Source organism: Oratosquilla oratoria, chromosome 44, assembly GCF_046742065.1.
Source record: "Oratosquilla oratoria isolate Oo_2021 chromosome 44, ASM4674206v1, whole genome shotgun sequence".
NCBI lineage: Eukaryota > Metazoa > Arthropoda > Malacostraca > Stomatopoda > Squillidae > Oratosquilla > Oratosquilla oratoria.
In genome coordinates this window covers 8,783,618-8,927,796 of record NC_134820.1, presented here as the reverse complement: position 1 = coordinate 8,927,796, position 144,179 = coordinate 8,783,618, and the positions used below count along the sequence as shown (strand labels likewise).

At 40.2% G+C, this 144,179-nt stretch overlaps 5 protein-coding genes across 5 annotated transcripts; 4 read left to right on the top strand and 1 right to left on the bottom strand.

The window, feature by feature from the left end:
- Positions 1 to 34,020: 34,020 nt before the first annotated feature.
- On the top strand, positions 34,021 to 35,873 carry LOC143022435 (uncharacterized). The gene has a single exon (XM_076180659.1). It carries the CDS (start codon positions 34,040 to 34,042, stop codon positions 35,858 to 35,860), a length of 1,821 nt encoding a protein of 606 aa, XP_076036774.1. The 5' UTR covers positions 34,021 to 34,039; the 3' UTR covers positions 35,861 to 35,873.
- A 10-nt stretch (positions 35,874 to 35,883) lies between these two features.
- Positions 35,884 to 46,507, top strand: LOC143022268 (uncharacterized). The gene is made up of 3 exons (XM_076180410.1): positions 35,884 to 35,928; positions 36,000 to 38,126; positions 46,472 to 46,507. The coding sequence occupies exons 1-3, from the start codon at positions 35,884 to 35,886 to the stop codon at positions 46,505 to 46,507; spliced, it is 2,208 nt and encodes a 735-aa protein (XP_076036525.1).
- LOC143022427 (uncharacterized) lies at positions 39,846 to 98,832 on the top strand. The gene is made up of 2 exons (XM_076180644.1): positions 39,846 to 40,514; positions 96,928 to 98,832. The coding sequence occupies exon 2, from the start codon at positions 97,068 to 97,070 to the stop codon at positions 98,829 to 98,831; it is 1,764 nt and encodes a 587-aa protein (XP_076036759.1). The 5' UTR covers positions 39,846 to 40,514; positions 96,928 to 97,067; the 3' UTR covers position 98,832.
- Positions 77,260 to 78,216, bottom strand: LOC143022267 (uncharacterized). The gene has a single exon (XM_076180409.1). The coding sequence runs from the start codon at positions 78,214 to 78,216 to the stop codon at positions 77,260 to 77,262; it is 957 nt and encodes a 318-aa protein (XP_076036524.1).
- A 4,668-nt stretch (positions 98,833 to 103,500) lies between the features above and the next one.
- LOC143022434 (uncharacterized) lies at positions 103,501 to 123,139 on the top strand. Its single transcript, XM_076180658.1, has 2 exons — positions 103,501 to 104,453; positions 118,665 to 123,139. The coding sequence occupies exon 2, from the start codon at positions 118,809 to 118,811 to the stop codon at positions 120,015 to 120,017; it is 1,209 nt and encodes a 402-aa protein (XP_076036773.1). The 5' UTR covers positions 103,501 to 104,453; positions 118,665 to 118,808; the 3' UTR covers positions 120,018 to 123,139.
- Positions 123,140 to 144,179: the final 21,040 nt, after the last annotated feature.

Genomic DNA, 144,179 nt, shown 5'->3' with positions numbered 1-144,179 from the left:
ATATGTATATATATATTATATATATATATACTTATATATATATAAGTATATATATATATATATATATATATATATATATATATACAGTATCATATCCACATCAAGTAATGTAGATGTCGTAACACATGAGTACAATAAAACTTAAACCCACTCTCGGAGAAATATAATCTGAGATATAGTGTAAACCGTATATTTCGACCACTAGCTGTGGTCCTCTTCAGCAGTTACAAACAACTATTGGGTACATAGACAAGGGCGTATATACAGAGGAGAAAGGTACAAAAGGGAACTGGGTAAGCCTCAAGTGACGTGCCTTGCCCTGAGTGGGGCTGCATTTTTACAATGTATTCTGTGATCTAAAAGACTTGAATGGAGGAATGCAGCTGAGTTTTCTTGGCCTTAGCTCAATGAATTGTTATGTTCTTTTTGTCCCCAGTACACTTTATCACAATCAAGACATGGTATTCTTCATACTCCGGGGTTGTCTTTATTAGGAGTTCTGTGATGGACATTAAAAAAAAAAATGGTAAACGTCCATCACAGAACTGGTGAGAATCTTAAACCATTGAACCAAGGAAGACACCACGTCGTCACTGCAAAGCTCACGTAGGATCTTGTATATGTCCTCTCGGGTGACTCTTTCATGGGAAAGGCTGTGGGTCATCATGTGGTATTTGAGGTGACCCTTTAGCGAAAAAGTGGAATCACAAAAGTCACACTGGAAAGGCTTCTCTTCTGTATGGTTCTCATTTGACATTTGAAATGACTCGTTCGTGAGAAAGCAGAATCAAACACGTCGCACTGAAATGGCTTCTCTCATGTGTGGGTCATCATGTGACGTTTGAGATCACGCTTTTGTGAGAAAGCGGAATCACACATGTCACAGTGAAATGACTTCTCTCCTGTGTGGGTCATGTGAAGTTTGAGATTACACTTTTGTGAAAAAATGGAATCCCACAGGTCACACTGAAATGGCTTCTCTCCTGTGTGGGTCATCATGTGACATTTGAGATCACCCTTTTGTGAGAAAGCAGAATCACACAAGTCACACTGGAAAGGTTTCTCTACTTTTGTGGGTCATCATGTGACGTTTGAAATTACCCTTGTGTGAGAAAGCAGAATCACATATGTCACACTGGAAAGGCTTCTCTCCTGTGTGGGTCATCATATGACTTTTGAGAGTACTCTTTCGTGAGAAAGCGGAATCACATAAGTCACACTGGAATGCCTTCTCTCCTGTGTGGGTCATCATGTGACGTTTGAGACTAGACTTTACTGAGAAAGTGGAATCACATATGTCACACTGGAATGGCTTCTCTCCTGTGTGGGTCATTATGTGATGTTTGAGACCATCCTTAAATGAGAAAGTGGAATCGCACATGTCACACTGGAATGGCTTCTCTCCTGTGTGGGTAATCATATGACTTTTGAGAGTACTCTTTAAGGAGAAGGCAGAATCACACATGCCACACTGAAATGGCTTCTCTCCTGTGTGGGTCATCATGTGACGTTTAAGATCACGCTTTTGTGAGAAAGCGGAATCACACGTGTCACACTGGAATGGCTTCTCTCCTGTGTGGGTCATCATGTGACGTTTAAGATCACGCTTTTGTGAGAAAGCGGAATCACACGTGTCACACTGGAATGGCTTCTCTCCTGTGTGGGTCATCATGTGACGTTTGAGATCACGCTTTTGTGAGAAAGCGGAATCACACGTGTCACACTGGAACGGCTTCTCTCCTGTGTGTGTCATCATGTGACTTTCGAGATTACCCTTATGTGAGAAAGCGGAATCACACGTGTCACACTGGAATGGCTTCTCTCCTGTGTGGATCATCATGTGACGTTTGAGGTGACCCTTATGTGAGAAAGAGGAATCACACATGCCACACCGGAATGGCCTCTCTCCTGTGTGGGTCATCATGTGACGTTTGAGATTACGCTTTTGTGAGAAAGCGGAATCACACAAGTCACACTGGAATGGCTTCTCTCCTGTGTGGATCATCATGTGATATTTGAGATCACCCTTTCGTGAGAAAGCAGAATCGCACGTGTCACACTGGAATGGCTTCTCTCCTGTGTGGGTCATCATGTGACATTTGAGATTACTCTTTAGCGAGAAAGCAGACTCACACATGTCACACTGAAATGGCTTCTCTCCTGTGTGAGTCATCATGTGACGTTTGAGGTAACCCTTTTGGGAGAAAGAATCACACATGGCACACTGGAATGGCTTCTCTCCTGTGTGGGTCATCATATGATGTTTGAGATTACGCTGTTGTGAGAAAGCAGAATCACACAAGTCACACTGGAAAGGCTTCTCTACTATATGTGTCATCATGTGATATATGTGACAATCACTTGATGTCTAAGATTTGTGAGATAGCCGAGCTATAGATGCCACATCGGGTTTTCTTTGTTGATACCTTTCTGAAAATAATAGATTAACTTTTAGAGAAAAGTAATAGTAGAATTGTTAGTGCTTTGCACACAAACCATTTCATACATGCCATAGTCTATTATAAGAATAATTTGCCTAAAAACACATACTAAAATCGACTATCAAAATGGCCAACTAGTCATTATAGCGGTGTTTGCTTTCTTAGCCTAGTTGTGGGTTGAAATTCCATACTTCTCTCCTACTCAAAGTAGTAATTATTGGTTACCTACGATGCACCTCGTAGAAGGAATGTCACCTGCATGGAGGGGGGCGGGGTTAGGGTGGATTTAACCCTGCCTCTCAATCAACCAGTACTAAAACAAAATTTTAAGATTATCTTATCGAGTAACGGTTTATGTCTATAGTAATTGCATATCTGGCATGAGAGAATGCAAACACTGAACACGCTTGATACGTCACCTTATTAATATCTACGAATTTGGCAGCGGCGTTCCGAACTAATGAATAACTAGGCTAATTAAAGCTGCCTTTAACGTAGAGGCATACTACTTGCTTTGCTGTCAAAGTCTTGCATGCGTCATATAGGGAGTGTTTTGCAGATAACTTTTTGGACTAACGGCAAACAAAAAGGAAGACAAAGCGTCCCTCCAAGTTTTTTCCTATGTTAACAAAAGAATAAATACAATAAAATATAACTTGTATAAGTGAAATAAATTAAATCACGTTCATACACACTGTGACCTTTGTTCACCATGTACTCTCTCACGTTATGTTGAGTGTCCTTGTGTTCCTAGTGCCCAGGTAATTGGATTTAAGTCTATGCACCTATTTACGCTAATTTCTTTTGTCGTCCACACTTCTAAGAATAATCTCCTTTTCTTCGAGCTGTCTCTGTGTAACGCAGTCGCTCCTTCCCAGTCAACGTTGTGCTGTAGTTCGTTCATGTGTTTATAAAGTGCTGAGGCTGCATCTTTCTGTTTAACTGCCCGTTTTTGTTCTTCAATTCTAGTGACGAGTTTCTTATGTGTTTCTCCTATGTAATCTGCATCACAATCCAAACATCCAATGCGGTACACTACGCCCGCCTGCTGAGTGGGTGCTTCCATGTCCCACCCCTACATCAAACCATTTCAATTTGAAAGGATTACAAAGGACAAGCAGGAGACCTTTTGGTCCATAACTCGGTCGGATGCGAAAAAAAACTATGACGATAAATAAATGATAACAAATAAGATAAATAAATAGGTAAAGTTAAATTATAACCTATCAGGTAAATAGTAAATAATAAATGGACAGATAAATAAAAATAAGCAAATTGAGAAATAACCAATAGTGTGAAAAAATTTCACTTTTAATGTTGTCAATTCTTTTCAGAATCTTAAACCTGTATCAAGTCACCCGAGTCTACGCTTTTTAGGGAAAATATATTTATATGTTTTAATTGATTTTGATTAAACAATCCTCTGAAGATGCTATTGTAAGCGAAACCGGTCAGGAATAAACTCGATATTCAGATAAAGACCCGTGTCTCCACCTTTACCATAATTGATTTTTGTATAATTCTTTTTTGGTATTTGAAATCAGTTTTGTGGCTCGCCGCTGTACTTTTTCCAATCTGTTAATGTATTTAATGAAAGTCAGAGACCATAAGAAAACGGCATATTCCAATTGTGGTTGAAGTCATAAGATAATGCAATCAGTTCTGGAATCTTGTTTGCTTTCTCAGAGGCTATATTGTTTAGGTGATTTGAGATAGTTACTGATAATTAACCTGAGATCCTTTTCACTATCCACTTTTGTTAATGAATTCATAAAAAAAACTTGTAATCGTACTTACTGTTATTTTACCTATGTGTATAACCTTGCATTTGTGTAAAATTCCATTAGGCACTTTTCAGACCATTAGTTTAAGTGATCATTTGCCATTCCACACAGTTTTGTATCACCAGCAAATTTGGACATGATAGATTTCAGTACGTGGTCTATATCATTGATATATACTATGAATAGAAGTGGCTAAAGAACGGAACCCTGAGGAACTCCACTTTGTAAGAACATCTTTGTCTCTGCGAGTTCGGTGGGTTATATCAGAAACGTAAAGGTCATGACGCCTAGAAAAGAGAAACCAAGTATCAAGAAAGTGGTATTCCAGTTGCTTGAACTGTGATATCCTCTCATTGATCCTTGTGGCTTTAACACATGTTGTACTACTCTTGTATAAAAAAAAAAAAAAAAAAAATTGACTGCTATTAACAGCTTTCCTCCTATCCCATATATCTGAAAACCTCCCACAGTGCCTTTCCATCTACTTTGTCAAAACCCTTTTCCAAATACTACATACATACATACATATACCAAGGCTTTTCTCCCCTTACTAGGGAGGTAGCCAAAAAGGGAAAGGCATAAAATCATTTCCACCCATTCCATCCCTGAATACACTCCACACCCCTCCACCCTCCCTCTTATCTGAGCACCTCCAAATACTAAAAGGCCCAAAATCATCTTAACCCTTTGCTAAAGCTTCCTCACATGTCTGTCTTACCACGAAAATCAGACTTTGCACAACATGTAAACGCTCTCAATGAGCAGACGCTAAGTCATCGACTTGAACCTAAGTTGCCGTTAGGTTCCCTGAGATTTTGATTCCAAATAACCAAAGATGCTCCCCGAGTGAATTGAACTTGCACTTGATCGCACATTTGTTTGTTGTTAAACTTTACCCATTCATTATTTACATTACCATTATTCCTATCTATTTGTTCATTTATAGTTATGTTTTCTCGCACCTAATCTAGTTATGGACCAAAAGGTCTCCTATCGGCATATTCCTCTTTTTTAATCCTTTGTAAATAGATATGGTTACCCTCATAAACATGTATGTACATCATACACACATCCTACTGTGATATTTTCTCCAGTATCATTACATCCTATCATAACATTTTGTCCTCCACTATTGTTTATCATTATTTACTATCTACCTGTTTGTTTATCATTTATTATGTATTATTTATTCTATTTGTTATTATTTATAATTTTTATTTTCTTTCATCTATTTTATCATTTATATATTTTTTTGCATCCGACCTAGTTATGGACCAAAAGGTCTTGTGTCGGCATGGCCGCCTTTGTAACCCTTTGTAACTGTTGACAGTGTCCTAGCCCTGTCTCCCATGGCAAAATACTGCTTAACACACCTAACCTTGAGGAGGTGCACATGCATGTATTCGTGCTACTTGCCAACAACCACCACTTGACTACTGTTAGTATTGGTCACTGAATACTTAGTTGGTCATATCAATACACAACCATATGAAGTTCATATATTGGAAACTCCCCATAATTGGAAAACTGCTCATTATAATGGTGTTGACTACTACCCTTTTCTATTATTTCACTACAATGTAAACAAACACATAGTTACCAGACCAACTCCGACATGAGCTACTGTCCAATCCATGTACCAGCTATAACTGCTAGCAATATTACAAACCAATACCGAAGGTATATTGCCCTAAGGCTCACTCGAGGAAAGATATGACATAAAAACAGTCAAAAATCATTTTATACAGAACTGTCAGCGACACTAGAGCTCATGGAGGAGTCATATAACTCAAACTATCTAACACAAAAGTTCTCACGACTCATGCAGATCATCAGGTGGAAATTATTGCACTCCATCAAATGCCTGTATATAAACTAATTATAAAATATCATCCGTCACAAAATGATCTTGCACATTTTATGAAGAAAACAAATTCAACAGAACAAGAGAAGAGATCACAACTCAGCAAGGAAATATTGACAGCCTTTTTATAGAAATTAAACCAACAAAGAAATTCCATCATTAGAGCTAACCAAAAGAAATGTATTAATCAGAATGGCGGCCATATTATCCATGCCATTTCTAGGTATTAGGCCTACTGTTTCATTCCTTCAGACCTTCATCCGTTGATACAGAAACTGACAAGCTGAAAAGGATATACAACAAAATGCCACATGACAATGTCCACAGTCCTACATTTTCTTGCTTATTATCATAAAACAATTTCTATAGATGTAGAATAAATAATTCATATTATGCATCAAGGATAAAATCACCATTATATTTTGCACTTATATTTCATTTATAAAAATTGCACAAAAAGTATATTTTTGCACTTCTATTTCATGCATACATTAACACTATACAAAAATTAAATGGATATATAGTATAACAAGAATAAATCATAATTTTTTAAACCATTAGAATTGTCTGATTAGAACTGAAGCCTCAAATCAGAGTATGACCAAAGTAATATAAAGACATCACACACAGTTTGAAAAGCGAAACAACTGTTATTCTATCTTATTATTATTATTTTTTTTTTCTGATTGGAAAATAATCACTCCTCTGTATGGACACCCTAATAAATTCCCTAAAAAGGGAAGACAATAATGTGGCCAATAACTGCACAGGATGCAACCTGCCAACCTACATAGAAACGTCGGAGATGGGCATAAAAGCATTTTTAAAAAAGTCTCCTAAGATCAAATGAGGAATTCTTTGCAGGTACCAGTTTCAACATCCAATCAACTTGGAGCATCAACAATCTTAATGTCATCTGCCTAATTTAACTTAACATTATATGTACAGTTTTCTATTTCAGTATTGGGAAATAAAATAGAAGTGCAAAATATGCAATTATTTGTGTTTTTATACAGGGATTACCTTTCTCTTGTGGCATTTTGTATATAATACCTGACTTTAGAAAATATCACCTTACTGGTTTACAAGAGCTTCACATAATGAACTTGAGGTAAATTAGGTGAAAAAACAATGTATTACATTATCCAAAGTCACACTACACTTAAGGATGTAAATCCTAATATCCACAAAGCACCAAACAGGCTACTAGATTTGATTTTCTTTAACAACAGTTTTCCTGTTGATTTCATTAAATTGGGTGTTCTGTTTCAATCAGAAAACACTTGTTTGTACCAACCCCAACCCCCATACCAGTCATGTCTGGGGACTGCATTGGGAAATAAGTATTTAGAATTAAAGAGGAGTGCAAAGCCAGTGATTAATGAGAGAAACAAGGACAACATTGTTCAAATAAACGATAAAACAAGCACAGTTTTCTCCAATTCTGACCATACCTAAGATTAGAGAACACAATCACAGCAGGGTTCGCTATTCTTTAAAAGATTATTGGGTTCATTATTCTTTCCATTAGTATAATCAGGTTTGCTGTTTTTGATATAGATATGTTGGGTCTGCTAATCCTGACATCTAAATAAGGAAAAGAGAAAGGTTGGGTTATGTTAGGTTATGATAGGATAGCCATTCTTTAGATGAGGATCATTGGGGTCACTGTTCTTGAAATGATCGATATATGTTTGCAATAATGTATACTAATGACTGCATAATTTTATATATTTACACACGTCTCCAATCCTTCACTATATCACTGGCTAGTCCTTATCATTCTCTTTTGAACACCATATATAAATACAGCAAATTCAATGTCATGCCTGCATTGACTTTTAAATCTCTACGATGAGCATCTTTACATTTACCAAGAATTAGCTCAGTTTACATTACATATCAAAGTTGCAGTTCTTATATCACCAACTAATTTTTATATTTCTGAGTATTTTCAACCCCAGGTACAAATACCACAAATCAATAGTAACATCACTAGTAATATGAAAAAAAGCAAACTAGTTTATACATACCTAATCTTACACTAACTCTTCATTTAATACATAGGAGTGTTCTAAAGGATCAGTATTTACTCTCAAGTACTTCCTATATCTAAAGGGGCTATTGTGATTTGAAATGCTATTTTCATTTTTTTGAGTACCCCAACCCTATGGTTGAAATTTTCCTTGTTTTGTTGTGACTAATATTTTCGTTAGGTAAGAGTAAGCTACGTAAATTCATTTCTAAAAGTGCCCTTGTACATTTGCAAGAATATCTAAAATTGTTTGGAGATTTGTTAGACGCTGAAGTGTCACGAAGATAGTAAACAAAGAAGGAAAACACACGACAGGTAACGAAAAAGTTGATTGGTGCCTGAGAGTCGCAGGCCATTGTGGTTGTAGCTGTCTAGTGATGGATACTTTAAAAAGAATGCTGTAGGTCAGTAATGAGATCTAGTTAGGTTTTATTCCGTTGAAAGAAACCCAGCGTTTTAAATTTTGTTGAGGATCCTGTCCGTAGCCCGGAGGTTGAACTTTGTCTTTGTTTTGGGTTGGGATACTCGAAATAAAAAGAGCATTTCAAATCACAATAGCCCCTTAAGATCTAGGAAGTAGTTGACAGGAAATACTGATGTTTTAGAACACTTCCAAGTATCAAATGAAGAGTTAGTGTAGGATAAGGTATGTATAAATTAATTTGCCTTTTTTTCAAATCACTACTGATGTTACTATTGATTTGTGCTATAATTTATATCTGGGGTTGAAAATGCTCGGAATTATAAAAACTAAATGGTGATAAAAGAATTACAACTTTGAGATGCAACGTAATTTAAACTGAGCTAATTCTTTGTAAATGTAAAGATGCTCATCCTAGAGATTTAAAAGTCACTGCAGACACGACATTGAATTTGCTGTATTTATATGTGGGGTTCAAAACACTTAGAAGGTTAAGGACTAGCCAGTGATATAGTGAAGGGTTGCAGATGCATGTGTGTGTTAATTATTGGAAAAGGATCTGTTTTCCTCATCCAAACAAATAATTCTTACTTTAGTTAAACTAATTCAAAAGAGAAAGTTCAATCTTACCTTCTTCTTGATATTTTAGATGTAAATTTTTAGAAAAGGCGGATTTTTGAGAGACCGGTTTTAACTCGGCCGAGTTATACTTACGTCCCTTTCGCCTTTTTAAGTTTATCCGTTATTTTCAATTGTGTAATCTTATGCTTTGTTTTAAAGAGAGGTTTCTCTTTAAAGTTGGGAGTAATTGTTCCTCCGAAATTGATTTTCTGTAGTTTCAGTTGACACAAATTTTAAGCGTCTTGACTTCTCGAAAACAAGTATTTGAGTGAATCCGGTCGCAGTCCACACGCAATATCTATAATTTTCGCGACCATTGTTTACTTTTCACCGACCAGATTTTTCGGTATTTATTTCAAATGTTTAAATTTTTCAATAGACTACAAATTATCAGTAGCAATTGATCATTAACATTATTAATTATTCAGATTTTATCCAATAATTTAAATATACATTTTATTAATGAAATTAAACTTCAAGAGTTCAATAAACGAGTTCAATATGACGTCACCTTTTACGTAATTTCTAATAGAATATCTAAAATTATGCAGTCATTAATATACATTATAAACACACACACACACACACACACACACACACACACACACACACACTTTCAACGAACGGACGGCTTGAAGAACGTTCTGAAGAAAAGTGAAGATTGTGGATCCCAACGCAAAGAGAAGTGCCTTTTTGTATTTGCAGGGTGGGGGGAAATTGCTCGTGGGGTAGTGGGAAAGTAAGGAAAGAGGAGAGGGGGAGGGATTGCTGGGGAAATGGAAGGTAATGAGGAGGTGGAGGAAATGGCCCTGACGGGCCGCCGTAAGGTAGACAAACGACCCCAAGACGAGTTGGATGATGACATGTCTAATAGGAATGTGAAGATTAGAGGTATAGATAGGAGCAATATAGCAGAAAGTGATGAGAATATTTTCATGGGATTTAAAGAGGGTGGGGGGGACACAACCCCCCCCCCCCGACTGACAAGACTAGAAGAGAAGGTCGATAAGGTGATCGAGGACTTGGAGAGTAGGTTAGGTCATATGAACACCATTTTACAAAGGGTTGAAAGATTGGAAGAACTGGAAAAGGCGAATAAAAACTTAACTGATGAAATAGAAGACCTAAAAAGACAGTTAAGAGAGGTAAAGGTGGAGAATGAGGAATTGAAGAAGAATAGTAAAGAAAACAGAGAAACGATAGCTAAAGAAAGTAAAAATTGGAAGAAAACCCAAGAAGGAAATAAGGTTTCATTCACTGACATAGTCAAACAGCAATTGAAAGAACATACTGAAGACTCAGTTATTAAAGTGATGAGACAAAAGGAGAATATAGTAAGGGATTTAGCAGACAAGAAGAAATGTATAATTATATTAGGAATGGAAGAGAAACACAACACAGATAGAAACACAAGAATCAAAGAGGAAAATGAAAAAGTAAGCCAATTACTAGAATCAGTTCAGGAAGATGAACCAGGAATTATGAAACAAATCGAAGAGAAATTTAGACTCGGAAAGTATAGCACAGACAAGACCAGACCAATTAAGATTAAATTCAAGTCACAAACAACGGCAGAGAATATCTTATCCAAAACAGGGAAACTAGCAACAAGTGAACAATACAAAAAGATATGGATAAAAAGAGAAATGAATAAAGAGGAAAGAGAGGAAGAAAAGCAGAAAAGACTGGAAGCTAAGACAAAAAACGAGAACAGAACGGAGTCAGAGAAAGAGAGATTCTATTGGAGAGTAGTGAACATGAAACTAAGGAAGTTCGACATACAAAAGAAAAACATAAGGGAAACAGAGAACACAATGGAAGTGGCAGAAAACTAAGAGTGTCTTACACAAATATAGATGGATTAATAACAGGATTGAATGAGCTGAATGATTATTTGAAAGAAAAAGAACCGGACATAATGGGAATTGTAGAAACAAAATTAAAAGGTCCACTACCACCCAACAGTGTAGGACATGATGCATACAATTATTGGATTAGAAACAGAGAGAAAAAGCAAGGGGGTGGAGTTATGTTCCTGACTAAGAAGGATATAAACGTGAAAGGTGTCATATATGGAAAGAATACAGTAGAGATGATTATGATAGAAGTGGAAGACAGAGATAAGAAGAGCAGAAAATTTGTGATCAATTATGTGCCTCCGAAAACAGCCTCATGGGAGGAGAGTGAATATAAAAGTATGTTAGAGGACACAAAGATAGCATTAACTAAAATAATGGAAGACGGAGGAAGAATAGTTATGATGGGCGACTTTAATTGCAAAGAAATCTGCTGGGAAGAAATGACAGTAAAGAGTGGTAATGACTCATGGGGAAATGCTCTACTTGAGATGATTACTGACCATTCAATGACACAATGGATACAAGAGAACACTAGGTATAGAAATGAAGAAGAGCCATCGAGGCTAGACTTAATAATTACATCTGAACCTAGAATAGTGGACAAGATTGAATATAAAACACCAATAGGTAAAAGTGACCACATATTGATTGAACTGGAACTTAATGAAGAAAAATATATGAAAAGAAATGAACAATATAGAAGAGGAAGAATGATGTATGAAAAAACAAACTTTGATAAAATAAGAGAATTCTTCCAACAAGAAAACTGGGAAGAAATATACAAAGAAGAAACATCAGTGGAAGAGAAATGGAATATTTTGACAAAAATTTACAAAAAAGGAGTGGAAAAGTATGTCCCAAGACAAAAACAAGAAAAAGAATATGTAAAATGCTGGTACAACAAAAGTTGTAGGGAGTTAAAAGACAAAAGAGACAAAGCCTGGACCAGATGGAAAAAAGACAGAAGACCTGAAAAATGGAAAATATATACTGGTTATAGAAATGAATATGTACAAAAGTGCAGAGAGGAAAAAAGAAAATATGAAAAAGATGTTATAGAAAAGTGTAAAGATCAACCAAAACTATTCTACAGATTTGTAAACAATAAACTGAAAAACAAACAAGACTTGGAGAAATTAAGACAAGGAGGAGTTGAATACACTGAGGAAATGGAAATGGCAGAAATTATGAACAAACATTTTAAATCAGTGTTTACAAGGGAAAATATACAACCTGAAGAGATTGAGTGGAAAGAAAAAGTCCCCCCTATGGAAGAAATAGAAGTAACAAAGAATGAAATATTGACACACTTGGGTAATTTTGATGTCAGAAAATCGCATGGACCAGATGAAATAGCAAACTGGATTCTGAAAGAATGCAGGAATGAACTGGCAGACAAAATACATAGCATAATAAGCAGTTCCTTAAAAGAAGGAAAAGTTCCAGAAGATTGGAAAAAAGCAAATATAGTACCTATATATAAAGGAGGAAATAAAGAAGAACCTACCAACTATAGACCAGTCTCTCTAACAAGTACAATAGCAAAAATTTGTGAAAGAATTATCAAAAGTAGATGGGTAAAATACTTGGAAAAAAACAACGTACTAAATCCAAGGCAATTTGGATTCAGACAAGGATGATCATGCGTCACCAATTTAATATGTTTCTATTCAAGGCTAATAGATATAATACAAGAAAGAGATGGATGGGCTGATTGTGCATTTCTAGACCTAAAAAAAGCTTTTGACAAAGTACCACATAAGAAGTTGCTTAAGAAATTAGAAACTGAAGGAGGAATACAGGGCAAATTGCTAAATTGGATGGAAGACTTTTTGCAAGAAAGAAAAATGAGAGTAGTGATAAGAGATCAGCACTCCAAATGGAATGAAGTAATAAGCGGTGTCCCGCAGGGAACAGTTCTGGCCCCAATAATGTTTGCTATATATATTAATGATATGGATGAAGGAATTGAAAGCTATATGAGCTTCTTTGCAGATGATGCAAAACTACTGAAAAGAGTGAAAACTGAAGAAGATTGTGAATCACTACAGAGAGATCTAAATAAAGTACAAGAATGGAGTAGGAAGTGGGAGATGGAGTTCAATACAAAAAAGTGTAGTATAATGGAATTTGGAAAAAGCAAAAACAGAATAACAGGATCATATAATTTGGGAGAAGAAGGAATAAAAAAAGTAGAAAATGAGAAGGACCTGGGAGTCATTGTTATGAATAATATGTCACCTGAGAAACATATAAATAAGATTTTTGGAGAAACTTATAATTTAATAAGAACAATCAAAGTGGCATTCACATACCTGGATGAAGAAATGGTGAGGAAAATCCTAATCACCCTGATAAGACCAAGATTGGAATATGCAGCAACGATATGGTCACCAAGTACAAAAAAATGTATAAAAAAACTTGAAAGAACACAAAGAGCAATCACAAAACTGGCACCAACACTCTCAAAACTATCATATGAAGAGAGACTACAAAAACTTAAACTACAGACACTAGAGCAAAGAAGAGAGAGAGGAGATTTGATAGCTATTTACAGAATCATGAAAGGCATAGAAATTACTGATAGAGAGAATCTGATAAAATGGGATGACAGAAATACAAGAGGACACGGAAAGAAAATAAAAAAAGACAGCTATAGAAGAGATTTGAAAAAGAACAGCTTTCCTCACAGAGTAATAGACAGTTGGAACAAGTTAGATGAGAAAGTGGTGTGTGCAAAATCAATACATGAATTTAAAAATAGTTTAGATAAAATGAGATATGAAGATGGGACCCCACGAGCATAGCTCCCCTTCCCGTAAAATACAACTAGGTAAATACATATATATATATATATATATATATATATATATATATATATATATATGGATCATGTCATGAACAGTGAACCCAATGATCCTCATGTAAAGAATGGCTATCCCAACATAACCTAACCTAAACCACAGTATTCCCTAATTCAGATAATGTCAAGATTAGCGAACCCAACATATCCATATCAAAAACAGCAAACCTGATTATACTAATGTAAAGAATAACAAACCCAATAATCTTTTAAAGAATTGCGAAACCTGGTGAGATTGTGTTCTCTAATCTTAGGTATGGTGAGAATTGGAGAAAACTGTGCTTGTTTTATCGTTTATTTGAACAACGTCGTCCTTGTTTCTCTCATTAATCACTATCTTTGCACTCCTCTTTAATTCTAAATACTTATTTCCTAATGCAGTCCCCAGACATGACTGGTATGGGGGTTGGGGTTGGTACAAACAAGTGTTTTCTGATTGAAACAGAACACCGAATTTAATGAAATCAACAGGAAAACTGACATGAGAGGCACACAAACACTTGCCGCAGCCACAACAAACACATCACACCCACTACACTACATAACAGAACACCCACACACACTAAGAAACATTAAAACAACACCCAAAGACTTGTATTACACACCGATACTCTCTTCTCTTCCTCCACAACCACCAAATACCAGCCTCCGGAAACATACTGTATTCATAATCATATCACTCACCGCTTCATTAACACACTGAAAGACAACACACTGCTGCATGCCAGACCCCCTGATATCCACCCTTCTGAATCCTCTCTCCCACGAAAGGACAGAGTCCACCTGGCCAGACTGCGGTGCGACCACCACCCAGCACTTCTAAGCTACCAGAAGAGGCTGGATGACCGCATTGTGAACTGCTGCCCAGGATGTAACACTTCACCCCATACCATACAACACATAATGGAAGATTGCATTATACACAATCATGCATGCAAACAACACAACATACACTCTATAAAGGATTTGTGGGAAAACCCAGTTTCGGTTGTGGCATTCCTTGGGGAGACGGGACTGCTCGGACAGACAGTCTAGGGAACGACAACAACAACAACAACAGGAAAACTGTTATAAAAAATCAAATCTAGTAGCCTGTTGGGTGTCTTGTGGATATTAGGATTTACATCATTAAGTGTAGTGTGACTTTGGATAGTGTTTTTTCACCTAATTTACCCCAAGTTCATTGCGTGAAGCTCTTGTAAACCAGTAAGGTGGTATTTTCTAAAGTCAGGTATTATGTACAAAATGCCACAAGACAAAGGTAATCCCTGTATAAAAACACAAACAATTGCATATTTTGCACTTTTATTTTATTTCCCAACACAGAAATAGAAAACTGTACATATGAAATTAAAATATATAAATTAAGGTGATGACGTTAAATTGTTGATGTTCCAAATTGATCAAATGTTGAAACTGGTACCTCATTTGATCTTGGGAGACTTTTTTGAAAGTTCTTTTGCTCCCATCTCCGACATTTCTGTGTAGGTTGGCAGGTTGCATCCTGTGCAATTATTGGCCACATTATTGTCTTCCCTTTTTAGGGAATTAATTAAGGTGTCCATACAGAGGAGGTATTATTTTCCAATCAAAATAATAATATCAATAATAATAAAATAATAATGATAAAATTAAAAACAGAATAATAGTTGTTCCACTTTTCATACTGTGCATGATGGCTTTATATAACTTTGGTCTTACTCTGATTTAAGACTATTTCTAATTGGACAATTCTAATGGTTTACATTTTTTTTATTTATTCTTGTTTCATACTGTATCCACTTAATTTTTGTATGGTTTTAATGTATATATAAAACAAAAGTGCAAAAATATACTTTTTGTGCAATTTTGATAAATGAAATAGAAGTGCAAATTATAATGGTGATTTTATCCTTGATGCATAATATGAATTATATATTCTACATCTATAGAAATTGTTTTATGATAATAAGCAAGAAGATGTAGGACTCTGGACATTGTCATGTGGCATTTTGTTGCATATCCTTTCCAGCTTGTCAGTTTCTGTATTAATGACCATTTCTCTCATGATTCTATAGATGGTCAGTAGGTCGCCTATTTTTCTTCTTTGTTCCAGAGTTGGCATTTCCAACTTTAACAATCTCTTCATATGGCAGTTTTGAAAGTGTTGGGGCCATATTTGTAATTGCTCTTTAGATTCTTTCAATTTTCTTTTTATTCTTTTTAGTACTGGGTGTCCATAATGTTGCTGCATACTGTACTCCAGTTTTGGCCTTATCAGTGTGATTACTAGTTTCTTTACCATTCCTTTGTCCAAGTAGGTAAAGGCCCCCTTTGTTGGTCAGAGCAGTTTTGTCTATCTGTTTATCCTTTGTGATAATCACTCCAAGGTCTTTTTCAGAACTCACTACTTCCTTTACTTCCTTTGTACCGATTTTATATTGTCATGATATTCAGTGAGTAACCTGGTTTACAAATATCCTTTATGTAGTGACAATTCTGTATTACAGATATTTTCTTAGCTAGTGGAACTTCACAAAATTATTTCAATGCTTCATGGAACACAAAAAAAAAAATACATACACATACATACATATACCAAGGCTTTTTCCCCCTTTCAAGGGAGGTGGCCAAAAAGAAAAAGGCATAAAATCATTCTCACCCATTCCATCCCTAAATACACTCCACTCCCCTCCACCTTCCCTCTTATCTTAGCACCCCCTGGATGACAGGTCATCCCTGCATCCTGTCCACTGCCCTGGGTCAGAGGCAGCGTCGCAAGTCACAGCACATCCACAGCAGGGCCGCTTCATTTAAATAAAAATAAAATAAAAGCATGGCACAAGTAGAGAATATTGTTAGGGATCTTACAATTTTTAAGGTTATCATTAAAGATTGTACTCTCTGTTGAGTTATCTAGAGAAAGGATGTAATTTAGTGGATCTATTACTGTTGTGTCAAGTTTAAAAATTGAATTATTTACTTTCATTGGGAAGGGCACCAGTTTGTACAGGTTGAATCTAAATTCAGAAGCCAAAGGAACCTCTGTTATTATTGAAGAAACATTTAAGTATGCAGTTTACAAGGGATAATAGAATGATATCTTTACTTCACCAAATAAAGGTTGGAAATTACAATCTTTCTTAGGCGAGTTAATTATTCTTACAAGTTGAGGCATTGGGAGAAGGGAGGACATGACTTGACCAGAATTTGCGACAACTAAATCTTGCACAAAGGATTCCAGGACACACAGGATTCCAATCCATTACTTTGATGATAATTGACTTGCATATTAATTTTATTTACCTTAAATAACTTACATAATTCTTCCAAGATTTTGTTGTTAAATTCAGCAGTATTGTCTGAAACTAAGATCTTGGGAGTTGTGGAATTACAGATTACTTATTCACATATTACTGAAGCAATTGTTTTGGCTCTCTTATTTGGAATGGGTTTTGTCAAATGCAAAATCTTGACAGATAATCAATGGCAAGAAATACATATATCCCTTTTCAGACATAGGTAACTCAAGTGTATCTAAGTGGATTTTTCCCGAGGGTTATGTGGTGTAGTATATGATAGCACAGGAGCAGACTTATGTGTATTTCCTTTTACCTCCATACATCTCAAGCAATAGTCAATATGTAAGTGAATACACTCAACCCTCGATTTGCTGGACTAAAAGGGGGAAGGCTTGACCGGGAATAGCAAATGTCCGGCAATGGAAAATGTCTGGGGACCTACCCCCTTGCCGGACTTTACCCTATATATGTCCGGGAAACACAACCCACCCCCGGACTTCACCTCGCATAGCTGTCCTATACTGTCCTGTAATATAATATATTAGCTTCTACAACATGCACATATACTATATACAGGTACTGTACTGTTTTTTTATTAGCATTTACCTTAATGTAGATATATTGATGGTAGATATATGATCCCGTGTGGTCTAGTGGCGGCTTCAGTAGTTACGTCTACTCAGAGTCAGACACGACTTCCATACTTGAGTCGTGTGACCTGAGATGTTCACCACTAGGGCCTGGTTGAGGGGAGGTGGTAGTGGCAGTGGCAGTGGTGGTAGTGGCGGTGGCGGTGGCAGTGGTGTCAGGCTTGCTCACTTTGAAGAACTCTTTTATCACCGTCTGTCTGCCAGACTCGTGTTGCATACGAATGATTTTAGATCGAAGCAGGCGAAGTTGATCATAGTGAATCTGGATGTCTTGCCGAGAGCAATCTTCAACAAACTTAAGTAAGACATCAGCACATTCACGAACGACGTTCATCTTTACTGTAGGTTTCACCTCACCCGAGTCACTATCCTCACTGTCGCTCTCGCCGCTCTCCTCACCCGTCACAGCTGCTACTATTTGTTCAGCGTTGAGAATTTCATTTCCTTGTGTTTGATCATTTTCTTCCAACCACTCATCCACGTCATCCACTATCACTTCCTCTTCCCCAGACTTTTTTTAGTAGCTGGTGAAAGTCTATAGCCTCGAAGCCTTCAAATTCGGCGCAGTAATCTTCATCCTTCATAAGTTTCTTCCAGGCATTAGTAAATGTTGTGTGTTTCATTTCTGTCCAGGCCTCATCCATGTTATAAATAGCAGCCCTTATGTTGTAATTTTTTATGTTAGCCAACGTTCTCTTGCCTCTAGTATCCTCAACCGCATCATCCTCTGTCTCCAGCACAACCAACACGTCATCCAGGTATTTACGTAGGTAAATCCTCTTGAACGCACTTATAACTCCTTGATCCATAGGCTGGATCAAGGAGGTAGTGTTCTTGGGCAGAAACATAGCTTTTATCTTCCTGTCATCACTTTTTAACACATCTGAGGAAGGGTGGGCGGAAGCATTGTCAAGCAAAATTAAAGCCTTCACGTCATCCGGTCTTATTTTGAGCACTTTCTCTTGATAATTTTTCACTTCCGGAACTAAGTGATGTTGAAAATAATCAGTAAAGATATGAGAGTTGAACCACGCCTTAGATGAGTTATAATAATGGACAGGTAACTTGTCCATAATATCCTTGAGAGCCCGGGGTTTAGCTGCCTTCCCCACGACTGTCAACTTAAGCCTATGAGTACCAGACGCATTTCCTCCGCAAAGCACTGATAGGCGTTCCTTACTCACTTTCTTTCCTTTCTTTTTCTTTTCATGCATCCCAGCCTGAGTGTTTCTTGGTAAGGCCCGCCACATCATACCAGTTTCAGCAACATTATATATTTGTGACATGGATAAATCTTCATCATTAATAATTTTCGTCAACTCATCACGGAAAGGTTCAATCGTTTCAGCATAGGCACTTTCAGCCTCACCTGTCACAGCCAGATTGCGGATGCCATGGCGCCTGCGGAAGCGCCAGAGCCACCCATCACTGTCCTTGAACTCGACACCCATGTGGGCAGCGAGCTTAGCAGCACTAGCGGCCAACTCCACTCCCCGCACTTCCACCCCACATGCACGCTCCAGGGTATACCACTTGTACACTGCCAAATCAAGTTCAACACATTTCGAGTCTTTCATATGTTTTCTAGTTGTATCGTCCTTTCCCGACACAGCAAATTTAACTGCATAATTTTCTAACTTTCCTCTAGCTTTTTTTATGTCCGAAACTGTCTGTTTTTTCACCCCATACAGCTCGCAGACTTGGGTAACACTCATTCCCCCATCTATTTTACGTAAAAGTTCTAGTTTTAGCGACACAGAAAGGTGCACAGGTTTAGCTGTACGCTTGGTTACTTTCTTTGGTGGGTTTTTGGGTGGCATCGTTTTGAAGAAGAAGTGTTTATATCCACGACAAGTAAGCACAACATTCGAGTGACGGGGCAGACTGTTTACAGTCCAGTACTACTGACTCCACGTGTATGTCCGCCCGCGCTGCCATCTAGTGCGCGATTTGCGAACTTTGTCCGGCGCGGTAGTTTGAAATCGACTCGTCCAGGACTTTTTTTTACTTTTTTTGACCCTCCGGACTCTTGTCCGGCAAATCCGAAATCCGGCAAATGGAGGTCCGGCAAATCGAGGGTTGAGTGTATCTCTCTTCATGCCTAGCCAAAAGTATTTAACTGTGATTTCACTAAGATCCCTTACTCAGCCTGACATATTGTCATGCCCTCCTTTTTCAATGTTGCAAATGCTATCAATAGATCTGGGAAGACAGATTCTTCTACAATTATCACCAGAATGTACAAGTGCTGGTTTTTTTTTTATACAAAATAACATAAAAGTCAGTTTTATCTAATGTTTTAACTGACTTTCTATTAGTCCTTGCAATGAGTAATGGATTGGTTCCAAGATTTTCATTCCTAGTTTCAACCTTAGCATTTTACTGGTTATAACCTGGTTATAACCACCCTCTCCCCTCAGTACATGTGCCAAGGGGAGAGGGTGGGGAATATCAGATCATTTTTTGGTGGAAGGTAAGTTGAGAGTGGAGGATAGATGGAGAAAGAGGAGAGGGACAGAAGGTAGGAAGGTGCTTCGAGTGAACTCTTTAAATGAAAAGGCAAAGGAGAAGGAGTACAAGAAGAAGCTGAAGGAGGAGTGGGAGGGAGTGAAGAATAGAGTAGAGCTAGGTGTGGAGGAGGAATGGGGATAGTTCAAGGAGGGAGTCACAAAGTGTGCAAGGATGGTGTGTGGACCAAGAAGGACAGGAGGAAATAGAAGGGTAGTGAATGGTGGGATTAGGAAACAAAGAAGGTTGTAGAAGAGAAGAAGCAAGCTTTCACAGATTGGTTACAAAATAGGACAAGGGAGTCATATGAGAGGTACAAAGAAAAGAAAAGAGAAGTAAAGCAAAAGGTAAAGGAGGCAAAGAGGAGAGCAGATGTGAAGTGGGGTAAGAGTATGACAGAAATTTTTGAAAGTAATAAAAAGATGTTTTGGAAAGAAATTAAGAGAGGAAGAGGAGGCGAATCAAGTAGAGAAGAATATGTAAAAGGTGCAGATAGAGAGATGATAATGGAAAGGAAGGCAGTAAGGGGAAGATGGGTAGAATATTTTAGGGAGTTGCTAAATGTGAAGGAGGATAGGGAGGGAAAGATAGTTGCAGTAGGAAATGCTAAGAAAATGACCATGATGAGTGAGGAAAATGGAGGAGAAATAAGGAAGGATGAAGTGAAGGCAGTTGTTAAGATGATGAAAGCAGGTAAGGCACCTGGTCTGGATGGATGCCATGCAGAATGTCCAAAAAAAGGAGGTACAGTGATGGTGGACGGGCTGGTGAGGTTATCTAATGTTTGCTGGAGAGAGGGTAGAGTGCCGGAGGACTGGAGGAGTGCCTGTATATTTCCACTTTACAAGGGAAAAGGGGACAAGTGTAAATGTAGTAGTTTAAGAGGGATTAGCTTGTTAAGTGTAGTTGGGAAGGCTTATGGGAGGATCTTGATTGAGAGGATTAGGAGAGGAAGAGAGGGAGTAATTGGTGAGGAACAGTGTGGATTTAGGACGAGTAGAGATTATGTAGATCAGATCTTTGTGGTAAGACAGATATGTGAGAAAGCTATAGGAAAAGTTAAGGATGTTTTTTGGGCTTTTATGGATCTGGAAAAGGCTTATGACAGGATAGACAGAAAGGCACTGTGGGAGGTTGTGAAGATATATGGGATAGGAGGAAAGCTTCTAGGAACTATCAAGAGTTTTTATGAGAATAGTAGAGCTTGTGTCAGGATTAGAAATGGAGAGAGTGAGTGGTTCGAGGTAAAGGTGGGACTTTGTCAAGGATGGGTTTTGTCGCCCTGGCTGTTTAACTTATACATGGATGGGGTAGTGCGAGAGGTAAATGCAAGGGTAGTGGGTCAAGGATTGGAGATGGTTAAAGAAAATGGAGAAAAGTGGGAGGTGAGCCAGCTGTTGTTTGTGGACGACACTGCGCTTGTGGAGGGATTGAGGAAGTTGGTGACAGAGTTTGGGAGAGTATGTGATAGAAGAAAGCTAAAGATAAATGTGGGTAAAAGTAAGGTGATGAGATGAACAAGGGGTGAACGTGGCAGTAGACTGGAAGTGAGCATTAAGGGAGAGCGACTGGAGGAAGTGGATAGTTTTAGATACTTGGGTGCATATGTGGCAGGAAAGGGAGGAGTGGGGGTGGAGGTAGAATGTAGATTGAGAGAAGCGAGTAAATGCCTTGGTTCATTAAAAAGTGTAATGAGAAATAGGCATCTGAGAATGAATGCTAAGAGGAGATTATATGAAGAAGTGATTGTGCCAACAGCACTGTATGGAGCAGAAACAAGGAACATGAGAGAGGAAGAGAGAAGGAGTTTGAATGTGTTTGAGATGAAATGTCTGAGAAGTATGATAGGGGTTACTAGGCTAGATAGAATGAGAAATGAGGAGGTGAGAAGGAGAACGGGGGTGGAAAGTTAGCTGGGAGATAGGGTTGATGAAAGAGTATTAGGATGGTTTGGACACATGGAAAGAATGAGTGAAGAAAGATTAGTAAAGGTGTAAGGAGTGAATATGAGGGGGATAAATAGTGATGATAGTAAGTTTGCGGACGACACTAAAATAGGACGCCTAATTAGGTCAGGAGACGACGCAGAGATTCTGCAGGATGATCTTAACAAATTGTTCACATTGTCGGTGAAATGGCAAATGAACTTCAATATCTCTAAGTGTAGCGTGTTAAACGTAGGGCTACACAACCCCGAAAATAGATACAGCTTAGATAACGCGCTTTTAGAAAAAACTGAGTGCGAGAGGGACTTGGGAGTTCTAGTGAGTCCGGACCTTAAAACCAGGAAACAGTGCATTAGCGCCAAAATAAAGCTAACAGAGCATCAGGTTTCATTTCTAGGACGGTAACGAATTGAAGTGCAGAAGTAATTATTGAACTCTAGTGATAGACCCATCCTTGACTGTGCGGTACAGTTTTGGTCTCCGTCCTACAGAATGGACATCAATTCCATCCTACAGAATGGACATCAATTCACTAGAATCAGTACAGGGAAGAATGACCAAAATGATACATGGACTCAGAAATTTGCCTTACGAAGAGATGCTTAGGCACCTTAACTTGCACTCTCTTGAAAGAGGCAGAGTGCAGGGTGATCTAATAGAGGGGTTCAAGTGGACCTAAGGCTTTAACAAAGGTGATGCAAACTAGCTCGTCCTCGTTCCAGGATAGGGATTTGCGTGCACTACGTGGTCCCGTCTGTTGCTTGGAGTTCGTAAGTAGTTGCTTGCATTTTCTTTGTAGACAAATGATCTTGTTTGGTTCTTGAAAGACGTTGCGTACGATGAGTGCTTGGCTGCACCAATACATGTGGAAGCACGTATGTCGCACGAAATTCTTTAGGTGTAGTCTTTAGTTGCATGCTTTGAGTGCTTCTCTCTGAAGACGTTTTTGTTGCGTGCGTTAAATTACGTGCGTTCTCGTTGGGTGCGTTAAAGGTCCCTCTTCGGAGATGTTTTAGTAGCGTCCGTTGAGTGCATCTCTTCGGAGATGTCTTATTTGTGTGCGTTCTTTCCCTCGGTGCCGCTGTTGCCGCCCTTGGGGTACTCACTTATGGAAATGGCGACTCGCTTCTTTTAGCTGTAGTCTTTTGTCAAGGAGAAAGAAAATGTAGTAATCTTCTATATCTTATGGCAAATCGAATTGTACACAACGCTCTCTCCTCGAGGTTCTTCAAATGAATCCCCCCAAAACACGTATGCAAGATTCTACGTGAGCTTTGCAGTTACATAATGATTTCCTTAGTCCAATGACCACTTTATATTCAAGATCCTCCACAAAGGGTATGGTTTTACATTCGTGAACCAAATAAATGTTCTCCATCCTTTCAGCAAGCACGTTTGCAAGATTCTACGTTTCCCCATCCTTTCACCAATCAGATTCTTTGTGTCAAGTCTATACGGCAGTATTGTTTACTTAGAATAATCTCGAGACTCTGCATAATTCTCACTTAGGCTACAAAGGAATGTCGTGTCAGCAATATTGTAAATGTACACTCGAGCTCCCTGGCTGTTATTTACAAACAAGATGGAAAGGCGTGACGCAGCTCGGTCGGGCTATTGTTTATAAATGACCTACCCGTCTTCAACCCATCTCTATCTTTTTACAAAGGATTACAAAGGCGGAGCATGCCGACAGGAGACCTTTTGGTCCATATCTAGGTCGGATGCGAAAAAAATCATAATAATAATAGAATAATAACAATAATAAAAAAAACTATAATGTATGCAACAAACAAAATACGTAAATAAATGCATAGGTATAGTTGAATAGCAAACAAACAGGTAAACAAATGGCAAATGATCACTCAAACCAATTAGATATTCAAGTAGATTTAGATAAATTACAGCAATGGTCTGATAAGTGGCTAATGAAATTCAACACAAGTAAATGCAAGGTAATACACATAGGTAAAAATAACAGTAAGTACGATTACAAATTATTTGGTAATTCGTTATGTAACGTAATATTAGATATTACGTCATATGTGTAAATATGTTATAGAATTGTGTTCCTTTGTATTACATAACTATGTTCATATTTCTTGTCTATGTATGTATTGTAACAATGTTAAGCAGTAACGCCCGTCCACTATATGTAATCTTGCCTACGTGCGGAGAAAGGTGCGCACTCTTGTAGAACAAACAGACAAGCGAAATCCTGAATAGTTCGGAGCGCACAGATTTGACAGTTACTAAATAAGTAGATTGTTCAAGCGAGTCGAGGGTCTTAAAACTACCCATGTTGACGTGTGTTAACTTACCCTCCCTCCCCCGTTTGCTCTCACCCGCACCCTTCACCGGAAGTATCCCGCTTCCGGTCCAATGGTATATAAGCGGTGGAAATCACTCACACCTTGTCATTTCTCGCATATTGATCTCTTGATAAAAATAGAAGTTTGGACTCATGAGACGATTGGTGTGAAGTGATCACCCTTTTTGCCTACATTACGTGTCTTATATACATTGCATTGCATTATACTTATATTTGTACTTATTACTTATTTTGATACATGTTCCTGATCTCTTTGTACTTAGATAGTACCATATTGTATACGTATCTTGTGTTTCTTATTTGAACGATACTTTCCATATTCTTATAATCATGTAACGGTCCCATTGACCCAACTGCCCATTCTCTTTTGTGTTGATTGCCTGTAAATATTTTCCATGTTATTAATAATTTCGTTTACTAGTTTTATCGCTAGTTTAATATTCCTTTCCTGGAATCTTCTTTGTTACCTTTACTTCTAGTCTTACGAATTATCTAGGCCCTGACCAGATAATTCAGTCCTACAGTGGCTTCTAGAAGTGAGCTGGTTCTTAAGCACTTATCCGTTATACGTAACGTCTCTTCACATAACCAGCCCGTCCCGTAACAGTTAACAAAAGTGGATAGTGGAAAAGATCTCGGCGTAATTATCAGTAACGACCTCAAATCATCCAAACAGTATATTTCAGCCTCTGAGAAAGCAAATAAGATTCTGGGACTGATTGCGCGATCTTTTGATTTCAAAAGTCCATCACTCATTAACAAGCTATATAAATCGTTAGTTCGTCCACATTTGGAATATGCTGTTTCTGTATGGTCACCGAATCTCATTAAAGACATTGACAGACTGGAAAAAGTACAACGGCGAGCCACAAAACTGATTCCAAATATCAAAAATAAATCATACGAAAATCGACTAAAGCACATGAATCTGTTTTCCCTAAAAAAAAGAGTAGACTCAGAGGTGACTTGATACAGGTCTTTAAGATTTTAAAGGGAATTGACAACATCAAAAGTGAGAAAATGTTCACATTGAATGAGAATCAGACAAGAAACAATGGTCTCAAACTGTCCGGAAATAGATTCAATTTGGAAGTAGGTAGAAACAACTTTGCCAACCGTGTAGTAAATGAATGGAATAAACTTACTGCACAGGTAGTGCAATGTAGTTCAGTTCGAAGCTTTAAGAATCATTTAGATAAATACCTAAGTAAGATGCTGTAATGATTATAATTTATCTTATATTATTTGTTTTTGTTTTGTTATCATTTGTCTGTTTGATTTTCATTTATTATTAGTTATATGTCACTTTATTATTATTTACTATTTACCTGTTTGTTTATCATTTAACTATACCTATGCATTTATTTATGTATTTTATTTGTTATTTACATTATTATAGTTTTTATTTATTGTTTTATTATTAATATTATTTTTTTTCGCATCCGACCTAGATATGGATCAAAAGGTCTCCTGTCGGCATGCTCCGCCTTTGTAATCCTTTGTAACAGTAAATAATAATAAATTGGTACATAACTAATAATAAATGAAAATCAAACGACAAATGATACAAAGCAAAAACAAATTATATAAAATAAATTATAATCATTACAGCATCTTGCTTTTTTTCCTCCCAGCCTCTTACAATTTGGTCTAACATAGTATTATAGGCGAGCGAAGACGAGCACATTTTTAAACATACGTCCTTATGTTTATTTACGAGTAAGATTGCTACGGGATGCAAATATTTGTAACGTATATGAAGTCGCTATTTGCACTGAATAGTTGTAAGTCAGCAAGGTACTCCCACCGTGCCCCTTGTTTTAGTGATTGATGGAGGGGAAGAAAGAATCTAAGCTAATGTAGGTGTAGGAAGGAACAGGTTAGGATATATTGACTTGAAGCAATTTACTTCTTAAGAATGTCAGAAATCAACATTTTGTAGTTTCATTTGTGGGCTTCTGGTGGTATTTAGTGCGAAGTTTTACTCGTCAACCGCCAACCCTGAGATTGGGAGGGGTGGGGTCACTGAAAAATGGAAAACGTGTGATTTCCTGTAGAAATCAATATCGGATCCTTATAAATCTCTCAAACATGGTCTTCTGTGAAAGTTTTTAAAAGATTATTGTTTCCAATTATGCCATTGTATCCTACATTATACACAGATGTCAAACATTATATATTTTTCAGGTTGAGGGTAAATATCAAAATTTCCTGGGAAAGGGTATACTAAGATCGCGTGAATTCATCATATGATAGAGTCTGGTGAGGCGTCTGACACAATATCACGCGATGACACACACTAGATGGAAGCCTTTCAAATGCGACTTGTGTGAAGCAGTTTTTTCAGGAAAGTGTGCTCTTAAATATCACACAGTGACCCACAGTGGAGAGAAGCCTTTCGAATGCGGCATGTGTGAAGCAGCTTTCTGACAAAAGAGTGCTCTAAAATACCACGCGATGATGACCCACAGTGGGGAGAAACCTTTCCAATGTGACCTGTGTGATGCAACTTTCCCACGCAAGGAGCACCTCAAACGTCACATGATGAACCACACTAGACAGAAGCCTTTCAAGTGTGACCTGTGTGACGCAGCTTACTCAGAAAGGAGTGCTCTCAAATATCACATAATTCTAGTGTCGCTGACAGTTCTGTATAAAATTATTTTTGTCTATGTTTTTATGTAATATCTTTCCTCGAGTGAGTCTCAGGGCAATATACCTTCGGGATTGGTTTGTAATATTGCCAACAGTTATAGCTGGTACACGGATTGGACAGTGGCTCATGCCGGAGTTGATCTGGCAACTATGTGTTTGTTTACATTGTAGTGAAAGAATAGAAAAGGGTAGTAGCCAACACCATTATAATGAGCAGTTTTCCAAATTTGGGGAGTTTCCAATATATGAACTTCATATGACCAACTACGTAACCAGTGACCAACATTAATAGTAGTCAAGTGGTGGTTGTTGGCGAGTAGCACGGATACATGCATGTGTACCTCCTCAAGGTTAGGCGTGTTAAGCAGTATTTTGCTCTGGGAGACAGGGCTGGGACACTGTAAACGGTGTGGGTATGATGTGAATATATGTTTATGAGGGTAACCATTTCTATTTACAAAGGGTTGAAAAAGAGGAGTATGCCGATAGGAGACCTTTTGGTCCATAACTAGGTCGGGTTCGAGAAAACATAACTATAAATGAACAAATAAATAGAAATAATGGTAATATAAATAATGCATAGGGAATTGACAACATTAAAAGTGACATTTTTTCACACTATTGCTTATTATTTCTCAATTTATTATTATCTGTCCATTCATTATTATTTACTATTTACCTGATAGGTTATAATGTAACTTTACCTATTTATCTTTTTATTTTTATTTATTATTATTTTCTTATTTATTTATCATAGTTTTTTCGCATCCGACCGAGTTATGGACCAAAAAGTCTCCTGTCGGCACGCTTGTCCTTTGTAATCCTTTGAAATTGAAATGGTTTGATGTAGGGGTGGGACATGGAAGCACCCACTCAGCAGGCGGACGTAGTGTTCCGCATTGGATGTTTGGATTGTGATGCAGATTACATAGGAGAAACGCATAAGAAACTCGACACAAGAATTGAAGAACATAAACGGGCAGTTAAACGGAAAGATGCAGCCTCAGCACTTTATAAACACATGAACGAACTACAGCACAACGTTGACTGGGAAGGAGCGACAGTGGTACACAGAGGCAACTCGAAGAAAAGGAGATTATTCTTAGAAGCGTGGACGACAAAAGAAGTTAGCGTAAATAGGTGCATAGACTTAAATCCAATATACCTGGGCACTAGGAACACAAGGACACTCAACATAACGTGAGAGAGTACATGGTGAACAAAGGTCACAGTGTGTATGACCATGATTTAATTTATTTCACTTATACAAGTTACATTTATATGAGTTATATTTTATTGTATTTATTCTCTTGTTAACGTAGGAGAAAGCTTGGCGGGACGCTTTGTCTTCCTTTTTGTTTGCCGTTAGCCCAAAAAGTTATCTGCAAAACACTCCCTATGTGACGTATGCAAGACTTTGACAGCAAAGCAAGTAATGTGCCTCTACGTTAAAGGTTGCTTTAATTGGCCTAGTTCTTCATTAGTTCCGAACACCGCTGCCAAATTCGTAGATATAAATAAGGTGACGTATCAAACGTGTTCAGTGTTTACATTCTCTCATGCCAGATATGCAATTACTATACTGTAGACATAAACTGTTACTCGATAAGATAATCTTAAAAGTTTGTTTTAGTACTGGTTGATTGAGGGGCAGGGTTGAATCCACCCTAACCTCCCCCACCCCTCCATGTAGGTGATAGTCCCACTACGAAGTGCATCGTAGGTAGTTAATATTTACTCCTTTGAGTAGGAGAGAAGTATGGAATTTCAACCCACAACTAGATTAACAAAGTAAACACCGCTATAATGACTAGTTGACCATTTTGATAGTCGATTTTTCTATGTGTTTTTAGGCAAATTGTTCTTATAATAGAGGATGGCATGTATGAAATGGTTTGTGTGCAAAACACCAACAATCCTACTATCACATATCTCTAAAAATTGATCTAATTTTTTTTTTCAGAAAAGTATCAACAAAGAAAACCCGATGTGGCAACTTTAGCTCGGCTATCTCACAAATCTTAAACATCAAGTGATTGTCACATATATCACATGATAACCCACATAGTAGAGAAGCCTTTCCAGTGTGACTTGTGTGATTCTGCTTTCGTAGAAAAGGGTGTTCTCAAAAATCATATGATGACCCACACAGGAGAGAAGCCATTCCAGTGTGCCATGTGTAATTCTGCTTTCTCCCAAAAGGATTACCTCAAACGTCACATGATGACCCACACAGGAGAGAAGCCATTTCAGTGTGACATGTGTGAGTCTGCTTTCTCACGAAAGAGTCATCTCAAATGTCACATGAGGACCCACACAGGAGAGAAGCCATTCCAGTGTGACACGTGTGCTTCCGCTTTCTCACGAAAGGGTGATCTCAAACGTCACATGATGACCCACACAGGAGAGAAGCCATTTCAGTGTGACATGTGTGATTCCGCTTTCTCACGAAAGAGTCATCTCAAATGTCACATGATGACCCACACAGGAGAGAAGCCATTCCGGTGTGACATTTGTGATTCCGCTTTCTCACAAAAGGATAGTCTCAAATGTCACATGATGACCCACACAGGAGAGAAGCCATTCCAGTGTGACACGTGTGATTCTGCTTTCTCACACAAGCGTGATCTCAAACGTCACATGATGATCCACACAGGAGAGAAGCCGTTCCAGTGTGACATGTGTGATTCCGCTTTCTCATATAGGGGTTCTATCAAACATCACATGATGACCCACACAGGAGAGAAGCCATTTCAGTGTGGCATGTGTGATTCTGCTTTCTCAGGAAAGGGTACTCTCAAAAGACACATGAGGACCCACACAGGAGAGAAGCCATTCCAGAGTGACTTGTGTGCTTCCACTTTCTCACTTAAGGGTGGTCTCAAGCATCATATGATGACCCACACAGGAGAGAAGCCATTCCAGTGTGACACGTGTGATTCCGCTTTCTCACAAAATCGTGATCTCAAACGTCACATGATGATCCACACAGGAGAGAAGCCTTTCCAGTGTGACTTATGTGATTCCGCTTTCTCAGATAAGGGTGCTATCAAACTTCACATGATGACCCACACAGGAGAGAAGCCATTCCAGTGTGACATATGCGATTCCACTTTCTCACAAAAGTGTAGTCTCAAACGTCACATGATGACCCACACAGGAGAGAAGCCATTCCAGTGTCACTTGTGTGAGTCCGCTTTCTCACGAAAGAGTTGTCTCGAACGTCACATGATGACCCACATAGGAGAGAAGCCTTTCTAGTGTGACATGTATCATTCCGCTTTCTCACAAAAGGGTAATCTCGAAAGTCACATGATGACCCACATAGGAGAAGCCATTCCACTGTGATCTGTGCGATTCTGCTTTCTCCCAAAAGGGTGATCTCAAACGTCTCACGATGACCCACACAGGAGAGAAGCCATTTCAGTGTGACATGTTTGATTCTGCTTTCTCACTAAAGGGTGATCTAAAAAAATGTCACATGATGATTCACACAGGAGAGAAGCCAATTTTATGTGACCTGTGTGATTCCACTTTTTCACACAAAGAGTAACCTCAAATGTTACATGATGACCCACAAAGGAGAGAAGCCGTTCAAGTGTGACCTGTTTGACGCAGCCTACTCAGAAAAGAATGCTCTCAAATATCATATAATGACCCACACAGGAGAGAAGGCATTGCAGTGTGACCTGTGTGATTCTGCTTTCTCACAAAAGGGTGATCTCAAAAGGCACATGATGACCCACACAGGAGAGAAGCCATTCCAGTGTGACACGTGTGATTCCGCTTTCTCACAAAAGGGTGATCTCAAACGTCACATGATGACCCACATAGGAGAGAATCCGTTGTAGTGTGACATGTGTGATTCCGCTTTCTCACAAAAGGGTGTTCTCAAACATCACATGACTACCCACGCTGAAGAGAAGACATTCCAGTGTGGCCTATGCAATAAAGCTTCTTTTCACGTAAGGGTCCTTTCAAACGTCACGTCACATGATTACCCATAGAGGAGAGAACCCATTGCATTGTGACCAGTGCAATAAATATTTTTCACAAAAACCTGTTCTCAAATGTCACAAGATGATCCATACATGGTTAAGGCTTTTATAGTGTGTCCTGTGGGATGAAGCTTTCTGATATAAGAATGATTTGAAATAGCACGTGATGACCCACTCCGAAAAAAAGGCCTTTCCAATAGCTTGATGGAACAGTATCTAATAGCATATGATAATGAGCGCAGGGGAGAAGACTTTCTTGTATGACTTGTGCGATACAGCTTTCTCTCGAGATGCTTTCAGATGCCACAGGTGATAATTCGTTCCCATACCAACGGAATCACCCTGTTATTTCACCCCTACCACATTCTTCAGGTTTTAGAGGGAAAGGATGGCGTGTCCCCAGCTTGGTTATCTACTCTTCAGTGAAGACAAAGTTTTATACTGGGGAGTGACCAAAAATTTCAGCATTAAGGGAGAATCTGGGAGAGTTTGAATAATCCCATAACACCGGAAATATAATTAGGAATACCCGTCTGGGGGTATTGGCTGCACGTTATTGTGATAAAGTAGCATGCAGCCGATACTGTAGGGTCTATGTGAGGTGCCCCTATGGACCAGAGGCACACATCATTTTGTCTGTTATAGAGGAGGACTCTTTTTCCAGAGATATGATGACACTTTTATTATACTGCGACTGTCCCTCCGTTATGCTCTCCCCCAACCCCTTGTTACTGTTCTGTTCCACTTCTCTGAATGTTCATTTCCTTGTTTCGCCTACCCTGTGGTGGGGGACAGAATGCTGCCACCAAGTATTCCCTCTTGGATCGTAGGAGACGGGGATTGGGACAATAAGGATGTGTGACGACATGCGAGGGACGGACGAAGCCGTTGTCAAGGTTGAGTAATGGGATGGCGATCAGTTATAGCTTGGAGGAAGCGGTATACAGCTGGAGTAGTATGCATGAAAATATAGATGTAAGTGCTACCACTGTCGCCGCCCTTGTAATCCTCACTTTGTGGATATGGCGACTCACTTCTGTTAGTTATAATCTATTGTCCAGAAGAATGAAAATGTAGGAATCCCCCGAGAGGACATGTACAAGGTTTTTGCGAACTATGCTTGCCAACTACAGCGAGTATAAAGGCCTAGCTCGAGTTGTGTGACACACACACCCCCTTCTTTGGGAGCGAGCGCCGCAGAGGGTAGGGCGAAGCGCGACAGACGCGAGCGCAATTTGCAATAACTTCACAGACTTGTACATCGGTTATCATGCTTTCGCGGCTCTTTTACATGTCAAACTAAGTATTTGTCAGCGAGAAAATCCATCAAGCGACTACCTATATGGCCGTGTAGGGTCATCCAATCAATGCTAATACAATTGAAATCACCCATTATGAATTAAGTCCCGGTTGCAGAAACTAGACAGTTCTTGAAACAACAGCTTGTCGCCTGCTGATGACAATGTCTTTGGCCTATATATTGCACCTACATTCATTTTTGTTCACTTGTTTGAATTAGTTCAACCTACAAACTATCATATGCATCCTGTTTCACTTTAGAACAGAAGCATAGACATTGCTATTAACGTACAGCAGAACACCCCAACCTTTCTTGTGATTTATATCTTGGAAGTGTTTAAATCCCGCAATATTAAATTCAGCTTGAAACTCTCCACCATTTAACCATGTCTTGGTTATTCCTATTATATCGAGATTTTCGCTTTTGACATATATACCTGTATTTCTTGTATGTACTATATCAAATTAAAAATGTGATGGTTTGTACGGAGCTGCCTAGTGTAGGCCTTATGGTCTCTTGCATTCTCCTTTATTCTTATGTTGTATGTGTGATATAAAAAGTCATGTTAAAATATTTAAGAAATTTGAACTTTTGTGTTATTTTTCCATTAACCTCTTTGGTACAAGTCAAATTATCGCGGGAAGCATCAGCTGCCTGATGCACGATGATGCATCACCATACTCGCGTTATACAGCAGTATTGCTCGTTCTCTTCCACTCTGAATATTATAACCACAGAAAATATGATCAGCAGGCAAATTCACAGTTTTGGAGTCATTCGGCCACAACTACAAAATAAATATAACCATGACGCAGATGCCGGCATCCTCATACAAGTATAGGGACAGCTTCCATCATTTTCCGCCATTGTCACTTGTTCACATGCAAGAGGACACCTTCCAACGTTTTGTTGATTTCATAATAACTATTAATGTGCGCTAAGGATAATGTGACTTATGGATATCACAATTCAAAATCAGAAATCAACATATTAAGAGAAAAATTATGAATGAAGTGGAACTGCCCATCGTTATCGAGTCCTATATCAACATATAAAATTATGAATATTTCAGTGATTTATAATTATATACCAAAAGGGGCTGCAGTCTGATAACAGTTACTCAGTTATGAAGGCGACTGCCAATTACCGTCAAACCTTTTCACGCAGCTCCCGACACCAACCACGAAGAATAGTACCGGTAGTTAGACGAAAGCCTTTATTCGCTTCACTGTTGTAACTAACATAGAACTTTGTAAATCACATGGTAGAGCGGTCAGTCCCCGTTCCCTTGCTTCCATCCTATATAATCGTCGGATTCACATGCACTGGTTCGTCCAGTGCATGACATCGTGATCCACCACACACTGGTCACTGGTCAGAGAGCTACGTGCAGCGACCACACCACCAACTCATCGTCCCAACCTACGAAGTGTTTTCTTCATACATGCACAGTTCGTGGTCTTCATCCATCGTCGCACATCCTCATGGCTAGAGTGATGGAGTTAGCGACTACAAGTGTCGGGAAGAGGGGCAGGGAATGCTTTCCCACAGAGGCCTCGGAAGAGCTCTCCACGCCCAAGAAGGCGGCCCGAGCCAGGCCCAGTATCAGCTACGCGCCCTCCCTGCAAGAGGACGACAGCAGCAGCGACACTTCCTTACTAATGTTTGTCGGCAACAACGACGCGCCCTCCTCACCGGAAGACACCCAGAGAAACGCGGACGACGCCGCCCTACTTGAGCAGCTACTCAGGAGTGACGAGGAGCAACCAGGAGACGACGAAGGCGAAGGATGGACCACCGTCGTCAGAAATCGTAGAGCCCGCCACCAGCTTCCTCCGAGGCCCAAGTTCAAACTGGGCCACCTAGGGGACCACGACAGCGCCTACCAGGCCATCACCGCTCTCGAGAGGGAGAACCCCAGCCTGAAAATGGAGGTGAGACTCAACCTCCAGGGTGAACACATCCTCAAGGCCAGGGACGAAGCCTCCGCAGTACTCCTCCGTCGCCTCGCGGAGGAGGGGAACACTGTGATTCTCCTCGACCCCAATTTGAGACGGCACAAGGTAGTGCTGGAACGCTACCCATTGGACCTGCCCCTGAAAGCGGTAGAGGCTCACCCAAAGGTGATCTCAGCCGAGCGACTGCGCTCCCGCACGGATAAGCTCCCCACAAGGCAAGTGCTGGTGGTGTTGGAGGGACAGCCGCCCCCCAAACTGGACCTCGGCTGTTGGGGGAGGTACTCTCTGCGCCCTCATCGGGGGGAACCGGTGAGATGCTATAAATGCCAGAGATACAACCATCTCCAGGTACGGTGTGAACACGCCGTCAGATGCGGCGTGTGCAGCTTGCCACACCCGACGGAGGATTGCATCGCAAAGCACAAATCCAATCAGACCACCTCCGCAAAATGCCCTAACTGCGGAAATAAACATCACGCCTGGAACCCTCGGTGCCCCGAGAGGGTCCGCAGGCTCCCCAGGCTTCCCCAGAAACCCCAGCAGCAACAGCGGCAGCCCCAGGGACCACCACAACGGCAGCAACAGCGGCAGCCCCAGGGGCCTCCGCAACGGCAGCAACGACGCCGCTCGAGGACATCACGTAGCCAGTCGCAGCAACAGAAGAACTTCGTCGCTGGAGCATCACGGCACCAGGACACCAAGCACCAGCACCCACCACGAAGCCAGCCTAAACCGCAGCAGCAGCGTCGGCAAGCCTTCCAGCCTGCATCACCACCAACCAGGTCAGCGTGGGGTCGGCGGCGGGCCCTCGCGGTCCCCACCCCCCCAGCCCAGGCCGCACCAGAGCCGGAGGAAGGGATTAGCCGACCGGCCCCCAGGGATCACACCCCCTATCGCCAACCCAGGACGCGGAGTCGGGAGCAGCGGCCGCGGGCCACAGCCTTGGAGACTGGCGGCAGCGCCCCCTCGGCCCGGCGCAGCGCAACCAGACCTCGCCAACCAGGAGGTGGTGCACGGGACCCTCCCCCCAGCACTCCCGCGACGTCGGCGAGGAGACCCTCCATGGGCCTAACCGACCCTTCCCACGACCTGCCACGCACCATGAGCGAGGAAATACGCACAGTCGTCAGCTGCATCATGACAAGGATGATGCAATTTCTGGTGAAGCTGCTCACCAACCCCAACCATGACAGCGACAAGCAGGGGACCCTGAGCGAGCTCCTGCAGGAGACTGTCTCAGTCTTCACAGAATGTGGTTTCCAGCCACCCCCCGACCTGAAGGACACGCATCTCCGCTCCCTCTACCCAGCCGACCCCAACCACCAGAATGGAGAGTCGACGAGCTGAGGCAGACGCCGATAAGGACCAGCATGCTGGCCCTCCCAGGCTCCGAGTCCTGCAGTGGAACGTGCAAGGTCTCCGACCTAAGAAGCACCAAGTACTGCAGGCTATCTTCGCGGAAAACCTTGACGTGGTGCTGCTCCAGGAGACCTTGACGCGTGCCGACTTTGAGTGGAGGGTGGCGGGTTATTCCCTTCACTCGCTCCCTGCCACAGAGAACACCCGCGGCTGTGCGGCGCTGGTGAGGAGCACCATCCCTCACCGCAGAGTATCCGCCCCAGTCCACTGCGGGGAGGGCGTGGAGGTCCTGGGACTAGAGCTGCAGGTCGGGGGCATCCCGCTTCTGGTGTACAACATATACAGGAGCCAACGATACCATCTGGAAGCAGGCGAGCTGTTCTCCCTCGCCGCCCACACCAGCCTCCTCGTGGCGGGCGACCTGAACGCCCACCACCCCATGCTGCAGTCACCATCTCCAACCAACGAAACGGGCCGCCACCTGGCCGTGTTACTCGAGGACATTCCCCATATCCGCCTCCTCAACACAGGGGAGGCTACCCACACCCGGGGGGGGAGGCTTGACCTCACACTCGCCTCGAGCGACCTGGCCGCCGGTGCTACATGGCAAGTACATCCTACCCTCACCAGCGACCACTTTGCCACTCTCACCACCCTCCCAGTGGCACCCCCAGCGCCCTCCCTCCCCCCTCCACGTTGGAACATCGGGAGAACAGACTGGGCCAGCTTCCAGGCCTCCCTCGACGAATGGTGGGCCGCCTACCAGCCACCCGTGGACCTTCACCAGCGGGAGAGGGACCTGACTGCTGCTATTGAGAGGGCTGCTAACGCAGCCATCCCCAGGAAAGCCCCGAGCCGTCGTCACCGGCCAAATTGGTGGTTCTACAACGAGGAGGTGCGGGAGCATAACCACAGAGTGAACATTCACAGGAAGCTCTACAAGAGACGCCCCAACCCAACCAACTTGAGGCTACTTCAGGACGTGGTGGCCCGCGCACGGGAGGTGTCCCTGAAGGCCAGGGAGGCCAAGTGGTTGGAGTGGTGCTCCTCCTTCAGCCAACACACGTCTCTAAGCCAGCTGTGGAAAAGCGTGAAGACCGCCTCCGGCGCCGCCCCGCCTCGCCCCGCCGCCCACCCGTACCCACGCCAGGAGGCTGAGAGGCTCGTAGCCGAATTCACCACCCGCGGCTCCAGTGACCAGCTTCCGGGTAGCACGCGCCGTCTCCAGCAGCAGCTTCGGCCGCTCCGCGACACGGCCATCGAGGAGGCGACCAGAGAAGCTGATGGAACAGACCGTCCCTTCACTCCTCAGGAGCTGGAGCAGGCCAAGAAACGGGGTCGTGACACAGCAGCAGGGGCCGATGGCGTGACGTACTCCATGATCGCACACGCCGGACCAGCTGGGGACGCCGCCCTGCTGGCCACAGTCAACGAGTCGTGGATGGCGGGATGCCTGCCTCCTTCGTGGAAGGAGGCTGACATCCAACCAATCCCCAAACCGAGGGAGCCCACTAAGCTAAGGCCTATCTCCCTCCTCAGCTGCACGGCCAAAACGGCTGAGAGAATGGTGCTTGCTCGCCTTCAGTGGCGTGTGGAGCCACTACACCCTCACATTTTCGGCTACACCCGCGGCAGGAGCACGGCGGACAGCATCCTGACACTGCTGAATCAAGTTAACCATCGCCCCGCCATCGTTGTCTTCCTCGACTTGGAAAAGGCATTCGAGCTGGCCAGCCCTCATGCCATCCTCGCCGCCCTCGTAAGGAAGGGCGTGATGGGAAGGATGCTGGCCTGGCTCCGCGACTATCTCCAGCATCGCCGCGCCAGGGTAAAATTCCAGGGCCTAAAGTCCAGCTTCCAGAGGTTGGAGAACGGGACGCCCCAGGGTGGTATCCTCAGCCCCTTCCTCTTCAACCTGCTGATGGAGCAGCTGGTGGCCCTGCCCTTCCACAATGGCACCATCCTCCTCAGCTACGCCGATGACCTCGCCCTCGTGGTCACCGGGAGGGGCAACAAGCTCAGGAAGGCGCAGCAGGCGCTCGACATTATAAGCGGGAAATGCGAGGAGCTGGGACTCAAAATCTCTGCAGAGAAGTCTCGCGCCATGATGGTGAGGGCTGCCGACCCGGCAGGTCAGCTCTGCGTCCAGGGCGTCAGACTGGCTTGGGCCAACTCATACCAGTACCTCGGTGTATGGGTGGACAAGTGGCTGTCCTTTACAGCCCACGCCACCTACCTGAGGGAAAGGGCCCAGGCTAGGCTGAACGTAATGCGAGCCATGACACGACCCACAGCGGGGACCACTTTCTCCGTCCTCCGACTGTACTTCATATTTGCAGTGCGCTCCCTGGTGGACTACAGCGCCCCAGTCCTCATATCGCTCTCCCGTAGCCAACAGGAGCGGCTCGAGGTGCTGCAAAACACCGCCATGAGGACGATGCTGGGAGCTCCGAGATGGACCAGTGCGTGCGTCATGCAGAACGAGACCCGCCTGGTGCCACTCACCACCAGAGTAGAACAGATCGTGGCCTGCCGCGTGGCCAGGGTCCTGCAGCGCGACTCCGAAGGAGTAGCACAGAGAAGACTACGGCTTGCAATGACGCAAGGGAACGATGTCCTCCACCGCAACCCGTGGCTACTCCAGTCCACCCTGGCCACCCGCAGCCTCGCCCACATTAACAGCTGGCGCTGGCCACACGCCGACCTCCCGGCCCCCACCTACCGAGCCCCACCCCCGTGGGAGCCCCCCACAGCAGAGTTCTCCACCACCCGGCTACCGGCCAGCAAGGCGCTCTGCACCACCGAGGAGCTGCGGCATCACACCCTCATGGCGGTGGCGCAGGTGTCTGAGCCGGGCGGTGCCATATACTACACCGACGGCTCAGTCGACCCCGAGAGTAGCAGGACGGGCGCCGCTGCCATCACCGTTGGGACCGAACTGCTCGAGAGGACGCCGGATTACTGTTCCACCCTACAGACAGAGCTTGTGGCCATCCACCTGGCCCTGGAGCACGCCCAGAACCGCCAGGAGGCTACTGTGGTCCTACTTACAGACTCCAGAACGGCGTGGCAGGTCCTCCAGCAGCCGTGCCCCAGCGACAACGTGGGACTCGTCACCGCCATCCTGGGCAGCCTGCAGAGCCTCGCCGCACAGGGACGTCGGGTAAGGCTGCACTGGATGCCCAGCCACGTGGGCGTGCGAGGCAATGAGTCCGCCGACGTTGCTGCAAAAAGAGCCGCTGGCGCTCCCCACGTGACCAGGCACGTGCCACCTAGTCTGTCGTACGTGAAGGCACGAGCCAGGCGTGCCGCAGCCCGCCGCGCCCACCAGACTCACCGGCAGTTAGAAGGAGCAAAAAGACTAGCTGCTTGGTACGCCGCCACCACCGACTATCAGACGTTGAGCGCCTTCCATCAACAGCCCAGGGCGGACGGCGTACTGTTGCAAAGAGTTAGGCTGGGCTACTGCACCAGGGAGGAGCTGTATGACGGCTTCCAAGGGCAACAGTGCGATCACTGCGGTAGGCACAGCCGCCACCCGCTGCTGCACTACCTACTGTCCTGCCCGGCCACGGAGGCCCTCCGACCAGCGCCGCAGACCCCCGCCCACCCTGCAGAAGGCAGCCTCCTCAGCAGTCGGGCAACGAGAGCTGCCCTCCTTGTCCGCCACACGCCCATGGACGTAATGCTTGGGGTGCTCAGGGCGGCGCCCCCCCCTCGCTGACCTCCCTAAACCCTCACCTTCCACCCACTAGGGCACAACAACTCCTCCACTGGCGGGCTGTTGCCCGCATTGTATGTCAATGTATGTAAAGCTGTACATATTTATACAATAAACCTTTATTAACTTAAAGACTCTGGTTGTGTTACAAGTGCTGAGGGAAAGTAGTATGACGGACGGCAGGAAAGAAACTACTGCGGTATGACCAACCCCTCCCTCCTTCACTACCTCGGTCAGAGTGCAATGACACTATCGCCCTGAGAGGAGGAAAACCAATCGACGACACGGCCCCCCGAAGACCGGAGGAGACTACAAGAGGCCATTACTATGAGTACTGCCCTGCTGTCTAAATGATAATATTGACCCGTTTGAATATATATTAGATTACGTCGCCCTCTTCGTTTTTCCTGTGTAAGTTAAGGTGCATACACATCTCTACGTAACAGATTGTTATCCAGTTCTTCAATCAGCAGTGTTAAATATATTAATATAGACTAGGAACAATATCCAACAAATCCTACATTAGCAATCAAACCCCACATATCTTCACATCATAACCGATGTTCTTAAACAGCTTTAGTATGCCTGTAAGCAAGACTTCTATTTCACACATGCCCAATCCTGGATGAAAAAAACACCAGTACCGCTATCATCTCGCCACTACTTCCTACATTGAGCAGAACTTTTAAGTAAACCACAGCTTGTGAACGGTCAGATCGTAAGGAGGCGGATTTCTGGATTATGAAACCAAAGCAGATTAGTTACCCCTTGATAGAGCTTATGATTACAAATATTTTCGTTAAGTAGGGGTAAACCATGTCAAAACATATCTAAAAGTGCCTTTGTACATTTGCAAGAATGTTTGAAATAGTTTAGACATTTGTGTCACGAAAATTGTAAGCAAAGAAGGAAACCACACAGGTAAGGGAAAGATTATTGTAAGCGTTTGCCAGACAGAGCCTACATGATTAGATTGATGCCTGGAAGTTGCAGGCCATTATGGCTGTAGCTGTCTAGGTGTTGGATACTTATGAATGCTGTAGGTTAGTGTGGTGTGAGCGTGAGTGTGTATGGCGCGGATGGGGACGGACGGTTGGCACCCCCTCCCCCTCTTTCTGGGGGGGGGGAGGGGGTCAAAGGGCACGGGCGCTGGTATCCCCCTTCCCACCCGAATGTGGGGGGGGGGTGGCCTCACGTTGGATTGGGTGGCACAGTGCCGAACAAGGACCGTGCGTGGGTGGTGGTGAATGCGAGTGTGAGTGGAGTGTACAGTACCCGAAAAGGGGGATATGATAAGCTAGCATTAATGGTTAGGAGGTAGGGAATTAGGCTAGAGAAGTGGAGAGTGTGCCGCAAAGGAATGTAAGGGCCCACCCAGGAGCGACCGAAACCGAAGAACCGACGTCATCGACGCACACGTAAGTACTTTGAATCACAGTTAGTAATGAGATCAAATTAGGTCCTGCTCTGTTGAAAGAAAGCCAGCGTTTCAAAAATTGTAGAGGGGGCTGTCAAATAACAATAGCCCCTTAAGAACTAGGAAGTAGTTAATGGTATATGCTGATGTTTTAGAGCAATTCCAAGTATTGGATAAGAGATTTGACTTAGGTGTAGAATTATGTACAGTATATGTAAAGATGCATGCTAGTCTTTTCTAATCACCGCTGATGCTGTTGATTTGTGGTACTCCTCATATCTGGGGTTGAAAATACTCAGAATGATAAAGCTAGTTGTGATACAGGTAAGAATTGCAGACTTGAGATTTAACATAATGTAACCTAACCTAATTGTTGGTAACTGTAAAGATGCTCGCCTTAGTGTTTTGAAAATCGTTGCTGACGTTACTATGAATTTACTGTATCTAAATATGTTCTGGCAGATGATATAAGGAAGGGTTGCAGACTAGCAAACATATTTGTGAATACTTAGAATTATGTAGAATCATAACTACATTATTGTAAAAGATATATATGTATGGAAGAGAATGAAAATTATCTTTTATTAACTTATCTCGTATTGAATACAAGAAACAAAATGAACAAATACCATTGAAAAATCTTTTTGCCATGAGGGAGAGAGGGACTGGGTAGTTATGGTCAGAATAGGAGAATACTGTGCTTGATTTATTGTTTATTTCAGGGGTTCTTAACCTTTTTTCTCCAATTCCCCACTTTTTAGTGAGCCAACTCTCCATTTCCCACCGCAGCATCGGTCTTTGACCAATTCGATTTTAACCCATGCAGTGTTTAGTACGTAAATATACGCTTTGCTTTTTTGTGCCATTTTACGGCCCTTAATTTGACAACAAGAAGACACCAGAAACAAACAAAAACACATCGATTAGAAAAGAAAAGACAGTGGTTCTTCTGTCCGACCGGTCATTCCCCACTTGGCAACTCCGCCATTCCCCACCAGTGGGGAATTCCCCACAGGTTAAGAACCACTGGTTTATTTGAACAGTGTTGTCATTTCTTTCTTTAATCACTGGCTTTGCATGCTTCTCTAAATCACAATACTTATTTCCCAATGCAGTCCCCAGATGGGGGTGGGGGTTTAGTACAAACAAGTGATTTCCAATTGAAATGGAACACCCAATTTGGTCAAATCAACAGGAAAACTGTTGGGAAAAAAATATATGGATCATGTCAAGAACAGTGACCCCCAATGATCCTCATCTAAAGAATGGCTATCCCAACATAACCTAACCCAACCCACAGTATTCCCTAATTCAGATAATGTCAAGATTAGCAAACCCAACATATCTATATCAAAAACAGCAAACCTGATTATAGTAATGTAAAGAATAACGAACCCAATAATCTTTTAAAGAATAGTGAACCCTGCTGTGATTGTGTTCTCTAATCTTGGGTATGGTCAGAATTGGAGAAAACTGCTTGTTTTATTGTTTATTTGAACAATGTTGTCCTTGTTTCTCTCATTAATCACTGTCTTTGCACTCCTCTTTAATTCTAAATACTTATTTCCCAATGCAGTCCCCAGACATGACTGGTATGGGGGTTGGGATTGGTACAAACAAGTGTTTTCTGATTGAAACAGAACACCCGATTTAATGAAGTCAACAGGAAAACTGTTGTAAAAAAAATCAAATCTAATAGCCTGTTGGGTGTTTTGTGGATATTGGGATTTACATCCTTAAGTGTAGTGTGACTTTGGATAGTGTAATACATTATTTTTTCACCTAATTTACCTCAAGTTCATTGCATGAAGCTCTTGTAAACCAGTAAGGTGATATTTTCTAAAGTCAGGTATTATGTACAAAATGCCACAAGACAAAGGTAATCCCTGTATAAAAACACAAACAATTGCATATTTTGCACTTCTTATTTTATTTCCCAACACAGAAATAGAAAACTGGACATATGAAATTAAAATAAATTAAGCTGATGACGTTAAATTGTTGATGTTCCAAATTGATCAGATGTTGAAACAGGTACCTGCAAAGAATTCTTCATTTGATCTTAGGAGGCTTTTTTTTTTTTAAGTTATTTTACTCCCATCTCCGACGTTTCTATGTAGGTTGGCAGGTTGCATCCTGTGCAATTATTGGCCACATTATTGTCTTCCCTTTTTAGGGAATTAATTAAGGTGTCCATACAGAGGAGGTATTATTTTCCAACCAAAATAATAATAGTAATAATGATAAAATGATTATGATAAAATGAAAAATAGAATAATAGTTGTTCCACTTTTCATACTGTGCATGATGGCTTTATATGACTTTGGTCATACTCTGATTTAAGGCTTCATTTCTAATTGGAGAATTCTAATGGTTTAAATTTTTTTGATTTATTCTTGTTATCATACTTGTTATCCACTTAATTTTTGTATGGTTTTAATGTATATATGTAATAGAAGTGCAAAAATATGCTTATTGTGCAATTTTGATCAATGAAATAGAAGTGCAAAATATAATGGTGATTTTATCCTTGATGCATAATATGAATTATATTCTACATCTATAGAAATTGTTTTATGATAATAAGCAAGAAAATGTAGGACTGTGGACATTGTCATGTGGCATTTTGTTGCATATCCTTTCCAGCTTGTCAGTTTCTGTATTAATGACCATTTCTCTCATGATTCTATAGATGGTCAGTAGGTCACCTATTTTTCTTCTTTGTTCCAGAGTTGGCGTTTCCAACTTTAACAACCTCTTCATATGGCAGTTTTGAAAGTGTTGGGGCTATAATCGTAATTGCTGTTTAGATTCTCTCAGTTTTCTTTATGTTCTTCTTAGTACTGGATGTCCATAATGTTGCTGCATACTGTACTCCAGTTTCGGCCTTATCAGTGTGATTACTAGTTTCTTTACCATTCCTTTGTCCAAGTAGGTAAAGGCCCCCTTTGTTGGTCATAGCAGTTTCTTCTATCTGTTTGTCAGGTGCCATATCCTTTGTGATAATCACTCCAAGGTCTTTTTCAGAACTCACTACTTTCTTTACTTCCTTTGTACCGATTTTATATTGCCATGATATTCTGTGAGTAACCTGGTTTACAAATATCCTTTATGTAGTGACAATTCTGTATTACAGATATTTTCTTAGCTAGTGGAACTTCACAAAATTATTTCAATGCGTCATGGAGCACAAAAAATAAATAAATAAATAAATAAAATAAAAATGCATACACATACATACATATACCAAGGCTTTTTCCCTCTTTCAAGGGAGGTAGCCAAAAAGAAAAATGCATAAAATCATTCCCACCCATTCCATCCCTAAATACACTCCACTCCCCTCCACCCTCCCTCTTATCTTAGCACCTCCTGGATGACAGGTCATCCCTGCACCCTGTCCACTGCCCTGGGTCAGAGGCAGCGTCGCAAGTCACAGCACATCCACAGCAAGGCCGCTTCATTAAAATAAGAATAAAATAAAAGCATGGCACAAGTAGAGAATATTGTTAGGAATCTTACAATTTTTAAGGTTATCATTAAAGATTACTCTCTGTTGAGTTATCTAGAGAAAGGATGTAATTTAGTGGATCTTTTACTGGTGTGTCAAGTTTAAAAATTGAATTATTTACTTTCATTGGGAAGGGCACCAGTTTGTACAGGTTGAATCTAAATTCAGAAGCAAAAGGAACCTCTGTTATTATTGAAGAAACACTTAAGTATGCAGTTTACAAGGGATAATAGAATGATATCTTTACTTCACCAAAGAAAGGTTGGAAATTACAATCTTTCTTAGGTGAGTTAATTATCCTTACAAGTTGGGGCATTGGGACAAGGGACTTTACCAGAATTTGCGACAACTAAATCTTGCACAAAGGATTCCAGGACACACAGGATTCCAATCCACTACTTTGAGGATAATTGACTTGCATATTAATTTTGTTTACCTTGAATAACTTACATAATTCTTCCAAGATTTTGTTGTTAAATTCAGCAGCATTGTCTGAAACTGAGATCTTGGGAGTTATGAAATTACAGATTACTTGTTCATATATTACTGAAGCAATTGTTTTGGCTCTCTTATTTGGAATGGGGGTATTGTAAAATACAAAATCTTGACAGATAATCAATGGTAAGAAACACATATATCCCTTTTCAAGTGTATCTAAGTGGATTTTTCCCGAGGTTTATGTGGTATAGGATATGATAGCACAGGAGCAGACTTGGGTGTATTTCCTTTTACCTCCGTACATCTCAAGCAATTGTCAATATGTAAGTAAATATCTCTCTTCATGCCTAGCCTAAAATATTTAACTGTGATTTCACTAAGATCCCTAGCTCAGCCTGACATATTGTCATGCCCTCCTTTTTTCAATGTTGCAAATCCTATCAATAGATCTGGGAAGACAGATTCTTCTACAACTATCACCAGAATGTACAAGTGCTCTTTTATTTTTATTTTTTTTTTTTTATACAAAATAACATAAAAGTCAGTCTTATCTAATGTTTTAACTGACTTTCTATTAGTCCTTGCAATGAGTAATGGATTGGTTCCAAGATTTTCATTCCTAGTTTCAACCTTTCAAGCATTTTACTGATTGTAACCTGATTATAACCACCCTCTCCCCTTAGTACATGTGCTAAGGGGAGAGGGTTGGGGGGAATATCAGATCATTTTTTGGAGGAAGGTAAGTTGAGAGTGGAGGATAGATGGAGAAAGAGGAGAGAGACAAAAGGTAGGGAGGTGCTTAGAGTGAACTCTTTAAATGAAAAGGAAAAGGAGAAGGAGTACAAAAAGAAGCTGAAGGAGGAGTGGGAGGGAGTGAAGTATAGAGTAGAGCTAGGCGTGGAGGAGGAATGGGGATGGTTCAAGGAGGGAGTCACAAAGTGTGCAAGGATGGTGTGTGGACCAAGGACAGGAGGAAATAGAAGGAAGGGTAGTGAATGGTGGGATGAGGAAACAAAGAAGGTTGTAGAAGAGAAGAAGCGAGCTTTCACAGATTGGTTACAAAATAGGACAAGGGAGTCATATGAGAGGTACAAATAAAAGAAAGGAGTAGTAAAGCAAAAGGTAAAGGAGGTAAAGAGGAGAGCAGATGTGAAGTGGGATAAGAGTATGACAGAAAATTTTGAAGTAATAAAAAGATGTTTTGGAAAGAAATTAAGAGAGGAAGAGGAGGCGAATCAAGTAGAGAAGAAAAGGTAAAAGGTGCAGATGGAGAGATGATAATGGAAGAGAAGGCAGTGAGAGGAAGGTGGGCAGAGTATTTTAGGGAGTTGCTAAATGTGAAGCAGCTTTCTGACAAAAGAGTGCTCTAAAACACCACGCAATGACCCACAGTGGGGAAAAAACCTTTCCGATGTGACCTGTGTCATGCAACTTTCTCACGAAAGGAGCACCTCAAATGTCACATGATGAACCACACTAGACAGAAGCCTTTCAAGTGTGGCCTGTGTGATGCAGCTTACTCAGGAAAAAGTGCTCTCAAACATCACATAATGGCCCACAATGGAGAGAAGCCTTTCAAATCTGACCCGTTTGATGCAACATACTCGGAAAAGAGTGCTATTCAATACCACATAATGACCCACACTGGAGAGAAGACTTTCCAGAATGACATGTGTGATGCAGCTTTCTCACGAAAGAGTGATCTCAAATATCATGTGATGACCCACAGTGGACACCAATAAAAACTTCACATTCTGTTTTTTTTAACTCTTTTTGAGCTTAGATATAATAAGGCAGTTGAACCCTAGGTTAAGTAGTTCCTCTTGGTCAGGGGTGAGAATCTTGGTTGAATTAATGTAACCGTTGAAATGGCATGGATAATATGGCCGCCATTCAGATTAATACATTTCTTTTGATTAGCTCTGGTGATGGAATTTCTTTGTTGGTTTAATTTCTATAGAAAGGCTGTCAATATTTCTTTGCCGAGTTGTGGTCTCTTGTTCTGTTGATTTTTATTTTTATTTATTTTTTTCTTTTTGTGTGAAATTTACAAGATCATTTTGTGACGAATTATAGTTTATAATTTAAATACGGGCATTTGTTGGAGTGCAATAATTTCTACCTGATGATCTGAATGAGTCTTGAGAACTTTTGTGTTAGATAATTTGAGTTATATGACTCCTCCATTAGCTCTAGTGTCGCTGACAGTTCTGTATAAAATTATTTGTGACTATGTTTTTATGTAATATATTTCCTCAAGTGAGTCTCAGGGCCATATTCCCTCGGTATTGGTTTGTATTATTGCCAGCAGTTGTAACTGGTACACGGATTGGACAGTTGATCTGGCAACTATGTGTTTGTTTACATTGTAGTGAAAGAATAGAAAAGGGTAGTAGCCAACACCATTTTAATGAACAGTTTTCCAGTTTTGGGGAGTTTCTAATATATGAAATTCATATGGTTGTGTATTGATATGACCAACTAAGTAATCAGTGACCAATATTAACAGTAGTCAAGTGGTGGTTGTTGGCGAGTAGCATGGATACATGCATGTGCACCTCCTCACGGTTAGGCAGTATTTTGCCATGGGATACAGGGCTGGGACGCTGTAAACGGTGTGGGTATGATGTGCATACATGTTTATGAGGGTAACCATTTCTATTTACAAAGGATTAAAAAAGAGGAGTATGCCGATAGGGGACCTTTTGGTCCATAACTAGGCCGGGTGGGAGAAAACATAACTATAAATGAACAAATAAATAGAAATAATAGTAACGTAAATAATGAATGGGTAAAGTTAAACAATAAACAAATGTGCGATCAAGTGCAAGTTCAATTCACCCGGGGAGCATCTTTGGTTATTAGAAATCAAAATCTCAGAAGGAACCAGCAACTTGGGTTCAAGTCGATGACTTAGCGTCTGCTCATTGAGAGTGTTTACATGTTGTGCAAAGTCTGATTTTCGTGGTAAGACAGACGGGTCTACGACAGTTGGTCGACAGCGACAATTGGGCGACAGGACAATTCGTCGAACGTGACATTTCGTCGACAGATATTAAAAATACATTTAAAGTACTAATTTAATATATTCATATATTTTCATTTTGGAGGAATGCTAGAGTAGTTTAGATGACATTTCGTGAGAAAAAGTTACAATATCAAATGAATTAAAAGGAGCATTTAGGACTTGTTATGCCACCATTTGTTCATTGATTGGCGACACTGAGACATTGCAATAAGATAAAATAATTACACATATGTTAAATACATCAATGTAAGTTTTTGGCGAGCATAATTTTACAGTATTTCCGTACACACTAGCATATTCTCAGTTGTTCAGGATTTTTTCATGGCTGTGTTCCAATGTCTTTCGACCAAATGTCGTGCACTCTCCCAATGGTCGACACTGTATTGACCACAAACTACAAAAATCAGAACACTGATACACTTTGATAATGGCTGAATTTTGCAAAACATCTCGTGGTGGTGTACGTCTGCTTTTTGAAGGCTACACCTACACCAAAGATCGTGAACGAGCCACGAAGATTTACTGGAATTGCCCTGATCGTACTTGTAAAGGTCGAGCTATCACAGAAGATAACAATGTTCTGTCCACCAATAAATTGCAAATATCCAATCCAATTTTACACTCCATTGCTGATCCTTCCAAGAAAATCTGCTGATCTGCTTGGAGAATAGGCTGGCTCTGGTGATGATCTACTGCTGATCTAGATGATCAAGATGGCTCAAATGGCGACAAAGTAAGGTGTCGTCGAAAAGTGCAATTGTCTAAAACTTCAAACATTTATAACTCTGAGCCTGGTAATCCAATTATGTTGAGTAATACATCAAATGATCGGAAATTTCACACAGAACACAAATGTTACCAAATATTTTAGAAATATAACACCAAAAGTAAAAAACATTTACGTGTCGACGAAACGTCACGTTCGACGAAACGTCGTGTCGACGAATTGTCCCATTCGACCAATTGTCTTTCTACGAATTATCGTGCACGCAGACGGACATGTGAGGAAGCTTTAGCAAGGGGTTAAGATTAATTTGGGCCTTTTAGTATTTGGAAAAGGGTTTTAACATGGTAGACGGAAAGGCACTGTGGGAGGTTGTACAGATATATGGGATAGGAGGAAAGCTGTTAATAGCAATCAAGATTTTTTTTTACACAAGTAGTACAACATATGTTAAAGCCACAAAGATCAATGAGAGGATATCACAGTTCAAGCAACTGGAATACTACTTTCTTGATACTTGGTTTCTCTTTTCTAGGCGTCATGACCTTTACATTTCTGATATAATCCACCGAACTCGCGGAGACAAAGATGTTCTTACAAAGTGGAGTTCCTCAGGGTTCCGTTCTTTGGCCACTTTTATTCATAGTATATATCAATGATATAGACCACGTACTGAAATCTATCGTGTCCAAATTTGCTGGTGATACAAAACTGTGTGGAATGGCAAATGATCACTTAAACTAATGGTCTTAAAAGTGGCTAATGGAATTTTACACAACTAAATGCAAGGTTATGCACATAGGTAAAAATAACAGTAAGTACGATTACAAGTTTTTTTTTTATATAAATTCGTTAACAAAAGTGGATAGTGAAAAGGATCTCGGGTTAATTGTCAGCAACGATCTCAAATCATCTAAACAATATATTTCAGGCTCTGAGAAAGCAAACAAGATTCCAGAACTGATTGCGTGATCTTATGACTTCAACCACAATTGGAATATGCCGTTTTCTTATGGTCACTGACTTTCATTAAAGACATTGACAGATTGGAAAAAGTACAGCGGCGAGCCACAAAACTGATTCCAAATATCAAAAATTAAACATACGAAAATTGATTAAAACTCAGGTGACTTGATGCAGGTCTAAGATTCTGAAGGGAATTGACAACATTAAAAGTGACATTTTTTCACACTATTGGTTATTTCTCAATATGTTTGTTATTATTTATCTGTCCATTTATTATTTACTATTTACCTGATATGTTATAATTTAACTTTACCTATTTATCTATTTATATATTTTTTTCGCATCCTGTCGGCATGCTTCTCCTTTGTAGTCCTTTAAACTTGAAGTGGTTTGGTGTAGGGGTGGGACATGGAAGCACCCACTCAGCAGGCGGACGTGGTGTTCCGTATTGGATATTTGGATTGTGATGCAGATTACACAGGAGAAACGCATAAGAAACTCGCCACAAGAATTGAAGAACATAAACGGGCAGTTAAACGGAAAGATGCAGCCTCAGCACTTTATAAACACATGAACGAACTACAGCACAACATTGATCGGGAAGAAGCGACAGTGGTACACAGAGGCAACTCCAAGAAAAGGAGATTATTCATAGAAATGTGGACGACAAAAGAAATTAGCGTAAATAGGTGCATAGATTTAAATCCAATGTATCTAGGCACTAGGAACACAATGACAGAAAAAAGATAATGTGAGAGAGTACAGAGTGAACGAAGGTCACTGTGTATGAACGTGATTTAATTTATTTCCTTTTTTGTGCAAGTGTGAATTTCACTTGTTGTACAAGTTGCATTTTATTGTATTTATTCTTTTGTTAACATAGGAGAAAGCTCGGCGGGACGCTTTGTCTTCCTTTTTGTTTGCCCAAAAAGTCATCTGCAAAACACTCCCTATGTGACGTGCGCAAGATTTTGACAGCAAAGCAAGTAGTGTGCCTCTGCGTTAAAGGTTGCTTCAATTGGTGTAGTTTTTCATTGGTTCTGATCGCCGCTGCCAAATTGGTAGATATATAAGGTGAGGTATCAAACGTGTTCAGTGTTTACATTCTCTCATGCCAGACATCCAGTTACTATAGACATAAACTGTTAGTCGATAAGATAAGATAAAAAGTTTGTTTTAGTACTGGTTGATTGAGGGGCAGGGTTGAATCCACCCTAAACCCCACCTCCTCCATGTAGGTGAGAGTCCCACTACGAAGTGCATCGTAGGTAATTAATAATTACTCTTTTGAGTAGGGGAGAAGTATGGAATTTCAACCCACAACTAGGCTAACAAAGCAAACACCGCTATAATGACCAGTTGACCATTTTGATAATCGATTTTACCATGTGTTTTTAGGCAAATTACTCTTATAATAGAGGATGGCATGTATGAAATGATTTGTGTGCAAAACACCTACAGTCCTACTATTACATATCTCTAAAAGTTAACCTAATTTTTTTTTTCAGAAAGGTATCGACAAAGAAAACCCGATGTAGCATCGATAGCTCGGCTATCTCACAACTCATTTTTAACATCAAGTGACGGCCCACACAGGATAGAAGCCTTTCTAGTGTGACCTATATTTTCCCAAAGATTGTCACATATATCACATGATGACCCACATAGTAGAGAAGCCTTTCCAGTGTGACTTGTGTGATTCTGCTTTCTCAAAAAAGTGTGATCTCAAACGTCACATGATGACCCACACAGGAGAGAAGACATTTCAGTGTGACATATGGGATTCCGCTTTCTCACAAAATGGTCTCCTCAAAAATCATATGATGACCCACACAGGAGAGAAACCATTCCAATGTGACATGTGTGATTCCACTTTCTCACGAAAGCGTAATCTCAAAGATCACATGATGACCCACACAGGAGAGAAACCATTCCAGTGTGACATGTGTGATTCTGCTTTCTCACAAAAGCATCATCTCAAAGATCATATGATGACCCACACAGGAGAGAAGCCATTCCAGTGTGACATGTGTGATTCCGCTTTCTCAGGTAAGGGTCTCCTCAAAAGTCACATGATGACCCACACAGGAGAGAAACCATTCCAGTGTGACATGTGTGATTCCGCTTTCTCACAAAAGCGTGATCTCAAACGTCACATGATGAGCCACACAGGAGAGAAGCCATTCCAGTGTGGCATGTGTGATTCCGCTTTCTCACGAAAGGGTGTTCTCAAACGTCACATGATGACCCACACAGGAGAGAAGCCATTCCAGTGTGACATGTGTGATTCCGCTTTCTCACGAAAGGGTGTTCTCAAACGTCACATGGTGAACCACACAGGAGAGAAGCCATTTCAGTGTGACATGTGTGATTCTGCTTTCTCACAAAAGCATCATCTCAAAGATCATATGATGACCCACACAGGAGAGAAGCAATTCCAGTGTGACATGTGTGATTACGCTTTCTCAGGTAAGGGTCTCCTCAAACGTCACATGATGAGCCACACAGGAGAGAAGCCATTCCAGTGTGACATGTGTGATTCCGCTTTCTCACAAAAGGGTAGTCTCAAACGTCACATGATGAGCCACACAGGAGAGAAGCCTTTCCAGTGCGACATGTGTGATTCCGCTTTCTCACGAAAGGGTGATCTCAAACGTCACATGATGATCCACACAGGAGAGAAGCCATTCCAGTGTGATATGTGTGATTCCGCTTTCTCACAAAAGGGTCGTCTCAAACTTCACATGATGACCCACACAGGAGAGAAGCCATTCCAGTGTGACATGTGTGATTCCGCTTTCCCACTAAAGGGTGATCTCAAACGTCACACGATGAGCCACACAGGAGAGAAGCCTTTCCAGTGCGTCATGTGTGATTCCGCTTTCTCCCATAAGGGTAATCTCAAAAGTCACATGATGACCCACACAGGAGAGAAGCCATTCCAGTGTGATTCGTGTGATTCCGCTTTCTCACGAAAGCGTAATCTCAAAGATCACATGATGACCCACACAGGAGAGAAGGCATTCCAGTGTGACATGTGTGATTCCGCTTTCTCACAAAAGGGTAATCTCGAAAGTCACATGATGACCCACCCAGGAGAGAAGCCATTCCAGTGTGATACGTGTGATTCAGTTTTCTCACAAAAGGGTGATCTCAAACGTCACATGATGAGCCACACAGGAGAGAATCCGCTGTAGTGTGACATGTGTGATTCCGCTTTCTCACAAAAGGGTGTTCTCAAACATCACATGACTACCCACGCTGAAGAGAAGACATTCCAATGTGGCCTGTGCAATAAAGCTTTTTTTCTCGTAAGGATCTTCTCAAACGTCACGTCACATGATGACCCATACAGGAGAGAACCCATTGCAGTGTGACCAGTGCAATAGATATTTTTCACGAAAAACTTCTCTGAGCGCTATTTGCAATAGCTTCACAGACTTGTACATCGGTTATCGTGCTTTCGCGGCTAGTGATCAATAGATCGAGTAAGTTTCCATGTCTTGTGGGCTCTTTTACATGTTGAATTAAGTATTTGTCAGCGAGAAAATCCATCAAGCGACTACCTATATGGCCGTGTAGGGTCATCCAATCAATGCTAATACAATTGATATCACCCATTATGAATAAAGTCCCGGTTGGAGAAACTAGACAGTTCTTGAAACAACAGCTTGTCGTCTGCTGATGATAATGACTTTGGCCTATATATTGCACCTACATTCATTTTTGTCCATTTGTTTGGACCCTCAAACTATCATATGCATCCTGTTTCACTTTAGAACAGAAGCATGGACTTTGCTCCTAACGTACAACAGAACACCCCCACCTCTCTTGTGACTTATATCTTGAAAGTGTTGCAATCCCACAATTTTAAATTCAGCTTCAAAGTCTCCACCATGTCTCGGTTGTTCCTATTATATCGAGATTTGCGCTTTTGACATATACGCCTGTATTTCTTGTATGTACTATATAAAATAAAAAATGTGATGGTTTGTACGGAGCTGCCTAGTGTAGGCCTTATGGTCTCTTGCAGTCTCCTTTATTCATATGTTGTATGTGTGATATAAAAAGAGTTATATTAAAACATTTTAAAAATGTGAACTGTTGTGGTATTTTTCCATTAACCTCTTCGGTACGAGTCAAATGATCGCGGGAAGCATCAGCTGCCTGATGCACGATGATGCATCGCCATACTCGCGTTATACAGCAGTATTACTCGTTGCCAGAGAAGTGACATCGAACCCCAAGGGTTTCTAACAAAGGATTAGAAAGGCGGAGCATGCCGGCATGAGACCTTTTGGTCCATAACTAGGTCGGATGCAAAAAAAATATACATATATGGTAATGATAAATACATATATCAAAGGCTTTTTCCCCCTACACGGGGGGTACCCAAAAAGAAAATGGCACAGAAACTACTCCCACCCATTCCATTTCCCATATATTCCACTTCCCTCCTCCCTCTCTCTTATCTTGGTACCCTCTGGATAACGGGTAATCCCTGCATCCCGTCCACCGCCTTGGGTCAGAAGCAGTGTTGCAAGACACAGCACATCCACAGCAAGGCCGCTTCATACATTCGGCAACCTCCCCTCTCCGTCCCCTCATGCAGAAAAGGAGAAGACGGGGAGAAATCCCATCGGGTTGTGTCAATTTTTTTTCTCATACTTCCTCATCCCCCACCCACTTCCCCTCGTGCATTACGGCATCATCTATACACAGCCCTTCTCCATTCACCCCTATCTTCTGTCCTCTCCCATCCTTCCTCCACAGACATTCCTCTCTTTTGTAATGCCCCTTTCACCCCATTCATCCATCTCATCCTAGGACGCCCCCCCATATTCACTCCTTCCACCTCCTCAATCCCTCCTCTGATCCCGCTACAACCGCATTGTCGTCAGCAAACAACAACTGGCTTATTTCCCACTTTTCTCCATTTTCTTTAACCATCTCCAACCCCTGACCCACTACCCTTGCATTCACCTCTCGCACCACCCCATCCATGTAAAGATTGAACAGCCAGGGCGACATAACACATCCCTAACGAAGTCCCACCTTTACCTCAAACCATTCACTCTCTCCATTTCTAATCCTAACACAAGCTCTACTACTCTCGTAAAAACTCTTGACTGCTCTTAACAGCTTTCCTCCTATCCCATATATCTGCAGTACCTCCCACAGTGCCTTCCTGTCTACCCTGTCATAAGCCTTTTCCAGATCCATAAAAGCCCAAAAAACATCATTACCTTTTTCCTGTAGCTTTCTCACATATCTGTCTTACCACAAAAATCTGATCTACACAACCCCTACCTGTCCTAAACCCACACTGTTCCTCACCAATTACTCCCTCTCTTCCTCTCCTAATCCTCTCAATCAAGATCCTCCCATAAGCCTTCCCAACTACACTTAACAAGCTAATCCCTCTGAAACTACTACATTCACACTTGCCCCCTTTCCCCTTGTAAAATGAAACTATACAGGCACTCCTCCAGTCCTCCGGCACTCCACCCTCTCTGCAGCAAACATTAAATAACCTCACCAGCCAGTCCACCATCACTGCACCTCCCTTTTTCAGACATTCTGCATGGCATCCATCCAGACCAGGTGCCTTACCTGCTTTCATCATCTTAACAACTGCCTTCACTTCATCCTTCTCTAATTCTCCTCCATTTTCCTCGTTCATCACGGTCATTTTCTTAGCACTTGCCACTGCAGCTATCTTTCCCTCCCTATCCTCCTTCGCATTTAGCAACTCCCTAAAATACTCTGCCCACCTTCCTCTCACTGCCTTCTCTTCCATTATCATCTCTCCATCTGCACCTTTTACCTTTTCTTCTCTACTTGATTCGCCTCCTCTTCCTCTCTTAATTTCTTTCCAAAACATATTCTTATTACTTTCAAAATGCTCTGTCATGATGATACACTAGCACATAAGGACACTAGTATTATATTAACACAAGTATACTAGCACGTAAGTACATTAGCACTAGTATACTAGTAAACACTAGTACACCAGCACGTAAGTAAACCACCAATGGTACAAGTACACTAGCACACAAGTGCACTAGTACACTAGTACACTAGCACACGAGTATACTAGCAGAATAGAACACTAGTAGACAAGTACACCAGCACATAAATACACTAACACTAGGACAGAAACACACCAGCAAACTAGCATAAAGCACTAGCACACTACTATAGAAGTACACTAGCACATATATACACTATAAAACTAGGACAGAAATACACTAGCAAACTAGCATAATGCACTAGCACACTAGTAGAGAAGTACACAAGTTTACTAGCACATACAGTAGCGGCCAAAATATAAGGGTAAGTGAAAGCATATGTATTCAAATGGATATATTGAAATTAATACCCTACACAAGAACTTCATATTTTGTATACAATTAGATCTACATTATATCTATATTACTTGAAAATTTGAAGCTCATACAAAGAAAGTTAGTAATTAATAAAGAAAAGAGTGTGTAACTTCTTGCGGTCAAAAGTTAAGGGTAGCTTAGAAAATAATGAAATTCAACTTATTTTAAAAGATAAATAGCAATAACATTAATATTTGGTGAACAATCCTTTATTGTCAATCACCTCCTGACACCTGTTGCTACATGAATTGATCAATTTCCTACAAAATGATGGAGTAACAGTGCTCCATTCAAATTCCAAGAACTTCCAGAGTTCATCTTGATTTTTTGGATTTTTTCGCTGTGCCCGTTCACCAATTATTTTCCAAACATTTTCTATTGGATTTAAATCCGGGCTTTGAGCAGGCCAGTCCATCACATAAAGTTCTTCTTCAGTAAAGAATGATTTGACCTTCTTGTAAGTGTGGCAAGGAGCATTATCTTGCATGAATATGGGACATTGAACCCCTGAAGATCTCAAATATGGAAGGGCATGCTGTCGAAGAATCTATTTATACACCTCTCCGTTGATCTTCCCATGCAAGCGAACAAGAGGGCCAGTACCAGCAGCAGAGATGATCCCCCACACCATCACACTTCCTCCGCCGTGTTTCACAGTTTTCTTCACACGTTTAACGGACAATCTTTCGCCAGTCGTTCGTCGGACATAATTCCTGCCATCTGAACCAAGTAAATTAAACTTAGATTCATCACTGAAATAAACGCTTGACCACTGATCTTCCGTCCAGACAACATGTTCAATACAAAACTTCAGGCGGGCTTTTTGTTTCTTCTTGGATATCAATGGTTTGGATGCAGGGACTCGGGCATTCAAACCAGCGCTTACTAATCTCCGAGACACTGTTTTACGTGACACATCGCAGTCATAAGATGCATTTAACTCACGGGATATCTCTGCAGCGCTCTTGAATCTATCCTTCCGTGACAACCTTCCCATAAGACGGTCCTGCTTAACTGAGGTTTTGCGTGGTCTACCAGTTTTAGGTGGTGAAATTATTGATCCTGTTGATTTATATTGAGCTACAGTACGTTGCACCACACTCACAGACCTTCCTATCCTCTCTGCTATGACTCCATTTGAATGTCCATCTTTGTGAAGATCAACAATCCTCTGTTTATCTTGAGAAGACACCGGACGTCGTTTATCAGCAGCCATGTTTATAAGTTTGAGGTTCCAATATTATAAACGCTAATTTTATGTTGCGGTTCTGATTTGACAGTCTTGTAAAGCATAGACAGTCCTTTTTTCTAAGATACCCTTAACTTTTGACCGCAAGAAATTACACACTCTTTTCTTTATTAATTAAACTTTCTTTGTATCAGTTGCATAAGCTTCAAATTTCCAAGAAATATAGATATAATGTACGTATATCTAATTGTATACAAAATATGAAGTTCTTGTGTAGGGTATTAATTTCAACATATGCATTTGAATACATATGCTTTCACTAACCCCTTATATTTTGGCCGCTACTGTATATACTAGCACACAAGTACACCAGTGCACTAGTATACAAATACACTAGTACACTAGTGAACAAATACACTAGCACAGAAATATACTGCACACTATTCGACAAGAACACAGACACTAGTATAGAAGCACACTTATGCACACACTCCCAGTACAATAGCACACTAGTACATAAGTACACTAGTAAACTAGTACACAATACGCTATCACAGTAGTACATAAATGCACTAGTACACAATACACTAGTCCACTAGCACAGTAGTACACAAGTACAAGTGTGTTAGCGTCCTTGTGTGCTAGTGTACAAGTGTGGCAGTGTCAAAGTGTCCTAGTGTACTTGTGTACTAGTGTGTTAGTGCAGTTGCGTACTAGTGCTATTGTACTAGTGGTAGTTTCTTATGTGCTAGTGTACTTACGTTCTAGTGTAATAATGCGCTAGTTAATTTTGTGTTAGTGTGCGAGAGTACTTATACGCTAATGTGCTAGTGTACTTACGTTCTGGTGTACTTATATAATAACAGTGCATTTGTGTGTTAGTATACTTATGTGCTGTAGTAATGAGCTAGTACAACATTAGTGTAAGTACAATAGAACACTCAGACTAGTATATTAGTACAGGTACACCAGTACATTAATACTGTTATATTATTACACTAAAACACTAGTACTAGTACACTAGTATCAATCTAATACACTAGTAATAGTACAATAGTACACATTGATACTCTAATACTAGTGCACTAATGAAATACTACTACACTAGTATACTAGTACTAATACACTTGTAATTTAGTACAAACCTGGTACTCACTAATATACTAGTACTAATACACTTGTAATTTAGTACAAAACAGGTACTCATCACTAGTACTAGTACACTAGTGATACTACTAGATCTAGTACATTAGTACACTAGAACTTGTACACTAGTGCAGGTACTCTAGTACACTAGTTGTGGTACACAAGTACACTAGAACTAGTACACAATTACTACTACACTTTGTACAATAGTGCACTAGTACAAGTACACTGATACACCAGTGCTAGTGCACTAGTATTAGTGTACTACTACATTAGTATATTTGTACAATAGCACTAGTACACTAGTATATTAGAATTGGTACATCTCATGATAGAGTAGTACTAGTACACTAGTATTAATTCACTAGTACTAGTATTTGTACACTAATAATAGTACACTACTAGTACATTAGTAGTACACTAGTGCTAGTACATTAATACACTAGTACTAATAAAAATAACTAGTACTAGTATAATAGTACAGTAATGTTAGTACAACAGTATACTAGTATTAGTACAATGGTACACTGCTACTACTACAATATACTAGTACACTAGTACCAGTACACTATTGATGCACTAGTACTAACCTAATGGTGCTAATACACAAGAAATAGTACACTAGTACAGTAGTATTAGTATACTATTACATTAGTACTAGTACTCAAATAGTGTAAATCTTACACTAGTACATTAGTGATTATACACTAGTACAGAAATAATAGTACACTAATACACTACATTTAGTAAACTAGTACTAGTACACCTACAGTCGTACACTAATACTAGTACACTAGTAATTGTCCACTATTACACTACTAGTCCATTAGTGCACTAGCACTAACAGCTAGCACATTATTACTAGTCCACTAGTACTGCACTAGTATAGAAGTAGTGTCACTGATACTACAGTATTATACAAGTCCTCTAGTACACTATTACTAGTCTTCTAGTACTAGTCCATTAGTACACTGGTACTAGTCCACTAGTAAACTAATACTAGTCCACTAGTACTAATACACTACTAGGCCACTGTTACTATTCCACTAATACTATGCACAAATACACTAGTAATTGTATAATAGTACACTAGTACTACTGCACCAATACTAGTGTACCTGTAATAGTACTAGTATTCTAGTGTACTTTACTAATATACCAGTGTACTAATACTACTGTATAATTGCACCTTTACTAGTGCACCAATACTAGGGTACTAGAATACCAGTAATAGTATACTAGTGCACTAATCTACTAATACTAGTGACTTTCTACTAGTAGTACATTAGTACTAGTATAGTAATACACCAGGATTAGTTCACTAGTACACTTGTACTGTTACTAATACACTCTGACACTAGCACTAGTAAACTCGTCACTTTTGTTAATCGACTAGTACTAGTACCCCACACCACTACTGTTACACTTCTACTTAAAGGTGTAGTAAACTAGTGCATTAATATAAATACACTAGAACTAGTACAAGTACACTACTAATATTAATGCAGCACTAGTGCACCAGTACAAGTACATTAGTATTTATACACTAGTACTGGTATACTATTACCGGGACCCTTAAAATGCACCAGTACTAGTACACTAGTAAACTAGAACTAGGACACTTGTACCAGTACAGTAGTACTGGTACACTAGTAGAATATCACACTAGTATGATAGTATTAGCACACTATTACATTAGTACTGGTACACTAGTACTAGGGCATTACTCTAGAACTAGTACAACCACCACTTACAACCACGACTTAAAACGACCTACAACCACATATTACAATCTTGACGTACCACTACGACTTACAACAACCACTTACAACCAATGGGACCTTTCGCTGTGAGCAAATTGATACCAGACACCGCCAGATTTTGTAATTCTTGCCGGAAAATAAATACTTTTTTGTGCAAGTTTTATAAGCTTACAGAGGTGTATCGTTGTACATTATTGTGTCTGAAATTTAAGTAAATTAATTTCATGATTGCAAACGGCATATAGCATTGTTTGAGCCTCTATTCATAATTACAGATGATATTCGTAAAACAGCCTATAATTGTATCAAGCCAAGCAATTTGTCATTTTCTACCGACTTCAATGGACGTATACTGATATATACTTTCATTTGAATGCACCAAGCAATAGGCAAATCCATGTAATGTATCGAAAATATAATTTTGCATCGAAGACTTAATTTTTTCGGTACGATAAACTTTGTCGTTCTCTTATTTTTTCTTGAATCTGGCTTCTAAAGTTATAATTTCTACTTGCTGGTTTGTGGTAAGGCCTTGTTAATTTAATCATAAGATAAAACTAAAAATAGGTCATTATTTTTACTGGAGTCAGTATGAGCAGTAAAAATAAGAGGATGTTGATTTCGGTTTGTGGATTTTATCTGAGTGTTGAAAAATAATGGATATCACTGTCACGTCCTGTATATAAAGATAATCAGTGAGATAAAAGATAACAGTGGTGGCGGACGTACGAGGTGAGCGACGTTTGTGTAAAGAATAGCCTCTTAGATCTGCTGGGAGCTATTTTCAAACAAATATGACTAATTTTACGTGTGCCGTGGCAGACTGCACGTCGGATTCAAGGAAAAGTAAGAGAAAGACAAACCGTAATCATACTGGAAAAATTAAGTCTTCGATGCAAAACTATATTTTCCATACATTACATGGATTTGCCTATTGTTTGGTGCATTCAAATGAAAGTATCAGTGTACGTCCATTGAAGTCGGTAGAAAAAGACAAATTGCTTGGCTTGATACAATTATAGGCTGTTTTAAGAATATCATCTGTAATTATAAATAGAGGCTCAGTGTTACATGCCGTTTGCAATCATGAAATTAATTGACTTAAATTTCTGACACAATAATGTACAACGATACACCTCTGTAAGCTTATAAATCTTGCCCAAAAAAGTATTTATTTTCCGGCAAGAATTACAAAATCTGGCGGTGTCTGGCATCAAATAGCTCACTGCGAAAGGTCCCATTAGGACGCGAAGACTATATAGGAAAGACGGGAAAGCTCACGGAGAGCCGCATCGTCCACATATATTTTACTGTGCGGCTCTCTCACTAGATGGCGTTTACGTCAATCACCAGTTTTAACTGCATCGTCTGTTTGTTTACAATTAAGCGGGACATTCAATCATGGAGTGTGGGCGGAACTATCACCCATGTGTGGTGTGCAAAAAAAAAAAAATGCCTTTCCCCATCTAATATTTCAAGTTTTTCCTAAAGATAGAGAAAGGTAAGAGATTCAACATACACAGTACATGGAAACTTTAACAGAATATGGAGGAATAAAATAGAACATAGTTAAAATCTTCTTCATCTTTATGTCAGTGCAGTGTCACTTATCTTGGAAATGAAAATTATAGATGAATACCTTACAAATATCTAGAAATATGAATTGATCATGTCAAATTCATACCATATCTTTATGGCAGTCCCAGGCAGGCACAGCAACTTTGATATAGTTATGTCATGTTCTTAGCCTAAGTGGTAAAGTTCTAAAATTTTACCTTAATTTTGAATGAATGGCCAAATACACAGCCAAAAAAAAATTGAATCGCATGGTTTTTTTTCAGGTTGTGGTTGCTTTAACCACTTCAGTACGGGACTTAAATCTCGCGGGCAGCAGCCAATGCCAGCCGTATGACGTCACGTAATAATATTCTTATCATAAAATATAGTCGCCGCTTATATCGATCGTTCTCTCTTTCACCCGCAAATGTTGAAAACCACAGAGAATAGGATTCAGGGCGCATTTGGGAGAATGTAAAAACACAGGGGCGACTACAATAAATATAATCAAGACGCCGATATGGCAGCGTCGCGAATCCACTTACTCCTCATGACGCCTACGTGTGCGGCACCAAATGGAAGGGGTTAACGGTTTTTGTTGAATGATTTCTCTGTGTTATGCTTGTTCTTTTACGGTCTCGCTAAACGGCGACCAAAGCCGACCAAACCCAAATAATGACGGCTTTTGCTCAAATGCATAATTGTATATAGAAATTAGCATGTGGTTGCATTATTTGACCAATTTTCTTTTTAAATGTGTGATTTTCATGTAATTTGATCAAAGAGAAGTTACGTTTTTATCGTCTGCAAAATTACCTAAGTCGACCAACGCCGACCAAACCTAAACAATGACGGCTTTTGCTCAAATGCATAATTTTATATAAAAATTAGCATATGGTTACATTATTTGACCTATTTTCTTTAAAATGTGTGATTTTCATGTAATTTGTTCAAAGAAAATTTACGCTTTTATCCTCTGCAAAATTACCAACCACAGCTACGAATGCCGTCCGACTCACTAATAGCCGACCAACGCCGAACAAGGACGGTTTATACTCAAATGCACGATTTTGTATAAAAAAATTAAAAAAACTAGCATATGGTTGCATTATTTGACTTATTTTCTTTAAAATGTGTGATTTCCATGTAATTTGATCAAAGAGAAATTACGTATTTATCCTCTGCAAAATTACCAACCGCAGCTACGAATGCTGTCCGACTCACTCATAGCCGAGCAAATCTCAAACAAGACGGTTTTTGCTCAAATGCATAATTTCATATAAAAAACTAGCATATGGTTGCATTATTTTACCTATTTTATCTAAAATGTGTGATTTCCATGTAATTTGATCAAAGAAGTTACGTTTTTATCCTCTGCAAAATTATTTTATGTATGATTGGAAATCTTGTTTGTTTGATTTTATGACTTATTTCTTGCATGTTCATCCTTTTATTTTTGTCTATGTTTTTACAATACAGTACCTGTCTTGCTACATATGTATATATTTTTGTTTGTTTGCTTTTGGGATTTTCCTTTGTTCTGTTAACATTTTTGGCTTTATTTTTGCTTAATATGCATGTTATATCTGTGTCTTTGTTTATTTTTGTTTCATATTATTGTTTTTGATTAGTGATTTTCCAATGTTTTGTTTGGTATTTAATATCGGATTGCATGTTTTGGTTGCCTGATGTAGGTTTCATTTTTGAAGTTGAATAATGTTATATCTTTTAGTTTGTTTGGTATATGTTCTTTACAAGACAGTATTTCTTTGTTGCAAATAAAAGAATCTCATGTATACCAAACTTTTACTATCCTTGTTCTTTGTATAATTTGTGTACAGACACTTGAATAAGTATACAAAGTTCAAACATAAGCACAAGCACAAACAAGATTTGAAAGCCGCGCTACGCCACTTCCGATTTATAGTTTGCGGCTCTGTCGATAGATGGCGCGCATTCACGCTGGATGGGTGACGTTTTCTTATTAGTAAAAAATAGAAGCTTTCCCATCTTTCCTATATAGTCTTTGATTAGGACGTGTGACGACATACGAGGGACGGACGAAGCCGATGTCAAGGTTGAGTAATGGGATGGCGGTCAGTTATAGCTTGGAGGAAGCGGTATACACCTTGTGGATATGGCGACACCTGTTAGTTATAATCTATTGTCCAGGAGAATGAAAATGTAGGAATCCCCCGAGAGGACATATGCAAGGTCTTTGCGAACTATGCTTGCCAACTACAGCGAGTGTAAAGGCCTAGCTCGAGTTGTGTGAGGCCCCCTGCTTCTTTGGGAGCGAGCGCCACGGAGGGTAGGGCGAGGCGCGACTGACGTGAGCGCTATTTGCAATAGCTTCACAGACTTGTACATCGGTTATCACGTTTTCGCGTCTAGTGATCAATAGATCGAGTAAGTTTCCATGTCTCGTTGCTTCTTTTACATGTTGAACTAAGTAATTGTCAGCGAGAAAATCCATCAAGCGACTACCTATATGGCCGTGTAGGGTCATCCAATCAATGTCAATAAAACTGAAATCACCCATTATGAATAAGTCCCGGTTGCAGAAACTAGACAGTTCTTGAAATAACAGCTTGTCGTCTGCTTATGATAACGTTTTTGGCCTATATATTACACCTACATTCATTTTTGTCCATTTGTTTGGATTAGTTCTACCCAAAAAATATCATATACATCCTGTTTCGCTTTAACACAGAAGCATGGACATTGCTCTTAACGTACAACAGAACACCCCCAACCTTTCTTGTGATCTATATCTTGATGACAGAGTTTAACTCCCGCAATATTAAATTCAGCTTCAAACTCTCCACCATCTAACCATGTCTCGGTAATTCCTATTATATAGAGATTTTCGCTTTTGACATATACGCCTGTATTTCTTGTATGTACTATATCAAATAAAAAATGTGATGGTTTGTACGGAGCTGCCTAGTGTAGACCTTATGGTCTCTTGCAGTCTCCTTTACTCTTATGTTGTAGGCATGTTGTAAAAATAAATGTGAACTGTTGTGATATTTTTACATTAACCTCTTTTGTACGAGTCAAATGATCGCGGGAAGCATCAGCTGCCTGATGCACGATGATGCATCACCATACTCGCGTAATACAGTAGTATTGCTTGTTCTCTTCCACTATGACTGTTATAACCACAGAGAATATGATCAGCAGGCCAATTCACAGAGTTTTGGAGTCACTCGGCCACAACTACAAAATAAATATAACCATGACGCAGATGCCGGCATCCTCATGTAGGTATAGGGACAGTTTCCCCACATTTTCCGCCATTGTCACTTTATCACATACAAGAGGACAGCTTCCAACATTTTGTTAACTTCATGATAATTATTAATGTGCGCTAAGGATATTGGGACTTATGGATATCACAATTCAAAATCAGAAATCAATGTATTAAAAAAATATTAATGAAAATGAAATGCCCATTATCATTGAGTCTTATGTCAATAGAATAAAAACATAAATATTTGAGTGATTTATTATTATATACAAAAAGGGGTTGCAGTTTGATAACAGTTACTCAGTAGTGAAGGCGACTGCCATATCTTTTCACGCAGCTCCCGACCCCACCCACGAAGAATAGTCGAGTTAGACGAAAGCCTTTATTGGCTTCACTGTTGTAACTAAGGTAGAACTTTGTAAATGACATGGTAGAGCGGTCAGCCCCCGTTCCCTCGCTTGCATCCTATACAATCGTCAGATTCGCAAGACTCGGGTCGGTGTACAAGTGCTGAGGGAAAGTAGTAGGACGGACGGCAGAAAAGAGACTGCGAGCACTGCGGTATGACCAACCCCTCCCTCCTTCACTACCTCCTAGAGTGCAATAACACTATCGCCCTGAGAGGAGAAAAACCAATCGACGACACGACCCCCCCCCCCCCCGAAGACTGGAGGAGACTGCAAGAGGCCATTACTATGAGTACTGCCCTGCTGTCTAAATGATAATCTTGACCCGTTTGAATACATATTAGATCACGTCGCCCTCTTCGTTTTTCCAGTGCAAGTTAAGGTGCATACACATCTCTACGTAACAGATTGTTATCCAGTTCTTCAATCAGCAGTGTTAAGTATATTGATATAGGCTAGGAACAATATCCAAGAAATCCTACATTAGCAATCAAACCCCACATATCTTCACATCATAACCGATGTTCTTAAACAGCTTTAGTATGCCTATGAGCAAGACTTCTATTTCACACATGCCCAATCCTGGATGAAAAAACACCAGTACCGCTATCATCTCACCACTACTTCCTACATAGAACAGGACTTTTAAGTAAACCACAGCTTGTGAACGGTCAGATCGTAAGGAGGTGGATTTCTGGATTATGAATCCAAAACAGATTAGTTACCCCTTGATAGAGCTTATGATTACACTTACACCTAGGTGACTTCTGTCGGTGATCGACGCAGCTAGACTGGGGTCCCACTGTGACCAGGCAACTCCCTGACATCAATGGTCCAATCGATCAGTCGGTTGGCGTTGGGGCTGGTGTATCCTGGTGTTAGCGGCTGCTCTGTCTGGTATTTTGGCAAACCATATATCCAGATGTTTTTGAAGGTGTGGAGACACCCCTATTATGTTTCTCAGTGTGGGCGGGATGCAGTTAAACAATCTTGGCCCACTAAACGAGAAGCTGTTGTGTATTCTGGACTTGATGCTCAGTGTTGATCCAGTAGTCCTCACATAGCACAACCTCCCTCTTCTTTGGTGGACTGTTTCTCGAATACAAGTGTTGGGCACCCTCTTTTCTAACATCTTTCAGATGTAGATGATAATATAGCGTTCCCTGCGCCGTTGGAGATAAAACAGCTGCATCTCCTTCAGCCTCTCCCAGTAATTCAGTTCCTGGAGCCCATGTATTTTGCTAGTGAAAGTCTTTTGGGGCCCTTCAATCTCAATAATTTCTGATATTTTCTAGGGACACCGAAGTTGGCAGCAGTATTCTAGGTGTGGTAGAACTAATGATTTCCACAGGGTTAGCATATACCTTGGACTTCTTGTCTGGAAGGTACGTAGGATACACCCTGATAGATGCCTTGCTTTTAATATTGCTTGATTGATGTGATAGTAGAAGGAGGCATCACTGCTCATACTCACTCCCAGATCTTTCACTATGCCCTTAGCAATGATTTCTTGTTGGCCACACTAATACTTTGTCGAGTTCTTGAGATCTAGATGGTGGTCATAGCGTAAAAGCTCAAACTTGTCTCCGTTCAGTGCCATGTTGTTCTCCTCTGCCCACCTCAGGATTTCATTAAGGTCTTGCTGTAGGTTATCGGCATCTTGTTGTGTGCGGATCTTCATTTCGATTCGCGTATCATCGGCGAAGGATGTAGCTGTAGAGCGTTGAAGGTCTCTGTCTATGTCCCCTATCATGATGAGAAACAGTTGTAACGTAATATTAGATATTACGTCATATGTGTAATTATGTTATAGAATTGTGTTCCTTTGTATTACATAACTATGTTCATATTTCTTATCTATGTATGTATTGGAACAATGTTAAGCAGTAACGCCCGTCCACTATATGTAATCTTGCCTACGTGCGGAGAGGTGCGCACTCTTGTAGAACAAACAGACAAGCGAAATCCTGAATAGTTCGGAGCGCACAGATTTGACAGTTACTAAATAAATAGATTGTTCAAGCAAGTCGAGGGTCCTAAAACTACCCATGTTGACGTGTTAACTTACCCTCCTCCTCACCCGCACCCTCACCCGGAAGTATTCCGTTTCCGGTCCAATGGTATATAAGCGGTTGAAACCGCTCATTCCTTGTCATATTCCCACATATTGATCTCTTGATAAAAACTAGAAGGTTTAGATTCATGAGACGATTGGTGTGAAGTGATCACCCTTTTTGCCTACATTACGTGTCTGATATACATTGCATTACTTTACTTATATTTGTACTTATTACTTATTCTGATGCATGTTCCTGATCTCTTTGTACTTAGATAGTACCATATTGTATACTGATCTTGTGTTTCTTATTTGAACGATAATTTCCATATTCTTATAATCATGTAACGGTCCCATTGACCCTACTGCCCATTCTCTTTTGTGTTGATTGCCTGTAAATATTTTCCATTAATAATTTCGTTTACTAGTTTTATCGCTAGTTTAATATTCCTTTCCTGGAATCTTCTTTGTTACTTTTACTTCTAGTCTTACGAATTATCTAGGCCCTGACCAGATAGTTCAGTCCTACAGTGGCTACTAGAAGTGAGCTGGTTCTTAAGCACTTGGCCGTTATACGTAACGTATCTTCACATACCAGCAGCCCGTAACAAAGTGGCGACCCTTGCCAAGGATATTGGATCAGGTATTTTAACACATTCTTATAGAGATGGATGATATAATTCAAGAATTCGTTCAAAATCCCAAGGTAAGTTTCTTAAAGAAACAAACTAAAGACACTTTGATAGAAATAGGCAAGCACTTTGGAGTAGACATTGATACAAGTTTACGAAAGAAAAAAATACTTCAGGAACTCGTTGAAAATCTGATCGAAGATGAGATCTTATCTCCAGAAGAGATTACAGCTATACAAATTCCTTCAAATAGGTTAGAAATAGAGGCACGACTAACCGAACTTAAGATTAAGGAGATTGAATTAAAGGTCAGGAGAGTAGAAATTGAGTAGGAAGCTAAACTGAAACAAATGCAAATCGAGGCAGAATTTAAAGCTAAAGAGGAGGAAACTAAACCGAAACAAATGCAAACTGAGGCAGAATTTAGAGCTAGAGAAGAGGAAGCTAAAGTGAAACAAATAGAAAGAGAGGACGAAACTAAAATCAAATTGGCAGAATTTAAAGCTAGAGAAGAGGAAGCTAAAGTGAAACAAGTAGAGTTAGAATTAAAGAAGGCAGAAGTAGAAGCTAGGATTGTTGATAGACAACCCGTAGTTCAGGAAGGTCATATAGATATTTCCAAGTATGTAAAACTTCTACCCCAATTTTCAGAAGGAGAGCCAGAAATATTCTTTCTTCAGTGGGAAAAATTGGCGCAACAGTTACAAATCCCTAAAGAAAATTGGCCATTAATCATTCAAACACAATTTAAGGGTAAGGCTCAGCAAATTTATACTTCTCTTTCAGAAGCAGAAAGCGAGTATGATAATATGAAAGCTTGTATTTTAAAAGCTTATGAACTAATACCAGAGGCCTATAGACAGAAATTCCGTAATTATAGGAAGACACCTCAGTTAACATACGTAGAATATGCGGCTCAACAAGAGAGGTTATTCAATAGGTGGTGTTTGGCTAGTGAAACGGACACCTTAGATAGACTTAAACAGTTGATTTTGTTGGAGCAGTTTAAGAATACCTTAGAGACAGATCTTAGGATTTTTATAGATGATCATGTTCCCGAAACTTTAACTAAAGCTGCTGTATTGGCTGATGAGTTCACACTAAATCATAAACCTAAGTCAAGACAAATGGAATCCCAAAAGTCAAAGTCATATATTCCAGATTCAACAAAATACTCTGATCCTTGGTCCCCAAAGAAACACTTTGAAAATCAGTCTAGCCCATCACATTTCAGTTACAGGTCTGATTTCAATCAATATCCTCCAAACCAACCTTGGCAAAGAATGGAAAGGTTTAAGACTAATCCCCCCGTAACTTGTTCATATTGTAAACAGGTTGGCCATCACATTTCTAATTGCAGAAAGAGACTGACACCCTCATTCTCCAATAAGACACCAACTCTTGTAAGTAATATAAAATCAGATGATTCAAAATCCTCTATTCAGGATAAACTACCAAAGAAGCCGGTATTGTCAAGTAATGTAGAACCCCCCTCATCAGATCATGATCCTTGTTTCAAACCATTTGTATCTTCAGGAACTATATCTCATAGTAGTAGTTCACAACAATATCCTATTTCCATACTCCGAGACACAGGAGCAAAGCAAAGTCTGATTTTAAATTCTGTCTTGCAGAATCTGGGTGAGTCATATACAGGTTATGATATATTGATAGAAGGAGTTGGAGGAATTGTAAAATGTCCATTACATAATGTTTTCTTGCGGTCTGATTTAACAACCGGAATGGTTAAAGTAGCAGTAGTAGACTCTCTTCCCATAGTAGGAATATCCTTATTGTTGGCCAATGACATCGCTGGAAGCAAAGTCATTTCTCCCTTAATAACAAATAACCCTAAGACCTCAGTAGAACCTTCAGATAACTTACAGTTGTTTCCCGCTTGTGCTGTAACCAGATCTCAGTACAAGAAATCTGAAGAGGAGACCTATAATTTAGAATCCCTATTCTCCCAAACTGACCCATCTTCTTCTTCACCAGTTTCTCTATCTAGAGCAGAATTAATCAAAGAACAGAAGTCAGATCCTTCTCTTAAAAATTTGTACGAGATTGTTTCTTCTCCAGAAGAAGTTGAAAATATGTCACGAGGTTTCTATATAGAAAACGGAGTCCTAATGCGAAAATGGAGAGCATCCACCGCAACCGCTGACCAGCCATGGCAAGTAAGGAATCAAATAGTCCTCCCTCTTGGTTTCAGGAATAATGTTCTAAGATTGGCTCATGATACTCCCTTAGCAGGTCACTTAGGGGTAAGAAAGACCTTGTTCAACATAACCCAACATTTCCATTGGCCCACGGTTGTCAAAGATGTTGCCCAATATTGTAAAACATGTCATACATGTCAACTTGTAGGTAAGCCCAACCAGAAAATTGTAGAAGCTCCACTCCATCCCATTCCTGTAATGGAAGAGCCATTTAAAAAAGTTCTTATTGACTGTGTAGGACCTTTACCTCCTTCAAGTAAAGGAAATCAGTACATTCTCACAATCATGTGTATGAGCACTCGTTTTCCAGAAGCAATTCCTTTGAAAAATATTAAAGCTCAAAACATAATCAGAGAAATGTTGAAATATTTCACTATGGTAGGATTTCCTAAGAACATTCAAAGTGATCAAGGAAGTAATTTTCTTTCCAACAAGTTTAGAGAAACTCTTGTAACACTAGGTATAAATCATGTAACTTCCTCCGCCTATCATCCTCAATCACAAGGTGCTCTAGAGCGCTTTCACCAAACGCTCAAGACAATGTTAAGAATCTTCTGTGCTGAGAACACTCGAAATTGGGAAGACGGACTCCCCTTTTTGTTGTTCGCCACCCGAACAACAATTCAAGAAAGCCTTGGATTCAGCCCGTCAGAATTAGTCTTCGGTCATGAAGTCCGTGGTCCCCTAAAGATACTTCATGAACAATGGATGAAAGAAGAACCACCTGTTCCTTCTTTGAAATACGTGTCCCAGGTCACCGAGAAGTTGTTAGAAGCTTGGAAGTTGGCAAGAGAGAACTTGGCGAATGCTCAACGAGTAATGAAAGGTCGGTATGATAAAAATTCTAAACTTAGAACTTTCTCTCCAGGAGATCAAGTGTTACTTTATCGTCCCATACCAGGAGATCCATTGCAGGCTAAATACAAAGGACCCTATGAAGTCTTGTCCAGAGCCAGTGATCTCAACTACATAATCAAAACTCCAGACAGAAGAAAGAGTTCCCGTCTCTGTCACATAAATACCTTAAAACCTTATCATTCCCGAAATCCAATTCCAGCTTGCAGCTCTACCACAATAGAATCGGAAGAGCCTCCTGATAACCTGCCTAATCCTCCTGAGAACCTGCCTAATCCTCCTGAGATTCCCTTGGAAAACTCTCAGATACTACAAAATCTTCAGATAAAAGTAGGACACTTATCTGAGAAACAAGATGTAGCAGAACCATTGACTGACCTGTTGAGAAAAGACCACGACTTCGTGTGGACACCTACCTGTGAGACGGCCTTCAAAAACCTGAAGTCCCTTCTCACTAACGCACCAGTTCTAGGGGCACCCGACTTCCAACGACCCTTTCTTCTGCAAGTCGACGCCAACGACACCTGTATCGGTGCCGCCCTCTTGCAAGAACACAATGAAGTTCTTCACGCTATCACCTACTACAGCAAGAAGCTGTCCCCTGCGCAGAAGAACTACTGCGTACTTTCTAGAACGTAGCTTTTCAACAGAAAGTGAAAAGCTTTCCCAAACGGTGGCGGTGTAACGTAATATTAGATATTACGTCATATGTGTAATTATGTTATAGAATTGTGTTCCTTTGTATTACATAACTATGTTCATATTTCTTATCTATGTATGTATTGTAACAATGTTAAGCAGTAACGCCCGTCCACTATATGTAATCTTGCCTACGTGCGGAGAGGTGCGCACTCTTGTAGAACAAACAGACAAGCGAAATCCTGAATAGTTCGGAGCGCACAGATTTGACAGTTACTAAATAAATAGATTGTTCAAGCAAGTCGAGGGTCCTACAACTACCCATGTTGACGTGTTAACTTACCCTCCTCCTCACCCGCACCCTCACCCGGAAGTATTCCGTTTCCGGTCCAATGGTATATAAGCGGTTGAAACCGCTCATTCCTTGTCATATTCCCACATATTGATCTCTTGATAAAAACTAGAAGGTTTAGATTCATGAGACGATTGGTGTGAAGTGATCACCCTTTTTGCCTACATTACGTGTCTGATATACATTGCATTACTTTACTTATATTTGTACTTATTACTTATTCTGATGCATGTTCCTGATCTCTTTGTACTTAGATAGTACCATATTGTATACTGATCTTGTGTTTCTTATTTGAACGATAATTTCCATATTCTTATAATCATGTAACGGTCCCATTGACCCTACTGCCCATTCTCTTTTGTGTTGATTGCCTGTAAATATTTTCCATTAATAATTTCGTTTACTAGTTTTATCGCTAGTTTAATATTCCTTTCCTGGAATCTTCTTTGTTACTTTTACTTCTAGTCTTACGAATTATCTAGGCCCTGACCAGATAGTTCAGTCCTACAGTGGCTACTAGAAGTGAGCTGGTTCTTAAGCACTTGGCCGTTATACGTAACGTATCTTCACATACCAGCAGCCCGTAACACAGTAAGGAACCCAGTACAGTACCTTGAGGGACACCGCTAATAATACTGCTTGCCTGTGAAGGATTTCTTTGGACGTTGACTCGCTGTTTCCTATCAGATAAGAAGCTGTGCAGCCATTTACCTAGGACTCCACATATTCCAAGCGCTCGTATTTTGTGTAAGAGAATCCCATGAACCGCCTTATCGAACGCTTTTGCAAAGTCGAGGTATATGACATCGACGTTGTCCAGTATTCTGTCATAGTGAGCGAATAATTGCGAGAGGCATGAGCGTCCTTGTCTGAATCCATGTTGGCCATTGTTAAATGCTTCTATGATTTCCAGGTAGTTAACGATTGCTTTCCGCACTACCCTTTCCATTATTTTTATCAAATGGGATGTTAGTACCACTGGTCTGTAGTTTCTGGCAATGCCCTTGCTACCCCCTTTGTGTATTGGGGTGATTGTGCCATAGTTGAGGGCTTGTGGCACATGTCCTGCTTGTAGAGACATAGTCCATAGCAGTTTCAGGGGTAGAGCTAGCTGATGTTTACAGTTCTTTAGCAATTGGGCATGAAAGCCATCTGGTTCTGCTGCTGCATTTGGTGCGATCTTGTTGATGGCCACTATTATTTCTTGTATAGAGATCTCTACTGAAGATAATTGGTGTGGCGTCTCCTGGGGTTTGTTGAAGAAGGTGTGTGGATCGATTACCTTCATATGGTCTTTCGGTTGGCTAAACACACTCTCGTATTGCTGTTTGAGCAACTGCTATTTTGAATGGGTCGCTCTCGAGTTCCCCAGCTGGATTTATATGTGGTCCTATGGTTGGTGTACTCTTTAGTTTCTTGTTAGCATATGAGTAAAAGAACTTGCTATTTATTGGAATATTAGAGATTGCTCGTAGTTCTTCTTGAGCCCTTTGGTCTTTGTGGGACTGAATGTGTTTTCCCTCGATTTCCTCGAGTTCTCTTTGAATATTAGTAGTGGTTGGTAGGTGGGTGGTCTTTTGGAGTTTGACTTTTAGCTTTGTTCTCTTCTTCATCAAGTTTTTCCTGTCTCTTGGAATAATTTTTCTTCGTTTTTTAGTATTTGTTGGTTTGGGAGGCATCTTCTCTGTAGGATGTCCAGGGCTCCATCAGTGTCTTTGTCTTGGAAAAGAGTTACCCAGTCGGTCCGGCCTAGTTCTTTTCTAATCTCGTCCCAATCTATATCTTTGCTGAAGAAATTCAGGTCTAGGAGAGAGGAACAAGGGAAGTGTGCCTTTTGTTGAGCTATTTGTTGTTTAGTAAAATGCGTTGTCATAACTTTGATAAGACCGTGGTCTGACATTGTTGTCTTGGTAACTTGATATGAATGTACTAGATCATAGTTGTTACTGAATAGTAGATCAAGTATGTTGTTGCCTCTTGTTGGAACTTCAATGAATTGCTTGAGATAGGCTATATCGGCTAGGCTGATCAATTCCATTGCTTGCCTCTGTTCATTTGTTGTTCCTCCTCGTATATTCCTAGAGGCCAGGTTATTATTGGTCAGTTAAAATCACCTGCAAGTATGACTTCAGTGTAGGGGGATGGCAGGTGATGAAGAAGTGGTTGTAATTTTTCTTAAACTTCTTTGAACATTTCCTCTGTGGTGTTTGGTGGTCGATACAAGGTTGCAATGATTAGGTCGAGCTTTTTTATATGTACAGCTAGCAACTCTGTTGTTTATTTGAGAAGGCAGTAAGAACTTCGGTGTTTGCTGCTAAACCCTCCCTTAAGTATTATGCTACCCCCTCCATGACTTCTATCCACCCTATCCGCTCTGAATAGGGTGAAATTCTGAATATTAATTTCTGCTTCTAGGATAGCTTCGTTAAGGTGAGTTTCTGTGAGGGCAATAAAGACAGTGCTCTCTTCTGCTGCCAACTCTTCAAGCACTGGTACTTTACACTGATTGCTTTGTGGGTAAAGCCCTCTGATGTTACCCACAAAGAAATAGTTTAGTGGCAGCTCCACCTCCCCATCAGCTTCCGTTCATGGTCGTCCGCTTGGACTAGTAGCCTCGTCATTATTATTTGTGACTGTTTTTCTAGTGCTAGCATTCGTTCCATGAGACGCTCTAAAAAGGCACTCTGGTCTGCTGCGGATGTTGCTGGGGCTAGGGTGATATTGGTCTGGCCATCTATTACTGAATCCTGGACCTGGTTTATTTGCCAGCTGTTGTCGGCACCAGTGCTAGGTATACTTGGGTCAGTTGGTGGTTGTGATGTGGTAGGTTTGTGTGGACCTGGAGCTGCTTGTAGTCGGGAATGGGTTAGAGGTTGTACCTTTTGGTCATTATCCATTCCTTGTGGTCTCTGGGTCTGGGTTCCCTTTATGTGAGGGAATCTGCAGTTCTTCTGGTGGCATGTTCCCTTGTGGAGAGAGCGTCTGCATACAAATGGGTGGAAGTTAACACATTTCCATCCCAAAGTGCATCCGGATCTCTTGTCTAGCCCATGCCTCATAAACTTTTGGCAGATTTTTGGATGTGACTCTTTGCATCCATTACCCACTACACCATATTTACATTCATTCCTTAAGTAGTATCTGCATGCTTTTAGCTTCATCTTTGTTTGGGGATTCACTGGCCCTGTGTTAGACGGTGCAGAGTACTGGACAGATGCAATCGAGGTACCAGGTGTGTCCCTCTTCTCCTTCGGGCTGGGGTTAGCCGTGGGCAGTTTAGGGGCATCTCTTATTGGTATTGGGGTTAACTTAACTATATCAATCTGGCTGGAATTCAGGTTTTCTGGTGTACTACCTAGATTATCCTTTATATTCTCCTTTGTTTGAGATTCCTGGTTAGATGTAGGCGTACTACCTAGAATTTGGCGCATCTTTCCCTTTGGTTGAGATTCTTGGTTTGGTATTGTACTGTGGTCCAGTGTGCTGTGTGTAGTTGCACTACTTGGGCCTTCACTAATATTCTCCTTAGTTTGAGTTATTTGTTTTGGTGTGTCGCTTGTATACGTTGGTGGAGGTGGGTTCGATGCGTTCAGGGAGGCACTGATATATCTTGTCAGTTTGCTCGTTTTGGGGAGTTTTTTATCCTGCCAAAGTAAAGCGTCTTCCGCCTCCTTTGTTTCGTTTATCGCTACGTCGTCGTCCCCGTATGTCTTATGAAAACACATTTTACACGTGTATTTTCTGTTTGTTTTTATGAAGAACATGATTTGATATAGGGGAAGCCCCGTGCAAAGATAGTGGATCCAATTAGGGCATCCATTGCATCCTATGGTGTGATCAATGTCTCCGTCCGCGACACACGAAGCGCAAATATCTGTATGTTGTGATTGGGCGGAGGCAGCGGCCATGATGCTTTGTGCGTCGGACGCTTGGTCGCTTGGGTTTGTTTACGAAATTGGATTTGCCGGGTTTCGCTTATGTGATACACTTCACTTTCACTTTCACTCGACTGGGTACAAGTTGATATATGGCCCATGTGTTCCTAGTGATAAATGTTGTGATATGAACAGTGGTGTACTTGATTTCCTTCGCAAGTGCGTAGTTCTCGAGATATTGAATATGAAAGATATGTAACTTGGGTTACCTCGCTTACCAGAACGATCTGAGGGGGACGTGTGGGAAAACGGGGTTTTTGGGTGGGGAGAAGCAATAAATGGGGTAATGGGCGTTTGCAAAAGCACAGATCTATGCAATGTAGAGCCAGGAATATCATAGAAATAGGGAGAAATCACCCAGGTTGGCGGGAGTGTTCCGTGTATTTGGGCTTATACATGGCAGCCATGTTGTGGTTCACAAGCGGCAGCGAGGAATCGCTAGATTTAGCGAAGTTGTTTGGGTCTATAGATGGCCGCCATTTTGTGGTTGACAATCTGCAGCGACGAATCGCTAAATACCTTGCTATAATGTGTATTTGTATGCCTTGGCTGACCTGTCTTCGTTATGAATTTGAATGCTACGATAGGAAATAAATAGTGAGCCTCATAAAAAAAATCGTACCTAACTGTTCCGCCATTTAATAGCACCGGAAAAAAATAGAAAGGCTATATAATGAGAATGTATTACAACAGCGTTAATATCACAACATTTATGACTAGGAACACATGAGACATATATGAGGTTGTCTAAATCATTGCAGCCAGAGAATGTATCAATAAAACACAGGAAATAATTTTTGAGCCTCATAAAAAGGTTCGTACCATACGGTTCCTGCATTTAATAACAGCGGAAAGAAAATAGAGGGGCTATATAATGAGAATGTATTACACCAGCGTTAACCCATTAAACTCCGATGACAAGATGTCTTGTCATTTGGTCAAATAAAACAAAAAATCATAAAACACCAAAATGTTTGATCAAACACCAGAAAAATATGACGTCAGTCCTCGCTTCGCTCAGGACTGACGTCATATTTTTCTGGTGTTTGATCAAACATTTTGGTGTTTTATGATTTTTTGTTTTATTTGACCAAATGACAAGACATCTTGTCATCGGAGTTTAATGTACAATAATAGCATTATGATTACCTTATGCTGATGAAGTAGAGGCTTGTGTTGAAGAGGTTGATTGTTCAGGTGATGAGGTTGCAGGAACACCAGACGGGGGGGTATAAGCGTGCGGCCTCTACGAAAAAATGATGTAACACTTTTTCTTCCTCGTAGGTGTGGAGGAAGATATAGCGCGCCAGATACTGTCGGTAGTATGTGGTCCTGATTCCTGGGCGTTTAGACCACTGCTTCAAATCGAGCCAGAGCCTCTCTATATTTTGAGTGTGAACTTTTGGATTGTTCGGATCAACAAAGTGTTCTTTATGATTGATCACGAAGTGGCTGTAACCTTGGTCGCACAGTTGTTTGTACGCCCGCCAGGAGTCACTATAGACAACAGAGCCTGGTTTAATAAACTTTTTGATGATCGGGACGAGCGTACGAGCACTCCTGTCTTTGTTCAGTAGAGGCACGAGGAAGCACTTTTTGGTGAGTCTTTCGATGCCCCCAAAAACCCACAATTGTTTAGTGAAGCGACCCCTATTATATTTTCTCTTGATGAAGAGAGTTTCATCGATCTCGACCTCAATGCCCTCCCCCCCAATAGGACCCTGATTTTCCAGCCAACGCTCGGTAACTTCCGCGCAGAAGCTCCGCCAGTCCACACTGGTGGTTGGAGAGAAATTCAATTTTTTTATAACCGTACGATGGTTCCACTGTTTGTGAAGCCAATGGTTCACAAACGCGATTATCTGCGAGGGTTTTAAGTGAGTTCCCTCCAAAAATGTTCCTGTGTAGTCGGACTTGATGAAAGGACACTGTTTAGACCGTTTGGTCTTTGCAATTTTTTTCCACCTCCCACAGTACCAAGAATGCTTACTTGCCCTATAAGTACAGGGAAGCTTGCAGTTTGGACACTGTACGTCGTTGGGTAACACACCGTGTGTTTTTAGGAAGATTGTTGCGGCAGCGTCGTCGCGTAAATACACTTGGATCGTATCGAAGTAGGTATTGGAACATCCAGTACACTGGGTGGCCATTGTTAAACTGTCAGGTCAATGTAGCATGCGTGGGTCACGCTAGGTCAAAACAATTGAAGTGCGTCTCGCGTATGGGCCAAACATACGCTCGCGTTGATGTATGTTGATCTTTTGTGAATACGTAACGTAACCTAACAGTAAACTAACCTAAGCTCGCCCACCCCTAAGGACACAATTGTACGTAGGAAGACATGAGTAACGTAATTGCGGCGGAAACTTAGCAGCCAATCAGGCTGAGTGAAGTGAGCGTAAAACAAATGAGTTTACACAAGCGTATAACGTACTCTCGCGCTGATGTATGTGTATATTTTATTAATACATAACGTTACCTAACTTACCTAACGTAAGCTAACCTAACCTAACTTACGTAACCTAACCTAACCTAACGTAACAAAAAAAAAAGCCTAACCACAAAGGTTGGGAATATAGCAGATGAGGGAACGATACTCTGGGAACACGGTTGCAATGTAGCGAAAGAAAAAGGTGGGGCAACAATACGCTCGCATTGATGTACGTTTATATCTTGTTAAAAGGTCACGGATATCTTGTTAATAGGTCACGGATATCTTGTTAATACGTTACTTAACCTAACCTAACCTAACCTGACCTACGTAACCAAACAGAAGTAACCAAAACAGAACCACTACAGTTCCAATGTAGCGAAAACGAAATGTGTGGCAACGATACGCTCGCGTTGATGTACGTTAATATCTTGTGAATAGGTCACGTATATCTTGTTAATACGTTACTTAACCAAACATAACCTAACCTACCTAACCTAACCTAACGTAGGACATAGTCTCATACATGGGAACCTAAGTAACCCAAACCGAAGCACTACAGTTGTGAATGTAGCAGATGAGGCAACGATACTCACCGAACATGACTCCAATGTAGCGCGAAACAAGGCAGTCGGCAACGATACTCTGAGAAGAACGCTCGAATGTAGCGAAAAAAAGATTACGCTCGCGGTTATGTTGGTTAATATTTTGTACCATATCTGAGTGATATTGGTAGCGGATTGAAATTGATGTAATAATCTTCCACACCAAGAACACAATTGAACGTCGGTAGACCTGATTAGCGTAAGGAATAGGTAACTTGTGCAAAAGTAGCTAATATAGCTATTCGTTGTAAGCGTGATTCAATAACAATAACAAATATGAAGGATTAATAGTTGTGACCCGGTATCCCTACATACTATTTGGAAATTGGGATCGTGTTATTGGATATGACGCTTTAATTTGTGTGTTAGACATATAGTGCAACGGTCAATAGTCCGTGTGTACATTCCCCCCCACCCAAAAACCCCGGTTTCCCACATTTCCCCCCAAGATCGTTCGGGAGGAGAGGTAGGCCAAAGTGCATTACTTTAACAATTAATATCTATAAAAGTACGCACTTGCGAAGGAAATGAAGTACACCATGGTTCATATCACAACATTTATCACTAGAAACACATGAGCCATATATCAACTTGTACCATTGTGTGAATATATAAATTGTCCGAAAAGATTATTGTAGGCGTTTGCTAGACAGAGCCTACATGATTTGATTGATGCCTGGAAGTTGCAGGCCATTATGGCTGTAGCTGTCTAGGGGTTGGATACCTTAGAATGCTGTAGGTTAGTAATGAGATCAAATTAGGTATTGTTCTGTTGAAAAAAAAACAGCGTTTCAAAAATTGTGTAGGGGGCTGTCAAATAACAATAGCCCCTTAAGAACTAGGAAGTAGTTAACATTATATGCTGATGTTTTACAACAATTCCAAGTACTGAATAAGAATTTTGACTTAGGTGTAGAATTAGGTATATGTAAAGATGCATGCTAGTCTTTTCTTATCACCGCTGATGTTACTATTGATTTGTGGTGCTCATATCTGGGGTTGAAAATACTCAGAATGATAAAGCTAGTTGTGATACAGGTAAGAATTGCAGACTTGGGATTTAAATAATGTAACCTAACCTAATTGTTGGTAACTGTAAAGATGCTCGTCTTAGTGTTTTGAAAATTGTTGCTGACGTTACTATGAATTTATTGTATTTAAACATGGGCTAGCAGATGATAAAGGGAAGGGTTGCAGACTGGCAAACATATTTGTGAATACCTAAAATTATGTAGAATCCTAACTACATTATTGTAAAAGATATATATGTATGGAAGAGAATGAAAATGATCTTGTATTAACTTATCTCGTATCGAATACAAGAAACAAAATGAACAAATATCATTGAAAAATCTATTTGCCATGAGGGAGAGAGGGACTGGGGAGGTTAGATATGGTCAGAATAGGAGAATACTGTGCTTGATTTATCGTTTATTTGAACAGTGTTGTCATTTCTTTCATTAATCACTGGCTTTGCATGCTTCTCTAAATCGCAATACTTATTTCCCAATGTAGTCCCCAGATGGGGGTGGGGGTTTAGTACAAACAAGTGATTTACAATTGAAATGGAACACCCAATTTGGTCAAATCAACAGGAAAACTGGTGGGAAAAAAATATATGGATCATGTCAAGAACAGTGACCCCAATGATCCTTATCTAAAGAATGGCTATCCCAACATAACCTAACCCAACCCCCAGTATTCCCTAATTCAGATAATGTCAAGATTAGCAAACCCAACATATCTATATCAAAAACAGGAAACCTGATTATAGTAATGTAAAGAAAAACGAACCCAATAATCTTTTAAACAATAGTGAACCTTACTGTGATTGTGTTCTCTAATCTTAGGTATGGTCAGAATTGGAGAAAACTGCTTGTTTTATTGTTTATTTGAACAATGTTGTCCTTGTTTCTCTCATTAATCACTGGCTTTGCACTCCTCTTTAATTCTAAATACATATTTCCCAATGCAGTCCCCAGACATGACTGGTATGGGGGTTGGGGTTGGTACAAACAAGTGTTTTCTGATTGAAACAGAAGACCCAATTTAATGAAGTCAACAGGAAAACTGTTGTAAAAAGAAATCAAATCAAATAGCCTGTTGGGTGTTTTGTGGGTATTGGGATTTACATCCTTAAGTGTAATGTGATTTTGGATAATGTAATACATTATTTTTTCACCTAATTTACCTCAAGTTCATTACGTGAAGCTCTTGTAAACCAGTAAGGTGATATTTTCTAAAGTCAGGTATTATGTACAAAATGCCACAAGACAAAGGTAATCCCTGTATAAAAACACAAACAATTGCATATTTTGCACTTCCATTTTATTTCCTAACACAGAAATAGAAAACTGTTCATATAAAATTAAAATAAATTAAGGTGATGACGTTAAATTGTTGATGTTCCAAATTGATCAGATGTTGAAACTGGTACCTGCAAAGAATTCCTCATTTGATCTTGGGAGGCTTTTTTGAAAGTTCTTTTACTCCCATCTCCGACGTTTCTATGTAGGTTGGCAGGTTGCATCCTGTGCAATTATTGGTCACATTATTGTCTTCCCTTTTTAGGGAATTAATGGGTGTCCATACAGAGGAGGTATTATTTTCCAACCAAGAGAATAATAATGATGATAATGAAATAATAATAAAATGAAAAATAGAATAATAGTTGTTCCACTTTTCATACTGTGCATGATGGTTTTATATTACTTTGGTTATACTCTGATTTAAGACTTCATTTCTAATCAGACAATTCTAATGGTTTAAAAGAAATTTATCTGTTCTTGTTATACTATATATTCATTTAATTTTTGTATGGTTTTAATGTATATATGAAATAGAAGTGCAAAAATATACTTTTTGTGCAATTTTGATAAATGAAATAGAAGTGCAAAATATAATGGTGATTTTATCCTTGATGCATAATATGAATTATTTATTCTACATCTATAGAAATTGTTTTATGATGATAAGCAAGAAAATGTAGGATAGTAGACATTATCATGTGGCATTTTGTTGCATATCCTTTCCAACTTGTCAGTTTCTGTATTAATGACCATTTCTTTCATGATTCTATAGATGGTCAGTGGGTCACCTATTTTTCTTCTTTGTTCCAGAGTTGGCATTTCCAACTTTAACAATCTCTTCATATGACAGTCTTGAATTTGTTGGGGACATATTCGTAATTGCTGTTCATATTCTTTCAATTTTCTTTATATTCTTTTTGGTACTGGGTGTCCATAATGTTGCTGCATATTGTACTCCAGTTTTGGCCTTATCAGTGTGATTACTAGTTTCTTTACCATTCCTTTGTCCAAATAGGTAAAGGCCCCCTTTGTTGGTCATAGCAGTTTTTTCTATCTGTTCATCAGGTGCCATGTCCTTTGTGATAATCACTCCAAGGTCTTTTTCAGAACTCACTACTTTTTTTACTTCCTTTGTACCAATTTTATATTGTCATGATATTCTGTGAGTAACCTGGTTTACAAATATCCTTTCTGTAGTGACAATTCTGTATTACAGACATTTTCTTAGCTAGTGAAACTTCACAAAATTATTTCAATGCTTGATGGAGCAAAAAAATAGATAAATAAATAAATATAAAATAAAAATAAATAAATAGGTGAATAGAATAAAATAAAAATACATAAATATACCAAAGGCTTTTTCCCCCTTACACGGGGGGTTGCCAAAAAGAAAAAGGCATAGAAATCACTCCCACCCATTTCATTTCCCATATATTCCACTCCCCTCAACCCTCCTCCCTCCCTCCTATCTTGGCACCTCCTGGATGACGGGTCATCCCTGCATCCTGTCCACTGCCCTGGGTCAGAAACAGTGTCGCAAGAAAAAGCACATCCACAGCAAGGCCGCTTCATAAATTCAGTGACCCCTTTTGGTCCCCTCATGCAGAAAAGGAGAAGATGGGGAGAAATCCCTTCAGACTGCGTCAAGTTTTTTCTCATACATACTTCCATACCCCCCATCCCCCACCCACTCCCCCTCATGCATCACAGCCTCATCTATACACAACCCTTCTTCATTCACCCCTATCTTCTGTCCTCTCCTGTCCTTCCCCTACAGACATTCCTCTCTTTTGTAAAGCCCCTTTCACCCCATCCATCCATCTCATCCTAGGATGCCCCCTCATATTCACTCCTTCCACCTCCGCCTTCCACACTTCTTTTACTAATCTTTCTTCACTCATTCTTTCCATGTGTCCAAACCATCCCAATACTCTTTCATCAAACCTATCTCCCAGCTCCCTTTCCACCCCTGTTCTCCTCACCTCCTCATTTCTCACTCTATCTACCGTAGCATAGTAACCCCTATCATACTTCTCAGACATTTCATCTCAAACACATTCAGACTCCTCTCTTCCTCTCTCATGTTCTATGTTTCTGCCCCATACATTGATGTTGGCACAATCACTCCTTCATATAACCTCCTCTTAGTATCCATTCCCAGATGTCTATTTCTCATTACACTTTTTAATCCACCAAGGCATTTACTCACTTCTCTGAATCTACATTCTACCTCCACCCCCCACTTCTCCCTTTCCTGTCACATTTGCACCCAAGTATCAGAAACTATCCACTTCCTGCAGTTTCTCACCCTTAATGCTCACTTCCAGCCTGCTGTCATTCTCTCCCCTTGTACATCTCATCACCTTACTTTTGCCCACATTTATCTTCAGCTTCCTTCTTTCACATACCTTCTCAAACTCTGTCACTAACTTCCTCAATCCCTCCTCTGATCCTGCTACAAGTGCAGTGTCATCAGCAAACAACAGCTGGCTCACCTCCCACTTTTCTCCATTTTCTTTAATCATCTCCAACCCCTGACCCACTACCCTTGCATTCACCGGTCGCACCACCCCATCCAAGTATAGATTGAACAGCTAGGGTGATATAACACACCCCTGACGAAGTCCCACCTTTACCTCAAACCACTCACTCTCTCCATTTCTAATCCTAATGCAAGCTCTACTATCATAAAAACTCTTGACTGCTCTTAACAGCTTTCCTCCTATCCCATATATCTGCAGTACCTCCCACATTGCCTTCCTGTCTACCCTGTTGTAAGCCTTTTTCAGATCCATAAAAGCCCAAAAAACATCCTTCCCTTTTCCTATAGCTTTCTCACATATCTGTCTTACCACCAAAATCTGATCTACACAACGCCTACCTGTCCTAAAACCACACTGTTCCTCACCAATTACTCCCTCTGTTCCTCTCCTAATCCTCTCAATCAAGATCCTCCCATAAGCCTTCCCAACTACACTCAACAAGCTGATCCCTCTGTAACTACTACACTCACACTTGTCCCCCTTTCCTTTGTAAAGCAGAACTATACAGGCACTCCTCCAGTCCTCCGGCACTCTACCCTCTCTCAAACAAACATTAAATAACCTCACCAGCCAGTCCACCATAACTAATTTTAGCCTTGCTTAGGACTTTTTGCAAGACCCAATTTTTTATCTACCATTCTGACAAAACAAAACAAAGTGTTGCTTAGGGCTTATTTTTACGAGCACTAAGAATTTGCAGCTCACAATATTTAGATACAGAAATAATAATTATAAAAAAACAAATTACAAGACTAGGATACCTGGATTGGTTCTTGCAAAAAGCCTTTAGCAAGGCTAAAATTAGTTTCCATAAATCTACTCCCCACCCTACTAAAAAACATAAATGGGATAACAAATGTATAAAATTACCCTATAATGATTCTTTAAATGAAATGTCCCAATCATTACCTAAAGAAAACATCAATGTGATCTTCAATTATCCTAATACCTTGTTTAGGAAAATAGTTAATGTACACCGCAGACCATTAAGCGACATTAACCCAGGTGTATATAAGTTACCATGTTTAGATTGTGATACTGTTTATTGGGGACAAACTGGAAGGGATTTGGCAACCAGAATTAAAGAGCATAAAAATTCTGTAAAATATGGTCAACAAAATTCCGCAGTATTTCAGCACACTGCCAATAAAGATCACCGCATGCATCGGGATGATGCTGAAATAATTTATAAATCAACATGTAGCTTCAAAAGGAAAATAATAGTCTTCCCTGATTAAATATCTCCCTAATTTCAATATATCAAATGGTCAGTGGTCACCTGACTGCATTACCACCTCAGCAGTCAGCCAAGTTCTACCTCATATACTCCAAGGTCACAAAACTCCAGGCGACCAGCGGAGCATCGGTCACGTTACCTGAGCTTGTTCCTTCTCCCACCTCACACCTTTGTATATAAGCATATGCCTTCCACTATGTATTCATTCTGCTGAAGAGGGTCACAGTTAGTGATCGAAATATACAGAACATTCGACATTAGTGTCTTCTTTTTCCGACTGTGGGATAAAAAGTTTATATATATATATATATATATATATACCGTGTTTTACGGCTTACAAGATGCATTTTTTTTCCCTAAAAAATACCCTGAAAAATACTAGTGCGTCTTTCAAGACGAATGTTGTATTGTAAGGCAAGACCCAGGCTCAAGTGAGCTTGGGCACTTGACCGATAGCGACTTGGATTTGTATGTTGAGTCATTACATTATGATGTTGGCTAAAGTATTATTTAATTCAACCTTTTGTATGATGTAAACTCAGTACTTAGCTGTTAAAAGTATTTCCAATACCATAATCCTTCCAGTAGTGACGAATTTTTGGGATTTTAGGATAAATTTCTTTCAAGTTTTATATTTTTACATGCATATTTTTGAAAATTCCAATTCCATCTTATGAAAATAAAACCACCCTTGGACAATGAAAAATGTATTGTATATTTACTAACCACCAACTAGGATGCCATCGCCATACAAACAACATCGGACAAGTGATTGCGTAATATAAACAATACGTGCCGTCGCGCAAAGAATTCCTCATTTGATTTTGGGAGACTTTTTTTTTTAATTTCTTTTACTCCCATCTCCGACGTTTCTGTGTAGGTTGGCAGGTTGCATCCTATGCAATTATTGGCCACATTATTATCTTCCCTTTTAAAGGAATTAGGGTGTCTATACAGAGGAGTGATTATTTCCCAACAAAAATAATAATGATAATAAAATAGTAATAATAAAATGAAAAATGCAATAATAGTTGTTCCATTTTTCATAATGTGCATGATGGCTTTATATTACTTTGGTCATACTCTGATTTAAGACTTCATTTCTAATCAGACAATTCTAATGGTAAAAAAAAATTGATCTATTCTTGTTATCATACTATATATCCATTTAATTTTTGTATGGTTTTGATGTATACATGTAATAGAAGGGCAAAAATATACTTTTTATACAATTTTGATAAATGAAATAGAAGTGCAAAATGTAATGGTGATTTTATCCTTGATGCATATGAATTATCTATTCTACATCCATAGAAATTGTTTTATGATAATAAGCAAGAAAATGTAGACCTGTGGACATTGCCATGTGGCATTTTGTTGCATATCCTTTCCAACTTGTCAGTTTCTGTATTAATGGATGAAGGTCTGAAGGAATAAAATGGTAGGCCTAACACCTAGAAAATGTCGATGGGTCTGGTCCTAGCTGCCAGGCCCCAGTACACTTAGCAGGGCTTGTTTTGATTTTATATTGTTGGAAAAAAAAAAAAAACATCCACACGACCACCAATATGACCACATCCACAGTGCATGGATAGTTCATCTGTTTATGCAAGGAGGAATTAATGTGGTTCAATAACCATCCTAAGGGTACTCGTTGGATAGCTCCTAGACTCTCTTTTAGGAATGTCCTGTTTGGGGCTACAGGGAGAAGGATGCCTAGTCCTAATCTGTGTCCCATTTTTGTCGCCTCACATGACTCAAGTGGGAAGACTTAGTGGCGGTTTTCTTTCCCCCACCCCAAGGTGGGAGTGGTTTTTATGCTATGTTTTTTTTTTTTTTTTTATCTTGCTTATAAGGTGTTTCACCATCCTTGTTTTGGTTTGTTTAAAAAAGTCAAAGTGATAGTCAACCTACATGTCAAGTTCATCAAAGTCCATGTGCCCAGTATCTGGCATGTCTGATTCCTCCTCACTACTACTACACCCAAGACCCAAGGTTTTGTCCTACTTTGGCTCAAATAAGGCAACTCCTCGGGTAGAGACGCAGAGACATCTGAGACAGGTTCAGTCTGGGTTGACGCTGCCATACTGGGCAACCATTCACTTAGACACCGACATCTTTAGTCATGGCGCAGTTCATTTGTGTCCCTCTGTTCACCACTTCTTTCTGGCCTTATGGAAACCTGTACAGGTTTGTGAAACTTCGGACTTGGTGGTACAAACGCTTGAGTTGCAACAAAGGTGGATTTCATAGGCTGAAATGAGTTGCACCCAAACATTAAGAAAGTCTATGCATGGATGAATCATCTCCTGATCTATGCCAAGCTTCATATTTACAGACAAAAAGCTTCAAGGATTCATCAACTACAAATGTTTCTAATCTTTGATAAGGTACGATAAAACAGGCTATGTAGTGAAGAGAATAGAGAAATAATTTGAAGGAGAAAGGACGGGTGGCAAAATATACAGACTTATCTATATAAGTATCTGCCATATGTAGTGGTTGCTTTAGCGAAGAGAAGCCATCAGTCATATACCTGGCACTGTCACCATCGTCACTTTCATATTCCAACTCAATTTCGCTGGTAGTGGTACTTGCAGAAGGTGAATATTCATTATAGTCACTTTGTAACAGCTGAAAAAATCCTTAGGACTATGTCGGTACGAATTCCTCCTGGTCAAGGATAATTAGGCTTAACTCCTGCTTAGGCGTAGCCCAAAAATCGTTAGCCAAGCCTAATCATGCTTGTTAACGATTGTCAGTGACAGCGTAGATAACACAGGCCTACTTATACACATGATACAGACTGATACACCTACCTCCCGGCGTTGTCTTTTTTCAACAGCAATGCTCCTTTGACGTTGTTTGGTTGCCGAAGCTGGGTCTCGTCGACAAAAATTGTCGGAGTTGCATTTTATAGAATGTGCTTCATGCTAATTCCTAATGACTCGGTAAGGCCAGGGTCCCGACTGTACTTTTTTTTATATTTCAAACAGAGCTTCGCTTTCAATCCAGGCTTCCATGACTCGTGCCGTCCGCACCAAATGTTCGGGTCCTTTTTACGAGCATTCTGAAAAGAATGAAAATGAATTCCATCCGCAGCAGAAAGTTCGGTCGAATCACTGTTGTAATTTGCGACAACACGATAAACCATTTCCGAAGTAAATTATAAAACCTAGCTAACACATGAAATATGACAGATCACTAATCAAGTTGACAGCACAGCACAGCTTCTTATGATGCAAGCACATGACATGCATAAGAATGTAAGCAGCAGTACTGACGTCACAGCCGATAGAGCGTTACAAGAACAGACAAAGATCGGCAAAGGAAAAGTTCGTCTGTTACTGATATTTTGGAAAAGAAATGTCATCACATTGCATACTAATTAGGATTTATTTTTGCATTATTTGATAAAAAAAAAAGTGACTAAGTCATACATGTAGCAAATATTCACCACCCCTTTAAAAGCCTTCTCAATTGACCTTTAACTCCATTCTGCTGCCGAGTTCATTGAGATACTGAAAACTACTACATTCGCACTTGACCCCTTTTACCATGTAAAGTGGAACTATACAAATACTCCTCCAGTCCCCCAGCACTCTACCCTCTTTTAGACAAACATTAAACAACCTCACCAGCCAGTCCACCATAACTGTCATTTTCTTGGCACTTGTCACTGCAACTGTTTTTCCCTCCCTACCCTCCTTCACATATAGCAACTTCCTAAAATACTGTGCCCATCTCCCTCTTACCACCATCTCTTCCATTATCATTGCTCCGTCTGCATCTTTTACCTTTTCTTCTCTACTTGATTTGTCTCCTCTTTTCTTGATTTCTTTCCAAAACATCTTTTGTTTCTTTCAAAAATGTGTTATACTCTTACCCCATTTCACAGCTCCCTCTTTGCTTCCTTTATCTTATGCTTTACTTTTTCTGTTTTCTATGTACCTCTCATATGATTCATCCTATTTTGTAAACAATCGGTGATATGTGAGGAAGCTTTAGCAAAGAGTTAAGATGATTTTGGGCCTTTTAGTATTTGTAACAGGGTTTTGACAGAGTAGACGGAAATGTACTGTGGGAGGTTTTACAGATATATGGGATAGGAGGAAAGCTGTTAACAGCAGTCAAGATTTTTTTTTTTCTTAACAATAGTACAGCCTGTGTTAAAGCCATAAGGATCAATGAGAGGATATCACAGCTCAAGCAACTGGGATGCCACTTTCTTGGTACTTGGTTTCTCTTTTCTAGGCGTCATGACCTTTATGCTTCTGATATAATCCACCGAACTCGCAGAGGCAAAGATGTTCTTACAAAGTGGAGTTCCTCAGGGTTCCATTCTTTGGCCACTTCTATTCATAGTATATATATCACTGATAGAAACCACGCACTGAAATCTATCGTGTCCAGATTCGCTGGTGATACAAAACTGTGCGGAATGGCAGATGATCACTTAAACGAATGGTCTGAAAAGTGGCTAATGGAATTTTACACAAGTAAATGCAAGGTTATGCACATAGGTAAAAATAACAGTAAGTACGATTACAAGTTGTAAATTCGTTAACAAAAGTGGATAGTGAAAAGGATCTTGGGTTATCAGTAACGATCTCAAATCATCTAAACAGTATATTTCAGCCTCTGAGAAAGCAAACAAGATTCCAGAACTGATTGCGTGATCTTATGACTTCAACCACGATTGGAATATGCCGTTTTCTTATGGTCACTGACTTTCATTAAAGACATTGACAGATTGGAAAAAGTACAGCGGCGAAAATCAATTAAAACATATTAATCTATTTTCCCTAAAAAGTGTAGACTCAGGCGACTTGATATAGGTCTAAGATTCTGAAGGGAATTGACAACAATAAAAAGTGACATTTTTTCACATTATTGGTTATCATTTCTCATTTTGATTACCATTATTTATCTGTCCATTTATTATTATTTACTGTTTACCTGATAGGTTGTAATATAACTTGACCTATTTATCTATTTACTTTAATTTGTTATTATTTTCTTATTCCCTTTTTGGCTACCTCCCTTGTAAGGCGGAAAAAGCCTTGGTATATGTATATGTATTTTCTTATTTATCGTCATCATAGTTTTTTTCGCATCCGACCGAGTTATGGACCAAAAGGTCTCCTGTTGGCATGCTTCTCCTTTGTAGTCCTTTGAACTTGAAGTGGTTTGGTGTAGGGGTGGGACATGGAAGCACCCACTCAGCAGGAGGGCGTAGTGTACCGTATTGGATGTTTGGATTGTCATGCAGATTACATAGAAACGCATAAGAACCTCGCCACTAGAATTGAAGAACATAAACGGGCAGTTAAACGGAAAGATGCAGCCTCATCACTTTAGAAACACATGAACGAACTACAGCATAACACTGACTGGGAAGGGGCGACAGTGGTACACAGAGGCAACTCGAAGAAAATGAGATTATTCATAGAAGCGTGGACGACAAAAAAAATTAGCGTAAAGGGGTCCATAGAGTTAAATCCAATATACCTGGGCACTAGGAACACAATGAGACTTTCAACATAACGTGAGAGAGTACATGGTGAACAAAAGTCACAGTGTGTATGAACGTGATTCAATTTGTTTCCTTTTTCGTGCAGGTGTGTTTTTCACTTGTACAAGTTACATTTTATTGTATTTTGTTAACGTAGGGGAAAGCTTGGCGGGACGCTTTGTCTTCCTTTTTGTTTGTCTTTAGCCCAAAAAGTCATCTGCAAAACGCTCCCTATGTGACGTACGCAAGATTTTGACAGCAAAGCAAGTAGTGTGCCTGTACGTTAAATGTTGCTTCAATTGGTCTAGTTTTTCATTGGTTCCGATCGCCGCTGCCAAATTGGTAGATATAAATAAGGTGACGTATCTGGGTAGATATAAATGAGTGCATAGAGGGATTAGGGAGAAATGTCAATGTAGTTGTATTGGGAGACCTAAATGCTAGAGTAGTAAATGAACCAATTGACGGAGTGATTGGAAAGTATGGAGTTCGAGGAAAAAATCGTAGTGGAGAATTGATGATGGAGATGTGTCTTGAAAGAGAGTTGATGATAGTAAATACAGTGTTTAAGAAGAAAGTCAAGCATAAATACACATGGGAGAGGGTTGAGGATGGAAGGGTGGCAGATAGAGCGTTAATGGACTATATAGTGGTGACTAGGAGTATGGTAGGAAGAGTTAAGAATTTACATGTTCTGAGGGGAGAGAGTGGGGGAATATCAGATCATTTCCTGGTGGAAGGTAAATTGAGAGTGGAGAATAGGGGGAGAAGGATGAAAAGGGCAGAAGGTAGGGAGGTACTTAGAGTGAACTGCTTAAATGAAGAAAAAAAGGAGAATGAGTATAAGAAGAAGTTGAGAGAGTAAAGGATAGAGTAGAACTAGAAGTGGAAATGGAATGGGGATGGTTCAAGGAAGGAGACATAAGGTGTGCAAAGATGGTGTGTGGAACAAAGAGGGCGGGAGGAAATAGAAAGAAGGGTAGTGAGTGGTGTGATGAGGAAGCAAAGAAGGGTGTAGAAGAGAAGATGCAGCCATTCATAGATTGGCTACAAATTAGGACGAGGGAATCGTATGAGAGATACAAAGTAAAGAGAAAGGAAGCTAAGCATAAGATAAAGGAAGCAAAGAGGAGAGCAGATGTGAAATGGGGAAAGAGTACGACAGAAAATTTTAAAATTAATAAAAATGTTTTGGAAGGAAGTTAAAAGAGGAAGAGGAGGCGAATCAAGTAGAGAAGTAAATGTAAAAGGTGCAGATGGAGAGATGATAATGGAAGAGAAGGTAGTGAGAGGAAGGTGGGCAGAGTATTTTAGGGAGTTGCTAAATGTGAAGGAGGATAGGGAGGGAAAGGTAGTTGCAGTGGGAAGCGCCAAGAAAATGAGAGTGATGATTGAGAAAAATGGAGGAGAAACAGGGAAGGAAAGGTAGTTGCAGTGGGAAGCACCAAGAAAATGAGAGTGATGAGTGAGGAAAATTGAGGAGAAATAGGGAAGGAAAGGTAGTTGCAGTGGGAAGCGCCAAGAAAATGAGAGTGATGAGTGAGGAAAATGGAGGAGAAATAGGGAAGGATGAAGTGAAAGCAGCTGTTACGATGATGAGAGCAGGTAAGGCACCTGGGTTGGATGGATGTCATGCAGAATGTCTGAGGAATGGAGGTACATTTATGGTGGACTGGTTGGTGAGGTTATTTAATGTTTGCTGGAGAGAGGGTAGAGTGTCAGAAGACTGAAGAAGTGCCTGTATAGTTCCGCTTTACAAATGAAAGGGGGACAAGTGTGAGTTTAGTAGTTACAGAGGGATCAGCTTGTTGAGTGTAGTTGGGAAGGCTTATGGGAGGATCTTGATTGAGAGGGTTAGGAGAGGAACAGAGGGAGTAATTGGTGAGGAAGAGTGTGGTTTTAGGACAGGTAGGGTATGTGTAGATCAAATGTTTGTGGTAAGATAGATATGTGAGAAAGCTATAGGAAAAGGTAAGGATGTTTTTTGGGCTTTTATGGATCTGGACAGGGTAGACAGGAAGGCAATGTGGGAGGTACTGCAGATATATGGGATAGGAGGAAAGTTGTTATGATCAGTCAAGAGTTTTTATGAGAGTAGTAGAGCTTGCATTAGGATTAGAAATGGAGAGAGTGAATGGTTTGAGGTTAAGGTGAGACTTCGTCAGGGGTGTGTTATGTCTCCCTGGCTGTTCAATCTTTACTTGGATGGGGTGGTGCGAGAGGTAAATGCAAGGGTAGTGGGTCAGGGGTTGGAGATGATTCAAGAAAATGGAGAAAAGTGGGAGGTTAGCCAGTTGTTGTTTGCCGACGACACTGCGCTTGTATCAGGATCAGAAGAGGGATTGAGGAAGTTAGTGACAGTTTGAGAAGGTGTGTGAAAGAATAAATATGGGCAAAATCAAGGTGATGTGATGTACAAGGGGAGGGAGTGACAGTAGGCTGGAAGTGAGCATTAAGGGTGAGAAACTGGAGTAAGTGGATAGTTTCAGATATTTGGGTGCGAATGTGACAGGAAAGGGAGGAGTGGGGGTGGAGGTAGAATGTAGACTGAGAGAAGCGAGTAAATGCCTTGGTGGATTAAAAAGTGTGATGAAAAATCGACATCTGGGAATGGATGCTAAGAGGAGGTTATATGAAGGAGTGCTTGTGCCAACAGCAATGTACGGAGCAGAAACATGGAACATGAAAGAGGAAGAGTGAAGAGCTTGAATGTGTTTGAGATGAAATGTCTGAGAAGTATGATAGGGGTTACTAGGCTAGATAAAGTGAGAAATGAGGAGGAGAACAGGGGTGGAAAAGGAGCTGGGAGATAGGGTTGATGAAAGAGTATTAGGATGGTTTGGACACATGGAAAGAATGAGCGAAGAAAGATTAGTAAAAGAAGTGTGGAAGGCGGAGGTGGAAGGAGTGAATATGAGGGGGCGTCCTAGGATGAGATGGATGGATGGGGTGAAAGGGGCTTTACAAAAGAGAGGAAGGACGGGAGAGGACAGAAGATAGAGGTGAATGGAGAAAGGTTGTGTATAGATGAGGCTGTGATGCATGAGGGGGAGTGGGTGGGGGATGGGGGTGAGGAAGGAAGTATGTTTGAGAAAAAATTGACGCAGCCCGAAGGGATTTCTCCCCGTCTTCTCCTTGGGTCTACGACAGAACGTCGAAAGACAGAATGTCGAATGGTCACAATGTCGACACGACAGATTGTCGAATACGACATAATGTAAAATAAATATGCATTTCACTGATTATTCGGTCATGCGTGCTTTTTATATTAGTGGCACTTGAATAATCATGACTAAAAGAGGTTGCTTGAAGATGGATATTGTTTTAAAGAAAATGTAACTCTGCAATAAAGACGATATTTCCCAAATCACTCGACCCATCATGGCTGCCCGGCATGATTTTCTTCTTTAACATAACAATGAAGATAAAACAACTTAAAGAACAGTCACTTATACCAGTTCAATTACAATTAAATTAATTAAAGGAGTATTAGTGAAACCACAGTGAATGGCAATTGCCTTTTTACAGTTGATAATGGAATCACACAAAACAAAGTTTAACGTTTATTTCTATGTACACTGTACTATCGAAGACACATCAATGATTGAAGGAAGACACATTAATGATTGAACAATTGCCTTATTATGGTTGGTGATGAAATCACACAAAACAAAGTTTTATGTTTATTTGATAATTGATTTTATATGTAAACTTCTATTCACATTTACTTATACATAGATTTGAATATACAAGTATTGGTACAAATGGATGTTGTACATTATATCAGAAAAAATCAATAAGTAAAAAAAAAAAAAATGGAGCTTCAACATATTCCTGAAAGGATCGGTCTTCATACTGAGAAACAATGCGCGATATCCGTTTATTCGTTGAACTAACTGGTTTAGATGGCTCATGTCCAGCGATGAGTTGTGAGAGGACAGTTTCTGTATGGGCTTGTTCATCTTGTAGACGAAGTACATATAAACTCGTAGATACTTGGGAGAACCTTGCCAACGCAACGACTCCTTGAAAGTTCCGATGCCATCCATCCTTCAAGGTGGTTTGTCGTTCTCGGTTCTTCCTGGACGACACGTTGGTGAAAAATGGCTTTGTATCTTTCTCTGGTGTAATTTACGAAAGGGTCACATTCAGGAGGCATATCTGAAATAAGTTCATGAAAGGCTCTTGCGATGTCGGAAGGGGGAACAAAAGCCAAAGCAGTGAGCTATTTAAGTCTCTGTGCAAAACTGCTGTCGTTCACGTACATTTCACGCAAGCCTAAATAAACAACCTTTCTCCCGTGCGCTTGAGCAGAGTGAAAGAAACAAGCTTCGACCTTCTGCACAGACAAGATATCCTTTGTAGCTTCCATCGTAGCACGTTCAGTCACTTCTGTAAATATTGACCCTGAGATCGAGACCGCGTTGTGATGCACCTTCTTGGATGGCTGGCTGAGAAGATACGACAATAAGCGTCTTTGGTTTTCTTGGTTGTCAACACGAAAAGGAGAGGCAGCATTTGCCCCATCACTGGTGCATGCAGGGTACATGTAGAGTTGATAAAACAATCCCGGAGAGACGTCAAAAGTGCTATCGCCGTACCATACCGAAGAGTTTGATCAATTTCTCAGGATGTTGTTTGAACAAAACACTATGATACGCTCATTGTTGCCAAAACTGATATCAGCCATAATCCAAGGGTCTCCCCCCCCCCTTGTTTTGTCTTGATGTGAGGATCAGGTAGGGTAAGGTCTGTAGCACTACGAGGTAAGCCCGGCTGGCTTTTACGACGCTGACTCTGAATCAGCCTTTTGATGCTCGACTCCTCCGGAAGATATCCACGAACCTCTTCTGGAAGATGGCAGCTGGAGAGTTCTTGGCATATCATTCGCGACGTCCTTTCCAAAGTTTCTTTGGCGATGCGCCTAATCGCTGGACATCGATTGCTGGACCTTAACCCTTGCAGGATTTAATCCGTGTATATTGTGAGCTTTTGTGGTTACTATCATATCATCAACAGTTACAGCTATTCCTGAACAGGCATGGTGCTCGCAGCGCCAGTATACTTTTTCCATAACACATTTGTTTATGGTGTAAAGAAAACCTTCGTATGAAAGTTTTTTCTCCTTTTTAGCACCGAAGAATTCTGCCATGCTTTCTTTGTGTTGGATTCGAATGAATGTAGTTCAAGAAATTATTTTGAAATTAGAATATTCACTTTATGGACAGACAAGAAAGTTTTTTCCTCCTTTTTGTATTCGAATGAATGTAGTTCAAGAATTGATTTTGAAATTAGAATATTGACTTTATGTACAGTCAAGAAAGTTGATTAGGGATAGCACCAAGTTTTTGGTGGATATTTCAGTTATTCCTGTTGAGCGTGAACACAGGCTTGCATTTTTCGGTGATTTTATGTACACAATCACGTCGATATCTGAAATTTCGACATTTTGTCGCAGTCGACATTCTGTCGTTTCGACGTTCTGTCTTTCGACATTGTGTCGTGCACCACTTCTCCTTTCCTGCATGAGGGGACGGAGAGGGAGGGTCGCCGAATTTACGAAGCGGCCTTGCTGTGGATGTGCTGTGTCTTGCGACACTGCTTGTGACCCAGGGCAGTGGACAGGATGCAGGGATGACCCGTCATCCAGGAGGTGCCAGGATAGGAGGGTGGAGGGGAGTGGAATATATGGAAAATGAAATGGGTGGGAGTGATCTCTATGCCTTTTTCTTTTTGGCTACCCCCCGTGTAGGGGGGAAAAGCCTTTGGTATATGTATTCATGTATGTATATGTATCAAACGTGTTCAGTGTTTACATTCTCTCATGCCAGACTTGCAATTACTATATAGACATAAACCGTTACTCGATAAGATATCTTAAACGTTTGTTTTAGTACTGGTTGATGGAGGGGGGGAGGGTTGAGTCTAACCTAACCCCCCCCCCCCGTCCGTGTGGGTGAAAGTCCCACTACGAAGTGCATCGTAGGTAATTAGTAGTTACTCCTTTGAGTAGGAGAGAAGTATGGAATTTCAACCCACAACTAGGGTTACAAAGCAAATACCGCTATAATGACTAGTTAACCATTTTGATGATCGGTTTTACTATGTGTTTTTATGCAAATTGTTCTTATAATAGAGGATGGTATGTATGAAATGGTTTGTGTACAAAACACCAACAATCCTACTATTACATATCTCAAAAAGTTAATCTACTTTTTCAGAAAGGTAACTATCAACAAAGAAAACCCGATGTGGCATCTATAGCTTCACAAGTCATCTTAAACATCAAGTGATGACCCACACAGAAGAGAATCCTTTCTAGTGTGACCTATATTGTGCAAAAGATTGTCACATCTATCACATGATGACCCACATGGTAGAGAGGTTTTTCCAATGTGATTCTGCTTTCTCACAAAAGCGTAATCTCAAACATCATATGATGACCCACACAGGAGAGAACCCTTTCCAGTGTGCCATGTGTGATTCCGCTTTCTCACATAAGAGTCACCTCAAACGTCACATGATGACCCACACAGGAGAGAAGCCATTCCAGTGTGACACGTGTGATTCCGCTTTCTCACATAAGGGTCACCTCAAAAGTCACATGATGACCCACACAGGAGAGAAGCCATTCCAGTGTGACCTGTGTGACGCAGCTTACTCAAATATGAGTTCTCTCAAATATCACATAATGACCCACACAGGAGAGAAGCCATTCCAGTGTGACCTGTGTGATTCCGCTTTCTCACATAAGAGTCACCTCAAACGTCACATGATGACCCACACAGGAGAGAAGCCATTCCAGTGTGACACGTGTGATTCCGCTTTCACACGAAAGGGTCACCTCAAACGTCACAGGATGACCCACACAGAAGAGAAGCCTTTCCAGTGTGACACGTGTGATTCCGCTTTCTCACATAAGGGTCACCTCAAAAGTCACATGATGACCCACACGGGAGAGAAGCCATTCCAGTGTGACCTGTGTGACGCAGCTTACTCAAATATGAGTTCTCTCAAATATCACATAATGACCCACACAGGAGAGAAGCCATTCCAGTGTGACACGTGTGATTCCGCTTTCTCACATAAGGGTCGCCTCAAAAGTCACATGATGACCCACACAGGAGAAAAGCCATTCCAGTGTGACCTGTGTGACGCAGCTTACTCAAATATGAGTTCTCTCAAATATCACATAATGACCCACACAGGAGAGAAGCCATTCCAGTGTGACATGTGTGATTCCGCTTTCTCACATAAGAGTCACCTCAAACGTCACATGATGACCCACATTGGAGAGAAGCCATTCCAGTGTGACTTGTGTGATTCCTCTTTCCCACGAAAGGGTCACCTCAAACGTCACAGGATGACCCACACAGAAGAGAAGCCTTTCCAGTGTGATTCCTCTTTCCCACAAAAGGGTCACCTCAAAAGTCACATGATGAGCCACCCAGGAGAGAAGCCATTCCAGTGTGACATGTGTGATTCTGCTTTCTCACGAAATGGTGATCTCAAACGTCACATGATGACCCACACAGGAGAGAAGCCATTCCAGTGTGACTTGTGTGATTCCGCTTTCTCATGTAAGGGTCACCTCAAAAGACACATGATGACCCACACAGGAGAGAAGCCATTCCAGTGTGGCATGTGTGATTCTGCTTTCTCACGAGAGGGTGTTCTCAAACGTCACATGATGACCCACACAGGAGAGAAGCCTTTCCAGTGTGACTTGTGTGATTCCGCTTTTTCACGTAAGGCTGACCTCAAACGTCACATGATGACCCACACAGGAGAGAAGCCATTCCAGTGTGACTTGTGTGATTCCGCTTTCTCACATAAGGATCCCCTCAAACGTCACATGATGACCCACACAGGAGAGAAGCCATTCCAGTGTGACACGTGTGATTCCGCTTTCTCGCATAAGGATCCCCTCAAACGTCACATGATGACCCACACAGGAGAGAAGCCATTCCAATGTGACTTGTGTGATTCCGCTTTCTCACGTAAGGGTCACCTCAAAAGACACATGATGACCCACACAGGAGAGAAGCCATTCCAGTGTGACATGTGTGGCTCTGCTTTCTCGCAAAATGGGGATCTCAAACGTCACATGATGACCCACACATAAGAGAAGCCATTCCAATGTGACTTGTGTGATTCCGTTTTCTTGCATAAGAGTCACCTCAAACGTCACATGATGACCCACACAGGAGAGAAGCCATTCCAGTGTGGCATGTGTGATTCTGCTTTCTCACGAAATGGTGACCTCAAACGTCACAGGATGACCCACACAGGAGAGAAGCCTTTCCAGTGTGACTTGTGTGATTCCGCTTTCTCACAAAAGGGTCATCTCAAAATCACATGATGACCCACAAAGGAGAGAAGCCATTCCAGTGTGACTTGTGTGATTCCGCTTTCTCGTATAAGGGTCACCTCAAAAGTCACATGATGACCCACACAGGAGAGAAGCCATTCCAGTGTGACATGTGTGATTCTGCTTTCTCACGAAATGGTGATCTCAAATGTCACATGATGATCCACACAGGAGAGAAGCCATTCCAGTGTGACTTGTGTGATTCCGCTTTCTCACGTAAGGGTGACCTCAAAAGTCACATGATGACCCACACAGGAGAGAAGCCATTCCAGTGTGACACGTGTGATTCCGCTTTCTCGCATAAGGATCACCTCAAAAGTCACATGATGACCCACACAGGAGAGAAGCCATTCCAGTGTGGCATGTGTGATTCTGCTTTCTCACGAAAGAGTCACCTCAAACGTCACATGATGACCCACACAGGAGAGAAGCCTTTCCAGTGTGACTTGTGTGATTCCGCTTTCTCACAAAAGGGTGATCTCAAACGTCACATGATGACCCATACAGGAGAGAGGCCATTCCAGTGTGACTTGTGTGATTCCGCTTTCTCACAAAAGTGTGATCTCAAAAGTCACATGATGACCCACACAGGAGAGAAGCCATTCCAGTGTGAAATGTGTGATTCTGCTTTCTCACGAAAGGGTGTTATAAAAAGTCACATGATGACCCACACATAAGAGAAGCCATTCCAATGTGACATGTGTGATTCCGCTTTCTCATAAAAGGGTGTTCTCTAACATCACATGACTACCCACGCTGAAGAGAAGCCATTCCAGTGTGGTCTGTGCAGTAAAGCTTTTTTTTTTTGCGTAAGGATCTTTTCAAACGTCACGTCACATGATTACCGATACAGGAGAGAACCTATTTCGTTGTTACCAGTGCAATAAATATCTTTCACGAAAAACTGTTCTCAAATGTCACAAGATGATCCATACACGGTTAAGGCTTTTACAGTGTGTCCTGTGGGATGAAACTTTCTGATATAAGGACGATTTGAAATAGCACGTGATGACCCACTCCGAAAAAGGCCTTTCCAACAGCTTGAAGGAGCAGTATCTAACAGCATATGATAATGAGCGCAGGTGAGAAGACTTTCTTGTATGGCTTGTGTGATACAGGTTTCTCGCGAGATGCTTTCAAATGCCACATGGTAATTCGTTCCCATAGCAACGGAATCACCCTGTAATTTCACCCCTACCACATCCTCCAGGTTTTAGCGGGAAAGGATGGCGTGTCCCCAGCTTGGTTATCTACTCTTCAGTGAAATCGAAGTTTTATACTGGGGAGTGACCAAAAATTTAAGTTTTTTTAAAGGGAGAAACTGGGAGAGTTTGAATAACCCCATAACACCGGAAATACAATTAGGAATACCCGTCTAGGATATTGGCTGCACGTTATTGTGATAAAGTAGCATGCAGTTGATACTCTAGGGTCTGTGTGGGGCGCCCCTATGGACCAGAGCCACACACCATTTTGTCTGTTATAGAGGAGGACTCTTCTCCCAGAGAAATGATGACACTTATTATACTGTCCCTCCGTTATGCTGTCCCCCAACCCCTTGTTACTGTCCTGTTCCACTTCTCTGAAAGTCCATTTCCTTTTTGTCGCCTACCCTGTGGTGGGGGACAGAATGCTGCCACCAAGTATTCCCACTTGAATCGGAAGAGGCGAGGAAAACGGGACGGGGATTGGGACACTTAGTATGTGTGACGACATACGAGGGACGGACGAAGCCGATGTCAAGGTTGAGTAATGGGATGGCGGTCAGTTATAGCTTGGAGGAAGCGGTATACAGCTAGAGTAGTATGCATGAAAATAAAGATGTAAGTGCTACCACCGTCGCCGCCCTTGTAATCCACACCTTGTGGATATGGCGACTCCTGTTAGTTATAATCTATTGTCCAGGAGAATGAAAATGTAGGAATCCCCCGAGAGGACATGTACAAGGCCTTTGCGAACCATGCTTGCCAACTGCAGCGAGTGTAAAGGCCTAGCTCGAGTTGTGCGAGCGCCGCGGAGGGTAGGGTGAGGCGCGACTGGCGTGAGCGCTATTTGCAATAGTTTCACAGACTTGTACATCGGTTATCAAGCTTTCGCGGCCAGTGATCAATAGATCGAGCATGTTTCCATGTCTTGTGGGCTCTTTTACATGTTGAACTAAGTAATTGTCTCCGAGAAAATCCATCAAGCGACTACCTATATGGCCGTGTGGGGTCATCCAATCAATGTCAATAAAATTGAAATCACCCATTATGAATAGGTCCCGGTTGCAGAAACTAGACAGTTCTTGAAACAACAGCTTGTCGTCTGCTAATGATAATGTCTTTGGCCTATATATTGCACCTACATTCATTTTTTGTCCATTTGTTTGAATTAGTTCTACCCACAACTATCATATGCACCCTGTTTCACTTTAGAACAGAAGCATAGACATTGCTCTTAACGTAGAACAGAACACCCCCACCTTTCTTGTGATTTATATCTTGATGAAAGTGTTTAAATCCCGCAATATTAAATTCAGCTTCAAACTCTCCGCCATTTATCCATGTCTCGGTTATTCCTATTATATCGAGATTTTCGCTTTTGGCATATACGCCTGTATTTCATGTATGTACTATATAAAATAAAAAACGTGATGGTTTGTATGTGTGATATAAAAAGTCATATTAAAATAGTAAATGTGAACTTTTGTTGTATTTTTCCATTGACCTCTTCAGTACGCGCCAAATTATGGCGGGAAGCATTAGGTGCCTGATGCACGATGATGCATCACAATACTCGCGTTATACAGCAATATTACTCGTTCTCTTCCACTCTGAATGTTATAACCACAGAAAATATGATCAGCAGGCCAATTCACAGAGTTTTGGAGTCACTCCGCTACAACTACAAAATGAATATAACCCTGACGCAGATGCCGGCATCCTCATACAAGTATAGGGACAGTTTCCCCACATTTTCCGCCATTTTATCGCATGCAAGAGGACACCTTCCAACATTTTGTTAATCTCATAATTATAGATATGCGCTAAGGATAATGTGACTTCTGAATATCACAATTCAAAATCAGAAATCAATATATTTAAAGAAAAAATAGGAATGAAAAGTAAATGCCCATCATTATGGAGTCCTATATCAACATATGAAATTATAAATATTTCAGTGATTTATGATTATATATAAAAAGGGGCTGCAGTCTGATAACAGTTACTCAGTCATGAAGGCGACCGCCAATTACCGTCATACCTTTTCACGCCGCTTCCGACACCAACCACGAAGAATAGTGGAGTTAGACGAAAGCCTTTATTCGCTTCACTGTTGTAACTAAGGTAGAACTTTGTACATCACACGGTAGAGCGGCCAGTCCCCGTTCCCTCGCTTGCATCCTATACAATCGTCAGATTCGCAAGACCCAGGTTGGGGTACAAGTGCTGAGGGAAAGTAGTAGGGCGGACGGCAGGAAAGAGGCTGCGAGTACTGCGGTATGACCAAGTCCTGTGTTGCCGTTCGTAGAATTTTTGATGCGGAATGTAGCATAATGACGACATCTGGCAACTGCCTGTAGCTTTTTTTTTCCTCATTCGCCACTTGGCAAAAGATCGACATAATAACTACCTATATAGTATGTAAATGTTATTAATACGGATGTTATAAGAAGTAATTAACAAATTGTATTCATTTGATTGATGAATGGCTTACTACAAATATATTTAGCAGACATAATAGGGTAATTTCAAATTCCTCTTTCCATAGAACAAAATTCCTCATAGAAAATTCAGCTTTTTACGGTGGATATATCTTTTCTTACTATGATTACACATATATCTGAATATAAGTGTGCAGTGCACTGGCAAATTATTGTAGAAATTATGCAAACCGAGGCAAAATGCATTCGAACTATGAAGCAGAACTAGTCAGTTTTGTGGTTGCCTTCCTAATAGCCGCACTTCAAGGATCACTCCGAGACGAGCCCTGCCTATTTGCTAGTGTGTTCAACTGATTTAATTTTCTTTAATACTACTGCGTGCATAACACACACAAAATAATAATCCTCTAAACAGTCAAAGTATCACAAGTAAGTAGTCTTCCATGAGTGTACCGAATCTGACAAACTTACCCCTTTATAGTAAATTCATCTGCATGGGGGGCACTCCAAAGAAAATGGAATGCATATCTTGAACTTATGTATTTTAAAATTCATGGTCCACTTCAGATTATATATCATGGCTAATAAATGGAAGCTGAGAGATGCATGGCTGGAGATGGAGGAATTCAAGCCATGGTTGGCAAAGGTAGATGGAGATCCAACAAAAGCTTATGGTCTTACGTGTCAGAAAACCATTGCAAGCAATCTGACGACGGTAGAAAGACACACATGTTCCGTTTAACAACTCTTAACCTTACGTATTTGCTACTTTTTTTTCCATTTTAGACACACGTGTTTGAGGCACATTAATTGTTGACGCACGATCTTTTACTCTCCCCAAGACATTATATGGTTAATTAGTATTATCTATATCCGTTTTCTTTCTCACCTAATGGTTAGAAAATGGTAGCTGCAGTGAAACTACAGACTTTCCTATGTTTGTACACGTTTAAAGGCTAACGGGTACGTTCATCCACACAAGCGAGGAATCGGCGGCACCTCGGTGACCAACCCCTCCTTCGATACCTCCCAGAGTGCAACAACACTGTCGCCCTGAGAGGAGGAAAACGAATCGAGGACACGGCCCCCCGAATCGGACCGGAGGAGACTGCAAGAGGTCTTTGCTATGAGTACTGCCCTTCTGTCTAAATGAAAATACATATTAGGTCACGTCGCCGTTAGAATATATTAGATCACGTCGCCCTCTCCGATTTTCCAGTGTAAGTCAAGGTGCATAAACATCTCTACGTAACAGATTGTTATCCAGTTCTTCAATCAGCAGTGTTAAATATATTGATATAGGCTAGGAACAATATCCAACAAATCCTACATTAGCAATCAAACCCCACATATCTTCACAGCATAACTGATGTTCCGAAACAGCTTTAGTATGCCTGTGAGCAAGACTCCTATTTCACACATGCCCAATCCTGGATGAAAAAGACACCAGTACCGCTACCAACTCGCCACTACTTCCTACATTGAGCAGAACTTTTAAGTAAACCACAGCTTGTGAACGATCAGATCGTAAGGAGGTGGATTTCTGGATTGTGAAACCAAAGCAGATTAGTTACCCCTTGATAGAGCTTATGATTACAAATATTTTTGTTAAGTACGGGTAAACCATGTCAAAACATTTCTAAAAGTGCCTCTGTACATTTGCAAGGATATCTGAAATAGTTTAGACATTTGTGTCATGAAAATTGTAAGCAAAGAAGGAAACCACACAGGTAAGGAAAAGATGATTGTAGGCGTTTGCCAGACAGAGCCTACATGATTAGTTTGATGCCTGGAAGTTGCAGGCCATTATGGCTGTAGCTGTCTAGGTGTTGGATACTTTAGAATGCTGTAGGTTAGTAATGAGATCAAATTAGGTATTGTTCTGTTGAAAGAAAGCCAGCGTTTCAAAAATTGTAGAGGGGGCTGTCAAATAACAATAGCCCCTTAAGAACTAGGAAGTAGTTAACAGTATATGCTGATGTTTAAGAACAATTCCAAGTACTGAATAAGAATTTTGACTTAGGTGTAGAATTAGGTATATGTTAAGATGCATGCTAGTCTTTTCTAATCACCGCTGATGTTACTGTTGATTTGTGGTACTCATATCTGGGGTGGAAAATACTCAAAATGATAAAACTAGTTGTGATACAGGTAAGAATTGCAGCCTTGAGATTTAACATAATGTAACCTAACCTAATTGTTGTTGAGAGAGAGAGAGAGAGATGCTCGTCTTAGTGTTTTGAAAATCGTTGCTGATGTTACTATGAATTTATTGTATCTAAACATGGGCCGGCACATGATATAGGGAAGGGTTGCAGACTAGCAAACATATTTGTGAATACTTAGAATTATGTAGAATCATAACTATACAGTATTGTAAAAGATATATATGTATGGAAGAGAATGAAAATGATCTTGTATTAACTTATCTCGTATTGAATACAAGAAACAAAATGAACAAATATTATTGAAAAATCTATTTGCCATGAGGGAGAGAGGGACTGGGTAGGTTAGATATGGTCAGAATAGGAGAATACTGTGCTTGATTTATCATTTATTTGAACAGTGTTGTCATTTCTTTCATTAATCACTGGCTTTGCATGTTCCTCTAAATCGCAATACTTATTTCCCAATGCAGTCCCCAGATGGGGGTGGTTGGGGGTTTAGTACAAACAAGTGATTTCCAATTGAAATGGAACACCCAATTTGGTCAAATTAACAGGAAAACTGTTGGGAAAAAATATATGGATCATGTCAAGAACAGTGACCCCAATGATCCTCATCTAAAGAATGGCTATCCCAACATAACCTAACCCAACCCACGGTATTCCCTAATTCAAATAAAAAGGTTGTTAGGAATCACATTGGTCCACTATTATCTGCTGACGGTCAACTTGAATATTCAAATGAAGGAATGTGTAATATCTTAAACAATTATTTTAGCTCGGTATTCATAAACGAAACACCTCAAAGTGAATTCCAAACTGAAACCTGTGAAAAGTCTGGGGTAAACTTACTCACTACGGTAAATATAACAAAAGAAAAAATTAAAAGGTGTATAGACAAACTCAAAGTTAATAAAACACCAGGCCCTGACGGTTGGCATCCAAGAATCTTAAAGGAAATGAAAAATGAGATTGTTGTTCCATTAGAAATTATTTTCAAGAAATCCATCATATCCGGAGATGTCCCAAGAGAATGGAAGCTAGCTAACGTTACTCCCATATTCAAAAAAGGTGACAAAAAGAAACCAAATAACTATAGGCCTATAAGTTTGACTTCGATCGTAGGAAAAATAATGGAAACTATCATCAGAGATGATATCAAATATCATTTAGAAAGTAACCGTTTGATAAATGATAGCCAGCATGGTTTCAGACGGAAGCGTTCTTGCGTGACTAACTTACTCGAATTCTACAACACAGTTATCTCGAATTATGACAAAAGAAACAATATAGATTTAATATATCTAGACTTTGCAAAAGCTTTTGATACCGTCCCACACGAAAGACTACTTACTAAATTAGCTTTGCATGGAATAAGTGGTAGCCTATTAGGTTGGACTAGTAATTGGTTGAATGGTCGAAAACAGAGAGTTGTTTTAAATGGAAAAACTTCTGGATGGAAAAGTGTTGCAAGTGGAGTTCCTCAGGGTTCCTTTCTTGGGCCACTTCTATTCATAGTATATATAAATGATATAGACCATGGACTAAAATCTACTGTTTCCAAATTTGCTGATGATACAAAACTGTGCGGAGTGGCAAATAATCACTCAAACCAATTAGATATTCAAGAAGATTTAGATCAATTACAGCAATGGTCTGAAAAGTGGCTAATGAAATTTAACACAAGTAAATGCAAGGTAATGCACATAGGTAAAAATAACAGTAAGTACGATTACAAGTTATTTGGAAATTCGTTAACAAAAGTGGATAGTGAAAAAGATCTCGGCGTAATTATCAGTAACGACCTCAAATCATCCAAGCAGTGTATTTCAGCCTCTGAGAAAGCAAATAAGATTCTGGGATTGATTGCACGATCTTTTGATTTCAAAAGTCCATCACTCATTAACAAGCTATATAAATCGTTAGTTCGTCCACATTTGGAATATGCTGTTTCCGTATGGTCACCGAATCTCATTAAAGACATTGACAGACTGGAAAAAGTACAACGGCGAGCCACAAAACTGATTCCATATATCAAAAATAAATCATACGAAAATCGACTTAAGCACATGAATCTGTTTTCCCTAAAAAAGCGTAGACTCAGAGGTGACTTGATACAGGTCTTTAAGATTTTAAAGGGAATTGACAACATCAAAAGTGACCAAATTTTCACATTGAATGAGAATCAGACAAGAAACAATGGTCTCAAACTGTCCGGAAATAGATTCAATTTGGAAGTAGGTAGAAACAACTTTGCCAACCGTGTAGTTAATGAATGGAATAAACTTCCTGCACAGGTAGTGCAATGTAGTTCAGTTCGAAGCTTTAAGAATCATTTAGATAAATACCTAAGTAAGATGCTGTAATGATTATAATTTATCTTATATTATTTGTTTTTGTTTTGTTATAATTTGTCTGTCTGATTTTCATTTATTATTAGTTATATGTCAATTTATAATCATTTACTATTTACCTTTTTGTTTGTTATTCAACTATACCTATGCATTTATTTATGTATTTTATTTGTTATTTTTACATTATTGTAGTTTTAATTTATTATTAATATGATTTTTTTTTTTTTTTTTTTCATCCGACCTACATATGGATCAAAAGGTCTCCTGTCGGCATGCTCCGCCTTTGTGATCCTTTGTAAAGAATAGCAAACCCAACATATCTATATCAAAAACAGCAAACCTGATTATAGTAATGTAAAGAATAACGAACCCAATAATCTTTTAAAGAATAGCGAACCCTCCTGTGATTGTGTTCTCTAATCTTAGGTATGGTCAGAATTGGAGAAAACTGTGCTTGTTTTATTGTTTATTTGAACAACGTTGTCCTTGTTTCTCTCATTAATTACTGTCTTTGCACTCCTCTTTAGTTCTAAATAGATATTTCCCAATGCAGTCCCCAGACATGACTGGTATGGGGGTTGGGATTGGTACAAACAAGTGTTTTCTGATTGAAACAGAACACCTGATTTAATGAAGTCAACAGGAAAACTGTTGTAAAAAAAAATCAAATCTAATAGCCAGTTGGGTGTTTCGTGGATATTGGGATTTACATCCTTAAGTGTAGTGTGACTTTGGATAATGGAATACATTGTTTTTTCACCTAATTTACCCCAAGTTCATTGCGTGAAGCTCTTGTAAACCAGTAAGGTGATATTTTCTAACGTCAGGTATTATGTACAAAATGCCACAAGACAAAGGTAATCCCTGTATGAAAACACAAACAATTGCATATTTTGCACTTATTTTATTTCCCAACACAGAAATAGAAAACTGGACTTGAAATTAAAATAAATTAAGCTGATGACGTTAAATTGTTGATGTTTCAAATTGATCAGATGTTGAAACTGGTACCTGCAAAGAATTCTTCATTTGATCTTAGGAGGCTTTTTTTTTTTTTAAGTTATTTTACTCCCATCTCCGACGTTTCTATGTAGGTTGGCAGGTTGCATCCTAGGCAATTATTGGCCACATTATTGTCTTCCCTTGTAGGGAATTAATTAAGGTGTCCATACAGAGGAGGATTATTTTCCAACCAAAATAATAATAGTAATAATAATAAAATGATAATGATAAAATGAAAAATAGAATAATAGTTGTTCCACTTTTCATACTGTGCATGATGGCTTTATATGACTTTGGTCATACTCTGATTTAAGACATCATTTCTAATTGGAGAATTCTAATGGTTTAAATTTTTTTGAATTATTCTTGTTATCATACTTGTTATCCACTTATTTTTTGTATGGTTTTAATGTATATATGAAATAGAAGTGCAAAAATATGCTTTTTGTGCAATTTTGATAAATGAAATAGAAGTGCAAAATATAATGGTGATTTTATCCTTGATGCATAATATGAATTATATATTCTACATCTATAGAAATTGTTTTATGATAATAAGCAAGAAAATGTAGGACTGTGGACATTGTCATGTGGCATTTTGTTGCATATCCTTTCCAGCTTGTCAGTTTCTGTATTAATGACCATTTCTCTCATGATTCTATAGATGGTCAGTAGGTCACCTATTTTTCTTCTTTGTTCCAGAGTTGGTGTTTCCAACTTTAACAATCTCTTCATATGGCAGTTTTGAAAGTGTTGGGGCCATATTTGTAATTGCTGTTTAGATTCTTTCAATTTTCTTTATATTCTTTTCAGTACTTGGTGTCCATAATGTTGCTGCATACTGTACTCCAGTGTTGGCCTTATCAGTGTGATTACTAGTTTCTTTACCATTCCTTCGTCCAAGTAGGTAAAGGCCCCCTTTGTTGGTCATAGCAGTTTTGTCTATCGTTTATCAGGTGCCATATCCTTTGTGATAATCACTCCAAGGTCTTTTTCAGAACTCACTACTTTCTTTACTTTCTTTGCACCGATTTTATATTGCCATGATATCCTGTGAGTAACCTGGTTTACAAATATCCTTTATGTAGTGACAATTCTGTATTACAGATATTTTCTTAGCTAGTGGAACTTCACAAAATTATTTCAATGCTTCATGGAGCACAAAATAAATAAATAAATAAATAAATAAAATAAAAATGCATACACATACATACATATACCAAGGCTTTTTCCCTCTTTCAAGGGAGGTAGCCAAAAAGAAAAAGGCATAAAATCATTCCCACCCATTCCATCCCTAAATACACTCCATTCCCCTCCACCCTCCCTCTTATCTTAGCACCTCCTGGATGACAGGTCATCCCTGCACCCTGTCCACTGCCCTGGGTCAGAGGCAGCGTCGCAAGTCACAGCACATCCACAGCAAGGCCGCTTCATTAAAATAAGAATAAAATAAAAGCATGGCACAAGTAGAGAATATTGTTAGGGATCTTACAATTTTTAAGGTTATCATTAAAGATTACTCTCTGTTGAGTTATCTAGAGAAAGGATGTAATTTAGTGGATCTTTTACTGGTGTGTCAAGTTTAAAAATTGAATTATTTACTTTCATTTCCTCTCCTTTATATGGGGGGATGGAGAGGGGGGGTCGCCGATTTAATGAAGTGGCCTTGCTGTGGATGTGCTGTGTCCTGCGACACTGCTTCTGACCCAGGGCAGTGGACAGGGTGCAGGGATGACCCATCATCTAGGAGGTGCTAAGATGGGAGGGAGGGTGGAGGGGTGTGGAGTGTTTTCGGGGATGAAATGGGTGGGAATGTTTTGTGCCTTGTCCTTTTTGGCTACCCACCTGGTAAGGGGGAAAAAAGCCTTGGTATATGGTATGGATGGATGGCATTGGGAAGGGCACCAGTTTGTACAGGTTGAATCTAAATTCAGAAGCAAAATGAACCTCTGTTATTATTGAAGAAACACTTAAGTATGCAGTTTACAAGGGATAATAGAATGATAGCTTTATACTTCACCAAAGAAAGGTTGGAAATTACAATCTTTCTTAGGTGAGTTAATTATTCTTACAAGTTGGAGCATTGGGAGAAGGGAGGACATGACTTGACCTGAATTTGCGACAACTAAATCTTGCACAAAGGATTCCAGGACACACAGGATTCCAATCCATTACTTTGAGGATAATTGACTTGCATATTAATTTTGTTTACCTTAAATAACTTACATAATTCTTCCAAGATTTTGTTGTTAGATTCAGCAGCATTGTCTGAAACTAAGATCTTGGGAGTTGTGGAATTACAGATTACTTGTTCATATATTACTGAAGCAATTGTTTTGGCTCTCTTATTTGGAATGGGTTTTGTCAAATGCAAAATCTTGACAGATAATCAATGGCAAGAAATACATATATCCCTTTTCAGACATAGGTAACTCAAGTGTATCTAAGTGGATTTTTCCCGAGGTTTGTGTGGTAAAGGATATGATAGCACAGGAGCAGACTTGGGTGTATTTCCTTTTACCTCCATACATCTCAAGCATTTGTCAATATGTAAGTGAATATCTCTCTTCATGCCTAGCCTAAAATATTTAACTGTGATTTCACTAAGATCCCTAGCTCAGCCTGACATATTGTCATGCCCTCCTTTTTTCAATGTTGCAAATCCTATCAATAGATCTGGGAAGACAGATTCTTCTACAACTATCACCAGAATGTACAAGTGCTCGTTTTTTTTTTTATATACAAAATAACATAAAAGTCAGTTTTATCTAATGTTTTAACTGACTTTCTATTAGTCCTTGCAATGAGTAATGGATTGGTTCCAAGATTTTCATTCCTAGTTTCAACCTTTTAAGCATTTTACTGGTTGTAACCTGGTTATAACCACCCTCTCCCCTCAGTACATGTGCTAAGGGGAGAGGGTTGGGGGGAATATCAGATCATTTTTTGGTGGAAGGTAAGTTGAGAGTGGAGGATAGATGGAGAAAGAGGAGAGGGACAAAAGGTAGGGAGGTGGTTAGAGTGAACTCTTTAAATGAAAAGGAAAAGGAGGAGTACAAAAAGAAGCTGAAGGAGGAGTGGGAGGGAGTGAAGTATAGAGTTGAGCTAGGCATGGAGGAGGAATGGGGATGGTTCAAGGAGGGAGTCACAAAGTGTGCAAGGATGGTGTGTGGACCAAGAAGGACAGGAGGAAATAGAAGGAAGGGTAGTGAATGGTGGGATGAGGAAACAAAGAAGGTTGTAGAAGAGAATAAGCAAGCTTTCACAGATTGGTTACAAAATAGGACGAGGGAGTCATATGAGAGGTACAAAGAAAAGAAAAGAGAAGTAAAGCAAATGGTAAAGGAGGTAAAGAGGAGAGCAGATGTGAAGTGGGGTAAGAGTATGACAGAAAATTTTGAAAGTAATAAAAAGATGTTTTGGAAAGAAATTAAGAGAGGAAGAGGAGGTGAATCAAGTAGAGAAGAAAAGGTAAAAGGTGCAGGTGGAGAGATGATAATGGAAGAGAAGACAGTGAGAGGAAGGTGGGCAGAGTATCTTAGGGAGTTGCTAAATGTGAAGCAGCTTTCTGACAAAAGAGTGCTCTAAAACACCACGCAATGACCCACAGTGGGGATAAAAACTTTCCAATGTGACCTGTGTGATGCAACTTTCTCACGAAAGGAGCACCTCAAATGTCACATGATGAACCACACTAGACAGAAGCCTTTCAAGTGTGGCCTGTGTGATGCAGCTTACTCATGAAAAATTGCTCTCAAACATCACATAATGACCCACAATAGAGAGAAGCCTTTCAAATGTGACCCGTTTGATGCAACATACTCGGAAAAGAGTGCTATTCAATACCACATAATGACCCACACTGGAGAGAAGACTTTCCAGAATGACATGTGTGATGCAGCTTTCTCACGAAAGAGTGATCTCAAACGTCACGTGATGACCCACAGTGGACACCAATAAAAACTTCACATTCTGTTTTTTTTTTCTGTTTTTTTTTTTTTTTAACTCTTTTTGAGCTTAGATATGATAAGGCAGTTGAACCCTAGGTTAAGTAGTTCCTCATGGTCAGGGGTGAGAATCTTGGTTGAATTAATGTAACCGTTGAAATGGCATGGATAATATGGCCGCCATTCAGATTAATACATTTCTTTTGATTAGCTCTAGTAATGGAATTTCTTTGTTGGTTTAATTTCTATAAAAAGGCTGTCAACATTTCTTTGCCGAGTTGTGGTCTCTTCTCTTGTTCTGTTGATTTTTTTTTTTTTTTTTTTTATTTATTATTTTTTTTTTTTTTGTGAAATTTACAAGATCATTTTGTGACAAATTATAGTTTACAAGCGACCTTCGGTGGTGACTAACGTCACCGCTTTGGCCTGCGCGCTAGGAGCTCGCTTCGCTCGCAGTTTAGCTGGTAAACTAAGATACTCTTCCCTTGAGCCAGAATATTTGTAATCAGGATTGTCATTTAATAGCTCACCAAACTTTCGAACTATACGTTGGAAATCATTTATCATAGCTATTCTTGGTTTTAACCTTTTTATGTTTTTGTACAATTTTGGAAATAATTCCATATGTTCATCTTTAAGGCCACGGGACAATATCTTATTACGATAAACCTCTTGTCTTTCTATTCCCTTTGTTTTAGTAACCCACATCCAATAATGCCTCTGTCGTTTTCTCTCCAACCAAATTCTATGACAGCTATACGTTTTTTCTTCAATGTCTTCTTTATTAGCTGGTAAACTAAGATACTCTTCCCTTGAGCCAGAATATTTGTAATCAGGATTGTAAGAGGCCGGTAGTTGTACGAATGGTAATCAGGTGAAATACATGCTGAGTCAACAAGTCAAGATTCGACGCCTACTGTTGTTATAAACAAAGATTGGAAGGCGTCGTTCTGTCTATGTAAACAAACCGACGGAGGTGACTGTTTTATAATCGCTGATGTAATCTAAAACTGTGTTAGCTGCAGACCACCTCCGTGAAGACATACCACTTGCGCAATGACGTCATGTTTTGCTCCTATGCTTTTGCTTATGCAGCAATAATTCTGGAAGGACTGTAACAGCCTCTCGGATTGGAGGTAAATGGGTATGTAGAGTAATACTATTGGCTTTAAAAGGAAAAGACACGCCCTTAAGGTGTGTCACTTGTGTTGAAACGTAAAAGACTATTGGACGAATAAAAAGTGACGTCTGAACGAAGGTGCTCTGAAGTATTGGAGAGAACCGGTGGGCACTCTCTGCGTGTAGTCCGTTAGTTTAACAAGCAAGAAATTCACCACCCTTTTATTAACCCAAAGGACGAGAGAACTAGGCATGGGGCCTAATGAAATTGGAAACTAGTGAGACTAAAGGAAATACAAGGCATAGGGCCTACTGCATAAGAAGAACTTGAACATTTAGTGAAACTCACGTAACGAAGGCAAGGGGCCTCGAGACGAGTGGAATTACAAGTCAAATATAAGTGTAATGGTCGAGGACCGACAGTGGTGGTGACAAGGGTGGTGAAAGGATTGTCCTTTAATAGCTCACCAAACTTTCGAACTATACGTTGGAAATCATTTATCATAGCTATTCTAGGTTTTAACCTTTTTATGGTTTTGTACAATTTTGGAAATAATTCCATATGTTCATCTTTAAGGCCACGGGACAATATCTTATACGCCCATTCTTCAAAATGTCGGGAAACATAGTACCTCGATCAATTCTGTTGGCTCAGCCGGGGGGCTTGGCTGCGCAAACAGCGGCCTACGGATGCAGCTTTTCGCGCTCAAATCCCTCGTTTTCCCCTTCGGCCTCGAGGCGAAACTCCAACACGGGATCCCCAGCACGAAGAAGAACGCGAAGAAGAATGAGAAGAAGAATGCGAAGAAGAACGCGAAGAAAAACACGAAGAAGAACGCGAGGAAGAAGAAGAAGAAGAAGACAATATCTTATACGCCCATTCTTCAAAATGTCGGGAAACATAGTACCTCGATCAATTCTGTTGGCTCGGCCAAAAACTGACAAAAGTTTCAGCACGAAGAAGAACGCGAGGAAAAAGAACGCGAAGAAGAACACGGAGAAGAACACGAAGTAGAATGAGAAGAAGAACGCGAAGAAGAAGAACGCAAAGAAGAATGCGAAGAAGAACGCGAAGAAAAACGCGAAGAAGAACGCGAGGAAGAAGAAGAACGCGAAGACAATATCTTATACGCCCATTCTTCAAAATGTCGGGAAACATAGTACCTCGATCAATTCTGTTGGCTCGGCCAAAAACTGACAAAAGTTCCAAATTGAGTGAAGTTTATTTTTAATTATATATAAATAATTTAAATGCGGGCATTTGATGGAGTGCAATAATTTCCACCTAATGATCTGAATGAGTCGTGAGAACTTTTGTGTTAGATAATTTGAGATATATAACTCCTCCATGAGCTCTAGTGTCGCTGACAGTTCTGTTTAAAATGATTTTTGACTTATGTTTTTATGTAATATCTTTCCTCGAGTGAGTCTCAGGGCCATATTCCCTCGGTATTGATTTGTATTATTGCCAGTAGTTGTAACTGGTACACGGATTGGACAGTTGATCTGGCAACTGTGTTTGTTTACATTGTAGTGAAAGAATAGAAAAGGGTAGTAGCCAACACCATTTTAATGAGCAGTTTTCCAGTTTTGGGGAGTTTCTAATATATGAAATTCATATGGTTGTGTATTGATATGACCAACTAAGTAATCAATGACCAATATTAACAGTAGTCAAGTGGTGGTTGTTGGCAAGTAGCATGGATACATGCATGTGCACCTCCTCACGGTTAGGCAGTATTTTGCCATGGGATACAGGGCTGGGGCGCTGTAAACGGTGTGGGTATGATGTGCATACATGTTTATGAGGGTAACCATTTCTATTTACAAAGGATTAAAAAAGAGGAGTATGCCGATAGGGGACCTTTTGGTCCATAACTAGGCCGGGTGCGAGAAAACATAACTGTAAATGAACACATGAATAGAAATATTAGTAACATAAATAACGAATAGGTAAAGTTAAACAACAAACAAATGTGCGATCAAGTGCAAGTTCAATTCACTCGGGGAGCAACTTTGGTTATTAGGAATCAAAATCTCAGAAGGAACCAGCAACTTGGGTTCAAGTCGATGACTTAGCGTCTGCTCATTGAGAGCGTTTACGTGTTGTGCAAAGTCTGATTTTCGTGGTAAGACAGACGGGTCTACGACAGTTGGTCGACAGCGACAATTGGGCGACAGGACAATTCGTCGAACGTGACATTTCGTCGACAGATATTAAAAATACATTTAAAGTACTAATTTAATATATTCATATATTTTCATTTTGGAGGAATGCTAGAGTAGTTTAGATGACATTTCGTGAGAAAAAGTTACAATATCAAATGAATTAAAAGGAGCATTTAGGACTTGTTATGCCACCATTTGTTCATTGATTGGCGACACTGAGACATTGCAATAAGATAAAATAATTACACATTATATGTTAAATACATCAATGTAAGTTTTTGGCGAGCATAATTTTACAGTATTTCCGTACACACTAGCATATCACAGTTGTTCAGGATTTTTTTCATGGCTGTGTTCCAATGTCTTTCGACCAAATGTCGTGCACTCTCCCAATGGTCGACACTGTATTGACCACAAACTACAAAAATCAGAACACTGATACACTTTGATAATGGCTGAATTTTGCAAAACATCTCGTGGTGGTGTACGTCTGCTTTTTGAAGGCTACACCTACACCAAAGATCGTGAACGAGCCACGAAGATTTACTGGAATTGCCCTGATCGTACTTGTAAAGGTCGAGCTATCACAGAAGATAACAATGTTCTGTCCACCAATAAATTGCAAATATCCAATCCAATTTTACACTCCATTGCTGATCCTTCCAAGAAAATCTGCTGATCTGCTTGGAGAATAGGCTGGCTCTGGTGATGATCTACTGCTGATCTAGATGATCAAGATGGCTCAAATGGCGACAAAGTAAGGTGTCGTCGAAAAGTGCAATTGTCTAAAACTTCAAACATTTATAACTCTGAGCCTGGTAATCCAATTATGTTGAGTAATACATCAAATGATCGGAAATTTCACACAGAACACAAATGTTACCAAATATTTTAGAAATGTAACACCAAAAGTACAGTTTTTTTACGTGTCGACGAAACGTCACGTTCGACGAAACGTCGTGTCGACGAATTTTCCCATACGACCAATTGTCTTTCTACGAATTATCGTGCACGCAGACGGACATGTGAGGAAGCTTTAGCAAGGGGTTAAGATTAATTTGGGCCTTTTAGTATTTGGAAAAGGGTTTTAACATGGTAGACGGAAAGGCACTGTGGGAGGTTTTACAGATATATGGGATAGGAGGAAAGCTGTTAATAGCGATCAAGATTTTTTTTTTTTACACGAGTAGTACAACATATGTTAAAGCCACAAGGATCAATGAGAGGATATCACAGTTCAAGCAACTGGAATACTACTTTCTTGATACTTGGTTTCTCTTTTCTAGGCGTCATGACCTTTACATTTCTGATATAATCCACCGAACTCGCGGAGACAAAGATGTTCTTACAAAGTGGAGTTCCTCAGGGTTCCGTTCTTTGGCCACTTTTATTCATAGTATATATCAATGATATAGACCACGTACTGAAATCTATCGTGTCCAAATTTGCTGGTGATACAAAACTGTGTGGAATGGCAAATGATCTCTTAAACTAATGGTCTGAAAAGTGGCTAATGGAATTTTACACAACTAAATGCAAGGTTATGCACATAGGTAAAAATAACAGTAAGTACGATTACAAGTTTTTTTTTATATAAATTCGTTAACAAAAGTGGATAGTGAAAAGGATCTCGGGTTAATTATCAGCAACGATCTCAAATCATCTAAACAGTATATTTCAGGCTCTGAGAAAGCAAACAAGATTCCAGAACTGATTGCGTGATCTTATGACTTCAACCACAATTGGAATATGCCGTTTTCTTATGGTCAAAAATTAAACATACGAAAATTGATTAAAACATATGAATCTATTTTCCCTAAAATGCGTAGACTCAGGTGACTTGATGCAGGTCTAAGATTCTGAAGGGAATTGACAACATTAAAAGTGACATTTTTTCACACTATTGGTTATTTCTCAATATGTTTGTTATTATTTATCTGTCCATTTATTATTTACTATTTACCTGATATGTTATAATTTAACTTTACCTATTTATCTATTTATATATATATTTTTTTTCGCATCCTCTCGGCATGCTTCTCCTTTGTAGTCCTTTAAACTTGAAGTGGTTTGGTGTAGGGGTGGGACATGGAAGCACCCACTCAGCAGGCGGACGTAGTGTTCCGTATTGGATGTTTGGATTGTGATGCAGATTACACAGGAGAAACGCATAAGAAACTCGCCACAAGAATTGAAGAACATAAACGGGCAGTTAAACGGAAAGATGCAGCCTCAGCACTTTATAAACACATGAACGAACTACAGCACAACATTGATCGGGAAGAAGCGACAGTGGTACACAGGCAACTCCAAGAAAAGGAGATTATTCATAGAAATGTGGACGACAAAAGAAATTAGCGTAAATAGGTGCATAGATTTAAATCCAATGTATCTAGGCACTAGGAACACAATGACAGAAAAAAGATAATGTGAGAGAGTACAGAGTGAACGAAGGTCACTGTGTATGAACGTGATTTAATTTATTTCCTTTTTTGTGCAAGTGTGTATTTCACTTGTTGTACAAGTTGCATTTTATTGTATTTATTCTTTTGTTAACATAGGAGAAAGCTCGGCGGGACGCTTTGTCTTCCTTTTTGTTAGCCCAAAAAGTCATCTGCAAAACACTCCCTATGTGACGTGCGCAAGATTTTGACAGCAAAGCAAGTAGTGTGCCTCTGCGTTAAAGGTTGCTTCAATTGGTGTAGTTGTTCATTGGTTCTGATAGCTGCTGCCCAATTGGTAGATATAGATAAGGTGACGTATCAAACGTGTTCAGTGTTTACATTCTCCGATGTCAGACATGCAATTACTATAGACATAAACCGTTAGTCGATAAGATAATCTAAAAAGTTTGTTTTAGTACTGGTTGATTGAGGGGCAGGGTTGAATCCACCCTAAACCCCACCTCCTCCATGTAGGTGAGAGTCCCACTACGAAGTGCATCGTAGGTAATTAATAATTACTCTTTTGAGTAGGGGAGAAGTATGGAATTTCAACCCACAACTAGGCTAACAAACCAAACACCGCTATAATGACCAGTTGACCATTTTGATAATCGATTTTACTATGTGTTTTTAGGCAAATTATTCTTATAATAGAGGATGGCATGTATGAAATGGTTTGTGTGCAAAACACCAACAGTCCTACTATTACATATTTCTAAAAGTTAATCTCTTTTTTTTCAGAAAGGTATCAACAAAGAAAACCCGATGTATCATCGATAGCTCGGCTATCTCACAACTCATCTTAAACATCAAGTGATGGCCCACACAGGAGAGAAGCCTTTCTAGTGTGACCTATATTTTGCAAAAGATTGTCACGTATATCACATGATGACCCACATAGTAGAGAAGCCTTTCCAGTGTGACTTGTGTGATTCTGCTTTCTCACAAAAGAGTTATCGCAAATATCATATGATGACCCACACAGGAGAGAAGCCATTTCAGTGTGCCATGTGTGATTCTGCTTTCTCACAAAAGCATCATCTCAAACATCATATGATGACCCACACAGGAGAGAAACCATTCCAGTGTGACATGTGTGATTCTGCTTTCTCCAGAAAGAGTAATCTTAAAAGTCACATGATGACCCACACAGGAGAGAAGCCATTCCAGTGTGACATGTGTGATTCTGCTTTCTCACTAAAGCATCATCTCAAAAATCATATGATGGCCCACACAGGAGAGAAGCCATTCCAGTGTGACACGTGTGATTCTGCTTTCTCACAAAAGCGTGATCTCAAACGTCACATGATGACCCACACAGGAGAGAAGCCATTCCAGTGTGATATGTGTGATTCCGCTTTCTCACGAAAGGGTGATCTCAAACTTCACATGATGACCCACACAGGAGAGAAGCCATTCCAGTGTGACATGTGTGATTCCGCTTTCTCACATAAGGGTGATCTCAAACATCATATGATGACCCACACAGGAGAGAAACCATTCCAATGTGACATGTGTGATTCCGCTTTCTCAGGTAAGGGTCTCCTCAAAAGGCACATGATGACCCACACAGGAGAGAAACCATTCCAGTGTGAGATGTGTGATTCCGCTTTCTCACGAAAGGGTTCCCTCAGACGTCACATGATGACCCACACAGGAGAGAAACCATTCCAGTGTGAGATGTGTGATTCAGCTTTCTCACAAAAGCGTGATCTCAAACGTCACATGATGACCCACACAGGAGAGAAGCCATTCCAGTGTGATATGTGTGATTCCGCTTTCTCACAAAAGGGTCGTCTCAAACTTCACATGATGACCCACACAGGAGAGAAGCCATTCCAGTGTGACATGTGTGATTCCGCTTTCCCACTAAAGGGTGATCTCAAACGTCACACGATGAGCCACACAGGAGAGAAGCCTTTCCAGTGCGTCATGTGTGATTCCGCTTTCTCCCATAAGAGTAATCTCAAAAGTCACATGATGACCCACACAGGAGAGAAGCCATTCCAGTGTGATTCGTGTGATTCAGCTTTCTCACAAAAGCGTTATCTCAAACGTCACATGATAACCCATACAAGAGAGAATCCATTGTAGTGTGACATGTGTGATTCCGCTTTCACCCAAAAGGGTGTTCTCAAACATCACATGACTACCCACGCTGAGGAGAAGACATTCCAATGTGGCCTGTGCAATAAAGCTTTTTTTTTTTCACTGAAGGATCTTCTTAAACGTCACGTCACATGATTACCCATACAGGAGAGAAGCCATTGCAGTGTGACCAGTGCAATACATATTTTTCATGAAAAACTATTCTCAAATGTCACAAGATGATCCATACATGGTTAAGGCTTTTACACTGTGTCCTGTGGGATGAAGCTTTCTGATACAATAAGAATGATTTGAAATAGCACGTGATCACCCATTCCGCAAAAAGGCCCTTCCAACAGCTTGAAGGAGCAATATCTAACAGCATATGATAATGAGCGCAGGCGAGAAGACTTTCTTGTATTCTTTCTTGTGCGATACAGCTTTCTCTCGAGATGCTTTCAAATGCCACAGGTGATAATTCGTTCCCATACCAACGGAATCACCCTGTTATTTCACCCCTACCACATCCTCCAGGTTTTAGCGGGAAAGGATGGCGCGTCCCCAGCTTGGTTATCTACTCTTCAGTGAAGACAAAGTTTTATACTGGTGAGTGACCAAAAATGTCAGCATTTTTAAGGGAGAAACTGGGAGAGTTTGAATAATCCCATAACACCGGAAATATAATTAGGAATACCCGTCTGGGCTGCACGTTATTGTAATAAAGTAGCATGCAGTTGATACTCTAGGGTCTATGTGGGGTGCCCCTATGGACCAGAGCCACACATCATATTGTCTGTTATAGAGGAGGAATCTTTTCCCAGAGATATTATGACACTTTTATTATACTGTGACTGTCCCTCCGTTATGCTCTCCCCCAACCCCTTGTTACTGTCTGTCCTGTTCCACCTCTCTGAATGTTCATTTCCTTTTTTTCGCCTACCCTGTGGTGGGGGGACAGAATGCTGCCGCCAAGTATTCCCACTTGGATCGTAATAGACGGGGATTGGGACAATTAGGATGTGTGACGACATACGAGGGACGGACGAAGCCGTCGTCAAGGTTGAGTAATGGGATGGCGATCAGTTATAGCGTGGAGGAAGCGGTATACAGCTGGAGTAGTGTGGTGCCGTCGATTGATTTAGTGTTTAACCAAGAGCACCTCCAATGGGAGTGATCAGAGATACCCACATAAGAACGATTTGGGAAATAAAAAAAATCAAGGTATACGCTGCCACCACCCAATCGTCTATATGGATATATCTGACCATAAATGGAAACTGCTCCTTGTTATTCACGACTGACTCCGTCCCCTTTCCTCAGGTCGTTCGGGGTTGGTTCTGGGTAGCGAAAAGGCCTATGCCCAAGTGGGGGTAGTAAAAGAAAATAAGCGAAGGTCTGCTATGTGTTAATTATTACACTGAAGCAAAAATATAGTAAGGAAATACAAAAGTATATTGTGGTTTTCTCCAACTAATCTATTGATCCTTACAATATGAAAAATATATGGGTATGCGAGACATTTAATAACACAGTTTTTTCTTTCTTATGGGCATCATAAGTAAGGTCACAGGCACGTGGAAAAACGTAGTTATTTACGCTCCAACCTTCCGGTCACTGTATAAGTCTACTTATAATATTGTGTCTACCTTCAAGCACTGTGTCTACCTTCAACCCCGTATTCTTATTAGAGGACGATCACAGACAGAATTGTACTCTAAGGATTACACTCTCATAGCTAATGTATATACGCAAAGTGTTTGTGAAGTACACTCCCTTAAACCCCTTTTTCCATATCTGTTATCGGAATCATTTTTGGCATCAGATTCAAAACTTAATAATAATGATAACTATCTACCTACTATATCTGCACTATATCATTTAACTCACATATTGACATTTGTTTTCATTAATCTTACAGAACGTGTTCATACCTGTTATCGGAATCATTTTTGGCATCAGATTTAAGAATAATAAACATAATTTGCAGAACAATTAAACTTTATTTACATATTTATATATACAGAATACAGGTGTGATTATTTCTTTTTTATCATAGTTGGAGCTATTCTAGGGTGTTAAAATAAGCATGTCCATAACATTTATAAACACATCTATTACTTACCAGAATGTATCATCTAAAGCAAATTTTAATGAAATAACATGAAATATCATTAAAAAAAAGGTAATAAAATAATTGTCTAAAAGTTTTTTGAAATCTTGTCCGTGGACGAGTTGACCACCCATGGTGGTGTCTGTGGACGGGTTGTCCTGCTTTGCGGTTTTGTGGACGGGTTGTCCGTGGGCGGGGTGTCCGTGGACGAGTTGTCCTACAATCGTGTATATATGTGTGTAGATGTGTATGTACCATACTACCATGTAACAAAAATAAATAAATGAAAATCATTTTTTCCTTAAGGGAGAGCAACTCCCCATAAGCTTTGCTTCTCGCTCTCCCTTTTCAACTACCAATTTTGTAAAAAAAAATGTATATATGTATGTCTAATTGTATTTAATATTGTTGAATAAACCTATAATAAATAATAAAAAAAAAAGATTAAAATTTTAGCTGCGCACAAAAAGAACGAGACGGCTATGTGTTCGTATCTATGGGTAAACTACTAACCTCCCTGTTGTATTATTTCGTAAAACTTCATTTCGCTTCTCAACAGAGCCCCTAGCTGCTACAATCTCTCCCTAAACTATTTCTCTAGTGGAATCCTGAACTGAAAGTTGGGAATTTTTCCTATTACTCTTAAAATTAATGGCCTTAGCTTACACCTCTGTCCGAACGTTTAGTGACGTCACGGGTGGGCGGAGCTACGGTGCCCCCGCTATGTTCGAGAACATTCTAATGTCGCGTCGAAACTCAGTTTAACCAAAATCAGCTGAAATATATTTGTAGCTATCTCCTATTGTATGTTTTTCTTCAATGATTATAGTAAGGCTCTTTGCCAACACATCTTGATAGGCAGACATAGAATAGAATAAATTCATGGTCTATTAAGGCTCTATTTTCTACTTTGCTTCTTGGTTGAGTAAAACCGTCTCTCAAGTCAACACTCAAATAAATAAAGATAAATAAAACGAAATTCCAAAAATAATATCCCTTCAAAATTCCTGTCCTTACATGGCCCTACGCCCCCCCCCCCCCCGTAAGAAAAATTCCGCAACATCACGTGAAGGATTCTATTTGGTGTGGTCCAAATCCCCCTGCAAAAGAAAAAAAAATCCATCCTGCATCAGAGAGCGATTATCCTTTTCATAGCTTGACGAGGCACTCTCCCCTCAGCACACTCGTAGGTGTACGAATCTCAGGTGACCCGGGGGTACACCAATTTACTGTGGATGTCTCCGTGGACTTTTCCATCAGTCTTCGTATTGGCTGGGTTCCCCAATTGACCTCTTACATACTACTTGACTGGACATGCATAGCCGCTACGACCGAGCTAAGCCACGACTCTCTCTTGTGGTTTCGCCCCATGGGTGGCACACTACTTCCCCTTCTGTGGGCTCACCTCTGGGCAATCGGCGATTGACCACCAGGTCCTGAAGTCCTACACCCCTGTCAAGCGGGCAATTGTGAATTTGAGTTGGGTTCATGACCCCAACTCGAGCTAAAGAATTTCCCCATTTTCCAATACTACTCCGAATGAAAGTGCTCGCTAACCATCGTTTGTAGTCCCTCTCCTAGGCTAATATTGACTTCTTTATCCTCCCCCTAAGTTGACATTTAGTTCCTTCACCTGGCTGTTGCTGAAATTTCCTTTTACAACATATGAAATATATGCATCCTTAATCCTAGGTTATCTCAACCTTACACATGTATAAAAGTATAGGTGGGTTACATTTAAGCCTTATGGTCCAATATATAGGAACATTGAGGGCATCTTTGCATTAATTTGCACGAGCATTCGTTTTTTCTTTGGACATATACTGGCACGATATGATCCCTACATTTCCTATTGCAGTTAACTACTGTCATCTTAGCACCTTAAATCACTAGATATGGCGCCAACTGGGCGGATTGTTCCAATTGATTCCCTTCAGTATTCTTCGATGAGCCGTCTTCAATGTTCTTCAATGTTCGATGCATCCGCTCCACCATTCCATTCGCTTGGGGATGGTCTGGGGTAGTGTAGAGCAGGGTGATTTGCTGTTCTCCACACAACTTCTTGAAAGCCATGTTGGTGAATTCTGCTCCATTGTCTGCTACGATTCTCTCTGGGGTGCCGTAGTCTACGAAGAACTGGGTTAGGGAGTGTAGTATGTGTTGGTGGTGTTTTGTTCTCAATGGGAAAAACCTAACGAACCTACTGTAGTGATCGATTATTGTCATAATATACCTATATCTCTGCGTCCCGGACACCATATCTGTTAGGTCTATGCCTATTCTCTCCATTGCCTTTGTAGCAGGGGGGACCTCTTTGTATTGCTGTGACAACCCTTGTGTACCCTTGAACCTCTGACAAGTAATGCATTTCTTTACAAAATTACATACATCTACCTTTAAATTTGGCCAATAGAACAGCTCCTCCTGGGTTAGATTCCCATTCATGTCTATCTTCCATCCTCGCTCTCGTCTCTTCTTCCTCTCCCGAATTGGATTCCCATTCCGTTTTATTGTTCATTTTTACCTGACTGCCTTTAATTATGTGTAGTTCCACCTTAACACGTCACTTCCCCACACAATCTCATCCGCTATTTCTATACTCTTAGTAAAAGAAAATAAGCGAAGGTCTGCTATGTGTTAATTATTACACTGAAGCAAAAATATAGTAAGGAAATACAAAAGTATATTGTGGTTTTCTCCAACTAATCTATTGATCCTTACAATATGAAAAATATATGGGTATGCGAGACATTTAATAACACAGTTTTTTCTTTCTTATGGGCATCATAAGTAAGGTTACAGGCACGTGGAAAAACGTAGTTATTTACGCTCCAACCTTCCGGTCACTGTATAAGTCTACTTATAATATTGTGTCTACCTTCAAGCACTGTGTCTACCTTCAACCCCGTATTCTTATTAGAGGACGATCACAGACAGAATTGTACTCTAAGGATTACACTCTCATAGCTAATGTATATACGCAAAGTGTTTGTGAAGTACACTCCCTTAAACCCCTTTTTCCATATCTGTTATCGGAATCATTTTTGGCATCAGATTCAAAACTTAATAATAATGATAACTATCTACCTACTATATCTGCACTATATCATTTAACTCACATATTGACATTTGTTTTCATTAATCTTACAGAACGTGTTCATACCTGTTATCGGAATCATTTTTGGCATCAGATTAAAATGTTAGCTGCGCACAAAAAGAACGAGACGGCTATGTGTTCGTATCTATGGGTAAACTACTAACCTCCCTGTTGTATTATTTCGTAAAACTTCATTTCGCTTCTCAACAGAGCCCCTAGCTGCTACAATCTCTCCCTAAACTATTTCTCTAGTGGAATCCTGAACTGAAAGTTGGGAATTTTTCCTATTACTCTTAAAATTAATGGCCTTAGCTTACACCTCTGTCCGAACGTTTAGTGACGTCACGGGTGGGCGGAGCTACGGTGCCCCCGCTATGTTCGAGAACATTCTAATGTCGCGTCGAAACTCAGTTTAACCAAAATCAGCTGAAATATATTTGTAGCTATCTCCTATTGTATGTTTTTCTTCAATGATTATAGTAAGGCTCTTTGCCAACACATCTTGATAGGCAGACATAGAATAGAATAAATTCATGGTCTATTAAGGCTCTATTTTCTACTTTGCTTCTTGGTTGAGTAAAACCGTCTCTCAAGTCAACACTCAAATAAATAAAGATAAATAAAACGAAATTCCAAAAATAATATCCCTTCAAAATTCCTGTCCTTACAGTAGTATGCATGAAAATATAGATGTAGGTGCTACCACTGTCGCCGCCCTTGTAATCCTCACTTTGTGGATATGGCAACTCACTTCTGTTATAATCTACTGTCCAGAAGAATGAAAAATGTAGGAATCCCCCGGGAGGACATATACAAGGCCAAGCTCGAGTTGTGCCCCCCCCCCTCTCTCCCACTTGGGAGCGAGCGCCGCGGAGGGTAGGGCGAGGTGTGACTGACGTGAGCGCTATTTGCAATAGCTTCACTGACTTGTACATCGGTTATCATGTTTTCGCGGCTAGTGATCAATAGATCGAGTAAGTTTCCATGTCTTGTGGGCTCTTTTACATGTCGAACTAAGTATTTGTCACCGAGGAAATCCATCAAGCAACTGCCTATATGGCCGTGTAGGGTCATCCAATCAATGCTAATACAATTGATATCACCCATTATGAATAAAGTCACGGTTGCAGAAACTAGACAGTTCTTGAAACAACAGTTTGTCGCCTGCTGATGACAATGCCTTTGGCCTATATCACCTACACTCATTTTTTTTTTTTTTTTCCATTTGTTTGAATTAGTTGTACCCACAAGCTATCATGTGCACCATCTTTCACTTTCTCTAAAACGCAAGCATGGACATTGCGTTTAACGTACAACAAGACCCCCACCTTTCTTGTGGTTTCTAACTTGATGAAAGTGTTTAAATCCCGCAATATTAAATTCAGCTTCAAACTCTCCACCGTTTAAACATGTCTCGGTTATTCCTATCATATCAAGATTTTCGCTTTTGACATATACGCCTGTATTTCATGTATGTACTACATAAAATAGTTTGATATAATAATAAAATGTGATGGTTTGTATGTACGAGGCAAATACACAATTGAAAATATACATAATCTCTAATTGTGTATTTGTTCCGTTTGGTATATGTATGTACTATATAAAACAGTTTGATGTGATAGTTTGTATGATATAAAAAGAGACATATTAAAATATTTTAAAAATGTGAACTGTTGTGGCATTTTTCCATTAACCTCTGGTACGAGTCAAATTATCGCGGAAAGCATCAGCATCAGCTGCCTGATGCACGATGATGCTGCTGTATCACCGTAATACAGCAGTATTACTCGTTCTCTTCCACTATGACAGTTATAACAACCACAGAAAATATGGTCAGCCTGGTTCGCAGAATTTTGGAGTCGCTCGGCCACAACTACAAATTAAATATAACCATGATGCAGATGCTGGCATCCTCATGTAGGTATAAGGACAGTTTCCCACATTTGCCGCCATTGTCACTTTATCACATGCAAGAGGACAGCTTCCAACATTCTGTTAATTTCATAATAATTATCAATGTGCGCTAAGGATAATGTGACATATGGATATCACAATTCAAAATCAGAAATCAATATATTAAAAGAAAATTATGAATGAAATTGAAATGCCCATCATTATTGAGTCCTATATCACTATATAAAAACATAAATATTTCAGTGATTTATGATTATATACAAAAATGGGGTTGCAGTCTGATAGCAGTTACTCAGTAGTGAAGGCGACTGTCATATCTTTTCACGCAGCTCCCGACCCCACCCGCGAAGAATATTAGAGTTAGACGAAAGCCTTTATTGGCTTCACTGTTGTAACTAACACAGAACTTTGCAAATCACATGGTAGAGCGGTCAATCCCCGTTCCCTCGCTTGCATCCAATGCAATCGTCAGATTCACAAGACTCGGGTCGGGGTACAAGTGCTGAGGGAAAGTAGTAGGACGGACGGCAGGAAAGAGGCTGCGAGTACTGCGGTATGACCAACCCCTCCTTCATTCACTACCTGCTAGAGTGCAACAACACTATAGCCCTGAGAGGAGGAAAACGAATCGACGACACGGTCCCCCGAATCGGACCGGAGGAGACTGCAAGAGGCCATTGCTATGAGTACTGCCCTGCTGTCTAAATGGTAATCTTGACCCGTTTGGATCACGTCGCCCTCTTCGTTTTTCCTGTGTAAGTTAAGGTGCATACACATCTCTACGTAACAGATTGTTATCCAGTTCTTCAATCAGCAGTGTTAAGTATATTGATATAGGCTAGGAATAATATCCAACAAATCCTGCATTAGCAATCAAACCCCACATATCTTCACATCATAACTGATGTTCTTAAACAGCTTTAGTATGCCTGTAAGCAAGACATCTATTTCACACATGCCCAATCCTGGTAAAAACAAAAAACAAAAAAGCACCAGTACCGCTATCATCTCACCACTACTTCCTACATTGAGCAGGACCTTTAAGTAAACCACAGCTTGTGAACGGTCAGATCGTAAGGAGTGGATTTTTGGATTATGAAACCAAAACAGATTAGTTACCCCTTGATAGAGCTAATGATTACAAATATTTTCGTTAAGTAGGGGTAAACCATGTCAAAATATTTCTAAAAGTGCCTTTGTACATTTGCAAGAAGGTTTGAAATAGTTTAGACATTTGTGTCACGAAAGTTGTAAGCAAAGAAGGAAACCACACAGGTAAAGAAAAGATTATTGTAGGCGTTTGCCAGACAGAGCCTACATGATTAGATTGATGCCAGGAAGTTGCAGGCCATTATTGCCGTAGCTGTCTAGGTGTTGGGTACTTTAGAATGCTGTTGGTTAGTAATGAGATCAAATTAGGTTTTGTTCTGTTGAAAGAAAGCCAGCGTTTCAAAAATTGTAGAGGGGGCTGTCAAATAACAATATACCCTTAAGAACTAGGAAGTAGTTAATATTATATGCTGATGTTTTAGAGCAATTCCAAGTACTGGATGAGAGTTTTGACTTAGGTGTAGAATTAGGTATATGTAAAGATGTTTGCTAGTCTTTTTTTTTTTTTTCTAATCACCAATGATGTTAATATTGATTTGTGGTACTATTCATATCTGGGGTTGAAAATACTCGGAATGATTAAAGGTAGTTGATGGTACAAGTAAGAATTGCAGACTTGAGATTTATCACAATGTAACCTAACCTAATTGTTGGTAACTGTAAAGATACTCGTCGTAGTGTTTTGGAAATGATTGCTGACGTTACTATGAATTTATTGTATTTAAACATGGGCTAGCAGGTGATATAGAGAAGGGTTGCAGACTGGCAAACATCTTTGTGAATGCTTAGAATTATTTAGAATCATAACTATACATTATTGTCATATATATATATATATATATATATATATATATATATATATATATATATATATATATATATATATATATATATATGAAAATGTGGTTAAGTGCAAACACACTGTACTTTCTGTTGGGATTTTATTACATTGATCTACACACAAGCATGCCTGGAATGAATCTAAGTCTAGCCGGATGCTTGTAGTCCTACCTACCCTTGGCACGGGTACGCTCTCGTGGCCCACTTTCCTGATACTCTCTTGCCAGGTGGAGAAAAGATTAGGCAGAACAATACAGACAAACACATAGATATATACACAAGAATATGCTTAAACAAGAGGATAATTACATATGAGGAATATGTGTGCAAAGCGTTTAAGGGTAACGTTATACTAAATACCTTAATGCTATGGCACGTAAAATTAGCAACAGCGCATATGCTATGGGCGTATGCCTAATGGCGTATATATAATCGGTTATATAATTGTATATAGGGCACTTATATAGTGCGATAAGTACATAGGCTTACTTATACAAAACATTTACACTAAATATATATTCAGATTACGTACTACATGTATGATAAATGAGTAATACATATACAATAAAGGAGAGTTAAGTATACAATAAGTAAAGAAAGGCATCACTACAGAAGAGAATGAAAATTATCTTGTATTAAATTATCTAGTATCGAATGCAAGAAACAAATAAAACAAATACAATTAAAAAATATATTTGCCGTGAGGGAGAGATGGTCAGAATAGGAGAATACTGTGCTTGATTTATCGTTTATTTGAACAGTGTTGTCATTTCTTTCATTAATCACTGGCTTTGCATGCTCCTCTAAATTGCTATACTTATTTCCCAATGCAGTCCCCAGATGGGGATGGGGATTTAGTACAGACAAATGATTTCCAATTGAAATGGAACACCCACTTTGGTCAAATCAACAGGAAAACTTTTGGGAAAAAAATACTATTGGGTGTTTTGCAAATGTTAAGGTTTATATCACTGTATGCAATGTAACTTTGGATGATACAAAATTTTTCTACCTAATTTACCTCAAGTTCATTGAGGGAAGCTCTTGTAGACCAGTAAGATAACGTTATCTAAAGTCAGGTATTACATGAGTGCAAATGTTCATTGTGATTTTATTCGTGGTTAGAACCTAATTGGATTGTGGATCCTATTTACCATGTGTATCTATATACAATTTCTATGATATCAAAGAAATGTATAATTGAGTTTAATTCATATAGTGTGCTTTGTCTTTCATTAGATGATTAGGATGCAACATGCGATCTGAAATCATGCCTGCCAAATTTATAACCATTGATTAATGGTAGATCACAAGGAATAAACACTTTATCAGATCATAGAGATATAACCAGATAGCATAGTAAGTTCAAAGAAATATTAGTATTTTCATATTAAGTACAAAATATTTTCAAAACATTATCTGAGAGATTTTGACCGAATCCGGGCCACATTCCTATATAGAATTCTTATCACTGAATTAGTTTATTTAAATGACTACTAATTAATAAGTGAGAGGAAAGAAAGACAACCAATCTGATAAATGATAGCCAGCATGGATTCAGACGGAGACGTTCTTGCGTTACTTACTCAAATTCTACAACATAGTCATCTCGAATTATGACACATGAAATAATTACAGGCCTGTAAGCTTGACTTCAGTTGTAGAAAAAATGATGGAAGCTATCATCAGAGATGCTATCGAACATCATTTAGAAAGTAATTGTTTGATGAATAATAGCCACATGAATGGGTTGAGACGGAAACGTTCTTGCGTGACTAACTTACTCGAATTCTACAACACAGTCATCTCGATTTATGACAAAAACAATATATACTTAATATATATAGACTTAACAAAAACTTCTGATACCTTCCCCCATGGAAGTCTATTTACTGAATTAGCTTCACACTGAGTATGTGGTAGCCTATTAAGTTGGACTAGAAATTGGTTTAATGATCGAAAATAGAGAGTTTTAAGTGGCAAAACTTCTAGATGGAAAAATGTTACGAGTGGAGTTCCTCAAGGTTCCGTTCTTGGGCCACTTCTATTCATAGTATATATTAATTACCACGGACTAAAATCTATTGTCTCCAAATTTATTGATGATGCAAAATTGTGCGGAAGTCAAATGATCACTTAAATCAATTAGATATTCAAGAAGATTTAGATGAATTACAGCAATGGTTTCAAAAGTGACCAATGAATTTCAACACATATAAATGCAAGGTAAAGATAACAGTAAGTACGATTATTATTTAGAAATTCGTTAACAAAAGTGGATAGTGACAGGGATATCGGAGGTAATTATCAGTAATGATCTCAAATCATGTAAGCAGTGTATTGCAGCCTCTGAAAAAGCAAATAAGATTTTAGGACTGATTGCGCGATCTTTTGACTTCAAAAGTTCAACTCTCATTAACAAGCTATATAAATTGTTAGTTCATCCACCTTTGGAGTGTGCTGTTCCTGCATGGTCACCGAATCTCATTAAAGACTGATAGATTGGGTCAGAAACATGGACATTGACAGAAAGACTGAAAAGTAAGGTACAAGAAGCACAGATGAGAGTACTGCGAATAATAAAAGGTGTAACAAGGTGTGACAGAATAAGAAATGAAGAAATAAGAAGAGAGCTGGAAATAGAGCCAATATTACAATATGTAGAGAAAATCCAATTAAGATGGTTTGGCCACGTCATGAGGATGAATGAGCATCAGTACCCATTAAGATACTACCAGTTGCAGCCACAAGGAAAGCGTCCAACAGGATGACCCAGGAAGAGATGGAGAGACGGTATCAGACAAGCCATAGAGTCAAGAGGAAGAACTATGGAGGAGGTGTAGAGGGTGTAGCTGTATGCTGATAGGGCCTTGTGGAGGGACTTCGTGAGGCATCATCGCTGACAGGGCATCGCCCTACCTGGTGTATGGTGAGGTGAGAAGATTGGAAAAAGTACAACGGCGAGCAACAAAACTGATTCCAAATATAAAAAAGAAATCATACGAATATCGACTAAAACAAATGAATCTGTTTTCCCTATATATATATATGTATATATATATATATATATATATATATATATATATATACATATATATATATATATATATATATAAACGTAGACTCAGAGGTGACTTGATATAGGTCTTTAAGATTCTAAAGGTAATTGACAACATCAAAAGTGACAAAAAATTTACACTGAATGAGAATCCGACAAGAAATAATGGTTTCAAACTGTCAGGTGTTATGACTTAGGCTGGAAAGATACCTGTGCCAAAGCCACAACAAAGTTAGAATAGAGATATAGAATCGCATCAGACTCTTTGTATGCCAAAAGACAGAGGACAGTGTTAACCATTTGATATTTCAGTATGAAATATAATCAAACAGAGACAACATAAATAAACAAAACAATATCAATAACATTAATCCTAACACACAATAAGAATAAATGGGGAATGAGATATGTAGAAAATATAGAACGGGTAAAGCCGCGTCCACACGGTCGAGCTGTGCCTGGCAGACTTTGCCTTTACCGGGCAAAGTCCATAGACTCTGCCCGCGAAGGTGTCCACACGGCTGACGATGGTGGTTGGAGGTTAGTTGGCCTCAAGCAGATTTTGGGAGTGAGTGGTTCAGTGCGGTACGATAACCATGGTTCCCGCCATACTTGGAAAGAAGGCAGCACTTTACAGCATTATAATTGCTGCCTACATTAAAAAGAAAAACAAGAAATCACGGGAGTGGTTACAAAGACGTGATTTAATGGGAAGCTCCGTGACAGTCCTACGTGAATTCCAGGATTAAATTGAACAATTGTTTTGCAATTACATGAGAATGAACATGAACAGCTTTTCTGTTTTCCTTTTGAAAGTGGAGCAATATATACAAAGCAAGAGACAAATATGAGGAAAAGCATAGCACCAATAGCAGGTCTAGATGCTACTCGGTATAAATCAATCAATGTTACGGTGTCTTGTCGAGACCAGTATACACTACTACTAGATGCGGACATGGTGGTAAGGTAACTTCGGTCAGTACTGAGCGGATTTGCTAACTTTGGTCGCACCTCATCTCGTGCGTTTGGCAGCGATATCAGCCCTCCATCCACTGCCCACAAATGGCGCCGGGAACGGACAGTTTGATGGTTTGCCCGCTGAAATTGCCCGTTGTCGAGCAAAGCCCTCGTGCCCGGCGGACAGTGCTCGACCGTGTGGATGTGGCATAAGCCTGAAACCTGGCACATCGAGTCGTCGGTTGTCCAAGCAATGATTATTTCAATCCAGAGGGGCGAAGCTGGCAGCTAGCTAGCTAGAGGCGAGTCTGTCGTGTCTTAGGAATGCCTAGCTTGTATAGGGGAACTAGGCTGACGTATTGGCCAGTGATTGGCTGAGGACAGTTATTCAGGCCTAACTGCCGAACTACCGCTTGGCTGCGGAGCGACCGAAATGGAGGTGGGGGAGAAGGATGACTGCTTGTTTCTTCGAAGTAGGATGATAGTGGTAGTAGGAAGGGTGTCATTCAGGTGACATCCGGATGGGGTATCGTGTCACCTGGCTAGGGGTAATATCGTGACACAGGAACTAGATTCAATTTGGAAGTGGGTAGATACAACTTTGCCAACCGTGTAGTTAATGAATGGAATAAACTTCCTGCTGCAGAGGCAGTACAATGTAGTTCATTTCGAGGCTTTATTTTATATTTCATTCTTTGTTTGATATTATTTCTCTATTCATTATTTACTTGTTTTTCATTTGTTATTATTTATCTGTCAATTTATTATTATCTACTATTTACCTTTTTGTTTATTATTTAACTACACCTATGCATTTATTTATTTCATTTATTATTATTTACATTATTACCATTTTCATTCTATTTCATTTTATCATTATATTTTTTCGCCTCCGACCTAGTTATGGTCCAAAAGGTCTCTTGTCGGTATGCTCCGCCTTTGTAATCCTTTTTTCCTGGTGATAGACTTGGAGATGAATCAGCCAAGAGAAAGTGGAGAAGACAACCAACCATGTATCAGATGATTCAGCAGTGAAAGTAGACAAGGTTAAAACAGAAGTGAAGAGACTGGAGTCTGTAACCCTGTGTAGATAATCTCCAGGATTGTATCAAACGTTCATGCTGAAAATGTCAAAACACGCGATAATGCCATAAGAAGTGTATTCGACGATAATGTGAATGTGAGAGGATGTCGTTTAATGTATGAAAATATAGCTTGGAGGAAGTTAGAACACTAAAATGCACGCTTCTAGTGTTTTATAAGCTTGTTTTTTCAAAATAGCATGATCTTTAAAGTGCCTAATAGACAATGAACTTTTCATCGTCGCAGTTACATTTTCCACCGCTAGGGCATACTGATGACGTAAAAGTTGCTGTTTACATTGTTCAACATGGCTGGCACGCAATACAAAAGTGACTTCATATCTAATTAAGAAGATTTATCGGATTAGGATGCCGTTTCGTGTTCTAATGTGGGTACGGTACAAAGATACATCATGTACGAACCAATTCGGATATCGAAACAAAACTCAACTGACGAAGAACATGTCGAGACCGAGGAATCCTCAGTGGATGAACGCTCAGAATGTGGGGGAAAATAAGGACTGGTGAGTTGGTCGGAATACATTACTACATGCACGCTTTACATACATAAATGTACACCTCCAACCACATACTAGACCAGACACATTATTTCGTGGGTTTGTCATCAGGCATACATGCGGATGAAGGTCTGAAGGAATGAAATGGTAGGACTAATACCTAACAAATGTTGATGGGCCTGGCCCTACCTGCCAGGCCCCAGCATGTTCAGCAGGGCTGATTTTGATTTTATTTTGTTGGAAAAACATCGACACGACCACCAAGATGACAACGTCCACAGTGCATGGATAGTTTATCTATTCATGCAAGGAGGAATTAATGTGCTTTACTAACCATCCTTAGGGTACTGGGTTCTCATTAGGGGTGAAATTCACCTCCTAGGGGGAATTTTGGGTTTTCTGGGGGCGAATTGTGACCACAGTAAGTTCACGGGGCGAGGAAAGCATTTATAGGTTTTGGCCTGTCTGGCCTGTCACTCTCCTGGGCTAGAATTATACCTGCGCTGATCCAAGTTAATCTTAGGATTGGAAAAGTGTTACTCTGTGCGATAACATCGCACGGCGTAAGAATATTATGGCCTATGGTGATGTTATATGTGTCCACAGAAACATGTCTTTCTTTTGCATTTTTCATTGAACTGATGCCTTTTGTTGTTGGATGCTGAAATCTATATTGTTGGAAGGAGCTAAAGATGTCAGAAGTAAAGGAAATGTATGTTACGTAAATTACGTTAAGTCGTAATACGTAACAAGGAGCTTTTTCTTAATAGCATTAGCTTCAGTTTGGCCTGTTAAGTAGTTCATTATGATTTTTTTTTTTTTTTTTTACAATCAGCGGCTTCGCCGCACCTGGCTGCGCCAGGTTGCTTGGCCTGCAGCGCTTGCGAGCAAGCTCCGCCCCATTGTTAACCCAGATGTGTAAATACAAGAAGTTCATGCAAAACATGCTTTTTATTTAGTCACAAATGTAATATTACGTTTCTTAGCCGCAGGAGGGTTGCATTCTTCGTCGTCTGTCCCATCAGCGTATATATCAACGCTTATTGATTTACGTTTTGATGTCTTCTGCCCGCCATCCGTATCTTCATCACTCATATGTTTGATCTCTGTCAGTATTTGTAACTGACAAAGAGTTGTTCGTTACGGGTTAGAATAACTCTTCCACGTCACTAATCAGCTGTTCGTCCTCTTCTTTACACTCTGTTAGCAGATCTTCAGGGTGCATACCTTCTCGTAACATCCCATGAGGCTTTCGTGTGCCCACCTTGTGGTACACCATACCCTTGATCTTGTAACACATACTCTTCTCTGCTGCATTCTTCAGCTTATCAGAGGTTGAGAACGACGTTAATGAGAACATCAAATTGAACCCGGCGATGTTGTCGAGGAACCTTTTAGATAGTTCATACGACCGGTCGAACAGTGACTTTAGCTCACCGTTCTTTATAGTTCTTTCACGTCAACTTGCTGCCCGTCAGAGCAACAAATGTAAGGGTTTTCTTTCTTCCACAGAAGAGCCTGGCACATCTTGCATCTGTGTTCTCCTATTGTCTTTAGCCGATGAGCCGTCACCTTGCCATCTGTTTCTCTTCGACCCCCAACTAAGTCAGAAACGGAGGTGTTCTTCTCGCCTTTACTACTATGCTTAACGTCACTAACCCCTCAAATCTCGGCTAACGTTTGTGTGTCACCCTTGCCCAATTCTGACTCCTTTCCTAGCTTGATTGCGGCTGCTACCCTTCTCTCACTTTGCACACGACGCCTGTACTCTTTGTTTCAGTCTCTCCTTATCTGCCCTTTTCTCTATCTTCTGTTTCTTTTTTCTTTTCTTCAGCCAGCCGTTTCTTCTTCTCACGGAAAGCACGTTTTAGAAGCCTTTTCTCTTCCGCTGCCTGTTTCTTTGTCTTCACGGTGCTCCGGCCCTTCTCTGCTGGTCCGAGAGCGGCACGCGAAACGGCGCCTCCTTTTTTCACCTCACTCTTACGCTTAGTGGTAGTCTTTACACTTCTAACAGCGTATTTGTTGCGGACAGTGGTTCTTTTTGACGCCCTGTATAGCCTGTCTAGGAAATGCGTCTGAAAGTTCCGCTGATCGGATTTCGCGCCATTTTTAACGAAACTCTTGTACCCTGAGAAGTAATGGCGCATGAACGGCTCTGAGTCGCTGTCGGATATGGCTTCATCGGAACACCCCAACCCGTCAAAAATGGCGTCGTCATATTCGAATTCTTTATTGTTCTCTAGGGTTGCCTTGGAAGCAATGACCTTCCTTTGGAACTCCTGTATAGACGCTTTCACTTTAAACATTTTGACGTCTGTATACTAACCAGGGAATTTTTTTACTGTGCTCGTCTCTAAGTCTGACCGCTAACGCTTTTTCCTCCTTAAAATTCTTCTTGGACACACCCTTGGTGGTTGTTAACCACTTCCACATGTGCTTCCATCTTCGCTGCTTAGCAGTGTTCTTTCCTGCCATCGCAATAGCAGACAATTCACAATGTCTTAATTTGCATCATCCTGGTACATCATAAAAATCCCCTTACGGGGTATTACCAAAACACCACCGTGACCGAGGCAATTTAGAGACATTTTTTTTTTTTTTTTTTAGATTCAAGTTTTATATACCCACCAATATTTTCAATTTGCATTTGATTTGTAAAACTTCATTATGAACATAATCCATGCAAAATTGTAAATGTATATATACTATCAAATAATTCCGACTGTCGTCCCCGGATTCGAACCGAGACTCGTGAATTCTCAAGTTTAGGTTCGAATCCGGGGACGACATTCGGAATTATTTGATCGACATCACCGTCACTGGTGATTCTATTCAGGTATATATACTCATTTGGAAAAAAAATAAAAGGGTTTTTAGTCATATTTGCATATTATTTAGAATGCACCATTTGAAACAGACAATCTTGGAAAGGAGGGGGAATGATATTCTGACTAATGGTGAAAGCTGACCTCCCCCCCCCTTTTTTTGTCCTTCAGAAGTTTAGTTTAGTATAACAATATTTGATGTTACAAATTGGTTTCCACTTTTGTTTTGCTAGTCATAGTAGGGTATATGTCTCAGAACAGTTATGATCTGACCATAATACAAGCCTGGTGAATCAGGGCACCAGGCAACAAGGTAATTGGACTTTTTCCTCGTTCTCCTTGTTGTTTTACTCATATGAGTACTGGTCCCCTGTACCCTATTTCTGGTGCTTCAGGTTATAATATACTAATTCCTAGTGCTCATACTTATTACCCACTCCGTCCTGAGGTGCAGGTAAAATTCTAGAATTAATTAATAGGTGACCCTAGCTGCAATGTAGCATTCACTATAGCTGAAGAATAATGTAGTATATCATTAATGGTACTACTCCGATATGGTACTCACTCATACTGTTTTGTTACCATTTAATATTATTTTGTTGTTCCTTTGCTTAATGCAATGTTCCTTATTGTGATAGTGCTCAATTTTTGGTCTCAATATCGTATGTGTTGCGAACATCTTAGTAATATTAGCAAAACTATAACAATGTTTATGTGTCATATGTGTAATGACTGGTATTACTCATGATTGTCTCAGGTCCCCTACACCCCCTAAGTATGTTGTCTGTGTAACTTAGTGTAGAATAACAATCTAATGAGGACCACAATGGAAATAAGCGTACATGGTTTTTTTTTTTTTGTGTTATCCTCGGCAATTTGCAATTACTATTTCGAACTATGTGTTCTTGTCATTATATGCACTTTATGTATATTAATTCTATGCCAAATAAATTTATATACATATGTATATATGATGAAGGTGGAAAAAGAAGTCACGGGTCTAGTTCCGAGTTCCTGAGTTTATTCCTGACCGGTTTCGCTCTATGCTTCTTCAGAGGAATGTGACTCTGGAGTGAAGCTGGCGGTATACATAGTCTGAATAAGACCGCGTTCCCTCCTTGGAGGTGGGTTACGTTTGGTTGTACAATGGTTTTTAATACAATGAACAATAGTGATAATAAAGTATACAATAAATTATTGTGATGTTATTACAAAACAGCTCCGGTGTGTGTGGAATGTTGATCGAGGGTGTAACATTGTAAGTGAAGTGAGTGGTGTAGAAATGTGGGAATCCTAAAAAGTGTCATAAGATAACTTATAGTATTAAATAATATAATAATATAAAGATAAATATCCAGATAAATAAAATGAATGAAATAAAATGAAAATAAAAATATTAATATAAATAAAAAATAAAAATAAAAATAAATAAATAAATAAATAAATAAATAAAAATGTGCTTATTTAAAGTGACATGACATCTCATCGCATATCGTTGTGTGACAGAATGTTATCAAAAAATATACATACATATACAACAATGAATAAATAAATAAATGCCAAAGAAATATATAGTAAAAATATAAAATATAAAATAAAAATAAAAATAAAAATAAAAAATAAAAAAATAAAAATAAAAATACGAACTGACCGGCCTCAAGCCCTCAACCCAGGGAGCGCGGACGTTAGGGCACCGGATGAATTTTGTCGTTCTATGTGGGCGCTGTTCTGGGGCAGGTTCTTATGGCTGCGTATTGAGCTGTGAATTTTTCCCATTTAATATCCCCTACTTTTTGGTTGATGTTGGCATTGGTTGTTATGTATAGGGCTTCAATCACCTTCCTTTGTCTTTTTGATAGACCTTTCTTTACTACCTCTGCCTGTTGCCAGTCGGGAAGATGATGTCCTTCCTGATCCACGTGGCCCACCATCGCGTTTGAGAGGCGGTGGTACCTTAGGTCCGCCTTGTGCTCTCTTATTCTGGTATGTAGGCCCCTGTGACTCTCACCATAATATGACTTGTCACAGTTGCCACATGGTATCCTATATATGACGCTGAGGTCGTTTGTTGTTTTTGATGTTGGTGTTACTAGTTGTCTGATTCTCCTTCCCGTGTCATTCACTATTTCTAGTCCTAGTGGGCGTACAGCATCCCCCAGTGTGCGTGAAAATTCTGAGTCCGGTACGACTAGGTATTGTTTGTCCTGTCTGTTTACTGGTTCTCTCCGTTGCCTGATGTTTTGAGCTTTACTTAGGGAAGTGGACAGTAAGCCCTCTGGATATCCCAGTGATATGAAGGTGTTTGTGACGCGGCGGATTTCTTCCTCGAGGAACTCCTTGCTGCAGATCCTCAGAGCTCTGAGGAAAAAACCGATCACCACTCCTGTTTTGGTTCGTTCGTCATGTGCACTGTAAAAATGTAATAGGTCATCTTTATTATATTATTTAATACTATAAGTTATCTTATGACACTTTTTAGGATTCCCACATTTCTACACCACTCACTTCACTTACAATGTTACACCCTCGATCAACATTCCACACACACCGGAGCTGTTTTGTAATAACATCACAATAATTTATTGTATACTTTATTATCACTATTGTTCATTGTATTAAAAACCATTGTACAACCAAACGTAACCCACCTCCAAGGAGGGAACGCGGTCTTATTCAGACTATGTATACCGCCAGCTTCACTCCAGAGTCACATTCCTCTGAAGAAGCATAGAGCGAAACCGGTCAGGAATAAACTCAGGAACTCGGAACTAGACCCGTGACTTCTTTTTCCACCTTCATCAACTTGTCACAATGTACCAACATATGTATATATATATATATATAAATATATATATATGTATATATATATATATATATATGTATATATATGTATATATATATATATATATTAATATCATATGTCACAAAATCCCTGGACAGCGGAAGGAGAAGGTGGTGGTTGTAGGGGCGTGGGAAATACCTACCTTAAGTGAGGGATGAAGGGGGAAGGATAGCCGCAGTGGGAAGCCGAAGTCCAAGAGATTTGAGTCACCGACCGGGACCACGCGCGCTCCCTTCTCGGCGCGCGTGTATATAACTCAAAGGGGGGTGGGGCAACTCATTAAGTAGACCGTCCTAGGCTAATCAAACAGAGCATCCTATTGTGAATTCTAATTATCAATATTATTTCTACAATCAAACGTTATTGGCATGCAACTGAAATCTATAAAGTGCCTAGAAGATAATCACTTTTACCTACTGTACTCTAACTAGCTGCGCGCCTATCTAGGGGTCCTATTTAGTAAACACCAATATCGTTACTTGCTACCATCTCTAGGTGGGTTCTGCTGGATGCTGGGATGTCTTCAAATAGGCGCGGGTTCCTCGTTCAGGCAGGATGCGTCCGCTATTGAAGGATAACTTTGCTGTTGAGCGTGGCGGGAACCCTAACCGTCCTCGTTGTTTGGCATCGCATGGCGGGACGCGGGTTCGATTCCGTAGGGGGTTTCCTAATTTTCACTAACAAGCTCCTTTCTGGTCAGGATGTCCCGAAAAGGGGGGAACTGTGCTCTAGTTCGTCGAATAGGCACAAGGGTGGTGATTCATCCCACCCTAAGCGCGGTGTGTTCACTGGAGGCTGACCTCGTCGCAACACCGTTCAAACCCCTTCCCACAAGGGTCGGGCGTCACTCACATCACTGTCCACAATTCGATAAGTCTCTGGGGGTGGGGGGGGGCACATGAATCACTCGTGTAGGGTCTGGCGGTGTGTAAACGGGTCACTTTAAGGAGAAAATCCTCGATAGCCACCGTATGGGAGGGTAGGGCGCGTTTGAACTTGCGAGAATACGAGTGGCCCAACCTCCCAGTGGGGGCCCAGAGGGATGACTGCCCAGTGCCCGGCACCGCCGGGTCAACTGCCTATGCCCATACACTGTATGGGCATACACCGTCGCCGTTTTTCTAAATGTCAAACCAATAGTTCCGTAGGGAGCGCCGTGCACGTTTATGTGGAAGTTGAATCAGTTCTAATTGTTCCCTGAGGGTAGTCGTCACTACTCACGAGAGTGGAAGATAAGATCCTAACTAGTCTAATTAAAACTAGCCTAAACAATAAATGGCAAGCACGCAGGGGTGGTGGTGAAACCGTTAGAACTAATTCGAACGGTAACTCTTGGATGAAATACCAATTCTAATCATAAAGTAGCAACTTACAACTGCAAGAAGGAACAGTAAACTTGAGAGGTTGTGGAATCCCACACTTAATTTCAAACATTCGTGTCTTTGCTCGCAGGCATATGCAGACACCTGGAACTAAAGGGAGGAGTGAGGGTTTTCCTAAGCAATTATAAGTCTCTCTCTCAAATTCGTTAAGGCACTGTAATTGACTGCCAAATTGGCGCAACAGTTAATGAGGATAAGGAGAAGGAAAAATATCAAGAAGTAGTTGCTAAAGGCCTTTAGAGTTCCGGCAATTCCAAAGAGTAGAGGGAATTGATAGCCGAAAAAGGCTGAAAGGAGACAAAAAAAAAAAAATGTGAAGCCTGCGTCGGCTAGGCCCTTTAGCGAAAGTATTTGGTAACTGTGGTTTGAGAACAGACGTAAGAAAACGAGAAGAAATAGTAGGCCGTGTGTCACAACCCAAAGTTGTGATATTATATATTATTAGGGGTGCATGGGCCAAGCAAGGCTGAGAACCCCTGTCCTAGACCCTCATGCCTTTTTTTTTTTTTTTTTTTTTTTGTCAAGTAATGTCCCCTCTTACGACTCAGTGGGAGGAACAACATCCAACAAACCATACATTAGCAAAAGAACCCTACACATCTTCACATCGCCACAATCGACATTCTGAAACAGCTCTGGTATGCCTGTGAGCAAAACTTTCATTTACTGATAGTACCCAGGATCAGTAATATTACGGACCCTTTCAAGTTCAGACTTATTTACGACACAACTATAGTTTTCTGAGTGATCAGAATCAGGCTTTTTATACTTCATGGAACTGATGCACTTTTCTCATTCCTTGTGCAATCTTTAGATTTGTGATTTCCTGCACATTGGTGGCAGTGAGGTTTCTCTCCATTTCACTTGGCAGTACAGCTTGCTTCAAGGTGGCCATACATTTGGCAATGGAAACAGATGGTGACATGATATCTGTCTCTCACATAATAAATACCCCATTACAGTTTTATCTTATCTTGGTTTTTATGAACAATTTCTCTAGCAGGTGGTACTTCGGTACATAATGTATGAAAAAAGAATAGATAGATCTTGATAGATCCTATGGTTTCATTTTTCCTTGTTCTGTTGTGACTAATGTTTTCGTTAGGTAAGAGCAAGCTATGTAAAACCATTTCTAAAAGTGCCCTTGTACATTTGCAAGAATATCTAAAAAAAATTGGAAATTATCATCAGAGATGCTATCGAACATCATTTAGAAAGTAACCGTTTGATAAATGATAGCCAGCATGGTTTCAGACGGAAACGTTCTTGCGTGACTAACTTACTCGAATTCTACAACACAGTTATCTCGAATTATGACAAAAGAAACAATATAGATTTAATATATCTACATACATACATATACCACGGCTCTTTTCCCCCTTACCAGGGAGGTAGCCAAAAAGGACAAGGCATAAAATCATTCCCACCCATTATCCCCGAAAACACTCCACGCCCCTCCACCCTCCCTCCCACCTTAGCACCTCCTGAATGATGGGTCACCCCTGCACCCTGTCCACTGCCCTAGGTCAGAAGCAGTGTCGCAGGACACAGCACATCCACAGCAAGGCCGCTTCATAAAATCGGCGACCCCCCTCTCCGTCCCCCCCTACATAAAGGAGAGGACGGGGAGAAATCCCTTCGGGCTGCGTCAAAATTTTTGCTCACACACACTACCTCACCCCCCCCCCCATTCCCCCGCCCAATCCACCTCATGCATCACAACATTTTCCATATACAACCATTCTCCATTCACCCCTGTCTTCTGTCCTCTCCCGTCCTTCCTCAACGGACATTCCCCTCTTCCCCAAAGCCCCCTTCACCCCATCCATCCATCTCATCCTAGGACGTCCCCTCATGTTCACTCCCTCCACATCTGCCTTCCATACCTCCTTTACTAGTCTTTCTTCACTCATTATTTCCATGTGTCCAAACCATCCTAATACTCTTTCATCAACCCTATCTCCCAGCTCCCTTGCCACCCCTGTTCTCCTCCTCACCTCCTCATTTCTCACTCTATCCAACCTAGTAACCCCAATCATACTTCTCAGACACTTCATCTCAAACACATTCAAACTCCTTCTCTCTTCCTCTCTTATGTTCCATGTTTCTGCTCCATACAGTGCTGTTGGCACAATCACTCCTTCATACAGTCTCCTCTTAGCATCCATTCCCAATTTTCTATTCCTCATTACACTCTTTAATCCACCAAGGCATTTACTCGCTTCTCTCAATCTACACTCTACCTCCACCTTCACTCCACCCTTTCCTGCCACATTTGCACCCAAATATCTAAAACTATCCACTTCCTCCAGTTCCTGTCCCTTAATGCTCACTTCCAGATTACTGCCACTTTCACCCCTTGTACATCTCATCGCCTTACTTTTACCCACATTTATCTTCAGTTTTCTTCTATCACACACTCTCCCAATC

Bases quoted from the DNA above. Each gene is read 5' to 3' on its own strand.
- LOC143022435 (XM_076180659.1), top strand. From the start codon at position 34,040: ATGGCTAGAGTGATGGAGTTAGCGACTACAAGTGTCGGGAAGAGGGGC.
- LOC143022268 (XM_076180410.1), top strand. From the start codon at position 35,884: ATGCTGGCCCTCCCAGGCTCCGAGTCCTGCAGTGGAACGTGCAAG. The intron at 35,929-35,999 runs GTCTCCGACCTA...GTGCTGCTCCAG, and splicing joins CCTGCAGTGGAACGTGCAAG to GAGACCTTGACGCGTGCCGA. The intron at 38,127-46,471 runs GCTAGGCTGAAC...TGTGTGATGCAG, and splicing joins ACCTGAGGGAAAGGGCCCAG to CTTACTCAGGAAAAAGTGCT.
- LOC143022267 (XM_076180409.1), bottom strand. From the start codon at position 78,216: ATGGCCACCCAGTGTACTGGATGTTCCAATACCTACTTCGATACGATC.
- LOC143022427 (XM_076180644.1), top strand. From the start codon at position 97,068: ATGATGACCCACATGGTAGAGAGGTTTTTCCAATGTGATTCTGCTTTC.
- LOC143022434 (XM_076180658.1), top strand. From the start codon at position 118,809: ATGATGACCCACATAGTAGAGAAGCCTTTCCAGTGTGACTTGTGTGAT.